The sequence below is a fragment of the Dendrobates tinctorius genome, unplaced genomic scaffold, assembly GCF_039654945.1.
Source record: "Dendrobates tinctorius isolate UK_male_01 unplaced genomic scaffold, ASM3965494v1 ptg000211l, whole genome shotgun sequence".
NCBI lineage: Eukaryota > Metazoa > Chordata > Amphibia > Anura > Dendrobatidae > Dendrobates > Dendrobates tinctorius.
In genome coordinates, this window is record NW_027361878.1 from 1,353,192 (window position 1) to 1,478,414 (window position 125,223).

The 125,223-nt window shown below is 40.8% G+C and overlaps 1 protein-coding gene across 1 annotated transcript; it reads left to right on the forward strand.

Moving 5' to 3' along the window:
* The first annotated feature begins 78,464 nt into the window (after positions 1-78,464).
* LOC141058196 (uncharacterized) lies at positions 78,465-119,250 on the forward strand. Its single transcript, XM_073554344.1, has 42 exons — positions 78,465-78,572; positions 82,002-82,019; positions 85,028-85,090; positions 87,406-87,459; positions 87,564-87,617; positions 87,707-87,968; positions 88,270-88,387; positions 89,552-89,642; positions 89,719-89,828; positions 90,518-90,734; positions 91,377-91,502; positions 91,609-91,726; positions 91,999-92,137; positions 93,173-93,283; positions 93,390-93,459; positions 93,556-93,693; positions 93,851-94,015; positions 94,515-94,609; positions 94,814-94,940; positions 95,091-95,346; positions 95,536-95,591; positions 97,168-97,268; positions 97,500-97,654; positions 97,738-97,876; positions 97,961-98,071; positions 98,182-98,361; positions 98,535-98,774; positions 99,033-99,189; positions 99,716-99,844; positions 100,487-100,631; positions 101,986-102,026; positions 102,340-102,708; positions 103,096-110,106; positions 110,503-110,745; positions 111,561-111,659; positions 112,970-113,010; positions 113,217-113,345; positions 114,120-114,272; positions 115,023-115,151; positions 115,798-115,852; positions 116,077-116,209; positions 118,737-119,250. Exons 1-42 carry the CDS (start codon positions 78,500-78,502, stop codon positions 118,975-118,977), a joined length of 12,462 nt encoding a protein of 4,153 aa, XP_073410445.1. The 5' UTR covers positions 78,465-78,499; the 3' UTR covers positions 118,978-119,250.
* Positions 119,251-125,223: the final 5,973 nt, after the last annotated feature.

Here is a 125,223-nt window from a genome sequence, read left to right on the forward strand (position 1 = left end):
CAAGGTACGAGACAGAGTGCGTGTGTAGAGACACGCCAAGGCACGAGGTACAAGACCGAGTCCTGAGCGTGCAAAGGGGCACGCCAGGGTCCAGGCGAGGCAGAGGCCTGCGCGTGCAGAGAGGCACGCCAGGGACAGGGTTCAAGGACCAGGTTAGGACCTGTGCGTGCAAGAGGGCACAACAGGGTACATGGCCAAACCTGCGCGTACTATTATAGAAGCACGGGGAGGTATGCCATGGGCAGGCGAGGGCCTGCGCGTGCTTTAGAGAGCACGCAGAGCACAGTGCGGAAACAGCGTGAAGTGCAAGGGAGCACAGAGGGCACGGCTGGGGCACTGGCTAGCTGATCGGGCTGCGGCACTGACAGACGGGCAAGACTCCAGCGAACCCGGCTGAGGCATGGCAGGCGACACAGCTGTCACTGACCGATGAGCACGGCTGAGGCACAAGCAGGCGGGCACGGCTGAGGCACAAACAGGAGGCTAGGAAGGCCAGGCGCATGCAAAGAGCATACGAAGAAACAGAGCAAGAGAAGACAAGACAAGAAACAAGGCAGGGTTTAGGCAGAGTACAGAACCAGGAATGGAAGCATAGGCAGAAACACGGAATCAGGTCAGAGCAAGAACAGAGCTAGCAGCGGAGCGTAGGCCGAAGCCCAGAGCCGGGCCAAGGGAGAGCCTTGGGACTAGACATGGAAAAGAGCACAAGAGGAAAGAGAGGAGGAATGGTGCGTGTGCCAGGGAGCACTACAGAGCACCATAGGAGAGAGAGAGGCAGAGCAAGCAAAGGCAGAGACCATATGGAGGAACAAGGCAGAGCATAGCGAAGGCAAGGCAGAGAATAACAGAAGGACTACAAGTCCAAGCAGGACAAGGACGAACATGGCACAACGGACAAACATAAGACAAGGCACGAGACAAGAGATGGAGTACGAGCACGGAGTGTGTGCAGAGATGCACGACAGAGCAGAGTGCAAGGGCACAGAATAGAGGGAGCGCCCCACAGACCAAGCAGCCATGCAGGGACACCACACAATACTCAGGCCCTGAGCATAGGAATGGGCGGCCTGATATAGGGCATAGCACCTCCTCTTCCAGGTCAGAACCAGAGGAGCACTTCCGGGTTCAGATCCACAGGATAACAGAGCACAGTCACATGATCAGAGTTCCAGACATGACGAGACGACTGCAGATCTTGTGCTGAAACCTAGACAGGTCACATGATCAGAGTTCTAAACATGACGAGATGATTGCCGAACCAGACAGTGCATGATTCTAGGAAAGGTCACATGATCAGCGTTTCAGACATGATGAGATGATTGCAGAACCAGATAGTGCAGGATCCAGGCAGGAACACATGATCAGGAATCCTAGACATGACGAGAAGATCACAGAAGGCAGAGCAGAAACGCAGGTATCCTGCAGCTCAGACATGAGGTGAGTGTGCACACTGCTCTAGTGAACATGCAGGACAGCAGACAAGATATGCACATGCGCATCGCTCCAGGAGTTCTTGAGACAAAACAGACATGGCAGACATGACAAACATGGCGGACATGACAATGTCCTCCAAGAGCAACTTCTCCCAACCGTCCAAGAGCAGTTTGGCGATCAACAATGCCTTTTTCAACATGATGGAGCACCTTGCCATTAAGCAAAGGTGATAACTAAATGGCTCAGGGAACAAAACATAGAGATTTTGGGACCATGGCCTGGAAACTCCCCAGATCTTAATCCCATTGAGAACTTGTGGTCAATCATCAAGAGACGGGTGGACAAACAAAAACCTTCAAATTCAGACAAAATAAAAGCATTGATTTTGCAAGAATGGACTGCTATCAGTCAGGATTTGATCCAGAAGTTGATTGAGAGCATGCCAGGGAGAATTGCTGAGGTCCTGAAGAAGAAGGGTCAACACTGCAAATATTGACTTGCTGCATTAACTCATTCTAACTGTCAATATAACCTTTTGCTACTCATAATATGATTGCAATTATATTTCTGTATATGATAAAAACATCTGACAAACACACATAAAAACCAGAGGCCAGCAGATCATGTGAAAATATAATATTTGTGTCATTCTCAAAACTTTTGGCCATGACTGTAGTGAGATTACTTTGACATTAGTAAGGATGTGTTTGTGTTACAGAGCTTGAAAGGACCCGGATAAAGTCCTAGGAGACAAGAATGTTACACAATTGTTTTCAAGGCAATTGGAGTCTTTGCAGTACTTCGATTCTCTGTGAATCAACTCTTTTGGACAAAAATAATTGAATCAGGTGGAATTTTAATTTCAAAGATTCAATCATCTCTAATTACCCCACATAAAATAATATATGCTTGTATATTTATATATGGGATAGATAGATAGATAGATAGATAGATAGATAGATAATGGATAATAGATAGATAGACAGACATATGCTTACAGAAAGATCCAAGCCATATATACTGGATGATAATAATTATAATGTGGCCGTGTGAGATTGTGTAATGTACAATTGTTCATTCATGGTATGGAGATACTTTATCTTATCATTGTATTATTCAAGAGTTTACATTTTGTTATGTTTAAACATTTAATATCTATGTAATGCTATCTATAGAGTATAGTTGTGCACTATGAGATCCACAATACACTATTATTGTAGAGTATATATATATATATATATATATATATATATATATATATATATATGTATATATATAAATATACACATTCTTCAGTCACACGCAATAATGCTTATCCAGAAAAACTCAGACAACTTGAGCTCCAACACAGGTAGTGTATGGTGGATCTAATAGAGATACAAAATGTACCAATACACATATGATACTACACGGCAATTACGTGGTGACTTGTTACAGTATAATATCTTTAATAAGCCAAAATGTAATATCAGAAATAATACATATATACATCCATACTCTGATTAAATAGTTCATTACATAATCATCTGCAGCCACATACATACATGTACAGAGAAAAATTTTAAATCACACATACATGTATATATATGTATGGAGTGGTATCCTACTTGTGCACCCCTCCCTTTCGGAGTGCCGTGCAGCCTTTTCTACTTTATATATGTATTTTATATATATATATATATATATATATACATATATACACGGTATTCAATTGTATTCATCTGTAGAAGCATATAAATACAAACAAACACATATATAATTCTCACATAGATACAAACCCATATACATCTATATATACTCATAGAAAGTTTAAATATATATATATATATATACCATGGACACATATACATATATGCATACATAATCTTACAAATTCACTTTTAATTATTTATTTTGCTCCCTTATATAGCGCTATCATATTCCACAGTGCTTTACAGACATTATTATCACTGTCACCATTGGGGCTCACAATCTAGATTTCCTATCAGTTGTCAGAGTGTGGGAGGAAACCGGAGAACCCGGAGGAAACCACACAAACACGGGGAGAACATACAAACTCCTTGCAGATGTTGGCCTTGGTGGGATTAGATTCCAGGACCCCGGCGCTGTAAAGTAACAGCTATGCATGTTAACTATTTATATATGAATTTATACATACTTCAAAACTTAAATAGAGCTAACATATAATTTTAATATAGCTTCATAATGTGATTGCACGATAAGTGCCATCACACAATTATACTCAGTCACATATATATACATAAACATTTCTGTGCACATATACATAAATGCACCTACACACATCAATGCATAGATATATAAGCATACAATTATGAAATCTAGAAATCTAAATATGCACTCACATCTATCTGTTATCTATCTATCTATACATATAAAGATAGATACTGTAGAAAGATAGATAATAGATACATAAATATACATCTATATATGCACACACATATATTGATAGATACATAGATACACACCAATGTACATACAAGCACATATACATCTCTCTCTCTATATATTATATACGGTATATATATAGATATATATGCAAACGTATAAATCTATATATATATATGTATATATACACAAACTTTTACATCTATCTATATATATATATACAAAAACTTATACATCTATATACACATATAAATATGCACCTTTGCAATATATCAATTTCTATGCATAGCGTAAACCACGTGTATATATATATATATATATATATATATATATATATATACATATACGTGTACACTTACGTTTATAAACTTCAGGCCAGGATCGTGGAGGGTGCAGCACCGGATCAGCGTCCGTAATGTGGTGGTGGGTGACCAGCGAGACCAGCAGCAGGAGCACGGGACTCTGCAGTATCACTCGGTGGAGGTGGGAAGCCATGCTTTGACACAGTGCCCCACAGCTACACAGAGGGCCCAAGCTTATTTTGTAGTGAGGATGGGGCTGGTGACCGGCAGCCTGTCCCTCAGGAGGTGATTAATACTTGTAAAAAAACGCTACATTTAAACACAAGAGGCTGCCTGCTACAAAGGAATAACCATGCATTCATTACAACAATGGGGACGCTGGTGGCTTACTCAGCTGATTCTTATTGCCAAAAAATGTCTGTATTGATTTTTACAATTTTAATAATGAGCAAAAACGATCATAATAATACAATACACTAGAAAGCAAGTACAAAACGTATAAAGGTGGCATCAAGCTGGGTATCACTAGGTTATTTAATGGGTTAAATGATTTTTGGCCATAGATCTCACACTAACTACACACATCAATTCTTGGTTACCTCCAAATGGATCCAAAAGGGTTCTGAGCTGGTATCAGACTGGGCACACAACCACTTTTTTTACCGATTTGAATAAATAACTGGTGTACTCAAGGGGTTAATCGACTTTGGGCCACTGGTCTCGTACCACTAACACATAGATTGGTATACCGAGCATGGAATTCAGTTTACTCTGGGCTGACCCAAATTAAGAGATGAGCAAAAAGATTCTAATCAAATCAAATTTGACATTTTTTGGAAATTTGCTGAAGGTGTCAAGTGTGAATACTCTGCTCTTCGCTTTGAGTAAGTTAAGTAAAACAGCAACCATCCTGTGAGAGGACAAGAGGAAAAACAACATCACATGACCTCCGGCAAAGCCGGACTTCTCAATTATGACTTGAAGTTACCATCGCATGGTGAGTCATAGCCTGTATAAAACACAGGAGAGAAGGATTGTGGATGATCCGCGCTGCCGGAAGTTCAAATTAGAAATCCAAGTCAAGTGTTTTTGCGTTTTTTTTTTATTTTGACAACGCGTTTCAAAGTATGCACACTTCATCAGATGTTTTTTGCCCTGATGAAGAAGTGTCTATACTTAGAAATGCGTTGACAACATAAAAAAACACAAACTTTTTTTTGTGTGGACTTGGATTTACAATTTCAACTACCAGTGGCATGGGTCAACCACAATCCTTATCTCCTGTGTTTTCCCCGGTCTGATGAACAGTGGATCGGCAGCAGCTGGATTTTAAGCCTTTAGAGTGTGGTGTGACCACAATCTAACCAGGTTAGCTTAACCTTATCAAATATCTCATTTTTAATTGGATAAAATCCTATTACACTTATTTCTGCTTCCTAGTTTTTCTCTACAGGGTGGGCCACTTATTTAGATACACCTGGGAGGTCCATTTATATGGATGCACCAAAATAAAATGGGAATGGTTGGTGATCTCAACTTCCTGTTTGTGGAACATTAGTATATGGGAGGGGGGAAACTTTTCAAGATGGGTGGTGACCATGGCGGCCATTTTGAAGTAGGCTATTTTGAATCCAACTTTATAAATGGCCCACCTGGGTGTATCCATATAAATGGCCCACCCTTTCTAGCCTGTATAAAAGCAGGAAGCGTAAATGCATTAGCCGCTTTATGGAGAATGTGGATAGCAGATGTGGTCAGTATCAGAACGTAGTTATAGATATAGAAAGAGTGACATCCTGTATTACATAGACTATATTGTACCGGTAATGTGTTTCAGGAATGAAGATTAATGTGTGAGGAAAAGAGAGTAATACAAATTAATTGAATTAATAGGGAGAAAAATTAGAGAGTCATTGTGCCTTATACTGGGTTAGGCCTTATTCACACAACAGTAATTTTGATTAGTATTAGTGATGAGTAGAGTTGAGCGAAACAGATTGGCCAGATTCATAAGTCGCCGACTGATGCCAAAGTCGGGTTTCGCCGACCGAAACCCGACCACAGCATGAAGTCGGCCATACGGTCGGCAAAATGATCGCCAATTCGGATTTCCGAGAATGCTTGCACGTGACTTTTATTCAGCCAATGAGCAAGGACGTACACTGTGGGCAACAAGATGACATGTGCAGTGTCCGGGGAGAGAGAGAGACTTGCATTGGGTTTCATGTTTCAGTCGGACCTCCGACTTTTCCCAATAGTCAGCCGATTTCGTTCGACTACACTTTGCTGCTCCATTTTTTTGCATTTGTTCATTTTGGCTCACTCACTCAATGCTGCTGAAAGAAAACATTTATTTTTACTGTGACTGACAAATTGTGCCTGTCACATACACAACTGATTTTCTGGTGTAATTTGCTATACTGCATCCCGATATTGTTGCGGCATGTCGCTACAATCTTTTAGCTATTCACCAAGCATTTTTAATTGCTTTTTAACACAATTTTTCCCTCCCATAGATGAGTGACAAAAAATGCTAGGTCAATTTTTCTTTTAATAGTACCAAATAGGGAAAATTTACATAAACAAAACACGCTTAGGCTAGGGTCAAACGACCGTATATTCTCTCCTCCGATAGAATCGGGTCAATTATGCAAATCGCACTGATCAGAATTTTATCAGAGTGTGATCCGATTCTCAGATGAGGAAAAGATGGAGAAAAAAGTTTCTCCATCTTCTCCATTCTGTCAGTCCGTGGAAATCAAACTGCACTCTCAGTGACTTATTGACTTGAATTGTCGAGTGTTATCCAAATATTGGATCAAACTCAGACATGCTGACATTTTTTCCTTGGATCGGCTTTGTCCAAAGGGAAAATCTGATGTGTGTACTGCCTCATAACATTGGCCCGAGTGAGATCTACAGTAATGTAGCATCATGTGCACCGCCCATAGCTTAACATTGGTCCGAGTAAGATATGACGTGCGGTCATGTGTACGAGCCCTTACTGCGACCTGTGGGGGGGTGTAATTTGTCTTTACTCTCACACCCAGGGCAGCGGGGTACTCGGTACCGGGCCGGTGTCAAGGCGGGAATGTGTCATAGCAGCGGTGATCCGGTCCGTGGCCCTGGGTGCCCAATATCAATGGCGGTGATGTTAATGGTGTTAGAGTTTATATGAATAGTTTGTGACGCCACCCGTGGTGTTTGGCAAGTAAGGTGGTAAGCCAACGCTGCATGCAGATCCGCTGGGACTGATGGTGTGGTGCAGCAGAGATGGTATTGCTCCCCACAGGTGGAGCTGTAGTCCCAGGGCAGTGTAGGTGCAATGGATGAGGAGAGGCGCAGAATGGTATGGATGATGTTACCCAGATGTAGTGGTGCTGGAATAACTGGAGGACACCAGAGTATGCGGTTCAAAAGCTTTACTCACTGTTTGCAGTTCACATAACTGCCTGCCTCCGTACTGTGTTCCCCAGGTCAAGGCTCCAGCCAACCTCCAGGCAGGATAGGATTCTTCCTTCCACACTCTGCCAACATATACTTTACTGAACGACTCCTCCAATGCGCCTTTAGGTGCAAAGCACTCCAGTACTTAGTTACACTGGAATGCCTCTCTCTAGGTGTTCCTAGTCTTTACTTGTATGACAGACAGCTGTAGCCTGCTCGGGGACTCCTTACTGCGTCCCAGCTCTCTATTCAGTTGCTGTTGTGTCCCAAGTCTACGATGGGAGCAAGGCGTTAGCGGCTCACTACTCCTCCGTTGTCTGTTGCCAGACATAAAGTTCCAATCAACCTCGGGGACCGGGCCCCGGCCTTTGAGCTCTCTGGACTGGAAGGGTTCTCTCTCTCTCAACCTACTTCCCACCGTCCTTCTATTCTCCTTCGTTCCGTTTTGTTCTACTCTTATGGAATCTGTAGTCTTCAGTCTACGTCTCTTTCTCCTTCTCTGAGGAGCTCGTTCCACTAAGACCAGTCTTCAGCCTCTCCTGACTGACTGCCTTCCTCCGCCTTGAGCTCCTCTCAGGCTGACCTGCTGTCAGCCTGCTCTCTTTCTGGGACTCACCCCAGACTGACCTTCTGTCAGACTGACCTGAAATCCTACACCTTCCCTCTCTTTTAGATCTAACTCCACCCGCCTCCCCAGCACCTCTCGTGTTACGAAGCCAGGGACCACAAAAGGCACCCTATGACCTTTACAGCATAAAGCATGGATGGGTCCCTGCTGAACTATCCTGTGTGTGGGGTGCAGGTGTTGGAATGCGGAAAGGAGTTCCCAGCCTACCTGGATGGTGGGGCACTACACCTTAGGAGAAGGTGCAGTACCTCTGTGGCAACTGAAGCCTCAGGGGTGCCACATACCCCCCCGTTAAACACAGCACGTCCACGGGCTGTAAGACAACAAAAGGTACAATACAGGAACACACAAAAATTTTTAAATGCTGTTTAACAATACTTATCTAATCTTCCTAATGTAGGAGGCAAATTTCTTAAACATTACAAACAGGTTAACTTCCTATCATAGTATCAAAAATTTACTTAAGTGCATTTCTTAATTCAAAGTGCTATACTCGACACATTTTCTTTATTACATTTTTTATCAATTATTCTCTTTTCCTTTTTCTCTTCTACTGGATGCAAGACACTGAACATCTACGCTTGGCCTGTCACCTGTCACTTTCAATTCTGTATTCTTTATTCAATTCTCACATTCTATCTCAAAACTTTTCTAATTCTCTGTATCAAATATTCTATAAAAGACATTTACTTTTCATAAGACATAACATTATCAAATACTTTATCATAAAACATTCAAAATTCTTGTAAGGTGCTGAACACTGCTCCCAGCCGGGATTTCTTGCAGTATCCCTTGAGGTAGACATCATTCTTCGAAAAGTGTCCATGCAGAAACATTATCTTCGCAAAGAGTCTCTTTATATGTAAAACCAAGAGAGAGCACCCAAAGGGGTGCAAACTATTTACAAGAAAGCCCTGGATCACACAGCATTCATGATCTCCACAGTTCCATTTGTAGAAAAACAGGCAACAAAAGTGCTACCGGAAAAACATGATAGCAAACAAGGCACAACTGGTGCAAACAAACCCTCCTGGGTAACGAGATTTAGTAAATGTAAATTTTCAATTGTGGTCCCCTCCTGGGGTTCTGGAAGCTGAACCGGAACTGTTCTCATCTTGATTCTGGTTCCTTACTATGGGGTCTTGTCTGGTACGAGGTCTAGCTCCTAAGGCTTCTGCAGTGTGTTGGTGCTGATGAGCCACTGCCTGGGGACTTGGCAGTAAAGGGATCCCAAGATCACCGTCCCAAAACGATCCAGATTCCCCTCTGACCTGTAGATGTCGGATTGGGCATGCCGACTCCAACCGTACCCCCACCAGCATGGTCCTCCTCCTCATCAGCCCATTAGGAAGGCCGGGGTAAATACCTGGGAGTTCCCGATGGTGCGGCCTCTTCTCCGGGGCAGGTGGTGTGGCAGCGGATGCTGCCCGGTGAGACACCGGGGACGGCAGTGGAGCCCATGGTAGCTCCAGTTCCGCGGGGGTCGCTGTCGGGACCTGCGCAGCTGCGCCAGGTCCGGGCAGGAGCTCCTCTTCCTCTGCTTCAGCTCCCTGGGCTGTGTACAAATCCTCCGGTATTAGCAGCAAGGAAGGAACAGAGTACGCTGCTGATGGCATGGCAGCGGCTCCAAGCTCCGCAAGGTCTGCCAGGAAAAGATCTGGTGCAGCAGCGGCGGGTACCGCAGGTGTGGGCCCTTCCTGGGCGCGCTGCAGGTTTAATGTCCATAGCGCTTCTTGCCTCAGTCGCAGGCGGCGTGTCAGCTGGATTATCTCGTCCTCCAGCTGTTGGGGATCCATTCCTGAGATCGGGTCGGAGCCTTCAGCCATGGCGCCAGGGAGATTCAGTTCCCCGCGCTCCGCAGGCCTCCTTCCCTCACTCTCCAAAATGGCGTTCTGGTGTTCTTCTTTCTGCTCCACCCTTCTGCTCGCTACTGGCTTTCTCCGCCCCTCCTTCCGGGGGAGGCATCTTCTTCCCGCTCCTCCATACCAAGCCAGTATACGAACCCCTCGGGGGTGGGCCATGCATCGGTCACATAGTAATTCAGGCAGGGACGGCCCAAGACTCTTCGCGGTCTTTTCTTAGGACCTCCCATCTCTTCACGCCCTTCTTCTCCATGCCAGCGGCCATTTCTAATGTCCATTTTACAGTCTATTAAATTTGGTCTTCTGCACATTTTCAAAAGTTGTAAATCCAAGGCACACAGAATCCGATAGCATCGGGTCTCGTTATCCTGTTCATGACGCCAAAATTGGAACGCCCTCGCACACCCAGGGCAGCGAGGTACTCGGTACCGGCCGGTGTCAAGGTGGGAATGTGTCACAGCAGTGGTGACCCAGTCCATGGCCCTGGGCAACGAATATCCATGGCGGTGATGTTAATGGTGTTAGAGTTTATATGAATAGTTCGTGACGCCACCCGTGGTGTTTGGCAAGTAAGGTGGTAAGCCAACGCTGCATGCAGATCCGCTGGGACTGATGGTGTGGTGCAGCAGAGATGGTATAGCTCCCCACAGGTGGAGCTGTAGTTCCAGGGCAGTGTAGGTGCAATGGATGAGGAGAGGCGCAGAATGGTATGGATGATGTTACCCAGATTTAGCGGTGCTGGAATAACTGGAGGACACCAGAGTATGTGGTTCCAAAGCTTTACTCACTGTTTGCAGTTCACACAACTGCCTGCCTCCGTACTGTGTTCTCCAGGTCAGGGCTCCAGCCAACCTCTAGGCAGGATAGGATTCTCCTTTCCACACTCCAACAACATGTACTTTACTGAACGACTCCTCCAATGCGCCTTTAGGTGCGAAGCACTCCAGTACTTCCCTCTCTTTTATATCTAACTCCACCTGCCTCCCCAGCACCTCTCGTGTTAAGAAGCCAGGGACCACAAAAGGCACCCTATGACCTTTCCAGCATAAAGCATGGATGGGTCCCTGCTGAGCTATCCTGTGTGTGGGGTGCAGGTGTTGGAATGCGGAATGGAGTTCACAGCCTACCTGGATGGTGGGGCACTACACCTTAGGAGAAGGTGCAGTACCTCTGTGGTGACTGAAGCCTCAGGGGCGCCACATTACTCTGCCCCAATATTGCTGCTGCCTGTTGTTTTAATCTTTTGGGCATTTACCTAGAAGTTTTTTTGTTGCACCTTTTTTTGGACAGGTAAATTTTGGCAAGAAAAAAACAAAGAAAATTTTAAATAGAAAAAAATGAAACATAACATTTTAAAAACCAAACAAACAACACTCTTTGTTCTAGTCTATTAAAAATTTCTGGTAGGAGAAAAAATGGAAATGAGTAGGGTAATGTTAACTTTAAAAAAACACTTATAGCATGTCATACGGCATTAAGAATGCACGAGCCGCATGTAGCAGCAGCCGTGTCGGCACTAGCTGTCCTGCCAGAAGTACTACCAGAAGCACGGACAATTGTCCTCCTTCGTAACCTCCAGCAAGCGTATCATTAAGGAGGAATGGGAGGACGCTGTGGACTAAATGTACCAGCACGATGATGTTAATTCTAAAACTGACACCGTCTGGATCAGTGTTCTTCACCTCCCTCCACTTTAAAGGGGGTTTTACACATAGCGATATCGCTAGCAATATCGCTAATGCATCACTGATTTGATGACGCAGCAGCGATATCGCTAGCGATATCGCTATGTGTAATACTTACCTCCGGCCGGCTCCCCCCCGCTGTCTGTCGTTGATTGCGCAGCTCCATTTCTCGTCGGGCGCTTCCTGCTGGCGCTGACGAGCGACGCGTGGACGCGGACGGGAGGACGTCAGGATCATCGCGTCTGAAAGGTAAGTAACGACCGCTGTATCGCTGCTGCATCGCTGTGAGATCTGCCTGTATGGCAGCTCACTAGCGACCATTTAGCGATGCATCAACGATCCTGACCGGGTCATATCGTTGTCGGGATCGCTGGTGCATTGCTAAGGCCTTAACAGTTAATCTTTTTAATTGTGGACCTTCAGTATCATAAATGACATCACTGACCGCTATTGACTGTGAGGTGCTTTGTCTTCTATCAGACAACACTCTGGGTGCCAAGGCAGAACTTTCCGGACAATGTTTTTGATCAGAACAGGAGAATAGTCAGCTGTTAGACTGAGGTGAGGCAGAGTCGTTGGAGGTGGAAGACATAACTCAAAAATATAGCCATTTTTGGTGTTGTAGAAACAATCGGAGGCAACACAAATCTGGAGATGGAAATGAGGAGCGAGGGCATGAAATCCAATGCATTTCCCCAACTGAGACAACGTGACTGAGATTATAATTGTGTGGTGGACAGAAATCAGAACCAGATGAGAATGAAGACTAGGTGATGTCTTCAGAAGAGGAAAGGAGGCAAAGTTCAGCCTAAAAAAAGTTGACTTTTTGGATAAAGGAGCAAATTTCCCACTGGCTGTCTCCTTTCAAACTTCAACTAGGCAAAATAGTCATCAACCTTGACAGGACCATTGCAGCTGGACTACATTTGGGCAATTCTCCACACAGAGCACACATCCTAAATTTGGTGATTTTTTTTCACACACATCACGACTTTAAGAAGGTGGTAGTGATAGCCAGGAGAGTGTCTGGGCATTTCATAATATCGTATGTGGCTAATTGCCCAATGCAGGATTTTCACCAACTTAACAGTCTGCTTTTACAGTGCTTGATCTGAGACATAAAAACACAATGGGATTGCACATTGCATGTACTAGATCGTCTGAACGAGGCAATAGATTGACCACAAGGAGTTTGTGTTACCTTGAAATTAGGCATCAAATATCTAAGGGATTGGTGTTACCTACTGGGGTCTTTCGAAGGGGCAAGCAAATTCATGATTAGGGAAAACTAACATTAATTATGTCAACTTCGCCTGAGATTTAAATCAGAGCAATGCTTGCGTTTTAGGGAATGGAGGATGAACAGATTCAAGCAAAGTTTAGTTGTCACCCCAGAACTGCACAGGCATTGTCTTAGGCAAGAGAATGTGGAGGAGGATGAGGATCTATTCTAGAAGAACTTGAAAAGGAGGAGTAGGTGTATGTGGAGGAGAACATTATTCCAGGCACACCTAGGGAAGAAGAAAAACACTCTTGGCAAATATAATGATGCTAGTGCTAGCCATGATGACTAAGAAACATATCCGAGAAGAGAGTGAAATGGGGTCGAGTATCATAAAAAATCACCAGCAAAAACAAAAACCCCTTGAAAATGGATTCCGACGGGCCTGCACACATGCCTTCTTGAAAGCATACCAACTGGCTTGCCACGTGATTACAGACATCCATATACAGTGTGGGAAATAAGTATTTGATCCCTTGCTGATTTTGTAAGTCTGCCCACTGACAAAGACATGAACAGTTTATAATTTTAAGCGTAGGTTAATTTTAACATTGAGAGATAGAATATCAAAAATAAAATCCAGAAAATCACATTGCATAAATTGTATAAATTTATTTGCATTTTGCAGTGAGAAATAAGTATATGATCCCCTAACAACCATTAAGAGTTCTTGCTCCTACAGATCAGTTAGATGCTCCTAATCAACTTGTTACCTGCATTAAAGACAGCAGTCTTACATAGTCACCTTTACAAAAGACTCCTGTCCACAGACTCAATCAGTCAGGTTCTAACCTCTACAACATGGGAAAGACCAAAGAGCTTTCTATGGATGTCAGGGACAAGATCATAGACCTGCACAAATCTAGAATGGGCTACAAAGCTATAAGTAAGATGCTGGGTGAGAAGGAGACAACTGTTGGTGCAATAGTAAGAAAATGAAAGAAATAAAAAATGACTGTCAATTGACATCGATCTGGGGCACCATGCAAAATCTCACCTCGTTGGGTATCCTTAATCAAGAGGAAGGTTGAGAGATCAGCCTAAAGCTACATGGGGGGAATTTGTTAATGATCTCAAGGTAACTGAGACCACAGTCACCAATAAAAACCATTACTAACACATTACGCCATAAAGGTTTGAAATCCTGCAATGCCCTCAAGGTCACCCTGCTCAAGAAGGCACATGTGCATGCCCGTCTGAAGTTTGCCAATGAACACCTGGATGATTTTGTGAGTGATTAGGAGAAGGTGCTGTGGTCAGATGAGACAAAAATTGATATCTTTGGCATTAACTCTACTTGCCGTGTTTGGAGAATGAGACCTGCTGCCTATGACCCAAAGAACACCATCCCCACTGTCAAGCATGGAGGTGGAAGCTTTTTGTTTTGGGGGTGTTTCTCTGCTAGGGGCACAGGAATACTTCACCACAACAATGGGAGAATGGATGGAGCCATGTACAGTAAAATCCTGAGTGACATCCTCCTTCCCTCCTCCAGGACATTAAAAATGGGTCATGGCTGGGTCTTCCAGCAAGACAATGACCCAAAATATACAGCCAAAGCAACAAAGAAGTGGCTAATAAAGAAGCATATTAAGTTCATGGAGTGGCCTAGCCAGTCTCCAGACCTTAATCCCACAGAAACTTATGGAGGGAGTTGAAGCTCCAAGTTGCCATGCGACAACCTCAAAATCTTAATGATTTAGAGATGATCTGCAAAGAGGAGAGGGCCAAAATTTCTCCTGATGTGTGCAAACCTCATCATCAGCTACAAAAAACATCTGACTGCTGTGCTTACCAACAAGGGTTTTGCCACCAAGTAATAAGTCTTGTTTGCCAGAGGGATCAAATACTTATTTCTCACTGCAAAATGCATATACATTTATATAATTTATACAATGTGATTTTCTGATTTTCTGGATTTTATTTTTTATATTCTGTCTCTCAATGTTAAAATTAACCTACCCTTAAAATTATAGACAGTTCTTGTCTTTGTCAGTGGGCAAACTTACAAAATCAGCAAGGGATCAAATACTTTTTCCCCCTACTGTATACACATACCGTACACACATATACATACACATATACTGTATATACACACATACATACACATAGATAGATGAGACATGGAGGAGTTTGGCCTCATAATGCAGAGATAAGCTGGAGAGGGCTTCAGAACCCACTGTGGGGGATGGGGCACAGCAGATAGGACTGTTATCAGCTTCCTGCTGCTGCCATGCTGTCCCTTGCTGCGAGCCCTCCTCCCCAGACCTCTTCTCTGTGAGATTCCCTGCTGGGAATGGAACAGTGGAAGGAGCAGAAGACACAACGTGTTGTCCCCTGTGTGCTGTGCATCCCGGGCCCCCTGACTACAGGTGAACACTCACCATTGGGAAGCGCCATGCAGGAGGACAGAGACGGCAACCAGTGAGCGATCTCATCAGTCTGGTTGGGAAAGCATTCATTGGCCAGAGTCTCTCCCTGCATTACATGCTCCCCTTTTGAATTCCTGCACTCTGTGTGATGCTCTCTAACCTGTTCTGGGTAGTCGCATGATTATGAATTGGAGTCTGAGGGTCCTGATGCTGCATGACACTGGTCCCTCTTACTCCCGCCTGTAATCTTGACTCAGTGGCCCCATATTGGCTGCATACTCTGCTGCTATGGGCAGTACGTTTCTGCCTGCAGGGGCCCACCTCCACCTTTGGTCCCCAGTGCAGTTGCACCGGCGGTATGCCCGCCCCTACCACTTACCATAACAGCTTACACTCTACTGAAGAGAGAGGAGTCCATTGACCATATGAGCCTACTCTCTACAGAAGAGAGTGAACCCAGCTGACAATAAGAACTTACACTTTACATGAGAGAGAGAGGTCCCCACTTACCATAAGAGATTACACTCTACAAGAGAGAGGATTCCGCTGACCATAAAAGGTTACACGCTACAGCAGAGTTATTTACCCAGCGACTATAGAGATGGAAGATGAGTCTGGCATGCAAATTCTGCTCCACTGGGAACCACTGATCTGTGATGGCCCATGTACTGACCACCACTGTACAAGGTATGATAATTCACAAGATGTCATGGCTACAGGGCATTATGGGGAAATCCATGAGGTGATGCAAAATGACATTAGCCTGCTCTTTGATGCTTCAGCAGTGTGGGAAATGCTGCTGGGCAAGATTTTTTTGCAAACTGTGAAATGAGTCTGAAAGACTTAATACTCCTGTGTGGGGGCCACCCAAACACGCACCAAATTTATTGAGAGATATGGGCCTTCTTATAAATTTGGAGCAGCTTATGCCAACAGCATCTTTGTTCAAGTGTGAACAGGTTACTAAAATGCAAGACACAGATAGAAATGAGGCAAAAGTAAATAACTATGTTATGTATTTTCCTAATGCGGAAATAAAGGTGTTAATTATGAAAACGGTCAGTTGTTCGGGTATAGGGTATCAATTCACGCAATGTTAGCAGCAATGGCGAACAACACTTTAATGTCTTTCCACTTTAACTTTTATGGGAAGCCCTCACAAAGATCTAGAGTTCACCACAGTCTTTAGAGGGCTGCCAGTTAAATGATGGTTTGGCCAATTGCTCGACCTACAGCTATCTCAGTTGGCTCTTCTATACACAGGAGCACATTTGGCATGTCTGGTGGCAACATACCCACAGGAGAACAAACTGATTGGCAGAATAGAAATCGCATATGCTGCATAGTTAACTCCCCTCACAATCATTTCTATGGGGCCCCCCTACATATTATGCTGAACCCATAGATATTGGTGGGTTTAGTCTAATGTATATGGGGGGCTTAATAACAGTCTGTTTCTGCCTCTGCCAGATTTCAGAAGACAATTTTGACTCTTTTCCTGACCTGTTCCACAAAGGCATCTAGTGGCAACCCTGGGGACTGCAAGACCAGCATAGTTACAGTGCAGCTTAAAGGGTTTTTCCGGCCTAATTAAACTACACATCTGCAGTCACTCTAGACTTGTGAATCATCCCAGTGTGCACGCTATCAAGATTCTCTGGTGCCACCCAGGGAGCTTGACCTAAAGTATGTAATTTGCATAGATGCAGTCACTTGCCAACTAGACATGTGAAGCTTTGCTTAATGCAAGTGTATTGAGCAAGGCTGGACATGTCTAGTTGGAATGTGGCAAGAAGTATGCAAATTGTATACTTGTGTTCACATGACCACACACTCCTGGCGGAGTACGTGCACTGTGAGAATTCACTGGTCTGCAGTCACATAGAGTGACTGTAAACTTGAAGCCAAAGGATGGACAACCACTTTAAAATGACAAAACTAGATGGTATTTTCAAGATCATGTAAACTGCCTCTTAGTAACTTGTAGTCCAATAGTGTCCAACTCTTTACATAGCAAAGTGAATAGATCCTGATTCAGTAGCCACAATGGTAGTCCATGGTTGCCAGACTCAAGCCCTGTGAAACTTTTTCTCCCTTGCTGGCATTCCCAGAATATCATTTGACTAGTCGACCTGGCATGAACTCATGGCTACATCACGCTGCTGGACCTTCTGAGCAGAAAAGAAGTCTTGATGCCAGCAGGTCAGAGGAGGTTTGCAGGGATCTGTATTTGCAACCAAGGATTACCAATATGGCCACTGGACCAAGTTCCCGAGAATCTTTTTGCCCAGTTCCAATGTAATTCGTTTGCTGAAAATGAAGCAATATACAGTTCATAAGCTGCCTGCCATGTAGGTTGAACTCACAAGGTCCTCTCCATGGGTGTAGCCAACTGGTGCAGATTTGGTTGTGTGTTGATGTATTTAAAACACATAGGCTTTAATGAGTGCCAGTGATATATACAGTAGGTTTGCAAAAATGTACCAGCCATATGCTGGTTCTTCTCATACCTCTTTGGGAAGCAGTCTCGAAAGCTCCATTTGCACTGCACGATTATCATGAACAATTTCTAGGAAACACTCGTTTCACAATAAATCATACATGGGGTGTTCTTTTGATTTGCACAAAACCTATAAACTCAGAAGCGTATCATCCTTTGTAAATACTGTAGAACCTGTGCAGGAGACAACAATGGCATGCTATGCGCTTGAACGATCTATTACAGATTTTTTAGCGTGCATCTAAAGCTGTGTTGGCTTGTGCAAACAGGCTATTAAATGACTGCCAACTGGCAAATATGTCGCTGTTTAATGTGGTGCATCTTGCAGTGTAAATGTTCACGCAAGAGATTTTGGGGATGGTAAAAGGAAAAGTTTTTTAAGGGAAAACTGTTTTAAGAAGCACACCTTTTAGGGAAGTTTTTGAAGAAGTTTTTATTTTCATGAACAATTCCTAAAACATTTTTGATGCGTTTTGGAAAAGTTTCTTTCCCCACTAGTTGGATAATCCATTCTTAAATACCATATACCTCAATGTAAAATAAAAATAACAGATACTTTCTTCCCACATTGGAGCTGTTCCAGGGATGTTGGCTAGATCTCTTGCGGATTGCACAAATTAGTTTTACCATGTAAACCAATCATTGGCCATTGATGGGCTGATTCACTCACACTTCGCTAGGATGAAACATGGAAATCTGAAGGCAAAGGGCGAATTGCAGCCCATGAATGGCTGCATTTCTCAATTGGCATAAAAATATCATGTATGCCCAAGGAAATCTGGTGCCAACTTTGAGGGAATGGAACTGGTGAGGGAAGTGAGCATCTGTTATTTTTATTTTACACCGGTGAGCAGGAGTGAATATTATTGGTGCAACCTGTGTACCTGCACAAGGGCCCAAGAGTTAAGGGGGCCAGGTCAACTTCCAAAGCAGTAGGCAGCTTCTGTGATAGACAGAACTTTGGACTGCAAAGGGCCCCTATACTGTTCTTTCACAGGGGCCGTGTTCTGCCCTTGTTTACCACTGCTGGTGAGTACAGTACTTAGGGGGTTCTCCAAGCAGTGGACAACCCCTTGAAGTGTTCTTTGCAGCCTTTAGTTTCCACAGTGTCTAGTTTGAAAAGGTTTTCTTGAGGATCCAGTTAAAAGAATTGACATGTACTTTTTTTAACAAGGCATTTTTCAGTACCCCTTCAGGAGAGAAAAAATTGCATATATTTCAGTATATATTTCACTTTGTTATATATGTTATACTTACACTATGTAATATTGGTTTTTCAATATAATATTTGCATATTTTATTATTTTTAATCTTGTTTATAGTTATATTTTCCATGCTATTTATTTTGCATGATCTTACATTTTATATGTCTTGGATTTCTTTAGGTTTTCAGCCTTTATATGTAACATCGGTCAAGATTTGTGGCCCTTAGTAAATATGGCGTTTTATATATATATATCCGGTTTCAGAAATGGCTAGTGCACATGTCCCACTCTGTTTGGCAGCCGGAGCATCACACCTGGCGTCCTTCAATGACATTTGCGGGTCACTGACGTCAGCGGGGTTTTCCCTCTTACCCGCACTGTTCTGGACCGCCGGATGTGATGCAGTTTCTGGCACTGCATAGTGATACATGTGCACTTGATTTGGCCACAGGTGGGTGCATTTACTGGGTATATAATAGCGGTATGAACACACTTTTGACACGGCCCCCCGAGGAAGCCAACGTGAAACGCGCGTTGGGGCTGCGTGTTCTGGGATCCTTAGAGAGGAATTATGAGTAAGAACAATTATTGGTATTATTGACATCCGCTATTTGGATTCCTTCGGTATAGGCAGCCATTGAGGGATGTTGGGAGATGTGTTTGCACAGTGTGGTTGATCTCTGAAAGGCTAGTATCCCCAGTTTACATTATGGCACTTGCACTTTAGGCTGCATTGCATGATACTTACCATATTTATCATACTAACTGTTTACCCACCTCTTAATTTTTATTTAAGGCCCAGTTTACATATCTGTTTGCTTGTCTCTTCCCCTGATTGATTTCTGTTTTGTCCTTTGTTCTGTATGGTAATATGTACTTTATGTGAGGATTTGTTTATAAAATAAAATATCAATTTTTTATTTAAAAAAATTTTTTGGGATTTGCACTCAGTTTTTTTTGTATATTATGCTTCGATGAGTGTACCAATTGGGGTACTTCCCTTGTCCTTCTATGTTTTAGTAGAGGACCTTTTGCAAAGTGTTGATAATGCATTCTGTTCTAATTTGTATATATGCTATATATAAAGCTGAGTGTATGTATGTGTGTTTGTGTATTTATCAAGCCACGCCCATTCCACATAGCCCTGCCCACTTTTTGATGGAGAGTGGGGTTGCAGAGGGAAAGTGCAGGATGCGGATGGAGAGCTGGGCTGCTGAGGGAGAGAGCGGGATGGCCAGTGGATACAGGGGCTACTGAGGGAGAGAGTAGGGCTGTGGAGGGAGAATGCGGGCTGCAGAAGGAGAGAGCATAAAGGTGGATGGAGAGCTGGACTGTGGAGAGAGACAGCAGGGTTGTGGACTGAAAGCGGGGCTGCTGAGGGAGAGAGCGGGATGGCCAGCAGAGACAGGTGCTGCGGAGGAAGAGAGCGGAACCTTGGATGGAGAGCGGGGCTACTGAGGGAGAATGTGGAATGGTGGGTGGAGAGCTGGGCTTCAGAGGGAGAGAGCGGGAATGCGAGTGGAGAGTGGGGCTGCGGAGGGAGAGAGTGGGACGCAGATAGTTACTATGCCCAGGCAACACAGAGCTTTTCAGCTAGTTTCCAATAGTAATGAATAAGAAGAGTTTATGAAGTCGTTTTGGAGGAGGATTTTGAAGAGGATCCGCTAAAAAAAATTCCATAACAAGATATTCTTAGGATTGAAAAGAGTCACATAGGACACTTCATAAGGCATTAATAATTAGTGAAGTAGTACCCTCTTCCTGTTGATGCCAGCGAAGAGCGCGCACACTGAGCAAAGCTGGGCTCTGATTGAGTTCAAGCTATAAAAAAGTGCTCAGTATACAAACTGAAGGGACATAACAGGGCACTGAGCCCTTGGCCATTTACATACAAAATAAATATTTTTTTTCTGGCAACGTAACCACTAAAACATATCCTACAAGTATGATTTTTATAGATGCTAAGCTTCCTACATTTCTGTATAAATGGTTAATTAGTGTTTTAATGGTGTCAATATCCCTAAAACACAAAGTTAGAAAGGAGATTCTGAGTAGATTGAAAAAGGACTTTAATGTACTGCTTCCCAAAATGTGCGGATGGCATCACCGTTGAGGATGGGTGTTGGTGATCGATGTGGAGGCAATTTTCGTATATGTGATCATATTCTGCACAGTCTAAAATGCTGCTACTAATCAGGAAGGGGTGGAAAGGAGACTACAATGCTGCTATCAGTGGGGGGTAGCATAGTAAGGTTGGGGCACAATGCTGCTTCCAGTAGGACAAAGTGGGCTTAATGCTGTTTACAATGGGGTAGAAGTGCAAAAGTGGGGGAGCAAAGCTGGGGAGGGGTGGTAAAGTGTTAGGTGAAATGGGGGAGAAGTGAGGATACAATGCTGTGGAAAGTGGGGGAGGAGTAACAATGCTGGGGATACTAGGGAAAGTGCGGGGTGACAATGGTGTAGATAATGAGGAACGTGTGGGGCAACTATGTTGTAGACAGTGCGAAAGGGTTTGTGACAATGCTGCCAAAAATGGTGGTAGGGGAAGTATGACACTGCCGACAGCGAGGAAGTAAGGGCACAATGCTTTCGACAGTAAGAAAGGCAGAAGCTTGATGCGTCCAACAGTGGGGAAAGAAGGAAGGGGTATAATACTACTGAAAGTTGGGAACAAAGTGGGGAGAATAATGCTGCCAATAGTGAGGAATAGGAGGAGGCACAATGCTGGTGACAATAGGGTGAAGAGGTGAACAATGCTGTGGGCAGTGCAGAAGTGCTGGGAAAGAGTGTGGGGGCAATGTACCAACAGTAAGGGAGGGATAGGAAAGAAAGTGCAATGCTGAAAGCTATTAAGAGGGTATGAAGCCAGAAGATGGGTAGGTGAGATAAATGGTTAAATGCTGTAGACGGAGGGGGGGGATTAGAAGAGGGGACACTTCTCTTAAAAATATAATAACAAGCAAGTAAAAAATATTATATGCACCCCAAATGGTATCGATACAATTGTCAGCTCATGTCCATATAAAGAAGAAAGGTGGCACTCACCATCCCATTAAAGGTACCACATGCAAAAAACCAAGATCCATGGACTGAAAAATAAAAAAAATCTCAGGTTTCAGAAAGTGATGGTGTATGGAAGTGAAATGTGATGTTTTCTTATTCCCTTTCCTCAGAGTTATCCCTCCTATGTTAGTATGTATATATTGCTGTATTATAGTGTTTCTGATTGTCTGCGCTACTGCTATATAGAAATATGTATTATCGCAAGTCTCTATTGGTATTGCCCCATGTATGTGTTACCATTGTGTATTGTATAATATTATGTATCTGTTGTCTATGTATAGTTAGGGTAAGCTAGTGCATTCTTCTTGGGACATTAGAGGAGGGCACTCTTAGTATGTAGTTCCCCATAGACCAGGTAGTTGTAATTATGTTGCGGGCCACTAGATGGGGGCATACTAGTGGCGCCTGATAGAATGTTCATAGAGGGCTAATTGTAGGAGGGGCTGCAGGGAGTTAAGATTAATGCTGAAGAGCAGTTTAGTTAGACGGGGCCAGGGTGCCAAAGTGTACACATGGGCTATAGGCCCGGACAGCTCGGCAACCACGTAACATTAAGTCATTATAACCCACGTTACCCACGGCCACTGCGTGTCTTAGCAGTGAGCCAGAACAGGAAAGGAAAGATGTGGCATCTCATTGCCTGGGCCAATGCTTTTAGGGCAGAAGTTGGCTGGACTAAGGAGATGGAGAGAGTTGGAGCTTCAACGAGATCGGTACAAACGGGCCGTATGCTTTATCAGGGGCCACAAAACGTAGTGACTGATGAATTCGTGTCTGGGGCGAAACAGGCTGAAGCAAATGTCATTATAGCGAGGTCAGGCCAGGAAGGAACTGGGAAGCAGTCTAGTACGGTCCGGTCCGGGCATGTACTGCACAGAAGTGACAACAAGCAAGGGAAAGATCAGGAAAGGAAACAAGCAAATGTTATGATGTACCAACTGTGGATGTAACGTGTGAAATCCTAAGCAAAGAAAGTGTTAAAATTGTCTCGGACTGTGTCTCCATTGATGGGGTCGCCTAGAAGATGGACCGTTATGGCCTGGGAAGTGCCCGGGTGAAGCCGAATCTGGAGATGCAGGTATGCCGAGGAGAAGAGTACTGTTTCATGTAGGGGAAGGACTGGACACAGCTGCTACAGTAATACAGGTCATGACTACAGTCCTGTCCCTCCCTTACAATGGCACAAACAAACATTTTCTTTACAAATTTCTATTTTTTTCACCTCTAAAATACGTATATTAAAAAAAAACCTTATAAGTTTGGTATCATTGTAGCCATTCTGACCTGGATAATTATATTGCTGTGTTATTATTACTGCACAATGAAGGCTGTGAAAGAAAAATCCCAAAAAACAATGACAAAATTCTTTTTTTTTCTCACTATTACACCCTACTTGGATTTTTTTGCCATTTTTCAGTACATTATATGGTAAACTGAATGGTATCACTCATAAGTACAACTAGTCCCATAAAAACATGCCATTATTTGCCTATGTCTAAGGAAAAATGTCATGCTTCTTAGAAAAAGGGGAGGAAGAAACAAAAGTGCAAAAAAAATAAATGTCTGGGTCATTGGTTTTTCGCTTTCGTGTTTAAATAATGTTGATGCCATGATTACTACCGGTTTCCTTTTCTTGGAATTGTGACTATTAGCTTTGACAAAAGCTTTGCTTTTTGGGTGTGTCTGTAGACTTATTAAAATGTAGTAATGTACATATTTGACACATCTGTTGATTGCAGTGTGGTATTGGCTGCGTGCCACTCATGTCCATAAATTAATGTAACAATATTGACATGGAACGTTCCCTTTATAGCACAGTGTTGTCTTTCCACATGCTTAACCCTTAGCATATTTTATAATGAATAAACAAAAGAGCTCTTTTAAAATGCACAATTATTTCTCAAAATACATACAGTACATTTAACATTGTGGTCAAAACTCAGTCCAGCATCCTTTCCCACTAATTATGTAACAACTAATTTATGTTTTTTAATTTAAAAATCAATAGGATAACTGAAGATAAAAATATTTGTGATATATCGTATTAGAGAAAAATGCCACATATAGAGTTGAACAAATCTATTCACAAGACTCAGGTCCAGCTGCCAGGTCGGTATTACTTGTCTTCTGGACAGGAGCTTTGTGTACTGTCTCCTACATGACCGTATAGCCGGCTGCTCTTTTGATTAGCCGATCTGGCACAATGTCGTCTTTAGAGTATTTTTGACGCCCCTGGAAGTAGCTGGTGGCGAAACGCGCGTCGGGGTGAGGGGACGCTGAGCAGTCACGTTTTTTACATCAGGTAATAATCTTTCTGTCTCATATTATGTTCACGCAGTCATTTAGTCCTTGTTATTAGGTGATTTAAGCATTACAGCGGTCACATCCTTTAGCCTTGCTATAATACCCCTATATGACTAAACTTCTTTTATAGGCTATTCTGCCTTAATCACTTATATGCTGAGAGCGCTAGTGAGTTACATCTGCATATAGATACTTTTATACTTATGGCACATTGAACTGCACTTTATATCCACATATATGGGGTATATATATATTTGTTACCTTCATAGCAGTTTGTGACTGCATCTTCTGTGAACTATTTTCATGGCTAGCTGTGTGGTATACACCATTTTTGGTATTTTTCTCTGCTCAGTGTCCCTTGGTCAGCATTGTGCTTTTTAATATATCTTTTATATTGTATTTTACATGTATCAATAAAGTTTATTGTTTTTATCATTTATTTTGTGATCTCTTCCTTTTCCCTCATCACAGTTGTGTACAGTATAATAGTGATATCATCTTTAGAGTATGACATACAACTGATGTTGCACCATGCCGACTAATCCAAAGAGGAGCCAAGGACGTTGGAAGTTAGGAGTTGGTTCACAGGGCTTCCCATCCAGAGGCCACAGAATACTGACCTGGCCAATTCGGAGGCCACAGAATACTGAACTGGCCACTAGACCTGGGCCCTTCAAATTTATTGCAATTCAAATAACTCAGTATACCAATGTCTTCTTTTGAAAGCAATAATTCTTTCATCACTTATAGCATAATTTTACGTGGAGTAAGTATAAATATGATCACACATCCCCCATATTCACCATAATAATTGAAACACATAAATCTGGTGAAGACGATCCTCTTCACTCAACCGAGTTGACAATATGAAGACCTGTGGCAACATTTTGGGGATCCTTCCCCTTTTTCAAGCATCTGTAAGTTTATTATCTCATCTCAAGGTTCTCTACCTCTGTCTTTTTGTCCTCGGGTCTTCAGTGATTGATCAGTGTACAATTTTTGCTTGTAAAATTCTATTGAGTGGGACAATGGGAGGAGCTGGTGGGAGACAGAAGCAAAGCAAAACTGCAGCTTCTAGTGACTGGAGCCTGCATAGGACAAAAAGAGTGTAGCTTGGGGTAAGGGTGACTTGGTGATATAGCTCTATTTTGTCTTCATTTCTGATGCTGTGTTCAATTTAATGGGTGCAGTTTCTAATGCCAATACAAACTGGAACAAAACAATGATATGTAAAAGTATTAAAAATCCGGAGTATCATTTGGTGTCACTTAAAAAATATTATGGCATAGATGGCATAGATCACAATTGATGATGTAATTTAAAGTCAATAACAGGGCCCCCACCTACTATGTCTTGTTTGTAATATCTTCTTATGTGGCAGAATGGCCATTTGGCACAAGGACCAAGGAGCCACTATTACTCTGCACTTCCTATAGCTAATATTTATTGGAATATTTTATATCTACTATATCTTGGGTCAGATATATTATGGGGACATTTTGAACTTTTTTTCTGCTCTATTAATGTTATTGTTACTTCTTCCTTTAGTCTGATCAGGGTCTTCGCAAATGGTTTTGGTCATTGTTCCAACTGTGCATCACATTGGTAAATAGTAATAGGAGGTTGTAAAGCATGACCTCCCTTCCTTAACGCTGAACAAACAAGCTCTATCATGGCTTAACTAATTACATTTCTGGCAGGAAACAATAACCCAAAGGATTAGAGGAGCAAATGATGGAGAACAAAGTATGGTCCAAGATGGCCATTTATGAGATTAACGCTCATCATTGATTTAGAAGGAATGAAAACTAAAATGTTGTTTTCCAGGACACAGATAAAGTATACAGTTGTGGCTTTTAAAGTGGATCTTCTAGATGAATATACTGCCTTTACATTACAGTTTCAAGTTTGTACTTCTCATAGCCAAAAAAGCACCAAAAATGTGCCATTTGGTGGCTAGGTGCACTGAAAGAATAAGGCCAGAGTCACACTTAACGTATAAAAACACGGTCCGTTTTTTACGGACGAAAATCACATAAATGTTCCCTGAGCAGTGATCCGTATGTCATCCGTTGGCAAAGTGAGGATGTGATTTTCTCGCATCTAAGCATCCATCTGACATTAGTATGGCATTTTTTTCTCGCAACCTTGCAAAATGGACATTTAATGGCTTTTAAGCCTGAAAATAATTTAAATCATATTCAGCAACCCTATTTATTGCCTCTACAACAGGTGGCACACTCCAATCTAGCCATTTTGGTGCCATGCTTTTATTGGGATATTTCTGATTTGTGTGAAACATGTCAGACAGGCTTACTTTCAACGCAACTGAGCTGGTGCTTTACAACTGGGTTTTGTCACGACACTTTGGGGAGCCTTACCCAGTGATTGTGGATCCGAGGAGGAGGAGACGAATGTGGGTCCATCCGCTTTTGAGGCAATGCCTCACTAAAGGACATTTCCATCGTCTTTATGTATCTCTGCGGACACATCCCGACAAGTTTTACCAATATTGTCGCATGAGCCTTACCACCTTTGGCCTTTTGTTGGAGACAAACAAGAAGAGTTCTCCAAAGGGCAGCAGTGTGCCCTGGGATCACTTTTAAGGACACCAGGATGAGCAAGTGTATTTCTGCCGAGGAGCGCCTTATCCTTACGTTACGGTATATGTTCCTCCTCCTCTATGTTGATGATGTTTCAAAATTTAGTATTTTTTTCCTTACATAATACCTTAATTTTTTTGGGGTTGTAAAAAATACAAAATACAACGTGTGATTAATCATAATATTTGTCTATTTTTCAAATCACAAAGCCATTGCAAATATTTTAATGTTGTTATGGCATGGCTTATTAGGTACAGACTCTAACGTTGATTAATGTGAAATTGTTTTTATATGTCGAATGGTATCTAATTGTTTTCTTCTTCATTTTACTTTTAGCTTCCTCACAACTGGTCTTTCATATGCGGCACTGCATCATGATTTTTCAATCGGAAAATCCACAATATCAGGCATAGTCCGCTCTACCTGTTCCGAAATATGGTCACGACTTCATCAAGTGGTCATGCCTGAGCCAAAAATGGAAGACTGGCTGCGGATAGCCCGTGGTTTTGAGGAGACCTATCAGTTTCCAAACTGTACTGGAGCCATGGTTGGGAAGCACATCCGTGTGCATAAGCCGCCAAACTCAGGGTCCCAATACTATAATTATAAACAATATTTTTCTGTACTGTTGTTGGCCCTGGTCGACAGTCGCTACAGGTTTATAATTTTAGATTAGGCCTATGGAAGAACTGGAGATTCCAGAGTCTTCAAATCTTCCATTATGGGTCGGCCGCTGCACAATAATCAGTAGGACCTACAACCACCATGTCAGCTTCCAGGGTCCAATATGGAACCTGTGCCCTATGTCCTTGTTTCAGATGAGGCCTTTCAATTAACCCATCATGTCATGAGGCTCTATCCCCGTAGAAACCTGGACCAGCGGCGCAGAATCTTTAACTTGCGCCTATCCCGGTAAAGACAACTGGTGGAGCGTGCCTTGGGCATTCTTTGTGCCAAATGGCGTGTCCTCCAGTCAGCCATTCAGCTGAGTGAATCTAATGTTAATGATGTAATTAAAGCGTGTGTGATCCTTCGCAACTTCACCAGAATTCATGATTACTCATCATATGATGGTGCTGAAGTTGTGTTGGGAAATGTTGTGATGCCTATTCCACATGTGATACCTCCCCGTCGTCAGCCCTCTGGACTCAAAGTGCCGGATATGTTGACTAATTATTTTTTTTCACCTGAGGGAGCTACTCCATTCTAAGAGAATGCTATATCTATGTTGTAAATTGCATTTATTTTGGTAAAAAGCATGTTTGTTATTGAAGTGTGTTCTGTTTCCTTTACATTGTGTAAAATGTGTAAATCTTAAGCTGACCAATATTGGCATTAAAAAGCAGACAGAATTCATATTGTTTCAATTGCTTATAATGTCAAAATATAACTTTTGTAAGCAATAAACCATATTATGGGCATATGGTTTTTGTGCCCAATCAAATTTTGGCAAGAAATATTTAATCAATTTTTTAATTACAAAATGACCAACAAATGAATAACTTTGCGTGAGCAGAAAAACAAAAACAAAAATGATAAGTTATGGTAGGTTGGTGGTGTGGATGGGAGGAGGCTAGCTTGAGGTGATTGCTGTGTTTGAGGCGCAACTTGGACCTCACCCTGTGTGTGGACATATTCTGCCCCAGGATGGGTGATCTGGCCAGGATCCTGTTGGTGAGGAAATAAGTGGGATGAGGGATGTTGTAGTGGATATTCCAGGGTTTTTGAGTACCCACGTGTTTCATAACCCCCAATATGGCTATGTCGACCATACCCATGTTGGGACCAGCCTCTAACAGTGGGTCTGATCAAGTGGCCATATTGGGCAGGTGGATTGTAGGCTGGCATTTGGGCTTGTGTAGGCCAATGTAGGGTTGGTGGGGGATTTGGCTATGTTGTAGGCACCTGGGAGGAGGTGGCTCAGATACTGATTTTGCCTGCACTTCTGATATTGGGGCCATTCTAAGCTGGTTATAGGTGGACAGCTGCCACCGTTCCAAATATTCAAAAACCTGGTATGGGCTATTGAGGGGTGTACAGGCATCAATCAGTATTTGAATAGATCCTCGGACATGCAGTCTGACCTCCCGGGGTAGTGGATGGAAGTACCGGGCCAGGCTGCCGGCATAGGCTTCCTCACCATCATCGTGGGCAGCCCTGGACAAATAATTTAAGACCCCAGTATCAACATGCCTCCTGGTGTCAGAGGCTGTAATGTCTCTTCTGCATCGGCAACAGTGGGGGATGACAGCAGGCTGTGGTGAGGTCTCCAGAGGCATGGTGGGGCTGCTGCTGTTTCCCTGGTCCTCCTGTTGATGTTCCTCCTGTCTTCTAGATGCCACTGCTGGTGCTGGTGGTGGGATGCAGCTGGAAGGTGTAGAAGATGGGCCAGCCACCTCTTCACCTCCCTCAACTTGGTCGATAGGGGTCACAAAGTCTGAGCCTGCTTCCCTCTCAGTGAGGTTGGACCGAGTGCTGTTTTTTTGAGGGTGAAAAAAAAAAAATGTAGATATGACCCTAACAGCATATGTAAAATGTGGTGTGATGTATGTACTTACGGTCTGAGATCCAGAATGGGAGTCAGAAAAGACAGGTGATCATAATTTATGTATTTCCGTTTAGTTGGTGCTGCATCCCCACTCCTGGCCCGCTGCTGACGTTCCCGCCGGTACTGATCCCTGATGCTGCGCCAGCATCTCATGACATCATCCACTGCAACGTAACATAAAAATTAATTAGGACATTGAAAATATGTTTTTACAATCTAACATATATTTACAGTGTCATGTGGCCTGATAATTTTACATTTTTACATCAGAAATATGCCACATATTTTTCAAAATCCATCACATATTATGATTTTATGGTCTAATGGTAACATGTGTTAGTTTGCTCTATAATATTAATAAAGGATAGTACTTACTAATTTATTGCTGGCCCTCACAAGGTCTGTCCTCATAGTCATGGAACATCAGGACACATATCCTCCTCCATGCCGCCTCTTTTCGAACCAGGTCAGCATAATTCGGGCCCCCTGATCCCATAGTTCTGGCCTCTCTTGGACCAGAACTATCAGCATCTCCACACTAATGTATGTAGACATACTGGAGGCATTCTTCCGGGATGTGTGGAGCGCTTTCAAAGCTAATTAGCATGTCAAAGCTTCCTGATAATGGATAATTCAATTTCCTATCACCTGGAGAAGTCTTGCGCATTTCTCGCAAGTCACACGTTTGGTCCGTGTGTAATCCGTATTTTTCTCGCACCCATAGACTTGCATTGGCGAGTTTCGGGCATAATATGGTGACAATCGCAGCATTCCTCCGCACATATAATACGGCCGAGAAAATAACACATGATGCGAGCTGCCCCATAGATTAACATTGGTCCAAGTGCTATGCCACTTTTCGCGCATGAATCCAAAGGGAGTTTGTAGCTATATTCCGCGCTGCCGCTTTAGACAAATTGGAATTTGTCTAAAGCGGCAGCGCGGAATATAGCTACAAACTCCCTTTGGATTCATGATTTCTTTGGTCGCTGAAGACCTGTGGATCTGCAGCAGCCGCTACCGACACGCTCTTATCTCATCCTAACCAGGTGAGCATATTTCATGATATACTGTCTTTTGTAACGTGGATAAGACCCTATTGTGCTTTTTTGTCTCCCCCTTTTTTTTTGCAATACTTTTCGCGCATAGCACTTGTCCGTATTTCTTGCTAGTGTGTCTCTGGCCTAAGAGTCATAGTTATGAGTCCGGTGTGTTCATAAGAATACTTTTCCTGCCTCTCCTGATCATTCTTACCGTGATTAAAGACTAGTTTGCTTAAGCTTATACACAGCAGCTTATCAGTCACTGCTGAAAAGGCTGAAGGCAGCAAAGGGGAGCCATCTTTTCATGCAAGCCGGACTTATAACTATATCTCTAGTGTATTCTTATCATTCTACTAACCATATGAAACATTTTTTGTGCTGTTTCGGCAACTAGGAGTACAGACTTGTGCCTGGATGCTGTCCTTACATATTCCAGCTCTGTACCCCAAGCTCGAACTAGACAGATGTATATCTACTGCAGCCAATCTCTTCGTATGGTTGACATATTGTTCACTGGTGTGTAACCAGCGAATGACTGCAGAATGTATACTTCCTTTCAGCCAGAACATGAAGTACACAGATCCATTGGGGACCTGGAAAGCATTGTAAAAGGAATTACTGGGAATCAAAAGTTTTATTTTATTATCTTTGAATTTTTTTTAACTCTTTATCCCCGTGGTATTTTCGCTTTTGCATCTTCATTTTTCGCTCCCCTTCTTCCCAGAGCCATAACATTTTTATTTTTCTGTCAATATGGCCATGTAAGGGCTTGTTTTTTATGGGACGAGTTGTTCTTTTGAACGATACCATGTCATGTAATAGAAAACGGTAAAAAAAATTCCAAGTACGGTGAAATTGCAAAAAAAAGTGCAATCCCACACTTGTTTTTCGTTTGGCTTTTTTACTAGGTTCAATAAATGCTAAAACTGACCTACCATTATGATTCTCCAGGTCATTATGAGTTCATAGACACCAAACATGTCTAGGTTGTTTTTTATCTAATTGTTGAAAAAAAATTCCAAACTTTGTTAAAAAAAAAATTTGCGCCATTTTCCGAGACCCGTAGCGGCTCCATTTTTCATGATCTCAGGTTGGGTGAGGGCTTATCTTTTGCGGGCCAAGTTGATGTTTTTAATGGTACCATTTTGGTGCAGATACAATCTTTTGATTTCCTGTGATTGCATTTTAATGCAATGGCGCGGTGACAAAAAACGTAATTCTGGCGTTTTTTCTTTTTTCTCACTACGCCGTTTAGCGATCAGGTTAATCCATTCTTTTAATTGATAGATCAGGCAATTCTGAACTCAGAGATACCAAATATATGTATATTTGATTTTTTTCTATTATTTTATTTTGAATAGGGTGAAAGGGGTGATTTGAACTTTTATATTGTTTAATATTTTTAAAAACTTTTTCTTTTTTTTACTTTTGGCATGGTTCACTAGTGTCCATGGGAGACTAGAAGCTGCCATAACTCGACTGGCTCTGCTACATAGAGGCGATGATCAGATCATCTGTTTGTAGCAGAATTGCTGACTTGCTATGAGTGCCGACCACCAGGCAGCGCTCATAGCAATCGGGCACTGACAACCATAGAGGTCTCCAGGAGACCTCTGGTTGTCATGCCAACCCACCAGTAACCCACAATCACGTGACGGGGGTCACCGGTGGGCGGATTTCTGGCATAATTGAGGGAAACACAGGTTAAATGCTGCTGTCAGCGTTTGACTGCAGCATTTAACTGGTTAATAGCCGCGGGTGGATTGAGATTCCACCCGCCGCTGTTCTGGGCACATGTCAGCTGTTCAAAACAGGTGACATGTCCCAGGAAGGATTTGGGCTCACCGCCTGAGCCTACATCAAAGTGAGGGAGTTAGACATCGGCATACTATTATGCCCGATGTCAGAAAGGGGTTAAAGATGTGTGAAGTTTGACAAATTTACCAAGAATTAAGTTAGACTTGTGTTGTCTTTATTGAACAAGCATGATATGATTACTCTATTCAATTGGTTGAAGCGGAGGTGATCCAGGATTTTCTATAAGTTCCTTCTACTTAAGATTGGTGGTAAAAAGTTAAAAAATAACTATTACTCACTAGTTACATACCATGCTATGCTAGTTCTGCAGTTTTAGAGGTCAAGCTACTCATCCAAGCTATTTGGGTAGGTTCACATGACCAATGTTTTCACATCCGACTAAAACAGTTTGAATATTCCTATCAGACTTTGATCAGATTTTGATCATTTTTTTCTCAGATGTAGAGTAAAAAATGAATGGAAATCGGATGTCAACCGAGTGCTGTTCAAATTTTTCACAGACCCAAAGACTTGCATGGTCAATTTCGATCCAACACCTGGATGAAAATCGGACATGTGTCCAAATGTTTCCACGGACCACTCAGTCCGAGGAAAAAGTTGAACATAAACCGGGCCCTCACTTCATCGGTCCCTTTAAGTTTGTAAAACAGATTAATCCGGTAGCCTACAAGTTCAGACTCCCGGCCTCGTTACTGAATCTCAGTTCCTTCATGCTTCTCCTTCCTCAAGCTTATTGTCCTTCGTCCTTTTTTCAAAGATCCTGGTACCACTCCTGCTTCAGCCAGCACTGAAGACATTTTTGAGGTAGAGAACATTCTGGTCACCAAGAGGGTAGGAGGAAAAATCTTTTTTCTTGTGGATTGGAAGTGGTTCGGTCCTGAGGAGAGGTCCAGGGAGCCTAGGAAGAACATCCATGTCCCTCTCCTCTTGGAGAGATTTCTTTGCTGCTTGGGAAAAAAAGGTGGCATAAAGGGCAGTACTGTAGGCTGGCATCACACCATCCCTGCACGCTGTGCCTCTACCCCAGAAGGGATGCACTCCCGACTAGTTCTCTTGCAACTTCTCCCCGGGGTCTGCATGTGGCTCGCAGATCACAAGGCACTTTGTCTTAGGGCGTGTGCAGTTCCGCTTTGTTAAAGGGACAGTGTGTTCCATCTTAAAGTGTCCTCAGCCAATGGCTAGGAGCCATTTATTATTTAAGGCACCTTCACTTAATGGGAGGTGTCTGTGCAACGTTATAAGTCTGTTCCCAAACATGCTTGCTAGTTCTCAGATCCCAGCACACTAGTTCCCGCTAGTGTCTATCTGTCCCTAAACCTCCCTGCCAATATTTGACTTGTCAGTTTATATTACAGCAGTATCCACCTGCACCAGCCATGCCAATCTGTATATCAGCCGGACCCACCAGCAACTGCTGTACCAGTCTGTAGATCAGCTGGATCAATCAGCACTTGCCGGGCCAGTCTGCATATCAACCGGAACCGCCTGTACCAGCTGTGCCAGTCTGTATATCAGCTGGACTCACCTGTATTTGTCATGCCATCTTATATCAGCCTGCTTCTGCCAGTGCCTGCCTGCATCAGCTGTTCTCTCGCTCTCTGCACCATTCCAGCTACCAATCCCTTGAGGTCAGCTGCCATCTGTGGTCTGTCCTGGAGTAGCACCTGATGTTCATCAGGAGCCAAGCCTAACCTCACCATCAGGGGTTCTAGTGAAAAGTCTTGCACTCACCTATTCACGCCTCTCCTCGGACAATGGCACAGTGGTTCCACCTCTGCCGTTACACCATATTGGAGTTCAGATTACACAGGAATGTTTTGTGAGTGCCATGTCACATTGGCAGAGTCCCTGAGGTGTCAGAACAGCAGAAACGCCCCATATGTGCCCTCATTTTACAAACTACACCCTCCAATGAATTCATCTAGAGGTGCAGGGATCATATTTACACATGTGCCTCACAGAAATTTATATCATTCAGTGGTGAAGAAATAATAAATACATTTTTACCACAAAAATGTTACTTTACCCCATAAGTTTTTAATTTTTCTATTTGAAATAGGAAAAAATAGACCACAGTTTGTTGTGAAAATGCGCCAAAAGTGCACCATTATCCTATATGTAATCGGGAAATACTTTTTAGGCACAGTGCAAACTTAGAAGGGAAAGAGCACCATATTATAGTGCAGAATTTACTGTTAAGATTTGTGTGGCCAAGACCCACTAGGAGAGCCCCTGAGGTGCCAGAAAAGCAGAACCCCTCATAAGTGACCCCATTTTACAAATTACACCTTTCAATGAATTCATCTATGGGTGCAGTGACCATGTTGACACCACAAGTGTGTCACAGAGTTTTTTTTACAATTGGGCAGTGAAGAGAAAATAAATAATTAAATTTTGCTGGTGCCCCTGCATGGTAATCCCCCTCCCACTCCATGCAGGGATGCAGGCTTACTCACTGCCCCTGTCTTCGGCGTGGTCCCCAGTGTGCTCCTGTGTTATGAATGAGTCACCGTAGGAGGCAAAAACAGAAATGCTAGCTAAGTCCAGAAAACCAGAGAAGTTGGCAGCTATCGGATTGCAGACCCCTGAACCTATCAACAACAACTAGCAGTAGCCGTGGGGGGTTCCTACGGTGCCCTAGACCCCTCGATCACAGCCGGAGAACTGCCTAGCCTAAAGACAAAGGGAAATCTAAACTGCCCCAGAGCAGACCCCAAAGCAATTGTCAGCCCCCAACAAATAATGACGGTGAAGCAAGAAGAAAAAACACTAACACAGATAGAAAGATAGACTGAGAAAATGATGGGGCCCAAGCTAACTAGATAGGAGAGGATAGGAAGGCTGCTGTCTGCAATCCGCGAAAAACCCTATCAAAATAAGAGCCAACAGACTGACAGGGAAAAAGGCCCTGAAGACGCTAGGCTTCAAAAAGACTATGTCAGTACTCAGGTATTTTCTGAAAAGAGAGCAAAAAGGAATTCAGCTCACCCCAGCAGGGAATGGCAGAATCCAGAAAAGCAAGGCAAACTAAAACCAAAACACAAATGCAAAAAGGCAAAGCAGAAAACTTAGCTTTTCAGGAGCAGGAATTAGACTGGTCTCCTAGAATTCCACAGAGAAATCACCAGCGAGGCAGAAGGGCGTCGGCTGCCTTATATCCAGTCAGAGATCCCCGTCGCCCAGTCATCCTCTCCCAGCTCAGGTGCTTGGTAATCAGCCTCACTACCTTCCTTCACCAGAAGAGGGAGTTCATCAGACCTCAATGGTAAAGGGGAAAATGAACTCACAACAGTACCTCCCCCTTGAGGAGGGGTCACCGAACCCTCATCCACGCCACCAGGGCGATCAGGGTGAGCCCAATGAAAGGCACGCACCAATCTTTTGGCATGAATATCAGAGGCAGAGACCCAGGAATTATCCTCCTGACCATAACCCTTCCACTTAACCAAATACTGGAGTCTCTGTCTAGCCAGACGGGAATCCAGTATCTTCTCTACCTCATATTCCATGTTACCTTCAACCAATACAGGGTCCGGAGGTGCCACCCCAGGAAGTACTGGTTCAACAAACCTCTTCAACAAGGACTTATGAAACACATTATGGATTTTAAATGTGACAGGAAGAGCCAACCGAAAAGAGACCGGACTAATGATCTCCAAAATCTTGTAAGGCCCAATAAATCTAGGCTTAAACTTCGGAGAAGCTACCTTCATAGCGATATTTTTTGATGATAACCAAACCATATCACCCACCTTAAACTGGGGACCAACGGTCCTATGTCGGTTGGAAAACCGCTGGGCCTTTTCCTGGGAGAGAGATAACTTATCCACCACTTGGTCCCAGATCTGGTGCATTCTCTCCACCACAGTGTCAACACCTGGGCAGGCAGAAGGCTCCAGCTGCCATGAAGAAAATCGAGGATGAAACCCAAAGTTACAAAAAAAAGGTGACATCAAAGTGGCAGAACTAGCTCTATTATTTAAAGCAAATTCAGCCAAGGGCAAAAATGAAACCCAATCATCCTGATCAGCGGAAATAAAACATCTCAAATACAACTCTAAGGTCTGGTTTGTTCTCTCCGTCTGCCCATTGGTCTGAGGGTGAAACGTAGAGGAGAAGGACAACTGAATTCCCAGCTTGGAACAGAACGTCCTCCAAAATCTAGACACAAACTGAACTCCTCTGTCAGATACAATGTTCTCAGGAATCCCGTGCAAGCGAACCACCTGTTGCAAAAACAGGGGCACCAACTCAGAAGAAGATGGCAACTTAGGGAGTGGTACAAGATGAACCATCTTAGAGAACCTATCACAAATCACCCAAATAACAGTCATTCTCTGAGAGACAGGCATATCAGAGATGAAATCCATTGAAATATGGGTCCATGGTCTCCTGGGGACCGGCTAAGGCATCAACAACCCACTAGAGCGAGAACAAGGTTTAGACCGGGAGCAAGTCCCACAGGACTGCACAAAATTCCTGACATCACGAGACAAGGCGGGCCACCAAAAAGACCGACTCACCAGATCTCTAGTACCAAAAATACCTGGATGACCAGCCAATGCAGAGCAATGAACTTCAGACATCACTCTCTTCTTCCACTGGTCAGGAACATACAACTTTCCACTGGGGCAACGCTCAGGTTTGTCCTCCTGGAACTCTTCCAGAGCACGTCTCAAATTGGGTGAGATGGCAGAAAGAACTACCCCTTCGCCTAAGATGGTAGCAGGCTTGGTCACCACAGGAGAATCAACAAAGAAGCTCCTAGAAATAGCGTCAGCCTTGACATTCTTAGTGCCAGGAAGAAAAGAGACCACAAAATCAAAACGTGTAAAAAACAAGGCCCATCTAGCCTGTCTAGGGTTCAAGCGTTTGGCCGACTCCAGGTAAATCAAATTCTTGTGGTCAGTGAGGACCACGACTTGATGTTTAGCTCCCTCCAACCAATGTCTCCACTCCTCAAATGCCCATTTCATGGCCAACAGTTCCCGATTCCCCACATCATAGTTATGTTCAGATGGGGAGAACTTTCGGGAAAAGAAAGCACAGGGATTCATTTTAGATGTTACAGGATCCTTTTGGGACAAAACAGCTCCTGCACCAATCTCAGAAGCGTCCACCTCTACCTGGAACGGGAGTGAGACATCAGGTTGCCGCAAAACCGGGGTAGAAGTGAATCTTCGCTTCAGCTCCTGAAAGGAAGAAACAGCCTCCGGAGACCAATTCAACACATCAGCACCCTTCTTAGTCAGATCAGTCAATGGCTTGGCAATACTAGAAAATTTTGCAATAAATTTCCGATAAAAATTAGCAAAATCCAAAAACTTCTGAAGGGCCTTCAAAGAAGTGGGCTGAACCCAATCATAAATGGCCTGTACCTTGGCCGGATCCATTTCAATAGTTGACGGAGACAAAATAAATCCCAAAAATGAAATCCTCTGTACCCCAAAAAGGCATTTCGATCCTTTGACATACAGGGAATTCTCCCTCAAGATCCGGAACACCATCCGAACATGTTCCACATGAGAATCCCAATCCTTGGAGAAGATCAAAATATCATCCAGATAGATAATCAAAAATTTATCCACAAAGTCTCGGAAAATGTCGTTCATGAAGCACTGGAAGACAGAAGGGGCATTAGTGAGCCCAAAAGGCATCACCAGGTACTCAAAATATCCCTCTGGAGTATTAAACGCCGTCTTCCATTCATCCCCATGCTTAATGCGGATAAGATTATACGCCCCCTGAGGTCAAGCTTGGTAAACCAGCAAGCACCTTTAACTCTGGAGAATATATCCGAAATCAGGGGTAACGGATACTGATATTTAATAGTAATTTTGTTGAGGGCACGATAATCAATACAAGGCCTTAATGAACCATCCTTTTTGTCCTTCTCCAGCGCCTCCTTAATATAGGATCGCATAGCCTTGTGCTCGGGTACAGATAAATTGAAGAGCCGACCCTTGGGTAATTTACACCCCGGGCTCAGTTCAATTGCACAGTCAGAACTCCTATGAGGAGACAAAGACGCAGACTCATTCTCACTAAATACATCATAAAAGTCCGCCAAATAGTCAGGAACATCATGCGACTGAGGAGAGGTGGAAAAAAACAGAGCCTCACTAAGGGCACACCGACAACCCCAACTCACCACAGACATAGATTTCCAGTCCAAAACTGGATTATGAATTTGCAACCAGGGAAACCCCAGAACAATGGTATCATGCAAATTATGCAACACCAAAAATCTGCAATTTTCTTGCTGGTTTGGGGCAACCCGCATTACCACCTGGGTCCAAAACTGAGGTTTATTTTTCGCCAAAGGAGTAGCATCAATCCCCCTCAAAGGGATAGGCGTCCGCAGAGGTGTCATAGGAAATCCACAAAGTTTAGCAAAATCCAAGTCCATTAGGTTCAGGGCTGCTCCCGAATTCACAAAAGCCTTGGCGGAAAATGTGGACAGGGAGCAGATCACAGTAATTGCCAGAAGAAACTTAGGTTGAACACCACCCACAGAAAACGTGTGTGCAAAACGTTTCTCTCGTTTAGGACAGGCAGAAATAATATGCGAGGCATCTCCACAAAAAAACACAGCTTATTACACTTTCTGAACTCCTGACGTTGCTCCCTGGACAAAACTCTATCACATTGCATAGGTTCAGACACTTGTTCAACAGGTGACCACACCTCTCGTGCAGCCTTGCGTTCACGTAAACGCCGATCAACCTGAATGGCTAATGACATAGAATCGTCCAGACCAGGGGAAACAGGAAATCCCACCATAGTATCTTTTACGGCTTCTGACAAACCCTCCCGAAAGAGAGCTGCCAAGGCATTATCATTCCAGGCAGTAAGGACCGCCCACTTTCGGAATTTTTGACAGTACAATTCTGCAGAATCTCGACCCTGGCTCAATGCCAACAGGGTCTTTTCAGCCTGATCAATAGCATTAGGTTCGTCATACAACAACCCCAAGGTTTGAAAAAATGCGTTCACATTAGTCAGACTAGGATCATCAGGTTTCAAAGAAAACGCCCAATCCTGGGGATCGCCACGCAGCAAAGAGATGACAATTTTAACCTGCTGCGCGGAGCTCCCTGACGAGTTAGGCTTCAAGGCAAAAAATAATTTACAATTATTTTTGAAATTCAAAAATTTAGACCGATCCCCAAAAAACACATCAGGAGTAGGGATCTTTGGTTCAGCAGCATGTGAATGAGCAAGGTAGGTGGAAATTCCCCGCACTTCTGCAGCGAGCTGCTCCACACGATCAAACAATTGCTTTATCTCCATTGAGAGAAAAAAAAATTCCCCCTACGGCCTCAGAGATATAGAGGAAAAAATATACACACTTTTTTTAAATTCTTTCCTGCTATTGAGTACCCTAGGATCTGTGTATGGCTGGTGATTCTGTTATGAGTGAGTCACCGTAGGAGGCAAAAACAGAAATGCTAGCTAAGTCCAGAAAACCAGAGAAGTTGGCAGCTATCGGATTGCAGACCCCTGAACCTATCAACAACAACTGGCAGTAGCCGTGGGGGGTTCCTATGATGCCCTAGACCCCTCGATCACAGCCGGAGAACAGCCTAGCCTAAAGACAGAAAGGGAAATCTAAACTGCCCCAGAGCAGACCCCAAAGCAATAGGCAGCCCCCAACAAATAATGACGGTGAAGCAAGAAGAAAAAACACTAACACAGATAGAAAGATAGACTGAGAAAATGATGGGGCCCAAGCTAACTAGATAGGAGAGGATAGGAAGGCTGCTGTCTGCAATCCGCAAAAAACCCTATCAAAATAAGAGCCAACAGACTGACAGGGAAAAAGGCCCTGAAGATGCTAGGCTTCAAAAGGACTATGTCAGTACTCAGGTATTTTCTGAAGAGAGAGCAAACCGACAAAAAGGAATTCAGCTCACCCCAGCAGGGAATGGCAGAATCCAGAAAAGCAAGGCAAACTAAAACCAAAACACAAATGCAAAAAGGCAAAGCAGAAAACTTTTAGCTTTTCAGGAGCAGGAATCAGACTGGTCTCCCAGAATTCCACAGAGAAATCACCAGCGAGGCAGAAGGGCGTCGGCTGCCTTATATCCAGTCAGAGATCCCCGTCGCCCAGTCATCCTCTCCCAGCTCAGGTGCTTGGTAATCAGCCTCACTACCTTCCTTCACCAGAAGAGGGAGTTCATCAGACCTCAATGGTGAAGGGGAAAATGACCTCATAACACTCCTGCCTCCTGTCACTTTCTGGAGTGCACAGAACACTTGTCTCGGTGGTGTGTCTAGAGCGGAATCCCCCGTTCTTAAAGGGGCAGCGTGTGTACATGGTAAATGCCCACAGCTGACAGCTCAATAGTTAGTTCTTGTTTCTGTGTCCACTTTGGCTGTGTCCATACCCAGAAACCACATTGGCGGTACCGGAACTGCTTCCTGAGACCAGTGTGTCTAACCTGTCCCTGTGGCCATCCTGTCTACTATCCAGAGATGGCACAGTCTGAACCTGTCCTTGTGGCCATCCCATCTGCTATCCAAAGACTGCCCAGTCCAAACCTGTCCCTTTCCTGTCTGCTATCTGGTGACTGCACAGTATGAACCTGTCCCAAGTGGCCATACTATCTGACCCTGTCCCAAGTGGCCGTCCTGTCTGCACAGCTGCTACTGCCGGGCACTACCCTGGAGTGGCACCTGGCAGCAACCTGCCACACAAAACTAACATTACCACTAGTGGCTCCAGTGAACACCATGGTAGGTACTTAGTCAGGACCTCTGGGGTAGGTCCGGTCTGTGGCACAGTGGGTCAACGATCCATATGTGCCACCTGTGACACATTTTTACCATCAAAATTTTATTTTAACCCCAGATTTTACATTTTCACACAAGGAAGTGGGTAAAAATGGCACCAAAATTTGTCACAAAATTTCTGCTGAACATGAAAATACCCCATATGTGGCTGTAGAATACTGTTTAACCATATGGTGAGGGATGGAGAGCTATTTGGTTCCTGGAGAATCTAAGTGCTAGAAGAGCAAACTCCTCCTCAAGTGACTCCATTTTGGAAATGGTGCTCCTTTGGGAATTTATCTACAGGTGTAGTAATGATTTTCACTCCATAGGTGTTTTCCAGAAGCAAGCAGCAGTGGATGAAAATTGCAAACTGTCATTGTAGTCCCCAGTACACCAGTACATTGTAGACCCCAGTACATTATAGTCCCCAGTACGCTGTAGTGACCAGCTCATACACCTGGTGTTGTGAATTCTCTTGCTCAGAGTTCTGAGCCAAAGCTCCCTCTGCTCCCTCTGATGGTTGCTGAGAGTAGTGGAGCTGGCCAGGTGGATGGAAGTTCCCCACCTGACAACGATAATTGGAAACCTGGGATTACTGTCTGGGAGCATATAATTGAGCTGGCATGTTCTTGGAGGTTGCTGGTGATTTCTTCAGTGTGCATTTGGACCTCTTTTGTCCCCTGCCTGATCTGCATGGTTCAGCTAAGTGATTCTTTTGCTTATTCTTTGCATCTAATCTGGTTGTGTCTTTTTTTTGCTTTCTGTTTTGCTGCTAGGGTTCAGCGTGCTCCCTGCTGGGGGCAATGCTGGGCCCTGCTTCATATGTTGCAGCTTGTTCAGTCCCCTGTTATGTTAGTATCTTTTTGCCTTGCTGCCAGTTTATACCAGAGTGCTGATCTAGCGGTGGGTGAGATCATGTGATCTCAGGTTATTTGTATATCAGTAGTGATGGACTTTTTCAGGGTTTTGTGCATGATTGCAGACAGTATCTTTTCTATCCTGTCCTGTATAGACAGTTTGGGCCCCACCGTTTGCTCAGTTTATTCTCTGCCTGTGTTTGTGTCTTATCTAGGGCGGCACGGTGGCTCAGTGGTTAGCGCTGCAGCCTTGCAGCGCTGAGGTCCTGGGTTTGAATCCCACCAAGGACAACATCTGCAAGGAGTTTTTATGTTCTCCCCGTGTTTGCGTGGGTTTCCTCCGTATTCTCCGGTTTCCTCCCACATTCTAAAGACATACTGATAGGGAATTTAGATTGTGAGCCCCATCAGGGACAGTGATGATAATATGTGCAAACTGTAAAGCGCTGCAGAATATGTTAGCGCTATATAAAAATAAACATTATTATTATTATCTTGTCTCACCGACAATATATGTTTGGGGGCTGTCTATTCCTTTGGGAATCTGCTCTGTGGCAGTTTAGATTTCATCTTTCTGTCTTTAGGCTTAGTTAGTCCTCTGACTGTGACGAGGCGACTAGGGCATCATAGGAACGCTCCACGGCTACTGCAAGTTGTGCGGATAGGATCAGGGGTCTGCAATCGGCTTAGTTACCAACCTCTCTGGTCTTCTAGTGGCTTAGCCTGTTCCTGCCATCCTCATCGGTGACCCATTCGTAACACCTGGAGACAGGTACCTATAAATTAAATGGGCTCTCATAGCTACAGAAATGCAAAACATGTGGATGCTAAATGTGGTTTAGGCACACTGGGACTCAGAACGGAGGTGGGCATTTGGATCTGGGAGCTCAGAATTTGCTGAATTTCTTTTGCTGGGCGAGGAGCCATTTTGCTTTTCCAGAGCGTTTGTGCTACCAATATTGCAGTAGCCCCCTATATTTTCACTGACAGATGACAGACCTGAGTGAGGACTTTCTTTTTTGTGGATTGATTTAAAGCTTTTGACTTGAACATTGTACATAACACTTGGGATCACATTTATCTGGCACAGTATGCTGAGTATTTCCATCTAAATATCCAAGTGACGGGATGCAGATGAAACCCCCGAAGGATCAATTCACTATAATGAGGAAGCAGAGTTACTCTGGACTCCATCTGACCTCTGTTTAGCATTGTCCTTCTTTTCAGAAGTGCACAAAACTGTAGCCTACTGCAATTGTATGAACGCCTAAAAAGACCGACACTGCTGGATCACAAGTCAGACGGCGTCCATAGTGCTTCCATCTGCCTCATTATAGGGAATCTTCCACTGGAGGCTCTGCGTGAATCACATATTTCAGAGATTTACATGGAAACCCCGTGTATAAGTGCTCAGCACAGAGCACAGGATAAATGTGAGCCAAGCCTTATGCGATTGTTTGGGAGACAGAATGAACAAATCAACAGCAGGTGAAGAATTGGTTTACGGTAATTTATTTTTTACACCGTTCCTCAAGCGGTATAAGTGATTAGATGACTTTATTCTTCGGGTCAGTGCAATTACAGCAATACCAGATAAGCATATTTTTTATGTTTGGCTGCTGTCAAACACTAAGGCTGGTTTCACATTCGCGCTTTTTAAGCGCACGCACGGCTGGGGCTAGCTCCGCCCCCGAGCCGGCTCTCTGCCCGGCGTGCCCGCCCCTTCCTTGTAGCGCCGCCTCCTAGCGCACAGCGGCGCCTGCGATCGGCGCACCCTATCTTTAGCATAGGGTGCGCAGATCGTGCGCAGGCCGTGCGCTAGTTGCGCTTTGACCTGCGCTGCGCACTTTTGACGGTGCGCCGTGCGCGCCAAAATCCGAAAAGTTTGATTTTGGCGCGCACGGCGCACCGTCAAAAGTGCGCAGCGCAGGTCAAAGCGCAACTAGCGCACGGCCTGCGCACGATCTGCGCACCCTATGCTAAAGATAGGGTGCGCCGATCGCAGGCGCCGCTGTGCGCTAGGAGGCGGCGCTACAAGGAAGGGGCGGGCACACCGGGCAGAGAGCCGGCTCGGGGGCGGAGCTACCCCCGGCCGTGCGTGCGCTTAAAAAGCGCGAATGTGAAACCAGCCTTAAAGATGCTTTTTTTTGCAAAAACTAGTTTTTGCATCACCATATTTTGAGAGCTATAATTTTTCTATATTTCTGCCAACAGAGAAAGATGAGGACTTGTTTTTTGCAGTTGATGTTTTTATTGAGCACATGACTATTTTTTTATCACTTTCTATTCTAATTTTTGGTAGGAAGAATCAACAAAAACCAGCAATTCAGGATTTTTTTTATGCCGCTCTGTGTGTGCATTAATAAGGCAGCTTTATTCTTTGGGTCAATACAATTACAGCAATACTACACTTATATTTTTTTCCATGTTTTGGTGCTTTTACATAAAAACTATTTAATAGAAAAAAATATGTTTTTTTGAATTTATTTTGAGAGCTATAACTTTTTAATTTTTTCACTGATGGAGTTGTAAGATGGTTTGTTTTTTTGCAGTACATTTTCAGCTATATCATTTTTCGGTACTTTTGTCTTTCTGATCTCGCTTTACTCCACTTTTTGTTCGGTGGTATAATGATAAAGAATTGTTTTTTTGCCTTTTTTTACAGTGTTCACTGAAGGGGTTAAATAGTGTGACATTTTAATAGGGCGAGTAGTTCTGGATATGGCGACACTAGACATCTTTACTTTTATTTGTTCATTTTTTTTCATAAAAATATTTTGTTTTGGGTACAATATATTTTTTTTTTATTATTTTGTGATTTATTTATTTTTCAAATATTTTTACAACTTTTTATTTTTACTTTTTTACTTAGTCCCACTATGGGACTTGACTTTCAGCACTCTGATTGCAGTTACAAAGCATAGCAATGTAGGAGCATTGCTATGCTTTGCAACTGTCAGTGCAGCACTGACACAAGTTAGTTAGATCCTGCACTGTGCATGATCTAACCAACTCACAAGAGCCTGGTGACCCAGATGTCGTCATAACGACATCAGGTCAACATGACAATGATCGGGTCTGATGATGATGTTGCGGGGGCGCTGTTCAGAGGGCAAAGTGGGCTCCAATTCTCTGCCTGCCTTCTAAATGCTGTGATGAATATAAATTGCAGCATTTAGGGTGCTAAAGGGAATCTGTCACCCTTTTTTTGTCCTATTAGCTGCCGACATTGACATCAGGGGCTTCAATGTGACCTGAAAGATAAGAAAAACACATTAGATTATACTCACCGGAGGGGGCGGTCTGGTCCGATGGGTGTCATGGTCCGGTCCGGCGCAGGCGCACTGCTCTGCCCTGTTGAGGACAGAGCAGAGTCCTGCAGTGAGCAGGCGTCGGGAGAGATTTGGCACCTGCGCCGGAGCCAGAACAGGAAGGAAAGAAGAGACGGCATCGTATGAAGATGGGAGAAGCCAGACCGGACCGCGACACCCATCGGACCGGACTGCCCCTTCCGGTGAGTATAATCTAACTTGTTTTTCTTATCGTTCAGGTCACATTGGGGGCTTATCTACAGCATTACAGAATGCTGTAGATAAGCCCCTGATGTCAATGCCGGGAAAAAATGGTGACAGATTCCCTTTAATCTGTAGGGAGCGGTGTGGGTACCGCTCCTGGAAGTGAGTGACAGGTTTCGGACGTGATATCAGCTGTCTGTTCTTCCCGTCAACAATTTCTCTTGGCTCAGAGAGGTCATGAACCAATTATGTTTGCCTGAAATGTCACATTGACAGAGTAACTTCTTCTCTTCTGCTGCTCAGTCAAAGGGGCCGTACTGAAGACCTCATGCTGATTGACAGCCGGATCCATCCTGCCAAACTTAGAGGAGCTGATGGTCAATCAACATGACATTAACAGTGATGCCCTGTTGATAGAGCAGACCGTATGAGACAGAGATACTCTGTTATGAAGTCAAAGAAAGCAGGGCATTCACCACCTGAGCCAGATCATCATAAGGCAGAAGAGGCAGGGGGTTAGCAACTACCTGCTCATAAATTCTTAGTCCCATAGGAAAAAGACTCCAAAGCCCTGGATAATTAATTTAATTTGAAGCATTAATTCAGATAATATAAGCTCTGTTGCTTATGATGACGCAAAGGATTTGATTTTAATATGATGAGAATTTATGGAAGAGGTCAGAGTTGGACTGGCCCACCAGAGAACTGGAGAATCCTCCGGTGGGCCCTGGCTTCTTCAAGAAAGTTCATAGTGCAAACCTTGAGTGGGGGAGAAAAGTGGGCCCTCAGAATTAAATCCTCTGGTGGGCCCAATGTTCTTCAGTCTGACACTGGGAGAGGTTGAAGAATACTTGAAAATAACATCATTTACATCATTACAAGCAACATAACTTATATTACAATCATTTATCATCTTCAGATAAAGAACATTTCTGCATTATATGTGCTATGGTAAAATATGTGAAATTACTTTGATGGAATCATAAGAGATGTTTCAGATTGTAAGACAACAGGTTGACACCATTGGTTTTTAAACTTTTAACAAAAGAAGTAAAATTTGATTTAAATAAGAAAGTCGATTGGTAAATGTTATATAAAACATGTCGCTTTGACTGTTGGCTTTTGCACTTCAGGTAATAGTTAATACCTTTCTGACGATGTAGTGAACCTTTGCCACTGGTATTATGATCTCAAATTAATATTTATTTGTCAGTGATCCGTATCTTATGTGTTTGCTTTACATTTTAATAATTTGTTCCTGTAACCACAGATCACAACATAAAGCCAAGATAAACGACATAAGGCTTAGAAACACCCTGGCCAGAGCCAATTTTTCCCTCGGGAAAGCTCCACCAGTGCGAGGTATTGCTTACTGGAGAATTCAGCGACACGAAGACATTATGATTACACAAGTCATGATGTTGCAAGTGTAGGGTCCGAACAGCATCAATGCACTATATTATAACAAGTAAAAAAATAACAAAAAATTACTGAATTTATTTAGGATCGCTTTATTAATAATAGCATTCAAGTATTTGAAGGTTTTGTCCACTTTCATGTTGGTGACATTCAGGTGATGTTTACATACGCCTTTGAGGTTCTGCCTCATCAAAACCTCTAATGGAACCACGACTCACCCCATTATACAGCAGTGATGTATTTCACTTGCTACTTGAATCTTTTGTACAATGGAACAGGCGGTGGGTTGTGTTATCTACAGAGTAACACAAAGTCGATGTGCACAGAGCGTAAAGTTGCCTATACCTTACAGATGAGTAGATTAAACTTTGGAAGATGACGTTTGTGTCAAATTCCCTGAAATTCATGGCTTCATGCAAATTAAAATATTTTTAAATTTGATTCGCTTTTCGCAAAAAAAAAGCAACAAATTGACCGGCATCATTTCCCACACTGCTGAAGCATCAGGGAGGGAGCAGGATAATGTCTTTTTGCATTGCTGCACAGGTCTCCCCATAATGACTTGCAGCTATGACATCTTGTGGATTTTCACACCCTGGACAGTGGTGGTCAGAACCTGGATCATCATTGATCAGCTATTCCCAGTGCAACATAGTATGTATGGTAGGGTGGTTTTTCATCTCTAGAGTCACTGGGTAAGTCTATCTATTCTGTTGAGGGTAAGCTCTTATTGTCAGTGGGGTCCTCTCTCTCTTTCTCTCTCCCTCTCTCTCCAGAGGAGTGTAAGGACCTATGATCAGTGGGGGTCCTCTCCTGTAGAGGGTAAGCTCTTATAGTCAGTGGGGGGTCCTATCTCTCCAGTAGAGTCATATCGCTGGTCGGGATCGCTGGTACATCGCTAAGTGTGACAGTACCTTAAGCTTTTATGGTCAATGGGGTGGCCAGTTCCTGGGCTTGACATAACTGATCCTCACAGGAAATAAGCAGCTGCAAAATGTGTCTGAGATTGGCCTTTTCCCCTTCTCTATGGGCAATAATATTAGCAACTCTCAAAGAGATTCAAATTTACAGGAAAATGTGTCCAAGTAGAAATCTGATTCCACAAGTGTATAATGTGTATTAGCTCTTATTAGGATCCTTCTTCAGACATATCACAATGTTCTTATTTTTCATATATCCACACTTTGAATGCAAAGAAATCCATACGTAGGAAGTTTCTTGCAGTAGGGACCCAGACACCAACATTTATTTACTATATTTATGGCTGTATAAAAGGAATTTGGAGACTTTCTAGCTCAAAATCAAAAATAAATGAATCCTATAAATACATGTTTAAAATTAAAGGGGTTACCCAACATTTCCATTAAAAAAATAAAACTGTTGCAAATGTAATAAAAAATCAAATGACACTGTGCTCATCTAGTGTTTTTCCCTGTGAACCACCACTGCCTCTCCAGCGGTGCTCTTGGTCTTTATTTATATCCGGTTGACCTCTGCAGCCAATCAGTGCTACTGGCATCAAGTTGTACCACTGGCATCATGAGCAGGGATGTTTGTAGAATGGGACATGACTACTAAAGCCACTGATTAGTTGCAGTGGTTAAATGCAAGCTGATTGTAAACAAAGACTGGGATCAATAATGGAGGGGCAGCTATACATAACAAGGACAAATGCTAGATCGATACTGTGTCTATTGTTGTTGAGACAACATTAGTTGTATTTTTGAAACTTTACTTGTGTATGAAGTATTCAACTTCCTACTCAGGCCTGTTTCACACTTTCGTTTTTTGTCGTCAGTCAAAATCCGCCAATTTTAGAAGAAAAACGGATCCGCCAAAAAGGGCGGATCCTTTTTTTCCCTCATGGACTTACAGTAGTGGCGGATCTTGACTGACGATCGTCTGACCCACCCGTTTTTGACGGATCCACCAAGATTTTAGCGGCTCCCGGGCGGATGAGACGGACAATGCAACGCTTTTTTGCCTTGACGGTCCGCTATTTTTAAGTGCGCATGCCCGGAAGCTTTACTCCGGGAGGCATTTTAACCATGAAAAGCCGTTCCGGGAGTGGCGAAAAAATTCTCTCGCTCTCTCTCCTTTTTCCCCAGACTGCAATTCCTTTAAAATGCAGACTTCGGCGGATCCATCAAAACAACGGTCTGGTGGCACCCGTTGGTGTCTCAACAGCCACGGATCCGTTCTTGGCCTTTTTCACGGATTGCAACTGACAGAAAAAACGTAAGTGTGAAACAGGCCTTAGATGAAAATATCTTTTTAAAGTTGGATTTGGGCTACACTGACTTTTTTTTTAGCTCTATTGACTGATTGTAACTATTAAGCTGCAGCTGCAGTCCAAGCAATTGCATACAAATGTCATGCACAGTGTGGGAAGACTAAGTGCAACACGTGAGGAAGGGGGGAGCAAAACACTAGGAAAGTGGGGAGTGGAGACCCCTTGGCATCTCTAACATCACCCTGTCTGCCTTACAAATCCCTATATAGGTTCTGCACCTATCGCTAAAAATCCCTATATATGTTCTGCACCTATCACTGAGCAGGAGCCTAATCCCTGCCTGACTCTTAGTGATAGGCCCTGGTTAAGGAGAGGATGGGGTATCACTAGTCAGTCCCCACTACAAGTAAAGACAGAGAGAGTAGACAAACAAGGTGAAAACTTATCTTGAGAAGACTCAGAGATGTAGCATCAGATGTCCTCCAAGCACCAGAGAGGAAGATAACCAACTGCTATAGCTCCAAGCCTTCACAAGAAAAGAGAATATCACTGACTATTCTAAGAAACTAACTGGGAGTCTATAAACACCCAGGTCCAGGTGGGTCAATTAGAGCCGGAGGGAGGTTGCCACTGGGTCCAAAAGTCAGAAGGATTAAGAAGGCATCTGCAAAGACAAACACAGAGATCTTCTGCAGCCAGATGCAGAGTAACTGTCTGCAGCTTCTGACACCCCCATGACAGTCCTCATGGTCACCACCACCAGGGAAGCTCTGGGATAAAGCATCAGCCTTTACATTTACTGTAGAATAAGTAGAAAAAAGCTACTGATCAAAACCACAGGGATCACCACAAAAATTACAAATTTTTATTATTGCAGAAAAAACAGACCATATCTAAAAACATTAAAAGTCATGAAATGACATGCAAAGAAACACACAAGGCCTATGATAGGGCCAACAAAGTTCACCCTGTAACATGAGAGCTAATACAAAAGTGCAGAACAAAATACATGTAAAACATGCAACAGCATTACAATCATGTAATCCAAAATTGTTCCTGTTAAATACATGAACCACAAATTAAATAGGCCATAAAAAGTCAATAAAACAGGCCTACAAGATGATGGAAATATATGGAAAGGAATGGCATGTTAGTACCCTGCACTGGTAAGCCACGTGAAAGCCAAACCTAAAAAACACACATGCTCAGAGGGGCAGGAAAATGCTGATACCTATAGGTGAGGTCATAACAAATGCAAACACCAAAAAGGCTAAAGCGTGCAAATACAGCACATGAATCCTGCCTCAATCATCTGAGAGTGAAAGCGCTCACATGTGGAGGAACCTGTGGAGTGCCTGACGCGTGTCGCCACCGCGAGCCTTTACATTTACATTACATTCGACTGAAAGCGACAACAAAATTTAACCTAGTAAAAAACAGGAACCATCTAGCTTGCCTACGGGTTGAGACATTTTGCCAATTGCAGATATGAGAAGTTCTTATGGTCAGTGATAACAGTAAAACAATGGAATGCACCCTCCAACCACTGTCGCCATTCTTCAAATGCCAATTTAATCGCCAAAAGCTCCCTATTACCCACTCCTTAATTTCTCTCACCCGAAGAAAATTTCTTAGAAAAGAAAGCGCATGGACACCATTTACCAGGGGACAGACCCTGAGACAACACAGCCCCAATCACCACCTCTGATGCATCAACCTCAACAATAAATGGTTCGGAAACATTGGGTTGACTAAGTATAGCCTCTGTGGCAAAACAGCTCTTTAGGGAGGAAAAAGTTGGCAGGGCGGCATCAGACCACTTGGAAAAATCAAACCCCTTCCTTGTCATGTCAGTAAGGAATTTCACAATTACTGAATAATTCTGGATGAATTTCTGGTAAATATTAGTAAAGCCCAGAAAATGTTGCAGAGCCTTCAAGTTCTCAGGTCAGTCCCAATCAAGGAAAGCATGGATCATCTCTGGATCCATCCGAAAACCCAAAGATGACAACAGGTACCCCAAAAACTGCACCTTCTGGATGTCAAAAACACTTTTTTTAATTTGGCATATAGTTTGTTATCTCTTAATTTTTGCACCACCTGTTTAACATGCCCCCGGTGTGTCTCAAAATCAGGTGACTAAACCAAAATATCATCTAGGTAGACTACCAAAAACCTGCCCAGTGCCCACCAAATGATGGAAAATATCATTAATGAAATGTTGGAATACCGCAGCTGCATTTGTCAGACCGAAAGGCATGACCAAACTCTCTAAATGACCCTCAGGGGTATTGAATGCCGTTTTACATTCATCCCATTCTCTGATTCTAACTTGGTTGTAGGCCCCCTTAAATCCAACTTGGAGAACACCTTACCGCCCACAACCTGGCTGAACAGATCTAGGATCAGAGGAAGAGGGTATGGATCTCGGATGGTAATTTGATTTAATTCCCAGAAATCTAAACAGGGACATAGACCACCATCTTTTTCTTCATGAAGAAGGAGCCTGCCTTAACAGGCAAATATGAGGGTCTTATGTGTCCCTTCTCCAGACTTTTCGTAAAGAAATTATTCATGACTTGTCTCTCAGGGCCAGAAAGATTATACAGTCTGGACTGTGGTAGGTTAGCTCCGGGGGTCAGTTTAACACTAGAACTACTGATGGAGTCATATTGACTCCTTTCGTTTTTTATTTCTCTTCTGTGACTACATTTTTCAGAATTCCGGCTTGAAACTCGGTGACTTTTCCTCAAATATGATGTGAAAAAAGATTTTGTGAGAAAAAATAATTTTGGTGAAAAATTTGCGCGTTTTTTTCAAAATTTACCAAGAACTACTGAAGGGAGTCATTTTGACTCCCTACTATATTTTGAGGTCCTTTTGTCACTAAATGTTGCTATAAAGTTTTGTGCATAATTTTTTCACTCTGTCTTATTTACCCTGATGTTCATATAGATGTAGTTCAATTTACATGTCAACTTTTCACATTTTCCTTGTGTTTTACCTGCTTGTATTACTGTGTAATACTGAACAAAATAGCTTGTTTACTCTAGGCTCTTATCTTATCAGATTTGATGAGAAATCTACTCGATCGGAGAGACTGCAAACGGACAAGTTTGCTCTATTTTCTACTGTGTGGGACAGGTTTATTGAAAATTGTATTGCGTGTTACAAACCTGGCCCATACATAACGGTGGATGAGCAACTTTTCCCAAGCAAAACTAGGTGTCCATTCACGCAGTACATGCCTTCCAAACCAGATAAATATGGCCACAAATATTGGCTAGCTGTTGATAAGGAGAGCAAATATCTGGCAAATGGCTTCCCTTATCTAGGCAAAGATGACACACGCCGTGCTGAGGACCGTTTAGCTGACCATGTGGTAATGAAGTTATTGGACCCGTTTTTGAAAAAAGGTCGCAATGTTACAACCGATAATTATTTTACTTCAGTAAAATTAGCTAAACAGCTAAAAAGCAAAGGAACAACCATCGTGGGAACACTGAACAAGATAAGGCGAGAAGTGCCTAAAGAAATAAAATCCATGAAAGAGGAATTGTACAACACTAAAGTGTTTAGAAATGAAGACAATTTTACACTTACAGTATATCAAGGAAAGCCCAACAAAAATGTTGTCATTTTGAGTTCCGTCCATCCAGATGTTGTTGTTGCGTCTGATTCCGCTAAAAAAACTCCAGAAACGGGAAAGTTTTACAATGAAACAAAATATGGAGTAGATGTAGTGGATCAGATGGCACGAAAATATACCACACGAACATGCACAAGGAGATGGCCTGTTCATGCATTTGAAAATGCCTTAGACTTTGCGGGTATAAATGCATGGATAATATTCAAGGAGATTACCCACCAAAAAATGTCACGCAAGGCATTTTTGCAAACGCTTGTGAGAGAGTTGAGTGGTCCTTATGTCACAGATAGGGAAAAGGGTTCCACGTCCCAAGTTTCTACATGCTCAGAAGTGATGGTTCAAACAAAATTTTGCCAGATCAAAGAAAAGTGCAAGAAAAATAGATCTGTCGGCAATTGTAAGACTTGTGGTAAGTCTTTGTGTGGGCAATGTACTGCCATAAATCAAAGGCAATGCCTAAAATGCGAAACACCAAATGTTTAGAAGGTGAATTCTGCACCATATTTTCATTTTTATGCTCCTCCACCTACATTTTCTCTGCTTTTTGTTCTTCAGTTGTTGTTTATATGTGTGCACTTGAATAAAAAAAAATGTTTGAAAAACGTCTATTATAATTATTGTTATTTTCTGTAGAAAAATAAGAAAAGCAGAAAAAAAACAATCAAAAGCATTACTGTTGGATCTCACAATAATAATACATTACAAAAAATATAATTATTAATAAATAACCACAAATGAAACTCTAAAAATAAACGAAAACAAGCAAGGAGTCAAAATGACTCCTTTCAGTAGTTCTAGGCGGGGTCACGAGTCCAGTAGTCCTAATAGGACAATCACATTCACGATGAGGAGGCAAATTCTGCACCTCCTCTCAGAAAAAATGTCCTCAAACACAGACAAAAATGCAGGTAAGGTTTCTGTAGAGACTGTAAATGTGAAATATTTAAACAGTTCTCATGGCAGTAATCCCCCCACTGAATGATGTCCCTGGCTTACCAATCCACCAACGGGTTATAGTATATTTCACCAACTAGGGAAGACCCAATACAATTGGGGTGGAAAGACCATCCAGGTCATAGCAAGGAATTATTTCACAGTGAACTGACCCCACCCTCAGTCTTACATTATGTACAATCTGAGTGAGATCTTTCTGTGCAAGTGGCGCTGAGTCGATGGCGAAGATGGGAATGGGCTTAGGTAAAGTACAGCAAGCCAGCCAGTGAGTTCTAGCAAACTCTGCATCAAGCATGCTGACTCCAGCTCCACTGTCAACAAGCACAGAAATCTACTCGGTTTTGCTCTTCAGCACTAGAGAGGAAGATGGCTGCTATAACTCCAAGCCTTCTCAAGTGAGAAATGTGAATATCACTAGCAATTCCAAGAAGCAGACTGGGAGTCTATAAACACCCAGGTCCGGTGTGTCAATTAGAATAGGATTAAGAAGGAGTCTGCAAAGACAAACGAAGAGACCTTCTGCAGCCAGATGCAGAGTGACTGTCTGCAACATCTGACACAACTATCTGTGACAACAAATCAATTAATTGCTTTAGACCTCAGCTATAGCTAAATAGTCCACATCAATCAGTGGCAATACAAAAAGTCACAGTATAGCCCAGACTTCATAGAGATAAGTCTGCCAAATACAATCTAAAATGAACATTGCTGTATTCAAATGACTCCAGGGCATATCCCAACTCACTAAGCGTGCTCTTTAATCTCTCAGTCTCTCTCCATGTCTTTTAACTGTTGTGGATGTTATTAGCCACCAACCTGAGGATTCAGAACGCCCCTGATGAAGCTTGATGCAAAGCATGTATTGGGTGTGGTTTCCTAATAGGTAAAGTTTGCTTGATGCCACTGTGCATCCATATAACAATGTGACATCACTCCTTTATTCTAATCTCCCTTACATTTATATTGTCTGGATAGTATTGATTATTTTGAGTTTGTATTCTCTCTAGAGTATCTGAGTTCAATGCTGAGACTGTGTATAATATATATCTGTACTGATTTATTCTACTCTTTCCTGGGAGTGTGAGGTCATTGTTCACCTATCCATACTATTTTAAACGTCTGACTTTGTAAGTGTAGCTTATTGTTTTTAACTATATTTTAATAAAATAATGATATATTTTTATTTATATTTTGAGCCTTACACATCTCTTTATCTAGGTTTTCTTGATTCAAAACTCAGCTTAAGCTAGGGTCATGTATTGAACAAAAAAAATGATTCTTTGCTGACCTAAGATCGGCACGTGCTGGTATTAAGCTCATCTAAGTGTAAAATTTTGTGTAGATCATGGATAAAGTTGACACAACATCCACAGAACTCTGCAGCAGTGGTGGACACTGACAGAAGAAGACACCATATTGAACAATTCCCTCTACTTAGCTCATAGGTCCCTAAAGGACTACGAAGGTGGCGCCAAAGGTATGTCCACCACTGTACTGTTGTCTTCTATTGAGAGTTCTATAAAGAGGGTAAAATCTGTTCCGGTTGGACATTGCGGCAGTGGTTTATTGGGGTTATTCCTGATGACTCGTTCCTTTTAAACTTCATTTTTCACTTCATGTGTTTACATAATACACCGTGCAGTAAATCAAATAGAAAGTCATCATGGACTTTGTGTACAGTTGGAGCTTGTATGACACTTCAGATGTAGTGACGTTAACAGTTGTGGTTGAGAATTTTGTAACAATTTCCATGACTTCAATCTGATTTTTGCTTTTCTTTAGCAAATATCACATGTTTATAAGAAATGTCAGCCTTCAGTTTACATATTAAACATCACTATTTTTTTTTCTCACGGTGAAAGTATAAACAGCATAAAAAAGATAGCAGAATGAAGCAGGCAATTTACAAGGAAATAAGAAAACTATATTTTAGGAAAAAAATAAGGAAACTATTAAGCATCATAGTAAAACTTTAAGCCAATGAAACCTCAGGGATATCAATCTGTCCAGTTATTAAGCATAAGTATTGTGAATCAATTTCACCTGCTTTGGTGCTAATCAGGGGGACAACAGCAAGACAACCCCTAAAAAGAGAATGGTTTACCAAGTGATGTCCACTCCCTCCATGTTTTTCTTTGGGTTTGCAATTTTTCTAGTGTCCTTTTCAATGCTGGTAGCATGAGGAGATACAAGTAGCCCATTCACGTTGTATAGGTAAAGCCAAAGAAATGAGCCAGAACAAGTGCACACCTAGGATAAAAACAAAATGAGCAAATACCCTGCAGTAAAAAAATAAAAATAATATAAGGTACTTAGTTGACAATATTTTGATCAAAAGAGTGTAAAAGCATAACACCGAGACAAGGTGTACCCAATCAGGCTGGTCCACAGCTCTTGTGTAGGTCACCTTGCTATGTGTCAGCAGATCTCAAAATAGGGTCAGAGCAGGACTTGTCTATTTTTTTAATCAAATTAGTGTCAATTAAGTACCCTATGTTATTTATCTCAATTCATTTAATTAACGCAAGGAATTTGCTCATTTTGCTTTTACCATAACTTATGAACGTTTTATATGTAGTCCAGCTCCTCCAGGATGATATATTCATATGTGCCATTACTAGTGTTGAGTGTTGGGAAATATCGGATCGGATTGGATCGGACCGATACCCAAAAAGTATCGGGTATCGCCGATTCCGATATCGGAAACCCATGCTAGTTAATGGGACAGAAATATCGGAATTAAAAAAAACTCTTTCTTTACTTGCACATCCAGTTCGGGAGGGGGGAAGAGTGTGGGCGGTGCATGGGCGGAAACTGTGCATGTCTGTGTGTGCGGGGCCTGTACGGGCCTCTCGGGGGTCTGTGCGAGCCTGCCGTGGCTCTGTGTGGGCCTGCCGGTGGTCTGTGTGGGCCTGTCGGGGGTCTGTGCGGGCTGCCGGGGGTCTGTGCGGGCCTGCCGGGGGTTGTGTGTGTGTGCAGGCATCGTCCGATGGGACTACAAGTCCCATCGGGCTATGCCTGCTACAATGACAGTGATTGACACATTAGCCAATGATGGGACAGTAGTAGTCCCATCATCCGGCTAATGTGTTGAATGTAAAAAAAAAAAAAAAAACATACATACTACATATATATGAAAACAAGAAATAGTCAAAAATAAGCATATATAAATTATAATAAATACTGAAGAAAATAACTTCAATCCAAAAAAATAAGGCCAAAGCCTAGAAGTAATCAGAAGAGGAAATGCTCCCATTGAGAGTACACACAGAGAAAAACACGGAGCAGAGAACAACATCCAATAAAAAACAATAATTTATTGATTCAAGTAAATGACAATACAAAAGTATACATATCGATAATGACTTAATAATAAAAAAGGAAAAGGAGGGATACAAAGGCCAAAAACAAAGGTACACGTGGTGGTCCTGTGACCAAGAGTTATAAGATGTATAAAGCGACAATATAGTATAATAAATCCCGGGCAAAAACCCATGCAGAGTATAGTTAATATTGTCCAGAGCATTTAAACAAGTCAAATGCCCCTCAGTATTTAAATAGTGTCACTTACTCATGATCGCCGGTATGCCAAAGTGCACCTCCTTTTTTATTATTAAGTCATTATCGATATGTATACTTTTGTATTGTCATTTACTTGAATCAATAAATTATTGTTTTTTATTGGATGTTGTTCTCTGCTCCGTGTTTTTCTCTGTGTGTATACTACATATATACTACATATATACTACATTCATACAACATACATGCATACATACTACATATATACTACATTCATACAACATACATACATACATAGTACATACTACATTCATACAACATACATACATACTACATACATACTTCAAATATACTACATTCATACAACATACGTACATACTACATACATACTACATTTACTACTGCCCTAGCCGAATTATCAATAGTAATGCTCACCACAAATGAGTACAAAAATCCAAGATCACCTCCAATTGGAGTACAGATCAACACCAGAGCGTTTCAAATGGTAAAATATAATTACTTTTATTAATACAAATATCAAAACATTAAAAGACATACAAGTTTCCAAGATCAGTGCAAAAAGAGAGGGACCTGCACCTCCCATTATATGTATTTTTCTGCTGCATGGTATAGAACCTCATAGCTAATAAGCAATCAGTTGATGTATGCTCCTGGAAAGCTATACTATAAATATCTGCTGTTTACTCAAACATGCAGAGTATAATGACTACACAGCACAAGCTCATCGGTTCAGATAAACCAAAGTTATAAAATAACATCCATGGTATACCTATGTAAACTAGTTAGCATTAAAGCTACTGAGGCCATTACCTGAATCCTGGCAGCGTTAATAGAAGTCCCCTGGGAGAAAAATCCCTCCACCCCGACATGCACGTTTCGCTCCCAGCTTCCTCGGGGGGCGTGTCTAAACAATGCATGTGTTGAGTTTAAATACCAGCCTCAGCCAATCAGAAAGAATCTGTCTTCCATGCTTCAGCCAATGAATCGAACCCTTTCAAAAAGCCCTATAGGGATGGTTGTATGGCGCATGTGCCGATCGCGCTCCACTCCACTTCACTAAAAGACATCCTGCTGCGGTCATAATGAACAGCCTCCTATCCCCCATCATCCAGTTGATGATGAGGGACGAACACCGTCAGTGTAACTGCCCACGGCATGCATGTCAGGAGGGTGCCGAACCGCGCATGCGCACTCCAATCCCATACTGCTCATATCATTGGCCCACATAACTAAACGGTTGAAGCGAAATTCAGTATATTAGTCATTGTAAAGCCTAAATGATCATTGTGCGTAAACATAATCACTATAATAACCTGAGCAAAGGGATTTCACAATATGAAAGTATTTGATATAAAAAAAATGTTGTTAAGTGTCGCGGAAATACCCACTAACTCTTCTCACAAAATTCGAAAGGACAAATATACATGCATAACACTTCAAAATGTCCATCAAAATATGCCCCATACTAAATGTGCATAATTATTACAAAGAATGTACAAAATTACCAATCACCAAACTACCGACAAAAAATGTCTGGAAATCCCAAGATACTATATTTTGAACCGTTGTGAAAAAATGATCAAAGTCCACCACATATAAAAAGCAGGAAGAAATCCTACATAGATGATTCTGTATAAATCCGTTTTCAGTATGGCTGCACTCGGATGGATTCCAATATCTTGCTTGTAGATTTTTCCCAGACTCTTCTTACGTCATGGATAAAGCTCAGATAAAAACAGGAAGAAATTCTGCGTAGATGATCCTATATAAATGCCGTTTTTAGTATGGCTGCACTCGGATGGATTCCGATATCTTGCTTATTGGTTTTAACCCCAAACTCTTCTTTCGTCATGGATGAGGCTCATATCAAAGCAGGAAGAAATTCTGCGTAGATGATCCTGTGTAAATGCCGTTTTTAGCATGGCTGCACTCGGATGGATTCCGATATCTTGCTTATTGGTTTTAACCCCAAACTCTTCTTTCGTCATGGATGAGGCTCATACCAACAAACCCAAAATAAAACAGAAAAATGTAAGTACAACAATAACAGAAACAATAAAAACACCCAAACCCTAAAAATGATCAGGAGAAAACCCAATAATATCCTATAGAAACGCACCAAAACCAGCATTTTCATTAAGACCTTGAGGTTGCAAAGTACCCAATTTAAATATCCACCTACACTCCAATCTGGCAAGTTCTTTACCTAAATCCCCCCCTCTAGAGTTTAATACAATGCTGTCAATACCTTTAATTTTCAGCAACTGTGCCTTGCACCCATGGTATCTTTTAAAGTGTCTCGGTAATGTTTTGAGAACACTCTTATCTTCCACTGTTTTGGCCTTTTCTATATCTAAGCAATGCTCTCTGGTGCAAATTTTCAATTCACGGGTGGTTAGGCCCACATACACTTTATTACACGGGCATGTAGCATGATATATTACCCCTTTACTTGAACATGTTAAATGTCTTCGGATTTCAAAAGATTTAGAACCATTGACATTCTTAAAAGTATTAGCCCTGATCAAATTAGCACAAGCCTTACATACTCCACACGGAAAAAAGCCAGGATTATCACACCTAGTGGATTTAATCTTTTTGTTGGATTCAAAGTGGCTATGCACCAGACAATCACGTAATGTCCGCGAGCATTTGGCTACCATTGAAGGATATGGATCCAGAATTTTACTTAAGGTCGGGTCACTCAATAAAACATTCCAGTGTTTATTTAAAATATTCCTCAATTGACTCCATTGATCATGGAAAGTGGTTATAAACCTCACCTTGTTCCCTGATGAGTGATTATTCTGTGCCCTACACAACAGAGAATCCCTCGGCGTCTGTTTTGCTCTATTGTAACCTTTGCGAATACTCCTATGGCTATAGTTGCGTTCTCTGAAACGTTGTGATAACTCTTTGGCTTGTAATTCGAACTGATGGTCATCTGAGCAAATGCGTTTAATACGTAAAAATTGGCCAATCGGAATTCCTTGTATCAAAGTTTTTGGATGAAAGGATTCCGCATGCAAGAGGGAATTAGTAGCTGTTTTTTTGCGAAATACAGTCGTAGAAAGCTCTCCATCATCAGATGCTGAAATGAAAATGTCCAGAAATTCAATACTTCGACCAAACTTATGTGTCAAATGAATATTATATGGATTGGTATTAAGGACCTTCATTGTCTCATTCAATTCATTCAAGGAGCCCTCCCAAATAAACAATACGTCATCGATGAATCTGATCCAATTATGGATCTGCTTCATCCCTGGCATAGCATCATCAAGGAATATCTCCCGCTCCCAGAACCCCAAAAATAAATTGGCATACGAGGGGGCACAAGAGGCCCCCATCGCAGTCCCCTGTGTTTGTAAATAGATTTTTTTATTAAATGTGAAAACGTTATGTTTAAGTACAAAATCCAATAGTTGAATAAGCAATTCAACCATGGGTTTCGGAATGTTGCTCGGTCTCAGAAACCATTGGACCGCCCTAATACCATCTTCATGTCGAATAGAAGAGTAGAGCGCCTCCACATCGGCTGTTACCAATAGCATGTTATCATTCAGTTGAACCTGATTAAAATGGTTTAAGGCCGCTGTTGTATCTTTAATACATGAAGGCAGCTCCTGGACCAATGGCTTCAGAAAGTAATCCACAACATCACAGATAATTTCGCAAAGACCCTCATTACTAGAAACAATTGGTCTCCCAGGAGGATTTTGAATATCCTTGTGAATTTTAGGAATCAAGTAGAAGGTTGGCAACTTAGGTTTCATGTTCTTAAAAATATCAACCAATCTCTTAGGAATGATGTGGTGTTCAAGTGCGGTTTCCAAGATCTCAATTAGCTCCTGTTGAAACTTCACTGAGGGATTAAATGTTAACTGTCTATAACAGTTCTTGTTATTCAATAGTTTTTCAGCCTGCATTATATACATGCAATTTGGCCAAATCACTATATTACCTCCTTTATCCGCCATCTTGAACACCACATCATCCCAGGATTCCATTGTCTGCAAAGCCCTCCTCTCCTCTACTGTTAAATTAGACTGACCAAATCTTGTTCGTGGTAAAGAGGCTATATCATTGGTCACCAGCTTGGTGAAAACTTCCACTGCTGGGACCAATGATAGTGGAGGAAATTTCTTTGATATACCTACCAAATGTTTAGGGAAAAGACTCACTTCTGAAAATTGTTCTTCCATTAAAGATTGAAGATTAGCCAGTGCTTCCTGCTCTTCCCTTGAAGGAAATAACTCAAACTGGTCCGCTTTAAAATGAACTTTCTGTAAAATTCATTTTCTTGAAAAAAGATGTAAATCCTTTACTAATGTAAACGTGTCTGCATGGGATGAAATTGAAAAAGTTAATCCCCTCTGTAACACCGCAATTTGTATATCTGACAACTCATGTTGAGATAGATTAATTACCTTGAGATGATCCTCCCGTTTGGTCATATTCGTATTTTTTATTGTTTTTTTCTTTCCGTATTGTCTAGTCCTTGGGAAAAATTCTTGAGCAGGCATCTGGCTCTCACTTTCGCTCAATGAAGACATCGAATGGAGGGAAGAACTACGTGAAATGGTCCTTTTATTTGAAATTTTTCTCAGCTGCCATCTAAAAATCTTTCCTGTGGCGAAATCTAAATTGTCACGTTCAAATTTCTTAAATTTGTCTGAGCTAATTGCCTTCTCCCACTTCTCCATATCCTTCTCCAAATTCACTATAGCTTCCTGGAAATTCACTGCTGTCATTTCTGATTGCAGTTTTTTTTGTAATTCAGTAATCTCATCTTCCAGCTTGGTTAATGAAAGAGTATTTTTTTCAATTATTATATTGATAAACTCCAAAGAGCAAGAATTAGCAGCCTTAATCCACCTCTGCGTCAAATTCTCATCCTCTAAATCATATGTCGGGTGAACCTGAATCCTTAATCCCCGTGGGATGATTTTTTGGTCCCAATAATTTTGAAGAGCTGTTTTAGTCCACCATAATTTGTTTTTTTATGTAGCGCATTTTTATACTTTTTGAGAACCTCCTGATCCGATATTAAAAACAAATTTGTCGAACAATTTGCTCCTTTCTTGAAAACATCGCTTGCCTTTGCTAGCCAGGAACTTTCTCTGGCTTTAAAGTCCATTATATAACGGCACACTGTTGAAACAACAGTTGTAATCAATTACTACTACCCTAGCCGAATTATCAATAGTAATGCTCACCACAAATGAGTACAAAAATCCAAGATCACCTCCAATTGGAGTACAGATCAACACCAGAGCGTTTCAAATGGTAAAATATAATTACTTTTATTAATACAAATATCAAAACATTAAAAGACATACAAGTTTCCAAGATCAGTGCAAAAAGAGAGGGACCTGCACCTCCCATTATATGTATTTTTCTGCTGCATGGTATAGAACCTCATAGCTAATAAGCAATCAGTTGATGTATGCTCCTGGAAAGCTATACTATAAATATCTGCTGTTTACTCAAACATGCAGAGTATAATGACTACACAGCACAAGCTCATCGGTTCAGATAAACCAAAGTTATAAAATAACATCCATGGTATACCTATGTAAACTAGTTAGCATTAAAGCTACTGAGGCCATTACCTGAATCCTGGCAGCGTTAATACATATATACTACATTCATACAACATACATGCATACATACTTCATATATACTACATTCATACAATATACATACATACATAGTACATACTACATTCATACAACATACATACATACTACATACATACTTCAAATATACTACATTCATACAACATACGTACATACTACATACATACTACATATATACTACATTCATACAACATACATGCATACATACTACATATATACTACATTCATACAACACGCACATACTACATACATACTACATATATACTACATTCATACAACATACATACATACTACATACATGCTTCATATATACTACATTCATACAATATACATACATACATAGTACATACTACATTCATACAACATACATACATACTACATACATACTTCAAATATACTACATTCATACAACATACGTACATACATACATACTACATATATACTACATTCATACAACATACATGCATACATACTACATATATACTACATTCATACAACACGCACATACTACATACATACTACATATATACTACATTCATACAACATACATACATACTACATACATGCTTCATATATACTACATTCATACAATATACATACATACTACATACATACTACATTCATACAACATACATACATACTACATACATACTTCAACTATACTACATTCATACAACATACATACATACTACATACATACTTCAAATATACTACACTCATACATACATACATACTACATATATACTACATTCATACAACATACATACATACTACATACATACTTCATATATACTTCATTCATACAACATACATACATACTACTTACATACTAGATATATACTACATTCATACAACATACATACATACTACATATATACTACATACATACAACATACATACATACTACATATATACTACATTCATACAACATACATACATACATAGTACATACTACATACATACAACATACATAAAACATGCTACAGACAAGCCAGTGTCATCTGTAAAAAAATATTAAAATAACAAACAACCGATATACTCCCTGATCCGCAGAAATCCACGAGTGTCCCACAACGATCTCCAGTAGAGAACAGCAGCATCAGCTGATGCCACCGCTCTCTAGGGGCCCCAGGAATACAATGACAGGAGGTAGGTATCCTTCCGCACTGTATTCCTCTGCCACTGTAAAAAAAATAGTCCCTAGTCTCACTTTTGGCATTGCTGTGTGAGAAAGTTCCCACGCAGCTTTTGCCATAAAGTGAGACCAGTGAACTATAGTAACTTCTCAGTGATGCACTGCAGGAGATCGTCGTGGGACACTCGTGGATTTCTGCGGATCAGGGAGTATATCAGTTGTTTGTTATTTTAATATTTTTTACAGTGAGATGACACTGGCTTCTGGGATCAAAGTGACAAGTGATGGTGAGTATGTACTCTATGTTATATGTACTGTATTTCTATATGCATGTATTGTATGAATGTATGAATGTATTGTATGTAGTATGTATGTAGTATGTATGTATGAATGTAGTATATATGTAGTATGTATGTAGTATGTTGTATGAATGTAGTATATATGTAGTATGTATGTATGTTGTATGAATGTAGTATATATGTAGTATGTATGTATTATGTAGTATGTATGTATGTATGTTGTATGAATGTAGTATGTATGTAGTAGTATGTATGTTGTATGAATGTAGTATGTACAGTATGTAGTATGTATGTTGTATGAATGTAGTATATATGTAGTATGTATGTAGTATGTATGTATGTTGTATGAATGTAGTATATATGAAGTATGTATGTAGTATGTATGTATGTTGTATGAATGTTGTATATATGTTGTATGTATTTTTTTTTTTTTTACATTCAACACATTAGCCGGATGATGGGACTACTACTGTCCCATCATTGGCTAATGTTTCAATCACTGTCATTGTAGCAGGCATAGCCCGATGGGACTTGTAGTCCCATCGGGCGATGCCTGCACACACACAACCCCCGGCAGGCCCGCACAGATCCCCGGCAGCCCGCACAGACCCCCGGCAGTCTGTACAGACCCCCGGTAGCCCGCACAGACTCCCGGCAGGCCGGTACAGACCCCCCGGCAGGCCTGCACAGACCCCCCGGCAGGCCCGTACAGACCCCCGGCAGGCCCGCACAGACCCCCGGCAGGCCCGCACAGACCCCCGGCAGGCCCGTACACACCCCCGGCAGCCCGCACAGACCCTCGGCAGGCCCGCACAGACCGCGCATCATGATGCGCACAGACCGCGCATCATGATCACATCATTTCAGCAGCCAATCACAGCCACAACACTGGCTCATTGCATTATGGGAACTTCCAATTCTGGTATTCGATATTGTAAAAATATCGGTACTCGGTATCGGAATTCCGATACAGCGAATATCGATACCCGATATTTGCAGTATCGGAATGCTCAACACTAGCCATTACATAAAAAGTTTGCTGTGTCTCCCAACCCAGCCTCAAGAGCATTAAGCATATTCTAAGACATGGGCCATTACATAAGGGGAGATGGACAGGGCCATGCAAAAGTGTTGGAATTTGTTTGGTGCAACAACTCCATTCCTGTCTATGAGTGTTCAGTTGCTGGATTTGTATGCTGTTTATAAAGTTAAAAAAAAAACTCCCAGAAGCTCACACAGGGATAGCATGTGACTGTATTTCCTGATTTTCCTGTGTCTGTGTATGAGAGAAGCAGCCTGCTGTAGATGCTGCACAGATAAAGACACACAAATGATTTATTCCTGATCTATTAAGCTTATCATACATTGTTCCTGCTTGTTCCTGAATAAAGAAGCTCTGTTGTCACACGCTTGGAGAGCATCCTGAATAATCCGCTGCCAACAAAAAGCATCAACCCAGCGGAACGACCAGTATCTATTTCATTGTATAAGCAGGAACTGTAGGAGCACGTCACAGCCCTACATTATGACCTCCATCGGGCTACTGGCGTGTATGATTCTGAGCAAACTGTCAGAAACACACTCATGAGAGCATCTTGTAGTGGGATCTATGTTCATAACCCACCACTTTGCAGTTCAATTTAGTGTTTGCCAGAGTATGCCATAATTGACAAGTCTTCCACTATTGGCACATTAGCCTCACAGATAACAGGTACACATCGTTATGAAAGCGATTAGCAATAGAGTGGTGAACACTATGCTGCCTGCAACTTTATCCAGAACGACCCATTTGACAATGTGTCAGTGATGGTCTGTGGAAGTAGATTTTTGAAGAATTGTACGGTAATAGCAGTTGGCATTAAAGGAAATTGCAATGGCGCTATAAGATACCAGGATGAAATCCTCAGATCTATTGTTAGACCATCCTCTAGTACATTGTGAGGATTTTTAATTACAGAGATCAGTCACCGGCAGCCACTTTTGACACTGATGGGATTACCACTACTTGATTAGATGAAAGCCCTAGAGGTAGGACATGTATCTTTATATCATTTAAGACTTTACTTACACATTGCTTTCTCCATTAAATCTTGGGAAGTTGCAAAATGAGCTGAGAAAGCAGCTCAACCTCTTTTTTGTGGAAGCTGATATATATTATATCTTTAATACGCAAGTTATATGTTGTTTTGTCACTGAACCTAGGCTATAAACTTTTTGGTATGCAGATTTTAGGACAACAACCTTTGTCGCACAAATAAAACCAGCATAGCAAAATTATAAAAAATATTTTATAGCTCCCATATCCAAGTGTTTCTTTTTTTAGGTGGGCCACTATCATGGTGTTAAAATGTCACAGAATACCACTAAGAAGAAAAGACAAAAAAAACAAGCCATGTATGCAGGGTTCACCTAAAATGAACTGGTATTTTATTTTGGTACTATAGGAAACTGAAAAAATGCAAAAAAACATTTAAAAGTCATAAAATGACATAGGTATTGTACAAATAGCTCACAATAGAGCCACAGCCCTCAATCAAGTGACATCACATGAACAGTTAGTACAAATTCAATTATACAGACATGCAACAATATCAATTTAAGCATCTATGGTCAGCACTCCAAGGAAAAAACCCTAAAAATTATTGATGTCAACTATAATAAAAAAGACAATTCCTGCTGTGAGTATACAATGATGCAGTGAGGTCTTCAAAAGGGTAAAAAACGCACCAGGATGGAGAGATACTTCAACCTTATCATAGCCCAACCAGTAGTTAAACAATGTAATAAATATGCATCTTTAAAAATGACAAAAATGTCACATAAACAAGTGCACAGTAGGTGCAAGTAATCAGACACAATGAGGGTATTGAAAAACATACACAGCAATAAGTGAAGCGCTTGTGAGCACACACTCCAATAGTGTGGTGCAGACAGATGGAAGGAAATGTAGGGATAAGAAATATGGTGCATTAAAGGAAGGATACTCTACAAGACAATAGTGGACACATAGTCCTGCCTGAATAGAAAAGTCAAATATAGAGGGCTGAGAAGGTGTCCACTTATGTCTTGTGAGGTATACTTCCTTTAATGCCCCTTATTTCTAAGGAGACATTCAAAGAGGCCAGGTTGGGCCCCTCTGGTCACCTGGCCCCCGTGGAGACACTCAGAGAAGCCAGACTGTGACCCTCCAGTCCCCTGGCCGCATGCCTCATCGGACTGTCATCTTCCTAAGCTTGTTATTACCTCCTCTCTGGGGTAGTCCTCCAAAATCGGTGTGCCACAGTTGGGGGTAGTTGGTCGTGGTAGCCACGAAGTCAAAGCTGCACTAATCCCGGTGAGTGAGCTGAAGGATGAGACTGTAATTTTCCACCATTTTGGATATTTTACTGGGACTGTTCTATATGTTAGTGTCTTTTAGTGGTTCAATAAAATATTGATTACCCTCACCCTGTGTTGTCTGAGTAGTGGTCTGTCCATGGAAAAGGAGAGCGAGTGTTCAATGGGATAAGCCCTGGACCATGTGGTCTTGGGCTAGCGGACAAGAGCACCCACTGATCTTCGTATCTCCACAGTCGGCAATTGCAAAGGGAGCTGCCAGCAGCAGATTTTGATGATCTCTGTGCTCAAGTGTATTCAGTGTGGCAGAACATTCATCAGACAACTCTTAATAACCTCACTGATGCTAGACAAGGTATATAAGTGCATGTGTATCTGCACATGGCACTTATACTTGATACTGAATAAATGTAGATGCTTTGAAAATGTTCTTTACAGTTTTTCATTATTTGCATATAATTAACATGACTCTCAATCCTGTAATTTCCATAATTTCACACCTTACCTTTTTTGGTGCAGCAATTTCAATGTTGAGGAGTGTAAAAATAATACTGTTTATACATTTATTTATCTTAGCATAAGAAAAAAGATAGATTGTTTAATATAAGTAAGCAATTTATGCAACAATGTTTTATGCAAAATCAGTTTGCTCTTACAGGCTGTGTCCACTTTTGCAAAATGTAGTTAATAAAAAAACAAATGAAAAAACAAAGCAGATCATGCAGAAGTCTTGAATTAGCTTCTACTCAAACTACTTTAAAAGCAGAAAATATGGCGGCAGACCAGGAAGAGAGGATGGAGATGAAATGAAGCAAAAAATATAAAGATTACAGTGTTAAAAATAAACATATTTTGATGAATGTGTCTAAAAACATGAAAAAAATTTCTGCTATATAAATAAGTAAAACATCTAAGTAAGAAGTGTTTAATTTGGAGTAGGGCGACTTAGAGACCAGTCAATGCTCCCTGGGAAAGAGGTACAAGAATATCCTCTTCAAAGAAGATAATAGTAGTGTCCCTAGTGCTACAAATTTTAGGTAGCAATCTTAGAAGTCAAAAGGACCCTTTAATCAGTTTTTCCACATGACTGTAGACCAGGGCTGGACTGGCCGTCTGCCAATTATGGCAAATTCCAGATGGGCTAGCCCGGCTGTGGGCCACATTAATTGTGACTCTGGCAATGGTATTGGCACTCATGAAACTCTGGTACTGATAAAAGCTGTAGCGGAACACAGCCTCTGCTCCGTGCTCCATCACTTGCAATTGGCTCCATGATACTTTCAGCCCGCTGCCTGATGGGATTCAGGCTATGAGGGGACCATCATACAGTATTGGGGCAGCAAGATGGAACATCTTATTATATGGAGCTGTGGGGGTCATCATATTATATCCATCATATAGTATTGGGACTGCGAGAAGGACCATCAAATTATAGGGAAGGTTGTGGGGGGACAGTCATACTGTTTCAGGACTGTGAGGGGACCATCAAATTGTATGGAAGGTTATGGGGGGGACAATCATACAGTATTGGAGTTGTGGGTGACCATGATATTATTTGGTGGATTGTGGGTTGACCACCACACTGTATAGGAGCAGTGGGGGGACCATCATACTGTAATGAAGTTGTGGGAAACCATAACACTTTGTTTGACGAGCATCATACTGTGTGGGACAATGTGGAGGAGCCATAATTCTGTGTAGGGGGCTTTGGAGACCATCATAACGTGTAGGGAACTGTAGTGGACCCATCATACTTTGTGGAGGGCTGTAAAGAACATCACGCTGTGGGGGGTCAATCATACTTTGTGAGGATCATCATACTATGTGGTGAGCTGTGGAAGGACCATCATAATATATGTGGTGTTCCATCATACTTTATTGGGACTGTGTGAGAACCATCATACTGTGTGGGGGGCTGTGGATACCATCAAACTGTGTGAGGTGCTATAGTGAAAATTATACTGTGTGGTTATCAGTAGTGGCAATCATAATTTGGCGGGGCTGTGTTGACTATCATAATGAGTGGGAGCTGGTGTGACCATCTTATTGTGTGAGGTTTGTGGGGCCATCATGCTGTGTATGTGGAAGAATGTTGGAATATCATTCTGTTTGGGGGAATTTTTAGGGGGCATCATACTCTATTGGTATGGAAAGGGTATCATAGAGGGTGAGAATTCTAAGGGGCTTCAGTAGGGGTGAAATAACTGTAAGTCTGCGAACACATATCTCTTTCCATGTCTTAAAAGTTTGGAGGTATGTGACTGTGGCTATGTGCTGTTATAGGACTTTTGCAAAGGGGTCATGTATGTAAACCCATGCTCAAGGGCTATATTATAAGGAGACAGAGAAGGAGAGAGAGATTTTTTCTTAAGGAGGCACAACGAGGAATCATTATCAAGAGGGCACTGGAGGCATTATTATAATGCACCTGGGAGTTTATATTATTATAAGGAGGGTCGTGGTCATTATTATAATATGTCAAGGAGGATTATTATATCATTATAAGGAGGCACAGTGGGACATTATTGCTATCGGATGCTGTATGACTGTAAGGAGACACAGAGGGAACATTATTACTGTGTAGGAGCACAGATGGGGCACTGTTATTGTGTAGGGCACAAAATGAGGGTACTATCATGGAGGGGCATTAATAATGTCTAGGATACTGGTTATAGTGCTGAATGGTTTGTGCACAGGTGGTGGAATGTGAGGAGGGGGCTGGAAAAGCAGGAAGCCACAGATTTTGACGTGTTACATTTTGCAGGAACAAGTTATGGATGGGAGAAGAGGTCATAGAGGTCTGGGCCATATGCAAAAGAAAAAAAAAAGGGAATGACAACAATCAGCAAGAACGTCTCTGGTGACAACCTGCACATTATACACATATACGGCCTGCAATCACTGGTTTATGACTGATATTGCCATTATATGGTCACTATATGGTGGTAATATCTGTCCTAGTACAGGGGTTTTAGTTCAAGAAGAACTCCTAATTTTTTTTATTAAATATGTGTATGGTGTGTAGTGTGAGTATATTAACCCCTTTCCTACAATGGATGTAATATTCCGTCCATGTGACCTGGAACCTAATTCCCATGGACGGAATATTACGTCTAGCGCGATCAGCTGCGCTCACAGGGGGAGCGCAGCTGATCGCGGCCTGGTGTCAGCTGATTATCACAGATGACACCCGGCACAATGTGTCAGGGGCGGTCACGAACCGCCCCCGACACGTTAACCCCTTTCACACCGCGATCAAACACGATCGCGGTGTACCGGGAGTTAAAGGGAAGCATCGGCAGAGAGGGGGCTCCCTCCGCGCTTCCCTGAGCCCCCCACAGCAGCGCAATGTGCAGCGCTGCTGCGGGGGTCTCCTTCCCTGCAGGTCCCCGGATCCAAGATGACGACGGGGACCTTCGGGGGCCTGCAGGGAGCTGGCTTCCTTGGTGCCTGCAAAGCGCAGGCAAGAGGAAGTCTGCTTCAATGCCTGTGACAGATCGCTGATCTGTCACAGTGATCTGTGATGTGACAGATCAGCGATCTGTCACAGGACAGTGATGTCCCCCCTGGGAACACCTAATAAAGTAAAAAAAAAGCGTAAAACTAATTTTTAAAAAATCGCTAAATAAAAAAATATTCCCTAATAAATTCATTTTTTGGAAATAAAAAAAACCCAAAACAATAAAAGTACACATATTTGGTATTGCCACGTCCGTAACGACCTGCCCTATAAAACTGTACCATTAGTTAACCGATTTAGCAAACCCCTTAAAAAATAAATATAAAAACGTAGCAAAAAATAATGCTTTATTATCATACCGCCGAACAACAAGTGCAATAACACGCAATCAAAAAGACGCATATAAATATCCATGGTACCGCTGAAAACGTCATCATGTCCTGCAAAAAACGAGCCACCATACAGCATCATCAGTGAAAAAACAAAAAAAGTTATCGCTCGCAGAATAAAGCGATGAAAAAATAATTACTTTTTATATAAAATTGTTTTTACTGCATAAAAGCGCCAAAACATAAAAAAATGACATAAATGAGGTATCGCTGTAACCGTACTGACCCGGAGAATAAAACCGCTTTATCAATTTTACCGCATGCGGAACGGTGTAAACGCACCACCCAAAAGAAATTCATGAAACGCTGTTTTTTTGTTCATTCTGCGTCCCAAAATTCGGAATAAAAAGCGATAAAAAAAAGTCACGTGCCCGAACATGATACCAATAAAAACGTCAACTCGTTCCGCAAAAAATAAGACCTCACATGACTCAGTGGATCAAAATATGGAAAAATTATAGCTCTCAATATGTGGTGATGCAAAAACTATTTTTACAATAAAAAGCGTCTTTTAGCGTGTGACAGCTGCCAAATATAAAAACCCGTCATAAATAGTAAATCAAACCCCCCGTTATCACCCCCTTAGTTGGGGAAAAATAATAAAATTAAAAAAATGTATTTATTTCCATTTTTCCATTAGGGTTAGGGCTAGGGCTAAGGTTAGGGCTAGGGTTAGGGCTGAGATTAGGGTTAGGGGTGTGCTGGAGTTAGAATTGTGGGGTTTCCACTGTTTGGGCACATCAGGTGCTCTCTAAAAGCAACATGGCGTCTGATCTCAATTCCAGCCAATTCTGCGTTGAAAAAGTCAAATGGTGCTCCTTCCCTTCCAAGCTCTGCCATGAGCCCAAACAGTGTTTACCCCCACATATGGGGTATCAGCCTACTCATGACAAATTGCAAAACAACTTTTGGGGTCCTATTTCTCCTGTTGCCCTTAGGAAAATAAAAAATTGGGGGCAAAAATATCATTTTTGTGGAAAAAAAATATGATTTTTTTATTTTCACGCCTGGGCGTTATGAACTTCTGTGAAGCACTTGGGGGTTCAAAGTGCTCACCACACATCTAGATAAGTTCCGTGGGGGGGTCTAGTTTCCAAAATGGGGTCACTTAGTATCATTGAATCGTAGAGTTGGAAGGGACCTCCTGGGCCATCTGGTCCAACCCCCTGCTCAAAGCAGGATTTGCTAAATCATCCCAGTCAGATGTCTGTCCAGCTTCTGTTTGAAGACTTCCATTGAAGGATAACTCACCACTTCTCATGGCAGCTTGTTCCACTCATTGATTACTCTAACTGTCAAAAAGTTTTTTCTAATATCTAATCTGTGTCTCCTCCCATTCAGTTTCATCCCATTGCTTCTAGTCTTTCCTTCTGCAAATGAGAATAAAGTTGATCCTTCTACAACGTGACAGCCCTTGAGATATTTGTAGACAGCTATTAAGTCTCCTCTCAGTCTTCTCTTTTGCAAAATAAAAAATCCCAAATCCTGCAACCTTTCCTCATAAGACAGGGTTTGCAGACGGGTCACCATTCTTGTTGCTCTTTTCTGAACTTGCTCCAGTTTGTTGATGTCTTTTTTAAAATGTGGTGCCCAAAACTGGACACAATATTCCAGATGAGGTCTGACCAAAGAGGAGTAGAGGGAAATAATGACTTCACGTGATCTAGACTGTATGCTTCTGTTAATACATCCTAGAATTGCATTTGCCTTTTTTGCTGCTGCATCACACTGTTGACTCATTCAGTCTGTGATCTATTAGTATGCCCAAGTCTTGTGAGGAGTTTCAATAGTTTAGGCACATCAGAGGCTCTCCAAACGCACATGACACCCGCAGACCATTCCATCAAAGTCTGCAATGCAAAACGTCACTACTTCCCTTCCGAGCCCCGACGTGTGTCCATACAGTAGTTTTCTCCCACATATGGGGTATCAGTGTACTCAGGACAAATTGGACAACAACTTTTGGGGTCCATTTTCTTCGGGTACCCTTGGGAAAATTAAAAAATTGGGGACTAAATGATCTTGTTTGTGGAAAAAATATGATTTTTTTATTTTCACGCCCGGGCATTATAAACTTATGCGAAGCCCTTGGGGGTTCAAAGTGCTCACCACACATCTAGATAAGTTCCTTAGGGGGTATAGTTTCCAAAATGGTGTCATTTGTGGGGGGTTTCCGCTGTTTAGGTACATCAGGGGCTCTCCAAAGGCAACATGACACCCGCAGACCATTCCTTCAAAGTCTGCAATCCAAAACGTCACTACTTCCCTTACGAGCCCCGACGTGTGCCCATACAGTAGTTTTATCCCACATATGGGGTGTCAGCGTACTCAGGACAAATTGGACAACAACTTTTGGGGTCCATTTTCTTCTGGTACCCTTGGGAAAATTAAAAAAATTGGGGAGTAAATGATCTTTTTTGTGGAAAAAATACGATTTTTTATTTTCACGCATTATAAACTTATGTGAAGCCCTTGGGGGTTCAAAGTGCTCACCACACATCTAGATAAGTTCCTTAGGGGGTCTAGTTTCAAATGGGGTCACTTGTGGGGGGATTCCACTGTTTAGATACATCAGGGGCTTTCCAAACGCGACATGGTGTCCGATCTCAATTCCAGTCAAAACGTCAAATGGCGCTGCTTCCCTTCCGAGCTCTGCCATGCGCCCAAATAGTGGTCTACCCCCACATATGGGGTATCAGCATACTCAGGACAAATTGCACAATAAGTTTTAGGGTCCTGTTACCCTTGGGAAAGTAAAAATTGGGGTGAAAAGATCATTTTCGTGGAAAAAATGATTTTTTTAATTGTACCTCTGTACGTTATAAACTTCTGTGAAGCCCTTGTGGGTTCAGAGTTCTCACCACAAATCTTGATAAGTTCCTTGGGGGGGTCTAGTTTCCAAAATGGGGTCACTTGTGGGGGGTTTCCACTGTTTAGGTACATCAGGGGCTCTCCAAACGTGACATGACATCCGATCTGAATTCCAGCCAATTTTGCATTGAAAAAGTCAAACGACGCTCCTTCCCTTCTGAGCTCTGTCATGCGCCGAAACAGTGGTTCCCCCCACATATCAGGTATCAGCATACTCAGGACAATTTGCACAATAATTTTTCCAGTCCAATTTCTCCTTTTACCCTAGGTAAAATAAAAAAAATTGAACCTGAAGTATTTTTTTTGTGAAAAAAAGTTAAATGTTCATTTTTTTTTTTTAAATATTCAAAAAATTCTTGTGAAGCACCTGAAGGGTTAATAAACTTCTTGAATGTGGTTTTGAGCACCTTGAGGGGTGTAGTTTTTAGAATGGTATCACTTTTGGGTATTTTCTATCATATAGACCCCTCAAAGTCGCTTCAAATGTGATGTGGTCCGTAAAAATAAAATGGTTTTGCAAAAATGAGAAATTGCTGGTCAAATTTTAACCCTTATAACTTCCTAACAAAAAAAAACTTTGGTTCCAAAATTGTGCTGATGTAAAGTAAACATGTGGGAAATGTTACTTATTAAGTTTTTTGTGTGCCGTATCTCTGTGATTTAAGGGAATAAAAATTCAAATTTGGAAAATTGCAAAATTTTCAAAATTTTCTCCAAATTTCCGCTTTTTTCACAAATAAACGCAAGTTATATGAATGAAATTTTACCACTAACATGAAGTACAATATGTCACGAGAAAACAATGTCAGAATTACCGGGATCCATGGAAGCGTTCCAGAGTTATTACCTCATAAAGGGACAGTGGTTAGAATTGTAAAAATTGGCCTGGGAGTTAACATGCAAACCACCCTTGGTAGTAAAGGGGTTAATATAGTCACGATTAGTCGGAATTACGGTAACGTCACTGAGAAGCAGAGAAGAAAGGCGCTGGGTCTTGGAAAAGACGGCGGTAGGCAAGTATATTAATACATTCACACTACACTATATACGTACTGTATATACACACATTTAATAAAAAATATAGATGGGATTGCTTCGTTAATAATCAGCATGGCTGTATTATCACTACTGTATATGCTAGTGTTATATGTCTGCTTTTTATTGTTATTATTACTATTATTGTTATATCTTATATAGTGGGATTTTTGTAAATATGAATAGTAGTAAATCTTGACAAGAACCCTGTAAGAGCTGTCTGTAAAAGGATATCTTTTTCCATTGGAGAATATTATTGGTTTGGCTTTATATCCTAAATTACATGGCAAGACCTTTTAAGGGCTGAGATTAAATATATCATTCATAAGTAGTTTTCTATTGCTAAAATGAGTTATTTACAGTTAGGTCCATATATATTTGGACAGAGACTACATTTTTCTAATTTTGGTTCTAGACATTACCACAATGAATTTTAAACAAAACAATTCAGATGCAGTTGAAGTTCAGACTTTCAGCTTTCATTTGAGGGTATCCACATTAAAATTGGATGAAGGGTTTAGGAGTTTCAGCTCCTTAACATGTGCCACCCTGTTTTTAAAGGGACCAAAAGTAATTGGACAATTGACTCCAAGGCTATTTCATGGACAGGTGTGGGCAGTCCCTTCGTTATGTCATTCTCAAGCAGATAAAAGGCCTGGAGTTGATTTGAGGTGTGGTGCTTGCATTTGGAAGGTTTTGCTGTGAAGGAAGTAGCGGTCAAAGGAGCTCTCCATGCAGGTGAAACAAGTCATCCTTAAGTTGCAAAAACAGAAAAAACCCATCCGGGAAATTGCTACAACATTAGGAGTGGCAAAATCTAAAGTTTGGTACATCCTGAGAAAGAAAGAAAGCACTGGTGAACTCATCAATGCAAAAAGACCTGGGCGCCCGCGGAAGACAACAGTGGTGGATGATCGCAGAATAGTCTCCATGGTGAAGGGAAACCCCTTCACAACAGCCAACCAAGTGAACAACGCTCTCCAGGAGGTAGGCGTATCAATATCCAAATCTACCATAAAGAGAAGACGGCATGAAAGTAAATACAGAGGGTTCACTGCACGGTGCAAGCCACTCATAAGCATCAAAAATAAGAAGGCTAGACTGGACTTTGCTAAAAAAAACATCTAAAAAAGCCAGCACAGTTCTGGAAGAACATTCTTTGGACAGATGAAACCAAGATCAACCTCTACCAGAATGATGGAAAGAAAAAAGTATGGCAAAGGCGTGGTACAGCTCATGATCCAAAGCATACCACATCATCTGTAAAACACGGCGAAGCTAGTGTGATGGCTTGGGCATGCATGGCTGCCGGTGGCACTGGGTCACTAGTGTTTATTGATGATGTGACACAGGACAGAAGCAGCCGAATTAATTCTGAGGTATTCAGAGCCATACTGTGTGCTCAGATCCAGCCAAATGCAGCCAAACTGATTGGTCGTCATTTCATACTACAGATGGACAATGACCCAAAACATAAAGCCAAAGCAAAACAGGAGTTTATTAAAGCAAAGAAGTGGAATATTCTTGAATGGCCAAGTCAGTCACCTGATCTCAACCCAATTGAGCATGCATTTCACTTGTTAAAGACTAAACTTCAGACAGAAAGGCCCACAAACAAACAGCAACTGAAAACCACCGCACTGAAGGCCTGGCAGAGCATCAAAAAGGAGGAAACACAGCGGACTGGTGATGTCCATGAGTTCAAGACTTCAGGCAGTCATTGTCAACAAAGGGTTTTCAACCAAGTACTAGAAATTAACATTTTATTTACAATTATTTAATCTGTCCAATTACTTTTGGTCCCTTTAAAAACAGGGTGGCACATGTTAAGGAGCTGAAACTTCTAAACCCTTCATCCAATTTTAATGTGGATACCCTTCAACTGCATCTGAATTGTTTTGTTTAAAATTCATTGTGGTAATGTCTAGAACCAAAGTTAGAAAAATGTTGTCTCTGTCCAAATAGATATGGACCTAAGTGTATCTATGCAGCTATTTATATTTTTGTGGGCAGTAAGAACAAATTGGAATAACTAAAGTTCCCATCTCTGACTCCTTTTAGAAAAGAGAAATAAACCTAGCAGTAAACAACAGCAGCTTTAATGCAAATATAGTCTAAAGTTACACACAACAAAAAGATGAACAAAACATGGACCATTTGCTCCACACCTATGAGGTGTCAAAGAGCTAAGCTGAGTTATTTCTATATTGATTCGAATCCTACAAGTAGAGTCACTGGAGCTGGGTATTAGTAGCTGTGTAAGTTGAATGCTATGGGTACATTCTAGATCAGTGTTTCTCAACTCCAGTCCTCAAGACCCACCAGCAGGCCATATTTTCAGGATTTCCTTAGTATTGTATAGGTGATAGAACTAATGCTTCAGCAGGTGTTGAAATTATCATCAGTGCAATACTAAGGATATCCTGAAAACTTGACCTGTTGTTGGGTCTTGAGGACTGGTGTTGAGAAACACTGTTCTAGATAGAGGTGGTATTCTCAATGAGGTGGTCTTTTTGAAGAGGTTTCACTGTATATGCCAAATACAAATGGTCATTACAAATTTACAAAGCCAAAAGCAATGTAGATACAATTTCTTGTAAGGTTCATTAATTAGATTCAATATGTATTTGATACATTAAACAAACCACCTCCCATAATACAAACATCTCTAGACAATTTCTCTGTAGTCATTATCCCCGACACGGTACGACATCCCATATGTTGGCAGTGCCAATATCCTCCACACTGACTCCACCCCGTTTTATACAAAAAATATCACCACCATATCTAGACTTACACTATAAAAGGATCAGATAAGGCTACTGTCATCTGTTCCTCCTACAACAACCCTCAGTTCGGTGTCCAGTAACCGAACTGCAATCAACATGGGGACAAATAGGAGGCTACTGATATCGATAGGAAGCCTCCTGTTATTTCTTACCTGTATCCATGCACAAGGTAAGTGTCCAGTAGTAAAAGGTTATACAAATCCTTTTGGGTAATAGAATATTTCAGTATGATTGAAATGATTACAAGCTTTAGTCTGGAAAAAGAGGAGCTTGATACACAGTTTACGTGGTCCTTGTTTGTGAGGTTTTTTTTCCAAAGTCCAAAGCCTGTGTGGGGAATTAAAACATATTTGGGGAGCTATAGAGGAGTGATACCTTCCTTTTAGAAGATGTACTTTCAACAAACCAATTCTACCTTTCAATTGTAAAAAAAAGCATAGAAAGAATCTGAATTAGGAGAGAAGCCTTACACACAATAGGGATCAATGTCCTGCATTTCTCCAAACTAATCTCTCTAGGTAATATGGCACCGTTTCTTAGCAAAATGGTTCCTTCTGAACAATAGTGTTGACTGCTGAGCAATCTGTTATGTCTGATGAGTCATATTGGCAGAGGTTACAAATAATTTATACTACATGGGGACATCTGGAAAGACTACATTCCGTGTTCAACCTCAATTTAGCCAATATAAAGTGATAACCATTATGGGCCACCATTTTCTGAACACCTAAAGGGAAGTCACTCTGTTTTGGTAATCAGGCAAGTAAAGACTGATAGCTAAAGGGATTGACCATTGGAAAGAAGTTACCAGGTATCCACATAATAGGTGATAATTACTGAACATTTAGGATATAACTCCTGGAATCTCCACAAATTGCCAGAAAGGGGCAGTTCTGTTACAAGGGATAAACAGTTGACCACTACTCCATTTATTCTCTATACATTGATGAGCATTACACTTGGCTTCCTCCGGTAGCCCCCTAGAGAATGAATGGAGCGGTGGTAAAGCATGTGCTATAATGTTTCATTCTAATGGGGATAAATTGCCCTCTTATGGTGATCTTTAGGCATTTTTCTAGTCCGACCCCAACAATTTACACATTATTACCTATGCTATGGATAAGTGATAACCACTCTTCACTGGACAGCCCATTTAACCTGCAATAGGAGTTTCTTGAAAGTCTTCAATGCTAGTTCTTGCCCACCCTAGAGCTGGGCGACATCATGGTAAATTCCTTATATACATGTACAATTCAAAATGTTCTAATTATTAGACTTTATCTGCCTTTCCTTGCACATTTTAAAGACATAATCAGGTCAAGTCGATATCAATGTCCTGGAAACTTTTATAAATCAATGATTTCCTTATGTGTTTGGTCATGCCACATAAAAAAAGGAAAGAATTTTTAGAAAGAAATAAGAATATTATCCATATTTCAAATTATTATTTGGTGCTCCAGTAACATGCAAAGCACAATTTTCATTAGCCATAACTAAGGTAATACTTGAAGCTTCTACTGGATCAAGATTATGTTTTCCAGCATATTAAAAAACTTTTTTTTTTAATTTTTTTGCTTTCATCATTCAAAAGAAGCAGATAGGGAGGAACATCAGAAAATGTGTAGTCAGCTTTGGACATCCGTCAAATTGGACAAAGTAGATTAAAAACCACTCCAGAGATTGTTTTAGTGCTCCTTCGTTAACCATCAGCTCTGTATATACAGTGTGTGCTTTAAAGCATTTATGCCATCACCGTCTTATTCTAATTTCAGCACTGCTTCGGTCACCTTCTGCTCCATGTGACCACAGCTCTGTCTTGCTGGTGACACAGTGGACCATTATTTCCTCTCTAAGGCCACGTTCACACGTTCAGTATCTGGTCAGTACTTTACATCAGTATTTGTAAGCCAAAATTAGGAGTGGAACAATCAGAAAAGTGTAATAGGAAAACTTGCGCCACTTCAGCATATTTCACCCACTCTTGGTTTTGGCTTAGAAATGCTGCTGCAAAAAACTGAAGAAATACTTAACGTGTGCATGTAGCCTTAATGTATGTCTATGAGCACCTTGTCTTGAGTCTAATAGACTTATATTAAGAAAGTGACTTCTGGTCCACATAGAAGACGGTGTATGAGCCAACTTGCCACAACTGAGCTCACATGATGCAGGAGAGGACTGGAGTGGCGCTGTAGATGGCAGAAGACTGCAATGGGTAAGTATTTTCATGCACATTACTGTATGTAGATTAGTGATGGCTAATGGAGGGGGCAATATAAAAAAGCAGAAGGGGTGTTTTAATATGGCATAATTATGGAAGATATGAGATATTAAACTATGTAACCCATGGGATAAAATGAGCCATTACACCAATGCAGGATATACCCAATGATGAGATTGTAATAATGCTGGATTAGCAGTGTTTAACTAGTCAAATCTCTTGTGGATTATATACAAAGGCAAAGTTTGTTTTTTCCTTAGGCAAACTCAGATTTAAAAAGTTCAAAACCATCAGTACATTGTCAAAGATGTTCCACTGCACTAAGTAAATATGCCAAGGATTACAGTGAGCAAACAGTACGATAATCGGCTTATATTAAGGGATTACATATGAGAATGAAACTCTAATGACAGTAATTAAAGCAACAGCAGATATAAAGCAATCTAATATTTTTATATCAGCTGGAAAAGGATATATATATATGGGATTGGGTGTACATGAAGGAAATGCAGACAAGCATTAGGAGAATTTACAGAGTCCGTGCAGGTTTCGTTCAGATCAAGTAGGAACCGGGACAAAATTGATGCAAGGATAAAGGTGCATCCAATTTTGCAAGCATTTTCCAATATAGCTAAAATAAAAAAAATGAAATTACTAAATACATTTTTATAAAGTCATAGTAAATAAATATTCTACTGTTTTATGTCTACAGCCTCTCTACAGAATGATCTTTATGGTAAAAGACCATAAAACAAATGTTGATCTTGCAGTCATGCTCTCTTCTATCTGTACCCCACTTCTCACATTTAGCACTTCACTAAGTAACAAATTCGTAAGTAGTGATGTGGCTACAAGATCCGACCAAACTGAGTTTGCTTTTAGGCTTCATAGAATCTGAAGACACAAAATGATAAATGATTTTCAGATGACTATATCGAAAGTTACTACATTTTTCATTTTAGATGCACCGGTGCATTATTGCAGCAGTGATGGTCATCACCCAATGATGATAGAGTGTGGACGCACTCAAAGAGATCACCGTGATGTGACGGTGTGCTCACCCATTTTGATCAATTTCTTAATTAAGAATCTTGCCTTCATTTTTTGAAAATTTTGTTTAACAGTTAAGGATCAATGTATAAGATAAGGATGTGCAGTCTACATCTTTCTGTAAAGTTGTGTTGTAATAAAAAAAATTGGTTGTGAGGTTGGAAGCATCGTTTTACAATTGAGCCAGTGGTTTTCATCGACCGCTTTACTTACCGTACTAAATATTCAAACTGATCCCTAAAAAGATTTTTTTTCTGTGATCACTTCATTATAATGTTTTATTGTTACTTACTTCCTAATTCATTTTTATTTATCTTGTTTATCCTATAGGTCAGGGAATGTTTTCAGGTGAGATATTTTAATTGTTTTTTTTTCATCTGTTTTTAGAATTCTTTTAAGGTGAAATATACATATGTATTTATAATATTTACCCTTGGACCATCCTTTATACATTGCTGGTTTCAATAAAAAACATGGTGTGTGGCTTCACTGCTACCTTATAATTCATAGAGAAAATTGGATCTAATTTAGAAACAACTCTTTGCTAGCCCACCATACCCTATACAGTGGTCTCCAACTTGCCTTCCCTTGTGAGCCACTTTCATATCTAAACAATGGTCTCAAGCCACAACCTCCCCCAGAACCATCACCAAGAGCCCCCAATTATTGGCATATTGACAATCAAAGCTTGACCACAGAAAGCACAACAAGTTTGTGTGCTCCCTCTCATATGGGCAGAATACTTACATCTCGAGGTTCCCACTTTACCCCATTCTATATTCGCTCATCATGCACACAAGCTCCTCTGTAACTGGCAGTATCATCCCATCTCAGCCTACCATTTTTATCCTACTACTGTCCTCCGCCTGCATATACACATTAGGATCGACTCTTCTATGTCAGATTCTCAAAAAAGTCACCATTTGAAGACTTTCTCTAATACACCCAGCAGTCAGACAGCCACGAGTCACAGATCATGGGTCCACAAGCCACAAATGGCTCCCAACCCCAAGTTGGAGGTTATCTGAAACATTATTTAACAGTTACTTAGTCCTATTTGCATTTTAAGATATAGTTTGGATAATTATTTTGGGAAATACTCTAGCTTTGTATATTATATACATAGCAACTATCCTTAACTACTCGATTAACATGCAAGTTCAATGTGGTCAGACATCTGTCATACCAAATGGAGGGAGGGGCAATATAAGAATATCTCTATATATAAAACTGAATGTATGTATGTATATATGTATGTATGTGTGTATTACCAATCAATCACGAAGCATCTTTCATTTCACCAGAGCTGTTCAATAGAAGCTGAGCTGTGATTGGTTGCTATGAGCAAGTTTTCCTTGCAACCAATCACTAAGCATCTCTCATTTCACCAGAGCTGGTTAAAAGAAGTTGAGCTGTGATTGGTTGCTATGAGCAAATTTTCCCACTTGACATCACCTCAGCAGACACTGACATGGTGGGAGAAATCTAGCATCCCTGGGAACATAAGCTCCCAGCCATTGTCTGCCCCCCCAAAAAGGAGCAGAGAGCACATGACAGAAATGAATCCCCCTCCCGTTCCCATATATCCATCACACATCCTCCATCCAATAGGCACATCTTCCCTCTTAAAGGGATCATTGGTATGGAAGTTAGGGCAAATTCACTCTGAGCTTTGGTACTGACCCCCAGGCCTTTCTTAAAGGGATCTCCGGTATGCAAGTCAGGGCAAATCCATCCAGTGCTTTGGTTCTGACCCCAGGCCTCTCTTAAAGGGATCCCCAATGTGGAAGTCAGGGCAATTGCCTTCAAATGCTCTGGTAATGACCTCAGGCTCTCTTAAAGGGATTTCCTGTATGGAAGTTAGGGCAAATCCCTCAGCGCTCTGATTCTGACCCTGGGTTTCTATTAAAGGGATCATTGGTATGCAAGTCAGGGCAAATCCACTCAACGCTCTGGTTCTGATGCCAGGCTTCTCTTAAAGGGATCCCCGGTATGGAAGTTAGGACCGTTCCACTCACCGCTTTGGTTCTGACCCCAGGCTCTCTTAAAAGGATCCCCGGTATGGAAGTTGCTCAAATCCACTCAGTGCTGTGGTTCTGACCCAAGGCCCCTCTTAAAGGGATTCCCGGTATGGAAGTGAGGGCAAATCCACTTTGCGCTTTGGTACTGACCCCAGGCCTCTCTTAAAGGGATCTCCGGTATGGAAGTTAGGGTAAATCTCTCAGCACTCTGATTCTCACCCCAGGCTTCTGTTAAAGGGATCATTGGTATAGAAGTTAGGGCAAATCCACTCAGTGCTCTGGTTCTGACCCCAGGATGATGTGGGATATTAGTGGTAGTAGTCCGGTGGCTCTGGCTGATGGGATGATGTGGGATATTAGGGATAGTAGTCTGGTGGCTCTGGCTGACGAGATGATGTGGGATATTAGGAGTAGTAGTTCGGTGGCTCTGGCTGATGGGATGATGTGCGATATTAGGGATAGTAGTCCGGTGGCTTTGACAGGATGATGTGGGATATTAGGGGCAGTAGTCCAGTGGCTCTGGCTGACAGGATGATGTGGGACATTAGTGGTAGTAGTCTGGTGGCTCTGGCTGACGGGATGATGTGAGATATTAGGGGTAGTAGTTCGGTGGCTCTGGCTGATGGGATGATGTGGGATATTAGGGGTAGTTGTCCGGTAGCTCTGGCTGATGGGATGATGTGGGATATTATAGTGAATGTGGCTATGCGGAGTGGGCGGAGCTCTACACTCAGCTTTATATATATATATATAATCATTATAATTTGTTATAACTAACCGTAGTTAGTTACTATGCCCGGGCAGCGCCAGGCTCTTCAGCTAGTGCATTATAATGATGAAATGTGAGATTCCCTGAATTTATAGAATAATGTCACAATAAGACTCATTGGCCAATCACTTTGACAATATCTAAATATTAACATACTGTTTTCTGCATAATCTGTGCTGCTTTTCTTAATCAGACATAATCAGACGTAAGCTAACAACCTATGTTTGCATCTACGACTTCGTTATATTGATTTAATTATTGATATGTTTGATGTGTACTTTCATTGACAAGACAAACAAAATAAGAACTTGGCATTTATGGTTTTATTTTCTTACATTGTGACACATTTCTTGATGTATTGATCATTCCTGTTCTCTTTAGTTAATTGTAAGGACTGATTTAGAAAATGTATCAAGAAGTAACAAAAGACAAGTATTATTATCAATGCAATGATAGTAACAGCTGATATACGGATGGAAGAAATTATTGCTCTGCTCCCTCCAGGAACAGGGAAGATAAAGACTTTTCAGCAAGTAATATTTTTCTGTTTTTGTATATTTTTTTAGAAGAAGATTGGGATTCTTTTAGTCAAGAGTATGACCAGTTCAACGTAGAAGACTTTGACTCATGTGAGTACTTTTTGTTTCTCATTTGCCATATTTGCAATCATGATTTTGTAGCTTGAGCTAGATCTATGATGTATGGATAGAAGAGAGATATATGAATTTCTGATGACGGTGGATATAATATATTCAAAAATTGAACAATTATAAAAACTGCAAATTTGTAGTTATCCATGTAGAACATAGAAAAATTGAGTGAAAGGGGGTAACCCCCTTTGAACAATCCCTTTTGATGATATAGATTCCCTAAGAATGAACTATTTACAATATTGTCTGCTTTTGGGTTGCTCAGTGATCAGCTGTAATTCATGGGGGTTGTAGCATCATGTATTTAATTTAACTGTATCGGGATATCTCAGTTCTTACATAATAACTAGCAAAGGGATTTTCATCATATACATCTATCACTTATACACAGACTAAATGTATGTTCCCTGGTGGCCCCACAACTATGCTCCCCACAGTCACTAAAATAGGTATTTTTGATTTGCCATTGCTTCTCCCCATGGTCATGAGATTGCTATTGAGCTTGCATTCTGCCGTTCTATAGGAACCAAATGGGGCTGATAGGAGCAAGTTTCATTTTTGCTTAATTTAAACTTCTCACCATGATCTAGTGAGTGTAATTGAAAGACGTACCCAGGACCCTTGTTCTAGTGATTGTGTGGGGTCATAGTGGTGGGATTCCTAGTAACCATTTATCGTCTATACTGTGGAAACTAAATGAGAAACCTGTAGAATTCTCTAATAGAGAATTTGGAAATGAGGTTAATAAATCAGGTCACTCCATTAAATTGATATCTTTGGTGACAAAATTCTCTTTATGGTTCTTGTTTAATCAGCGTTTGAAGTTTTCTTCTAATGAGATTTTGGTGCACAGGGGCTGGACTGTGGGTGGGGTCTTCTCCTCATGCCCTGGCCTCTCTACTTGCCTCCTGTTTGAAATGTCATGCAAAATGATATCATGGCTCAGTGATGTCATCAATTTAAAACAGCAAGAAGGTCATAAAAAACAGTGACCTGTCATTAAAACACAGGAGGCAGGTGGAGGGGCCAAGCCAGGAGTGGAAGACCCTACCGACAATACTACACCGAAATCTCATTAGAGGAAAACTTGAAAGGCTGATTAAACAAAAACCATAAAGCAGATTTCTTCAACAAAGGTTTCAATTTAATCAGTAAAACAGCTTCATTATGGCCATGTCTGCACTTAACATTGTTAAATTGTACAGACAAGTTCACTTTAAAGGCCCCGTTACCCACAGCGATCTCGCTGGCGAGATCACTGATTTTGTGACACATCAGCGATCTCTCCAGTGATATCGCGGTGTGTGACATCCAGCAGCGACTGGGCCCCCCTGCCGGGTATCGCTAATCGTGCTGGATCGCCCTGGGCCGTTTTTTCATCTCTGGTCTCGCGCTGGCCAGCGCGCATTGCTGCATGCGGCAGCGGGAGCCAGCGATCAGCGACGCTGCATGCTGGTATCCAACGTACACATCGGGTTTCTAAGAGCCGCACGGCTCTTAGAAACCCGCTGTTTACCTTGGAAACCAGCGTCACGCTGGTATCCAACATAAACAGCGGGTTTCTAAGAGCTCGCTGGTCCTGATCGCTGGAGGGGCTGTCTATGTGACAGCTCACCAGCAATCAGCCTAACATGTCCCAGCGATCCCATCCATGTCGGATCGTTGGTGGGATCGCTGGGACATCGTTATGTGTAACGGGGCCTTAAGTTGATCATAAAATGCAGATTTGGGTTGGCCAAAAAGTCATATTCATACCATCTTCTCCTGCCTGTCAGATGCTATTATAAGTGCCACTTGAGTGCATATTTATGTCCAAGACTTGATCTACCATGTTGGCTGCGCTACTTGAAAAATCATTCATGTCAAACGGCAAATCTAAAACGTTCATGAACAACCTTCACATACCGAATGGAAGTTTAAAATCCATAATGTATGGCCATCTTTACATGTAAGCTCAATATCTAGATGTAGGTGCATACTATAATGCATAAGGATGAACAATGTAGATGAGCAATGTATTAGGGCGCAGTAAGACAGCTGAATAACAAGTATGACAACTACATAGCAGTGTGCAGACTGGCCGGCAGTCTCCTCACCCAAGCGTGAAAGCTACATAGAAACACATGCTGTCACGCTTGGGTCAGGAGAGCCGTCGGTCAGTCCGAGCATTACGATGCTATTGTCATCCGTCTTATACGGCAGTTTGACTCTGCCCTTAGAAATACGACAACGATGAAACACTTAAACTGTTTATTACTTATTTTTGATAATGCCAATTTATATTGTCTTTTTAGCTGATATGGAGCAGACTGTAAGCGAAGACTATGAAGACTTACAGCAGCAATCAGGTGAGAAATTATTACATCCCACATTGCATTTGGTTGAATGTCTGCTACGTGGCTAGCTCCCTGATCCTCTTTCCTAACTATATGATGATGTTTTTGTTTAACAGATGAAGGTCCTTCGCGAGTGAACATCATCACATCGCCTTCTCCAGTTTACCGAAGTAAGTAAAAACTATAGTAGGTAGAAATACTATTGTCAATTATGAAAAATCTATCCTATAATATTCTATCAACTACTTTATATACACAGCTATGAATCCATATCACAACCAAAAAATTTGCAGCGCCTTTGGTAACAACAACTACAAAACCTTTGATGGAGACATCTTCCATTTTAATGGGCACTGCAGTTACCAGTTTGTTCGTCACTGCAAGAGCAATTATGAGGATTTCTTTGTGGGAATCACACGTGAGGTCAAGAACAATATTCCTGTTATCTCTGGCATTTCCATGAAAATTGATGGCGTTGACATTTCTTTGACTGTGGAGATTGTGACTGTGAGCAATAAAGTGTAAGCAATTGATTTTATTATTAAGATTATTATTACTTATTATCAAGTCTAATGAAGAAATAAAAAAAAATAGAAAGTAAATTAAGAGTCTAATGTACCCAGTCCTTCTATACCTTTGACTTATATTTTTATTTTTGCATTGTGGTATTAAATAAATATATTTTTTTGGATGGTTTAGGCATTAAATCATTCATAGCAAAACCTCCTATACAGAATTTTGCAGTTGTTACTTTGTGTGAGCGATTACCTTTGAATGAATTTTGAAATACTACTCTATATAATGCATTTCATTCCCTCACAGTGTGAATGAGCTGCCATTCAGTATTGGTACAACCCAAATCTCAAAGTCTGGTACTTCCATAAGAATTAGCTCTAAAATTGGAATGGAATTGATGTGGAATGAAGAAGACTCTCTCACGGTAATAAAAAAAAGGCTTGCTCATTCCTATATTTAGTTGCTTTTATCATTGTATTATTATCCATTTTTTCATGATTAGTTGAGCTTTACTTACTGTACATTATTTTTAGCTGCTTTAAAGCACAACTCAGTTTTGTTTTACTTCTTGACTGGAGTGGTGCTACTAATCTAAGTTTATTGATCCTAGTATTACCCTTACCAGCCAACATCTTCAGCTCCTTTCGGCGCCGCTCCGGTCCAACATCACCATCTTGTGACTGCAACTTCTAACTGACCGGAAGTCAGAGCAAGCAGTCACAAGCTCTCAGTGTAAGTCTATGAGGGCCATGTTTGGGCCTCATTTTGGCTCTCATAGACTTACATTGAGTTGTGACTTCTGGATCGCCCAACAAACAATGAAGAGATCCAGCAGTGCACGACCGAAGCAGAGCCGATAAAAAGGACAACAGCGGCTGGTAAGTGTATTACTAGGGTCAGGGAACTTAAATTGGAGGCACCACTCCAGCGCTGCAATAAAAACAAATGCTGGAATGGTGCTTTAACATCCTATTAAAATTCCTTTGTGTTACCAAGAATGGTGGAATATTTAATCTTACAGTCTGCTGGCTCGTTGTCTATGCAAATGGCTACCTCTGCAGTCTATCAGAGGTGAACGGTTTACTAGGAAAAGAGTGCAATGCTGGATCCAGCCATCTTCATTGCCCCTGTGCTTCACCGATGCTGCACGGGCAAAGCTGCTGTTGCAGCATTTGTGAGTGTGCAGTTTGGACTAGCGTCTCAACCAACCTGCTGATCCAAACTGTCAACCTTCAGAAGCTATTCCCAGCAAGCAGAGAGCTCATAGGGTGGAGAGCTATGCACTCCTGAAAGTAAAAGATAAGATAACCATTTGAGATCAGTTTTGTAGTCACAACGAAAAAATTAAACACTGACAATAATCAAAAGAAAGTCAAACTATCAACATAAAAAGTATAGAACAAGTAAGACTTAGGAACTCTGTGTGGCAAGATCTTTGGTGACTTTCTCCAAACATTTAATATTACGTTACCTCTGCTAAATTACTAAGCTTAATTGCAGATTAAGAGATTAATGTCTTATACATGCTTTTAGACGTCAACTTTACTAATTTACGTTGTTAACAATTCACAAATTTTTCACTTTGTAGATGGAATTGAGTGAAAAATACGCCAACCAAACCTGCGGTCTTTGTGGTGACTATAATGGAATTCCATTCTACAATGAGTTTATCATGAATAGTAAGTACAATACAAATACTGAATAGAAATTATAATTCTTATATGTACTGGAAAGCTAATTTTACCTTTTCTTTAGATGCCCATCTGACTCCTCTTCAGTATGGAAACCTTCATAAATACCATAACCCAGAAGAAGAAAAATGTGAAGACCCTAAGGAAGAAGCAGACACAGAATGCCCTATAAATGTAAGTTTCTATACTTTTTAGAGTTTGCTGACAATTAAAACAGAATCATGGTTATTTTTTAATGTCTACTGAAACATAGGTGGAACTAGACTTTAAGTTGTCTTCCTTTCTGAATAGGCAATTTGCATATTTAATTTTCCAGTTGAACATAGCCTATAAATCTCCTTATACTGGCATGTCATTCTCCAAAAGGAGAGACATTACCCGTTAGACCCCAGTCACTGGCCTCTCACCCAGCCAAATCAGAACTCATTCTATGCATGGAGGAGGGGCAACACCCTGAAACATGTGTCTGCAAATTGAGTGTCTGGTTTGGATTTTTTCATAAGTCATATGACAAGGCTTGTTAAAGGGTCGCTATTGACTTTTAGGATTGCTACTTCCAATAGGTATTACTAGAGTTAAAGTCCTCTTCTTCTCTGAAGAGGCAATTTGCATAGTGAGAAGGGTCATGGTTAAAAAAAATGGCAAACTGTGCTAAAATTTTGACTCAAAAAATTAGTCTAAGTAGGTCATCAAAGATTTGTTCTAAAACTAGACAAAAGTATGTTAATATACTATTTATTATACAGTCTGAATCACAATGATACATTTATTTTTAATATATATTTAATATATGTGTAAAATTTTAAATTAGGTTGTTTTCCCATAATATAGACTGAGAAATCTCCCATTTTTATCTCCCATAGAAACATATATGCAAATCTGTTTTGACTGGTGCAGCTTTTCAGGACTGCAATAAGATTGTGGAAGTTCAGCAATACATTGAACTCTGTGAGAAAGATATCTGCAGATGCACAGGAAATTCAACAGGATTCTGTCTTTGTAACATCTTTACCGAGTATTCCAGACAGTGTGCTCATGCCGGTGGCCAACCACGGAACTGGAGAACATCTAAAATCTGCCGTAAGTCACAATCTACTAAAATCAGAATCCTTGTTAGTTAAGACTGAATACGTTTTATAGTTCACAAACGTGTTTATGTTTAGCTATTCTGAGTATCTGGTGGCATAAGAAATGTCAATGGTCAACTGTGTGAATCAAACAATGAGAAAAAGACACTAGGGGGCAAGTCATTGGCTTCAAATATGGACACCTTAGCTCAAAATGTGAACTTTAAGGACAGATTATTACATTAGACCTTGGGTGCACTGGAGGCTCCTCTTGTGGCCCAGATTCTATATTGATAGAATTCTGCTCAGTGCTGAACACAAATCTAATAATTCAGAGTAGTGATTGCTATCCCATGGCTCATTCCCCCATCATCTTGAAGTTTTGCAAGAGTAGGTGAGTTGCAGGATAGATACCAATGAAAATGAAAGAACATAGGCAACCTTTCCTTCCTGGTTTCCTAAAACAACACCTACCCATTTATAAGCGATTGTGTTACACGATATATAGTGCAGAATTTAATAAATGTATGTATATTGGGATTGTCAAGCCTTGTGTCATAGCAGGGCTACATATGCATATGATGGTGCACTGCAGTATGACTTCGGTAAAATGTGATCTTTCAAGAAATTAACATGCCAATTCTGCACTTTTTAGCTCTGAGATGTGCATTCAATCTACAATTCACGGAATGCGGCACTGCCTGTCCAGACACTTGTACTAACTCTGAAAGTTCTTTGGTCTGTGATGATCATTGCACAGATGGCTGTCGTTGCCCCGCAGGTAACATACTATAGATTTCTACATTTTTCTACATTATACTCACCCATCTGAAATATCAGCCACTCCAAATAGAACCATCATTTGAAGCTTTCTTTTCATTTTTAAGGACTGGTGTTTGATGATATCAGAAAAATCGGTTGTATTCCAAAGGAGGAGTGCCCCTGCACCCTTAATGGAGATGTTTACCCATCTGGAACGGGATATTCTGAGAAATGTCAAGATTGGTAACTACGACTAGATTACCTACCTTTACTGTAGAGCCTAGGTTTCCAACCTGTGATACATTTATGTCAAGGCCTACACGGCATGCCTCAACTGGTATGCTCAATCTTTTAAATTCGTTTTTAGAATAATTATTGAGTGTTCCCTAACCATGTTCAAGAAATTGCTAAAAAATTGTGTCTTCATTAAAATATTTTTCTATTCAAGATTAAAAGGAACAATAATTTTGGATTACAAAAAATATTTTGTCTCTGATTTTAACTTTCCTTAACAGCACATGCAAAGGAGGGAAGTGGAGCTGTGATAAAAAGGCATGCTTTGGTGTTTGCGCCCTTGAAGGAGGTTCTCACATTACCACTTTTGATCTTACCCGCTACAACTTGCATGGAGACTGTAAATACACACTAGCTAAGGTACTAAACAAGGACATGTCATAGAATCAATAAATATACTAGTAAATGCATAAACAGGAGTTGGAGATAATGCGCTCAACTATGGATGAACACAAAGGGACATTAAGCACTGAAACGGATTATGGCTGCGTTCACACTTCTCTTTTGATATTCCTTTCGACTGTTTTAGTTTTTAAAAAAAGACAAATGTAATTCATATCTAAAGTGCATCCATTGCCTAAATGATGCAATTGGAAGAAGTGGGACATCACTGATTATTATGGATTCATCTTGGTTTCTTTGTGTGGGTATTTTCAGTGTGAAGGGAAAAGCTCATCATGTGGACCTTTTTTCCAATCTTAAAGTTGACATATAATAAACACGAGACTGCCTCCATAATCAAAGAGGTCCCTCTACTTCTGTTTGCACTAGTTATGCACATTATTTCTCTTTCCTTTCTGCGAAAAAAAGAAAAGATAAATAAAATGTCAAAACATTATAGCTTTAGCCAAGGGATTATTGCTAGATTGTGAAATGAGCAATGTAATTTAGAAACAAATGGTCAGAAGAGCAATGTTAAGCTTGGAAAGCTGTGACAACCAAGGACTTCCTATATAGGAAGCCAATGTCACTGCCATGGGATGTAAAAATAAAGGTATTTCCATTCACAAATTGGACTTACTTATATGTTCTTAAACAGCAAAATCTTCTCCTGTCCATAGTTTGTAACATATTATAAAAGAAAAAAATTGAGGGAAAATGTGATATACAAAAGTGGCACTTTTATCTTAAGATTGTGGATTTGAAAGAACAATATTAGGAAAAGGGCTCTGTTTTCTTAAGGCGTAATAGTGTGAATCGACATTAAGGAAAGGTCTTAAATTTGATTTTTGCAATAAGACTGCTGAGCTGACCCTTCTGAGCACTAATATGCCTTCTACTGTTACCTAAACTTGATCCTTTTACAGCATTGGATTCATGTCAAATGAGTAATACTCTTGCGTTTATATGATGATATGTGAAATAACTTTTACCAACTTTGTCTCTTATTTCTAGACACATGATTCCAACCTGTTTAGTCTTTGGGCAGATCTTAGCAAATGTGGGCATACAGACACAGAAACTTGCCTTAACAGCATTACTCTAAGTTTGAATGGCGGAAACGAGGTAAGTACAGTACCTGTAGAAATTAAAACCCTACATGAATTGGAAAATGTAGACTTTATTGCAATTTTTTTCACAATATAACTCTATATGTAATCTTCCTATTCAGGAAGTCCTTGTGAAGAAATGCGGCAGTGTATATATTGACAGTACCTACACCCAACTGCCAGTGTCAAGAAGTATGTAGGATAAGTAAAGCTGTGGGTCATTCTATGGGTCAACTGAAAACTGCCATTTGTCATTCTCTATAATGTACATTTCTTTTGTTTTCACAGACAATATTACCATCTTCAAACCAACATCCTTTTACATCATTGTAAATACTAACAAAGGCATTCAGTTGAAAATTCAAACTGTGCCCAACATGCAAGTTTATATATCACTTGATCCAAAACACATGGACAAAACAAGCGGTAAGACCACTTTTGCTTCTTTTGTTCAATGTCCAAGATAAACATAGACTGTAATGTGCTTATTGATGTTTGCTTGACCATTCCATTATGTCCACCTGGTAAAATAACTTCATAAAGAGTAGATACCTGTTTTTTACGCAAACTGATGTCTTTGCAGGTCTGTGTGGCAATTTCAATGACATTCAAGCTGATGACTTCAAATCTCCTGCTGGAGTTATAGAAGGAACTGGATCATCGTTTGGTAACATGTGGAAGAGTCATGCTGACTGTCCAAATGTCAAAAACAACTTTGAAGATCCCTGTGCCCTCATGGGTCAAAATGGTGAGTGACTGCAAATGCTTTAAGGAAATACTTATAACTTCAAATAAGGGAACCTGAACTGTAAAGTTCAGGGTTTGTACCAGACATCTAGTGTCCGGTGCTGAACTCCGAACATGGACTTCTCCATGAAGTCCCTTTTAGTGTTTGTAATTTGGGTGCTGAAGAGAGAAAGAGACTTTTGCAGCCCCCTAGCCCTTACTATGATCATTTTACAGCTCTAAAGTTCGAGTCCCCACTGACTGGGTTCAAGTTCAGGTAGAGCTCTGGTACCTGAACTGAACTTTGGCCTTAAATCAATGCAAACCCGACAAACCCAAACATCCATGGGTCTTCTCATCCCTACTAATGACAAAACACAACAACACAATTGACAATTATTCTAGAAAATTATGATACTATCAACACTATGATGAAATGCGTGAGTATTTGGTATCCATTTAGTGAAGACTTTTCAAAGGTACGTCTCACTAACTAAATGGACTGCACATTTTGTTTTTAGAACAATATGCATCTCACCATTGCGATGTGTTGCTGGCCAGTGATGGACCATTTGCCAGCTGCCACAAGTATGTTGACCCCGAAGCATTTCATAAGGTAAAACTAAAAATTTTATAATGTAATAATTCAAGATTAGAAATCACAATAAGTTCATCTTTTTTTTTTAAATGATGATGGTAACTCATTAAAAAAGTCATCAAAGTAACTACTTCAGTAGCCAGAAATCCTCAGATGACAGAGATTCACATCTACAGTTACAACATTATAATTTTCATAACAATTTATGGAATCTCTCAACAGAACTGCATGTTTGATGCCTGCAACTGTGATAAAAAAGAAGACTGTATGTGCACTGCTCTCTCATCCTATGTTAGCGCCTGTTCCAGACAAGGAGTTGACATACGTGGATGGAGAACAAATACTTGCCGTAAGTTTTACAAAATAGGACATTTTTTTTTTTTTTTTTTACAAATTTCTTCTCATAGTCCTTATCACAAAAGAAGAGATTTGGAAACATTAATATGTACAAATATTGCTAAACAATTCTAATATTTTTTATTGTATGCTTTGCTCTTAGACTCATACACAACCACCTGTCAGCCTGGTCATACCTACAGCTACTCTGTCAGTACTTGCATGCCTAGCTGCCGTTCTCTCAGTGAACCCGATGTCACCTGTGAAATTGATTTTGGCTCTGTTGATGGTTGCATTTGTGAAGATGGAACATACCGAACTGACAATGGGGATTGCGTCCTCCCTGCTCTTTGCCCTTGTTACTATAAGGGAACTGCCATAACAGCTGGAGACATGTTTCATGAAAATGGGGCAATGTGGTAAGATCTTACTTTCAAATTCAAACCCTAGAGCACAAGGAACCAGCCTTTAATCTCACCACTCTCATTTACCTAATGTGAGATCACAAGACATTCTGTTACATATTAATTGTATTAATTGTATTCTTATAAATTCTGGAGCATCGTTGTTAGTAGGCGTTTTTAATTTTTTTATCACCATTTTCGCAGCACCTGCACAAACGGAAAACTGGAATGTATGGGCGTAAATGATGTGGCGCGCAAAGGTAACGTAAGCTTTTCTGGCTTCTGTATCAATTCTTTTAGTATGTATCAGAAATGCTCTATACAAATTTTCTATGTGGTTTTACTGGGGTTTTCATCAGACATTTAAGAGGTTGCTCGTTAAAAACTGATAAGTCTGTAATCCCGCCAGTGGCCGTGTCCGACTAAAGGGCGTGGCCTCGCGCCGTACAAGTGTATGGAGAGCGAAGCCGCATCCATTGGCCGGGGGCATGTATAAAGAGCCTTTCACACTAAGCGATATCGCTAGCAGTATCGCTATAACGTCACAGGTTTTTGTGACGTTATAGCGACATTGCTAGCAATATCGCTATGTGTGATACTTACCTCCGACCGCTCCCCCGCTGGTTATCGCTGATCGCGCGAGAATGTCCTGGACCGTTTCTCGTCATCAGCTTCCTGCTGGGCTTCCTGTGGCACCGACGAGCGACGCATGGATGCGGGCGGGAGGACGTGAGGATCGCCTCGTCTGACAGGTAAGTAGCGACCCCCGACCCCTGCTATGTCGCTGGTGAGATCTGCCTGTGTGCCAGCTCACTAGCGACCACTTATCGATGTACCAGCGATCCTGACCGCGTCATATCGCTGGTCGGGATCGCTGGTGCATCGCTAAGTGTGACACTAGCTTAACTCAAACATATCCTTCGGTTACGGGTCTGAAACCAGCAAATCCCAGCAGCGCTGGGAGGGATTCATAAGTCTGCAGTCACACAGAGTGACTGCAGACTTATCGGTTTTGACAGGACAACTCCTTTAAGTGGCAAGAATTGCACATGATACCAATTTCTAATACCCTAAAAAAAGTCAAGGCCAACAGCATGTATTTGGAGATTTGATCTTTTACTTTAGTAATTATTTTATTATAGAAAAGAAACATAATGCAATACACCAATCCTTTCTGCAGAGTAGTCATCATTTCAATTTTTATTTCATAAATCAATAGCATACCTGAAAATAAACAACTTTGTAATGTATTTTATAAGAAAAATAAGCTTCTTTCTCCTCTTGGATTGATCATTCTCAATTTATGAGTAAAAAGTTAAAAATCTGTATTCAGTGAACACAGATTTTCCCATTACTAAGATTGTATGTTCTCCCCGTGTTTGTGTGGGTTTCCTCCCACATTCCAAAGTCATACTAATAGGGAAACTAGATTGTGAGTCCAATGGGGACAGTGATGACAATGTCTGTAAAGTGCTGTGGAATATGATGGCGCTATATAAGCGAAGCATAATAAAAAAAAAAATCAGTGCAGGAGGAGAAAGAAGCTCTTTTTTTTCTGATAAGATATATTACAAAATTTCTAATTTACATGTGTTATTGATTTATGAAAAAAATGAAAACAATGGCTACTCTTTAAAGGCTTTCATATATTATTTAATAATCTGATTACCAGTATTGATTCTACTCTTGTTATTTTTATTATGTTTTTGTATCTGTTAATAATACATATTGATTACCATTTGTTATTGCTGAGCCCCTCAATATTCTATTATTCTAGATTTCTAGATAAATGAAGTCACATATTTGTGTACCATGATAATATATTTCTTTCCTCAGAATGTGAACACCCGATGGTCTACTTCGACTGTGACAATGCCACCGCAGGTGCTAAAGGCTCGGAGTGTCAGAAAAGCTGTTCAACCTTTGAAAACGACTGTGTAAGTTGCTATGAATTCCTTATGTTTAAAAGTTTTTTGGTGGCTAAAAAAAAAATGGTAGACTATCTTGAAGATGAGCTACCAATGTATGATCAGTTTGGGTCCTACCACCATTGTCTACTTCTCCAGAAGAATCATTATTCTTTTCCATGGTATATATATATCTGAGATACAGCGCAACCCTATAAGGTTAAAGTTTGTTTGATTGTTTTTTTTCTTAATATTTTACAGTATAGCTCTAGTTGTGTATCTGGATGCGTATGTCCTGAAGGACTGGCTCTTGATGATGAAAGAAACATATGTATTGCTGAAGAAGATTGTCCTTGTCGACTCAATGATGATTACTATGCAGCAGGAGAAACAGTCCAGGTCAAATGTAACACATGGTAAGATACTCCAGACCATGGTGGCTTTGTTTTTTGGACTTTTTCAAGGTTATTTTTTATCTAATTGTGACCTTATTGTACAGTACCTGTAAGAGCAAAAAGTGGGACTGTACCACAGAAACATGCCTGGGGACTTGTGCCGTGTATGGAGATGGACACTACCTTACTTATGATAACAGAAGATATCGCTTCAATGGAAATAGCTTTTATACCTTGGTTCAGGTACATGTTTTATATGTCTTTTTTGGCTGCCTATATAGAAAATTTAACTGCTATCTCACAATTTATTTCTCCGTATATTTCTAGGATTACTGTTCTAGCGAACCTAGTGAAGGCACTTTCCGAGTTCTCACAGAAAATGTTCCTTGCAGTTCACAAGGCCCCACATGCTCCAAATCCATCAGACTTTACCTTGGCGTAAGTGTTTATTATCCAAAAATAATATGTAATAGCTACCCCCATTCATGGTTTTATTTATTTAGTTACTTTTTATTACAAAAGTTTTCCTCTTTCCTTTTCATTTCTAGAACGTCGAGCTGATTCTTGATGATCAGAAGTTTGATGTGGTTAAGAGAAACGTTGGACAATATGTACCCTTCAAAGTTCGGCAGATGGGCTTATACCTTGTGGTCGAGGCAGGAAATGGTGTAACTCTGATTTGGGATAAGAAAACCTCTATATCTATTAAGCTGGATGCAAAATTTGAGGTGAAGATATAACTCATAGTAAAGTACTTTCATTCCAAAACTATACAATAAGATTTCTTTTTATTATGTCAGTCTTAGCTTTGTCATTTTGGAATAGCAACCTAATAAACTATTCGCTAATTCCATAAAACCAAATAATGTCCTATTACTCAAACTTTTTTTTTATATTCCAGGGAAAAGTTTGTGGTCTCTGTGGTAACTATGATGGGAACGCTGCCAATGACTATATAACCAGAAGTCAGTCCGTAGTTGGAGATGTTGCTGAATTTGGTAACAGCTGGAAACTTTCTTCGAATTACCCAGATGCTGTGGAAATAAAAGATACATGTGCTTCCAACCCATACAGAAAAGCATGGTCCCAAAAACAATGTAGTGTCATCACTAGTGGTGCATTTGTTTCTTGTCATGGTCTGGTAAGAACTTTTTTTTAAAAAAGTAAAAAAAATTTGGTGCACTTAATGTTTTGTGTTTTTGTGCTTTCATTTAACTGTTTTTGCTTTTTTTTACCTTGTAAATTTTTTAATAGTTAAAAAATTTGATGCACTTAATATTTAGTATTTTTGTGTTTCTACTTAACTGCTTTATTTTTTTTTTTACCTTGTATACACTAAAGCCAAAATCTTTAAAAACAATTAGGCTTTCTTACACAATTCATAATTTTCTGTAATCAGGTGGACCCTGTGAAGTACTATGACGCTTGTGTGAACGATGCTTGTTCTTGTGACAGTGGTGGAGACTGTGATTGCTTCTGTACTGCTGTAGCAGCTTATGCCCAGGCTTGTAGTGAGGCCGGACAGTGTATTCATTGGAGAACTCCAAATATTTGCCGTAAGTTACGTGACTAAATTACGTTACGCGATTAAATACGATATCTTTTTATTACTATTACTATTATTACTGTTATAGAAAAACTATTATTAATAATAATATTAATAATAATAATGAATATTATTATTATTATTTTATTCATATCATAGAACATTTATCTGTTACTAAAGATTTTTGCAGAACTAGTCTTGACCATGGACATTGTCAAGTATTGCTTCTTATTCCTCATTCAAGTGTATGAAGCTTGGCTGGATTACTTGTCTCATTTGAAAAGTTGCATTGATTCTGGGAAAAAAAATTAACATTTTTACCAATAAAATCCAACCCCCTTAATAGTAACTGTCTATGCAAAATAGAATGAAGATAATTGGATTGGTTTATGCCTGTAGTAAGAGGCTTTAACTTTTCAATTTATGTGGGGAAAGCTATACAGTGTACAAATGCAATTTATTTTTTTACTGCTTTCTTATTCTTCGAATACTGTGCACCAACTAAAACTCTGCTTTACTATTTCCACACCCTACAGCTGTATTTTGTGACTTCTACAACCAACAAGGCCATTGTGAATGGCACTACCAAGCATGTGGTGCTCCGTGCATGAAGACTTGTATGAATCCAACTGGTATTTGCTATAACAAGCTCAATGGCTTGGAAGGTAAGTGTATCATTCATTTGCATAAGGGAAGAGTCAGATGGCGGCGTAACTCGGACAAGGATCATAACGTAATGCTCGGACTGGCTAGTGGCTCTTCCGACCCGAGCGTGACAACATGTACTCGGGAGAGCCGCTGAAAAGTCCAAGCATTGCGTTGCGAATCAGGTCTGAATTATATGGTCACCTGATTCTTCCCTGAACTTGACACATTTCTAGAAATTTGTGTATATTAGGAATACTTGCAAAACATGAACGTCCCCACAAATAATACATTATATACAAATAAATATTTGGGAAATAAAAAAAAAATTCTCTCAAAAATATTAATGTTCATGTGCCCTATTTTATGTGGCATACTGCCGATTTGTTTTTAAGGGAAGACCCTTAGAGTCGTGATAAAAGGTCCCTAAACATGCAGTTTAACAAACTTTTAATTGAATCTATTAATACCTAAAGTATGTATGTGTTATTAAATATCTTATGTTGGTCACCGGTGAATGAGTTCCAACATTATGCTGACAAACTGTGGTTTATAAAAAAAAATAAAAATTGCTTTCATTTATTTTCCAATAATTTATTATGTAGCAGAATAAGCATAACATGCTTAATTTTTATTACACCTATGTTATCTTTTCCCTGTAGGTTGCTACCCTACATGTCCTGAAGATAGACCATACTTTAATGAGGAGGCAATGCAATGTGTTGCATCATGTAACTGTTATGATGAATATGGAGAGGAGTATAAACCAGGAGCAAAGATGCCAGGTTCAACTAGATGTTCAGTTTGGTAAGGGTATTAACGCCTGTATAAATGTATACCAATAAATATATGCATAAATATTTGCTTCTACGTCTGATCTTTGTTAGACCAGCTGATTATAAATAAGAGAATTTATTACAGTTAAATTCCGTAGCTGAAATTAACAGATTTCTCTCTGAAATAGCCTAATCTCAATAGTGACGCCATTGGGTTCCCAAGTCTTGTATGTACGTAAAATGGAAGGCAGGTTCCAAGTATTTGCTTCTTTATCTTGTGCAAGAGGCTGTTAATATCCTCTAGTGATCTGGATTTTGGGTACATGTGTTATGAATCACTAGAATATGATTACACTAATAACAAAAAATGTAAAATGAGTGAGATTGGCAAGACAATGTAACTAGAGATGACCAAATTAATTTGAGTGGGATTGAATTTGCATCAATTTTTAGAAAAATCCATATTCTTTAAAATGAATATTTTTTTTCTGCAATTCACTCAATGTGAATTTTGAAAAATTGCATCCGGCTGTGGCTGCCGATTTACTGAACATTAGAGGTCAAGCAAATGGTTTATAAGAAGAAATATTACTCATCTCACCGATCACCTGTTTTGTCAACCCTGCAGCTCGCCATCTGGTCCTCCGTATCTCTTCTTTTCCCATTACCATGTCTTGAGCCTTTTCCTTAAGCCTCTTTACTGTAGCCTGGAATTTACGACTCAACTAGGCTTTGGACATCACAACTTTTTGACTTTTTGACTTGCGTCTCCTGAGTCAGAGCACAACAGGATGTCTGAGCCATATTTGGGCCAGAAGAGAAAAGGAGAAAGAAGAGATGCGCAGGAGTGGACTGTGGGCTGCCGATTCAACGGGAAAGGTGAGTGGTTAGGTGAGTATTATGTTTGTTTATTTTTTCCTACATCTTATGTATATTATGCTCTGGGGTCTGAAAAGATCATAATTAGGAACGTTGAATTATCAGAGAATAAAATTTAAATTTCCTTGTGAAATTTGCAAAATTTGTCGAATTTGAATGTAGGCAAATTTGATCATCTCTAGTTGTAACTATTTTGTGTGCAGAATTATAAGCTCTATCTGATGCAGAAATCACTAGATTGTGTTTGATAAGGAAAAAGCAGCTACATTTTAACCAAAAGTAACTGGTTATTATGTGGTTTTCTTGCGTCAACCGTGCACCTATTAAAAAAGGCATTAAAATCACACAAAAGATTTTCAACAAAGGGTTGTCTCAAGAACACCAATGCATCTTTCATGATCTTCATGCTCTTCATGGTCTTCTGATATGAACATGTGAGGTTACCATAGCAATCACAATACCATAGCATGTAACACACCTATAGTAATACATGTGTTTTTTTATAGCACATGCACGAAAGATGGAAAAGAGTGTACCAAAGCGCCAGGTATGATTGTAGGACAAAAATGCTTTGAGTAACATACACTGTATTTTGCATATATGTTCACCTATATTTTTTTTTATAATGTTACATTTTCGAACAATAAAATGATCATGCTGACATATGATTTATTGATCTAATTAATTATCCATCCTACTCATCTTGGAAAGTTGTAGAGATATATGTTTGCATTTTTGCGTTATTACAACCATCCGAAAGAGGCAACATTAATTATTCGGAACACAATTTTTGTTGTAGTTGCTGAAGGACATGAATATAATATTTAATTTTTATTTATTTATTTTTTTAAAAAAACAAGCTTGCTGCGAATATCAAGGCAAAGAGTTTCTCCCTGGTGATGTAGTTTACAACACAGCGGATACAATTGGTGGCTGTTTAAATGCCATATGTTCAGAAAATTCAACAATAGAAAGGATGACTGGCAGTTGCCCAACTACTGTAGCTCCAAAAACAACATTTGACTTCACTTCATCAAGTACATATGAAGGGCAATCAACACCATCAACTCCTCATGAAGGTTCCACTACATCTTCCACACCAACTGAATCATCCCCTGGCACTACAAGTGGTGGAAAAAGCACAGAGGGACCAGTTACTTCCACTGCAAGGTCTGAAACTCCACCATCTTCCACTGGTGATTCTAATACTTCAACAGAAGTACCAACAGGTATTATGTCTATGGAAATGAATGCTTTATACTACTTTGAATATGAGTTCTGCTCTTTTGTTGATGCATACTTTTTTCAAGTAGGTTTTATTAATTGCAAATTGGCATAGAAACATTAATCTATTTTTTCTTTGAAACTATAGTTAAGCCGTACGTAAACTGTAGAATAAGTGATTAGTGTGTATTACCTTCTGCATAAAAATGCAAAGATATATTTATTATACAGTCTGCATTGCTTGCATGTAGCCTTTCCCTAATATAGTATTTTTTAATTTACCAAGTTTGCACTCTTAGAATTTTTTTTTTCAAATGTATTCACAGTATATTTACCATATCTGGATGTATTTAATTGTAATTAGTTCTCCCACTTTTTATCATATTTTTCAGTTTCGCCCACTGCTTGTGTTGAGGCATACGATTGCAGTTGGTCAGAATGGTATGATGTAGGCAATCCGGAAAATAATGAAGGAGATTTTGAACGATTTACGGATATTGAGAGTCAAGGTCACAAACTGTGTAAAAATCCAAGCAATGTGCAATGCAGGGCAAAAGATTACCCTGGCGTAGAACTTAAAGATTTAGGCCAGGATGTAACATGCAATCGAAGAACTGGCCTAGTTTGCTTAAATAGCAATAATCCAGAAATGTGCTACAATTTTGAATTAAGAGTAGAATGTTGTAAATATAGAGAATGCACAGCTACATCTTCATCAACAAGTACAGAACAGACATCATCTGCGACAATTTCTGTTTCAATAAAACCTACGTCTCCCACAACTAAAGAACACCCAACATCCCATCCAACTGACACAGCAACATCATCTGAAATTATTCCTTTAGAAACATCAACACCTAGAACAAGTGGTGAAACTACCCCACAACAGCCAGAAACCTCAAAATTTCCATCACCCACATCATCAAGTACACCTGAGACATCTAGTCCAGTAACTGATAAAACATCCAGATCATCTGAAGGGACCACAAAGGCTCCTAAACCCTCTCCAACAACAAGTTGTGCATACAAGATGGAATGTCGCTGGACTCCATGGTATGATAGTAATGAACGTAATACCAAAAGTGATGGAGGAGACACTGAAAAAATTGATGACATTAAAGCTAAAGGATATAAAGTTTGTACAGATCAGGAAGTTGCAAAAAAAATTGAATGTGAAGCTATAAATGAAAAAGGACTCGCTATTGCTAATAACAATCAAAATTTCAGTTGTGATCTGAAAGATGGACTAAAATGTAATAACAGAGATCAAAGTAAGAAAGCAAAGTGTCATAACTATCAAATACGGATAGAATGTTGTCAAAAAGTTTGCGAACCTCCAGAAGTAATAACAACTGAAACTACAAAACCAGGAACCACCAGTAGTGAAATGACAACCCAAGGGACAACTAGTACAGAATCAGAACCTTCACAAGTTTCTACTAGACCTCCATCATCAACACCTTCCACACCATTAACAACTGTAAAACCATCTATTGAAGTCACACCGTCACCAGAAATTCTCTGTGTATATAAGATGGAATGTCGCTGGACAGAATGGTTTGATGATAAAAAACCTGACTTAAAAAGTGATGGTGGAGAAACTGAAAGCATTACATCTGAAGGCAGGGAAGTTTGTAAAACCGGGGAAGTTGAAGACAAAGTTGAATGTGAAGCAATAGACAAAAAAGGTGTACCCATTATTAATAATAATCAAAAATTTAATTGCAGTTTGAAGGATGGTGTTAGCTGCAAAAACAGAGATCAAATAAACAAAGGAAAATGTCATAACTACAGGATAAGGGTTTCGTGTTGTGAAGAAGTTTGTGAATCTGTGCCAACACCTTCAATATCAACAACTGAAACTACTGAACTTACAACTATTTCTGGTGAAAGTACAACTCATGGGATATCTATCACAACATTACCTGAACCTGGACCTACAGGCATATCATCCACAGAAAAGCCTGATATATCTTCCCCATCAGAAGGCACATCTCATCCTTCAACATCATCATCATCCAAAGTTACAACCTCTTCCACATCAACAACGGCAACATGCATATACAAAATGGAATGCCGCTGGACTCCCTGGTATGATATGAATAGGCCTACACTTCAAAATGATGGTGGAGACAGTGAAAGTTCAGAAAACATCAAATCAAAAGGGCACCAGGTATGTACGGAACAAGAAGTCGAAAATAACATACAATGTGATGCTATAGATCTTGATGGGGTAACAATTGCTAATAATCAACAAATTCTAACCTGTGCCCTAAAAAGTGGATTAAATTGCAAGAACAGTGATCAGAAAGATGCAGAAATGTGTCACAATTACAGAATGAGAGTTGAGTGTTGTGCATTATATTGTGAACCAGTTGTAACAACCACATCAAATAATGTAGCAACAAAATCATCTAGCCCTACTACAAGCTCAGTTACTGTACCTACTTTGACTTCTCCAAAGGACTGTAATAATGAAAGAGCATTAGAATGTCGGTGGACTCAGTGGTATAATGAAAATAAGCCATCTAAAGAATTTAATGGCGAAGAAAATGAAAATTCTGATAAAATCAAATCTGTAGGATTGGAAATTTGTAAGAAGGGTGAAGTTAAAACTCAAATTGAGTGTAAAAATGAGCTACAATCAGAAACAACATCAGAACAATATCGAGCACAAAAAACTACTTGTAATGTAAAAGATGGTTTGATTTGCAAGAATCAAGATCAGTCTGGAGAAATCTGCGAAGACTTCAGTATAAGGTATGAATGCTGTTCTGAGAAGTTTGTGAAAACTTGTGGTGAATCTATTACACCTTCATCTACTGAAGCTACTAGCGTAGCAACAACTATATCTGTAACACAACCTTCTTCATCCGAAACTTTACCACATTCAACATCAGTTACTGGCAATAAAGTGCCTAGCACTTCCGCTGAAATTACATCAGGCAGTAACATTGAATTACCCTCTTCTCCAAGTTCTACCTCATCTGAAGTGACATCTGCCACATCATCGCCAACAACAGGTTGTATAAAAAAAATGGAATGCCGCTGGACATTATGGCATGACAACAATTCCCCCAATACAAAAGGTGCGGGAGGAGATACAGAAAATGCTGAAGATATAGAAGCTAAAGGACATCAGATTTGCGATCAACATGAAGTTAAACACAACATTGAATGTGAGGCTGTCAATAAAGAAGGTGAAGTAGTATCAGACAATCAACAAAAAATGATTTGTGACCTGAAAAATGGATTGAGCTGTTTGAATAAAGACCAGAAAAAGAAAGAAAAATGCCACAATTATAGAATACGGTTTGAATGTTGTGCAGAGGTCTGTGATAAAGACACACCCAAAACTACATTAGCTACAACAAGTTCAATAAGCAAAACTGAATTAACATCAAAAGAATCCACACCACCAGTTAGCACTGAATCTCCATCACCTAGTGATACAAAATCTCCAACCAGTAGCACAGGTGTTTCATCTACTCCAACAACATCTTCTACAACAAAAACACAAACTACTTCTCCAACTCCTGCTACGACTACCAGCTGTGAGAAATTCAGACAGAGTGAATGTCGCTGGACAGACTGGCATAACACAGGTAAACCTTCACCAGACATCAGTGGTGGAGATTTTGAAAACTCTAAAAAGTTGAGCTCTCTGGGAATTGAAGTTTGTAAAAATGAAGAAGTTGAAAATGAAATTGAATGTAAAGATGCTCAACATCCATATTCAAGTTATGAAAAAATTCAACAAAAGGCAACGTGTAATTTAAAAGAAGGATTGGTTTGTAAAAACAATGAGCAATCAGGAGAAATAAAACAGTGTAAGGACTATGAAATCAGAATTGAGTGCTGTTCTAAAAAGTTTATTGAATCTTGTGGAAAACCAACACCTTACCCTACTTCACCCTCATCTAGTGAAGTCACAAAAAGTCCCTTAACAACATCCGTAACAGAAGCAGCATCACACAGTTCTCGTGAATCTACACCAGGTCAACCTACATCTTCTCAGAGAACAACAACTGGAGAGCAACCAATTACGAGCACAACAACTGGTCAGACCTCTCCTTCTGAAGGACAAACATCTGGTAAACAACCAACCACAGGCACAATGTCTGGCCAAACCTCCTCTTTTGAGAGATCAACAAGTGGTGAGCAACCAACCACAGGCAGTACGCCTGGTGAAACCTCATCAACTCAGAGACCAACCTCTGGTGAACAGCCAACAACTGGTGAGCAACCAAACAAAGGTACAACAACTGTTCAAACCTCATCATCTGAAAGAACAACCTCTGGTGAACAACCAAACATAGTCACAATATCGAGTCAAACCTCTTCCTCTGAGAAACCGACTGCTGAGGAACAACAAACTATAGAAACAACAACTAGTCAACCCTCATTTTCTGAGAGACCAATCTCTAGTGAACATCCAACAACAGGTGAACAACCAACTACAGGCACGACACCTGGTCAAACCTCATCATCTGAAAGACCAACCTCTAGTGAACAGCCAACAACTGGTGAACAACTAACTACAGGCACAACACCAGGTGAAACCTCATCTTCTGAGAGACAAACAACTGGTGAACAACCAACTAAAGGCACGACACCTGGTCAAACCTCATCATCTGAGAAACCAACTTCTGGTGAACAGTCAACAACTGGTGAGCAGCCACACAAAAGCACGACACCTGGTCAAACCTCATCGTCTCAAGGAATAACCTCTGGTGAACAATCAACAACTGGTGAGCAACCAAATATAGGTACGACACCTGGTCAAACCTCATCACCTGAGAAACCAACTTCTGGTGAACAATCAACAACTGGTGAGCAACCAAACAAAGGGACCACACCTGGTCAAACCTCATCATCTGAGAGATCAACCTCTGGTGAACAATCAACAACTGGTGAGCAACCAAATATAGGCACAACACTTGGTCAAACCTCATCATCTGAGAGATCAACCTCTGGTGAACAATCAACAACTGGTGAGCAACCAAATATAGGCACAACACCTGGTCAAACCTCATCATCCGAGAGACCAACTTCTGGTGAACAGTCAACAACTGGTGAGCAACCAAATGTAGGCACAACACCTGGTCAAACCTCATCATCTGAGAGACCAACTTCTGGTGAACAATCAACAACTGGCGAGCAACCAAACAAAGGGTCAACACCTGGTCAAACCTCTTCATCCGAAAGATCAACCTCTGGTGAACAATCAACAACTGGTGAGCAACCAAATATAGGCACAACACCTGGTCAAACCTCATCATCCGAGAGACCAACTTCTGGTGAACAGTCAACAACTGGTGAGCAACCAAATGTAGGCACAACACCTGGTCACACCTCATCATCTGAGAGACCAACTTCTGGTGAACAGTCAACTGGTGAGCAACCAAGCAAAGGCACAACACCTGGTCAAACCTCAATGCCTCAGGGACTAACCTCTGGTGAACAATCAACAACTGGTGAGCAACCAAATATAGGTACGACACCTGGTCAAACCTCATCATCTGAGAGACCAACTTCTGGTGAACAATCAACAACTGGTGAACAACCAAACAAAGGGACGACACCTGGTCAAACCTCATCATCTGAGAGATCAACCTCTGGTGAACAATCAACAACTGGTGAGCAACCAAATATAGGCACAACACCTGGTCAAACCTCATCATCTGAGAGACCAACTTCTGGTGAACAGTCAACTGGTGAGCAACCAAGCAAAGGCACAACACCTGGTCAAACCTCATCGTCTCAGGGACTAACCTCTGGTGAACAATCAACAACTGGTGAGCAACCAAATATAGGTACGACACCTGGTCAAACCTCATCATCTGAGAGACCAACTTCTGGTGAACAGTCAACAACTGGTGAGCAACCAAACAAAGGGACGACACCTGGTCAAACCTCATCGTCTCAGGGACTAACCTCTGGTGAACAATCAACAACTGGTGAGCAACCAAATATAGGCACAACACCTGGTCAAACCTCATCATCTGAGAGACCAACTTCTGGTGAACAGTCAACTGCTGAGCAACCAAGCAAAGGCACAACACCTGGTCAAACCTCATCATCTGAGAGACCAACTTCTGGCGAACAGTCAACAACTGGTGAGCAACCAAACAAAGGGACCACACCTGGTCAAACCTCATCATCTGAGAGACCAACCTCTGGTGAACAGTCAACAACTGGTGAGCAACCAAGCAAAGGCACAACAGCTGGTCAAACCTCATCTCAGGGACTAACCTCTGGTGAACAATCAACAACTGGTGAGCAACCAAATATAGGTACAACACCTGGTCAAACCTCATCATCTGAGAGACCAACTTCTGGCGAACAGTCAACAACTGGTGAGCAACCAAACAAAGGGACGACACCTGGTCAAACCTCATCATCTGAGAGACCAACCTCTGGTGAACAATCAACAACCAGTGAGCAACCAAATATAGGCACAACACCTGGTCAAACCTCATCATCTGAGAGACCAACTTCTGGTGAACAGTCAACAACTGGTGAGCAACCAAGCAAAGGCACAACACCTGGTCAAACATCATCGTCTCAGGGAATAACCTCTGGTGAACAATCAACAACTGGTGAGCAACCAAATATAGGTACGACACCTGGTCAAACCTCATCATCTGAGAGACCAACTTCTGGTGAACAGTCAACAACTGGTGAACAACCAAACAAAGGGACGACACCTGGTCAAACCTCATCATCTGAGAGACCAACCTCTGGTGAACAGTCAACAACTGGTGAGCAACCAAGCAAAGGCACAACAGCTGGTCAAACCTCATCTCAGGGACTAACCTCAGGTGAACAATCAACAACTGCTGAGCAACCAAATATAGGTACGACACCTGGTCAAACCTCATCATCTGAGAGATCAACTTCTGGTGAACAGTCAACAACTGGTGAGCAACCAAACAAAGGGACGACACCTGGTCAAACTTCATCATCTGAGAGACCAACTTCTGGTGAACAGTCAACAACTGGTGAGCAACCAAATAAAGGGACGACACCTGGTCAAACCTCATCGTCTCAGGGACTAACCTCTGGTGAACAATCAACAACTGGTGAGCAACCAAATATAGGTACGACACCTGGTCAAACCTCATCATCTGAGAGACCAACTTCAGGTGAACAGTCAACAACTGGCGAGCAACCAAACAAAGGGACAACACCTGGTCAAACCTCTTCATCCGAAAGACCAACCTCTGGAGAACAGCCAACAACTGGTGAACCGCTATCTACAGGCACAACACCAGGTCAAACCTCATCTTCTGAGAGACAAACAACTGTTCCATCAGAACACACATCTGAAACCTCAACTTCATACCCTCACAGCACAACACGCTGTTTCTGCAAAATGAATGATACAATGTATAAACCAGGTGAGATTGAATATTTTTTTATTACCATAAAGTATTTTTTATGACTTTTTCCTATACTTAATTAAATTTAGGATTGCTGTTTACTTTTTTATTCCACTTTATTAATTTACATTTAATGCATGGTAAAATTTTCCAATTTAATATCTATACCTGTGTTAATCTGGAAAATCTACCATCCATATTTTGCCTTTTATTTGCACTAGAACAGTATCTATTTACAAAGGGTCTTTTTTTAAGACACCTTTCTGCTAAGGTTGATTTATATAGCCTACTTGAAACACCACTTTAATTTATATCCACCTTTTTAGGTCTGCCTAAATAGTAAAGCTTGAAAAATTAAATGTAATGCGTTTGCATTTTTTACAATCTAAATGTTTTACAATTCATATGTTTCAGCTGAAAAGATTTACACAGTGCATGATAATGAAGGCTGTGCCTTCCATGCAGTTTGTGGCAACACATGTCAAGTTGAATGGTCTTTAGGGGAATGTTCAACAACAGAACCTTCACACACCTCAGAAGAACAGACTTCAATAAAGGACGTCAGCAGTACTAAACCTTCAATGACTAGACCAAGCAGGAGACCTCCTACTGGTTCAAGTGGCACACCTTATGAACCGGAAACATCTACAGACTCCAGTAAGTACAAAACTAATAACCTGAGATTACCTGAAAGCCACTAAAAATGGAGATCTTAATACACAGTAAAATTCTGTAGGCTCACAGACAGATGAAATGACTATGGGTTGCACGTGCTTAAATAAAATTTGGTACGTTGGGCCAATCAGCTAAGCAATTTTGGTGATTTCTCATTCCCTTTAATGCCCATTTACCTTTCTTTTGCAGCTGTTTCTAGGCTCTCAGTTGTTCACAGCCATAATGATGCTTAACAAATGTATCTATGCATCACTATTGTAGTTCCATGTGTAACATGTTTTTAGTGGAATTGTAGATTCGTGTGAAATTAAATTAATACTTAATATTGTAAAGTGCTGGGGAATATGTTGGAGCTATATAAAAAATATTATTATTATTATTATTAGGTTCTGCAAATCACTACGACTATTTTGACCAAATATCACATCAGAAACAATCAAAAGAAGATGTAATGAAATAAAGATTAATTAGGAAGACATTTATTTTATTTATTTCAAATTACTGTTCCTAGTTCTTGAATATATTGACTTAGATGAGTGGGTTATTTTGGACAAGATCTAGTTAAAAATGCTAACACTTTCTTTATAGGACCTTTGTATTAAATAGCCCTCACCATAGATTTAGGAAAAGTCTTCATAAAAAGTAAAAAAAACACTATAGAAATCTCATTCCATGTGATCAACGGTGGCTCCTAAATTTGCCACTAAGAAAATAAGACATTAAGATAGCTGTAAAAAACGTCTAAATGCTAACTTTTATCTAAACGTGTATTGAGAACATATTTGTATCCTTTGCAGCATGTGGACCTTGTGAATGTCTAATGCCAAACTGTAGTACAGGATATCGTGTGGTGTCGCATATGGCTCCTGGTGCTTGTTGTGCCAGTATCTCATGTGGTATGTACTATTTACTTTTTACTATTTCATTATGAAAGACAGTAAAAACATGAGTAAAATTTTAGATAAAATGTGACATTAATTCCATTCAGGGCATTTTGGCGGAGTTAAAAAGCCTCTGCTGCCACATTGAAACCATTAACAAGAGCGCAAAAATTTATTTTTCTGCATAAAAGGGAACTGCAGGTTCAACAAATGTTGCATAAACCAATAGTATGGGTGTATATAAGAAACTTTGTAATATATCTTATTAGTGAATTCTGCTTCTTTCTCCACTTATGAGCCACTTCTGCCTCTCCACCAGCTGCCCGAGCTCAAAATTCACTCTGAAAAAACAGCTCATCTCAGTTTTGCTCAGACAAGACTGATTACTAACTTACTGTGATGTCAGGTTACATTTTCTACCATGGACAGGAGAGGAGTAGTGAGGAGCTGAGTGATGAAACAGGCAACGGGAGACATAGGCAGATTTTGCGGAGCTTTTTAACAAGTCTTTTATTTTACCCCAGAGCTGGATTGATTTATAAACAGCTCATCTCAGTTTTGCTCAGACAGGACTGATTCCTAACACACTGTGATGTCAGGTTACATTTTTTACCATACTCTATAGACAGGAGAGGAGGAGTGAGGAGCAGAGTGATGAAACAGGCAGAGGGACACATAGGCAAATTGTGGTGAGCTTTCTAACTAGTCTTTTATTTCTCCCCAGAGCTGGATTGACATATACACAGCTCATTCAGTATTTCTGTGTAATTTCCCTCATGCTGCTACTGCTTCTGTCTGCTTTTTACTGAAGAGCAAGAATCTGTCTCTGTGTGCTGTGTATGTGAGAAATTGTAAAAACTAGTCTCCTCCCACTAGCTCAGAGTCAATTGCAAATTTAAAAATAGAGTCTACAGAGGGGAAAATTGTTGGAAATACAAATCTTACAATGGGCAGTAATAGAGTTATTCCTCGTGTAAATACATACATGACAGATATTACAGATGAAAAATTTATGTGAAAGTATAGTTACCTTTTAAATATGAGGAATGATATAGATTAGAGGCAGAAAGTCTACTTTATGGTGATTTCCATGTTCCAAAATATTTTTTTTAATACATAAACTTTGAAGTTTAAATTGTGAAAAGTATGGACAATATAGTACAAAATGTACGGTATGTTATATGATGAAATGCTCCTTTTAATACTGCAAAATCTATAAGTGCAAAATATGCAATATGATAGGGACCTATTTACTTTTTACTAAATTTGGAAAGTATGGGAGATAATAATTTATTTGAACAATCTTTATTTTTTTTCCTTTCCAGAACCTGATGACGTCTGTGTAGCAGACAATACCATTTATAAGGTTTGCATACATCGAAACCGTACAACAACTATATCTTTCTATTAATGTTCCGGGAACAATTCTGCATAGTGTTGAAGACCTAAGCTTGGCATTGTTCACATTTTATGAATGTATAAATGTAGCCTAAAATCCCTCCATAAGGGTTCGCCAATAGTAACACAGCGTTATGACTGTTTTCTTGACCTGAATTCTGTATTTTTGCGCAGCCTGGATCCACCATCCCACAAGCTAAGGATGCATGTCAGAAATGTGAGTGCTCCAAGGGTGAAAAAGATAAATCTGGATTCTATGCAGTAACATGTGAGGAGCTTGTCTGTGACAAGACCTGCAAGAAGGTGAGTAAATATATTATTATGGTATATGCACACCAGAGAATGGCATTGCATAGTAGGCACCACACTACACATTCAGACAAAAGATCGATAAGTTCTAATCAAAGCACCAGCCACTAGAGATGAGCGACTTTGCCTTTTTTAGGGTCGAGTCGGGTTTCACGAAACCCGACTTTCTCAAAAGTCTAGTCTAACATAATCGGCCGACTATCGGGAAAAGTCGGAGGTCCGACTGAAACACGAAACCCACTACAAGTCTCTTTCTCTCTCGCTCTCTCTCCCCGGACGCTGCACATGTCATCTTGTTGCCCACAGTGTACGTTCTTGCTCATTGGCTGAAAAAAAGTCACGTGCAAGCATTCCCGAAAATCCAATTTTGGCGCTTGTTTTGCCAACCGCTTGGCCGACTTCACGCTGTGGTCGGGTTTCACTTTGGCATAAGTCGGCGACTTATGAATCTGGCCGACCTGTTTCGCTCAACTGTACCAGCCACGATACTATCCAACAAAGCACAAGGTGATTGATACATCCATAAGGTGCCATTAATAACTGCAACCATTAAGGCAGAACTAAACAATCAGGACCCCTACAATCTTCCCATTTTTACCCAAATCCAGTTTAATAAATGGCATATGTACAGTATATGAGACATATGTTGATTTCGAGAACTTACACAAAAGTTCAGCCATATGCTCCAGCTTCATTTTCCTCTTACATCTCTTTCAAAGATGACAAACATTTACTTTAAAAGTTTGCATTGATGTCTTTTTCATCTAGGGCTTTGAATATGCTGATAAGCAAGGTGAGTGCTGTGGGGAATGTGTACCCAAGCAATGTACCATGACGAAAAAGAACATAGAGACTGGAGAGAAGGCGGAGACTGGCCAAAAGGGAGAAAGCGGAGTGGAAGACTCAGAAGTTCTAATCCAGGTACGTGAAATATATCAAGCCTAAACCTTATGTATGCTGAAGAAGAATTATAACTAGAATGTCCTAATAAGTTGAAAACATTGAGGGGCTAATTCATTAGGATCTGAAAATCTTACTGGAAGGGCTCGATGGACTACGATGTGCCTAATTCATTACGAGGCTCACTCCACTTGTCTGGTGTGAGCTACTCTACTAAAGTGGCATAACTTTCAAGTGAATTTGACAGACGGGTGCTGCCAGATTAGTATAGCCGGCCTGAACTATTGTGTTAATGGCAAAAGTCGCAATATTTTGGTTCAGACTTCTGGCACAAACACTTTAGTGAATTTACCTCTTAATATCTTCTTCTTTTTTTTTTTTTTAAAGTATAGAAAAGAGACATGAAATGCACATCAAAAACATGCACATTTATCAATTGTGATTAAGCAAAAATTTACAAAACTGATCACGAGGTTCTTAGTTAACGTAAGGATCAGAATTTATGATGCCTACTGCCACATCATGAAGAACCTCTTATTCGGTCCCTAACCCTAAATGTGAGGTGCCATGTGGCAACCATTGCCAAAATGATTTTGTACCAGCAAGGAGAGCAACCCAGATGCCCCACAGCACCAATGCTGCAAGGCAAAGCCCCCATAGTTCTAGGTCACACCACACAAGCAATATCCGCCATACAGCACCAACACCAAGTGAGTAGATAGTTTTAATTTACCGGTATTTACCCCATTGCAATATGTTTCGTATTATTAGATTGGAGACACTTATCGCCCTGAAGGCAGCACTTGCAGCTATTATGAGTGTGATGAGGAAGATGGTAAACCAGTTTTGACTAAAGTGAAGAAAGTTTGCCAAGAACTGGACATCTCCAAATGCGCGGAGGTAAGATCATTTATATGCAATGTTGCAATCCAAATGTATTGGAAGTCGTAATTGTATATTATGTGTGAAATATATTGTACATGTATTTTGCCGTATCCTGACTCTTTCTGGATTCCCAAATTTAAATATTTTAAGGGCATCCCATATTAAGAAAAGTGCTCACCTAGCCTTTGTGACTGGTGGCTTCTGTTCTTCACTTTTCATGTAGGGTTGGCGAGAAATAGACAATGGTATCATCAGCATTTTTCCTACAACTCTATAGCTATGAGTTTGCTAGAATTAAAGAAGAATTTTTCATTAATACCCTATCCTTGGTGGTAGTAAAAAATATGACACTTATCACAGGGGTTCAGGTTTTCAGATATGCAGTTTTTGATGGCCATTTTTTGAAGGACCATCATATTAAAAAGTGTCTGTATAGTGAAGAGGAGGAGCACAAATTTTTAAATAGCCACTGTGATTAAATGCCAGTCTGATGATACTGAAATAACCATCACCTTAACTACTATTGCCATGATACTAATAGCTTTTCATAGCGTAAAGACCCCTTTAACTTATTTCACAAAATTTTGAGATAACTACTTGTTATAAATACATAGTCATTGATAGACAGTATAAAAAATGTATTTTTTCCTTTTTCCCATAGGGTACAGTTAAATATGACGAAGATGGCTGCTGTCAGACATGCACATATAAGTCAGGCAAGTAAATTAATGAAGCACATACAGTATAACTTATAACGATATGTTAATCCTGACACATTTTGAAACAATTTATATTGTAAAACCTACGAAATTCTTTAAAAAAACCTAACCACACAACAGTATGTAATAGTCCAAATCAAGTGTCACGATCAATAGTATAGTAAGAATGAGAACGGCTAGTGAATTTTTGCCTATAATTACCATTTCTATTTCATTTGTAGAAGTTCAGATAGTAGAAAAACCAGTGGTTGAAAACTGCAGCTCTAGAAAGAACGTAACCATAATGAAAGAAGGTGACTGTGAAGTTGAGGTGGAGCTCACCTACTGTGGAGGACCTTGTATGGGAACATCAATGTAAGTGACATGATCATGATACAGACATAGATTACCATATAGCGTAAGTTGAGACACGAATATTAGAGACAATATTTGTATGGATGTGATCACTATTCCAGGAGTTTGTAATGAATTGTCTTTCTTAAAAAATATAAAAGACCCCCAAGTAATATACAGTAGATTTCACCAGGTTTGGGCTATCTAATCTGAGAGCAGCATAATGTAGAGACAAAGACCCTTTGTGATGGCTGTGGGTGTGGACCCACTGGACCACAGGTTGGGCTTTCCCTGGAGGGGCATGATTAAGTGATTACTTGGTTTTCGATAGAACCTTTGGTGGGGAGGATAGACTTGGCCGAAGGTAGTCCCCATGTGCCACTCCAGGGCAGTTCCCTAACCTGCAGCAGCTGAACCATGGGTCAAAGCAGGAAAGCAGAGCAAAGAGGGGTGAAGACAGAAGCATAGTCAAATAGACTGAGGTTAGTGCAGGCAGCAGGGATTGCTGAAACTAAGCCAAGGTCAGGAGTAGAAAGGTCAAACAGAACGGGTAAACGAGTCGGGTCAGAAACTGGAGAAAGGAGACTAAACTGAATGCTGGATATGGCCACCTTAGTTCAGTCTGGAAACAGAAGGAGGAGCAGCCTAATATATACCCTGATGGCAGGGAACAGGATGGGAGAATCAAACCCTACAGGGCACCGCAGAGATAAGGCCCTGTTACACTAAATGATGCACCAGCGATTCCGTCAACAATACGACCTTGTCAGAATCGCTGGTGCATAGCTACATGATCGCTGGTGAGCTGCCAAACAGGAGGCTTCACCAGCGATCAGCACCAGCGAGGACGCTGGTTTCTAAGGTACACATTGAGTTACTAAGTGAAGCGCTCACTTAATTACTCAATGTGTACCTTAGAAACCTGCATGCTCGCAGCGGGAGCTGCGAGCAAGCAGGTTTCTAAGGTACACATTGGGTAACTGAGTGACGCGCGCCACTTAGTAACCCAATATTTACCTTAGATGCCAGCTCCCAGTGCCTGCTTAGAGCGCTGGGAGCCTTCGCTGATCGTTGGCTCCCGCTGCCACATGCAGCGATGCGCGCTGGCCAGCAGGAGACCAGCGATCAAAAAACGGCCGTGCACGATAGTGTAAGATCAGCAATACCCGGCGGGGGGGCCGGTCACTGATCCCCGTCACACCCAGCGATCTCGCTGTGGCATCACAAAATCAGCGATCTCGCTAGCGAGATTGCAGTGTGTGACGGGACCTTTAAACTGCTGCAGGATCTGGCCGCGCCTCCCTATAGCCAGGTACAGACAGGAAGAATATGCAGTAGAGTTGGAAGTGCTGTATGAGATACTCTGCTCAACGGCCTGACATGAGAAGGAGCAGAGCGCCAAAGACATTGAGCAGCATGACACTGGGAATGCGTGTGACTTACCACCGTGACACCATGATTATAGCGATGTGTCGCTTACTGGACTTGTTAGTGTAGTTTTAATAAAATCACTGTTTTATTAGCCAGAGATTATAAACTAGAAAACAAGTAAACCTGCTACCAGGTAATCCAACTATGCCCCCACTGCTAATTGGCAGATTTCTGCCTAGGCAGAGTGAACACAGAAAGCTGCCAATCAGTGGTTTGGGCAGGGGTTATACAGCGCTCAGCATTCAGAGAACTGGTAGATCTGCAACACGTGAAAATCAAAACTGCAGCATTTAGTAAAATGATACATCACTGGAATTGGGGTCTCTGCCCTTAAATTATACTGCTTTCAAATTGAGTAGCAAAATACTGGTAACAGGTTCCTCATAAGGCTCAGATGACATGACTTTATTATGACACAGTGTAATTTATGGTCATAATGTGGGAGTTATAGGTTTCAATGGGTCCCTACTATACCTCCAGATACTTTCAATTTCATACAGATTTTTTTTTTTGGACTCTATTCGCATGTCCCAGTCCATTAGTCATGACAGTGTTGTGTGGCTGCTGGATGGATGCGGGAGAACCCCCTCTTTCCTGATGAACTCCAAAGCTCTTCTTTTGATTAGCTGGCCTGGTGCAACATTGCATGTGGGTCGTGCCACAATTATGATGTCCTACCTGGCCGGCTAAATCAAAAGAAGAACCATGGATGCCGTTGGGTATGAGGCAGTTATTCTGCTCCCATTCTTCTAGAACTAATTGGAAGCCTTCTAGAGTTAATGCCAATCGATTCACATGTCCCAGTCCATCAGCCATGACAGTGGTATGTTGCTGGTGTAAGGGAGTGGGAGAACCACCTGATGAGATTTGCAGCTCATCCATTTACTAGCCGGGCTGGTGCGATGTTGCATGTGGGTCACGTCGCAATTTTGATGTCCCACCATGTCAACTAATCAAAAGAAGAACGATGGATGCCTTCAGGTAAGAGGTGGTTCTTCTGCTCCCATATAGCAGCCACAAACTACTGTCTTGGCTGATGGTCTGGTAATCGTGAAGCCTACCAATGGTAACAATGAGGCTATCTGACTTTAATAACATTGTCAATATGACTTTTCAGGTATTCAGCAAAATCACAAGGAATGGATCACAAGTGTTCCTGCTGCACAGAACTGGAGGTGGCTGAAAGACAAGTAGAATTGCTATGTGCCAATGGTCAGCGCTTGACCCACTATTACAAAGATGTGGTTAAATGTGGCTGTTCAGTAGCGACCTGTGAACCAGTCACATCTGATGAAACTCAAGATACACAGCAAGTAAATCAGAAATACCAATCCATCTCTAGACGAAGAAGGAGATGAACGAGAAACCAGAGAGCAAGACAGCAATATAATGCTTTTTGAGTAGTCAACTTGATAAAAAATTTCCTAATGATTTCCCGTCTACTGTATTCATACTGCTACCCCATAGTCTGATGCTGGATAAAAGGAAGCAGGTGAAGGTCATACAAATGGATATGAAATTTGATGTCCAGCATTTCTTGCAAAAAGCTTTATGCTGTTACTTGCTTACTAATGCTTATCATTCCTTGTATATGTGTATGTCAATAAACTATAAAAATCAATATGCAATAATCTGCTTCGGATGCATTGTTTTCTTGGACAAATTGGGGCTATTTATTCATATTTGTCAAAAATTACAGCTCGTTAACCAGTTGCTGACCAGGCACATTTATATAATACATGCACATTTCATAGCTATAAAATATTTTCTCCTTGGCCATTCAAATAATCTTTGCCTCTTTTTCACAATTTTTTTTTTCTTTGCTGATATTGGGGAAGAATGTAAAGATAAACACTATATCCGTGTCCATTTTAAAATTTTATTATTTTTTTAAAACCAAAAAGGACAGCTAAAAACATTTTAAATTGCATTTTCCTTTCTTTACAAATTGATTTTTTTATATTGGACATATTTTTGAAAGGGGTGGGGCAAGAAAGAGCAATTCAGACTGGCAGTATCAGTATCTCAGCATCACTTTTTTTTACTTATTTATTAGTTTTTATTTGCATTTTTTTTCCAATTTTATTTATTTTTTCATTTATTTGATATACTGTGCCCCCCATGAGGTCTTAAAAGATCTTTTGGAGGGACATGTTAACATATTAATACACTTTTTTGGTGATTTCTCTTGTAACTGTTGCTGATATATTAAGCAGCAAACCTCCCTCCATATATCCAGCTTGATCACTGGGTACAGAGGAGGAAGCACTGACAGTCCTAATCTATATGCTAGAAGCTCTGGTTCAGCTTGTGTATATAGATTGGAAAAGTAAATATGGTAATTAGTGACGGGTTAATCCCTGGATGTTCAGGTCCGGCGGGTTTGGCCGAACAGTTAAAAAAAGTTTCAGAACAATACCCAAACCTGGACCTCATTCACTTCAATAAGGGGGCCGAAGATTCAGTGTTTTCCATTCTGACATGTGCATGACAGTGCAGCAAACGCTGCCTCTTATTGGTGGTAAGATCACTACCGCCGGTCAGAGAGCCACATCTTGTACGCTGTCAGACTACTACTCTGATCAACCTATGCCGTTAATAACAGCAAGAGCAGGTGACTGCTTTGGTGGGAGTATTCATCAGCCGATGCCTGCACTCTAAATAAATAATTAAAAAAAAGGCATGGATTCCTCTTTACTTTTTTTACACTGCAGCCCTCAGGTGTCAGCTTTAGCAAGGTTGGTTATAGAACAACACATGGATGCAGGGGAGTGGGAATAATCATGGACAACGGACGTTTCACATTGGTCAGACGCTGCTACAGGTCCAAGAATAGTGAGTATAACCGTGTTTGATATTTTTAAGTAAAAAAAGTAGGTTTTTTTTATTTCACATAAAGGACTTTATTCTGGCTGTGTGTTTTTTTTACAACATAACTAAAGGATTAGTAATGGATAAATGTCTTATAGAAAACTGTCTATTACTAAGCCTTGGGCTTGATGTCACAGGATAATACAAAGGTGACATCAGCCCTATAAATATGAACCCCACTTGCTACAGCCACAGGACAAGTGAGAAGAGCCAAGCAAAGTGCCAAAACTGGGGCATCTAATACATGGACCTTTAGGGGTAGCTGCAGGCTGCTATTTTTAGGTTGGGAGGGCAATATCCATTGCCCCTTATCAGCCTGAGAATACCAGCACCAAGCTGCTTGCTTTAGCTTGGCTGGTTGTTAAAAATCCTGGTGAAGTTCGTGTTCACAGTCCATGTTCAAACAGTAGGTGTTCGGTATGGACCCCGAACTTTACTGTTCGGGTTCATCCATCTCTAATGGTAACAAACCATGGCTATCTTTTCTATGAGGAGTCTGGCTGTGTCTGACAGTTGACTCACCATCCACACAGCTGCACAATCTTGTTGAAGGTGCTTAAACAGCATTGATGTTTTACATCAGTGCAGAGAAAAGTGTGGACCACCTGGACGATTATAGTCGAAGGGGAATCCAGAAATAGTTACACATCTTACCAATGTTTGAATCTTAGGAAATGCTAATGCAGTAGAAGTTCATCCCTTTACTTTTCTTTGAGAATTTTTTTTTTGGTTTCTGTGGTTGTCAGGAACATATGGTAACACACTGAACAAGATACTGAACTCTCATAGTGGCACAATACAGCTTTCAATGATTCTCATGAGCGATATGGATAAGTTATATGGATATGATTGGAATTTTGTAAGAGAAATGAAAAGCAGTGGGCTGAAATGCTGTATTAAGATATTTTGGTAGTGCAAATTAAAAAGCATTGCTAATGTATAATAAGTGCATGCCAGTGATTCATGATACCAGTCCAGAATAGACATAAATTGATCTTCTGAAATATTAATTCACCAACTTTTCTAAAAAAAATTGATTCTGGGTGAAAAAATTTGTGCTAATCTCATTACGGGAATGCTTATAATTGCTGTGAAAATGTACATGGATGAGTAGTGAAAGAGAGAACCCTGATGACCATAAGATCTTACACTTTACAGGTGAGAGACAGAGAGAGCAATGACCCCTCTGATCATAAGAGCTGACATTCTACAGGAAAGAGAGAATTCGGCTGACCATAAGAGCTTACACTTTACTTATGAAAGACAGAGAGAAAGATCAAACCCCATTGACCAGAAGATCTTACACTTAACAGATGAAAGACAAAGAGAAAGAGGACGCCACTGACCATAAGAGCTTACACTCTACAGGAGAGAGAGACAGAGAGAGGACCCTGATGATTACAAAAGTTTGCATTCTACAAGTGAGAGAGAGGACCTTGCTGGCAATAAGAGCTAATACGCTATAGGAGTGAGAGACAGAGTGAACCACACTGACCATAAGAGCTTACACTTTACAGGCCAGTGAGAGAAAGAGAAAGGACCTCACTGATCATAAGAGCTTACACTCTACAGGAGAGAGGACCCCACTGATCATAAGAGCTTACACTCTACAGGAGAGAGGACCCCACTGATCATAAGAGCTTACACTCTACAGGAGAGAGGACCCCACTGATCATAAGAGCTTACACACTACAGGAGAGAGGACCCCACTGACCATAAGAGCTTACGCTCTACATGAGAGAGGACCATCCTGATCATAAGAGCTTACACTCTACAAGAGAGAGACCCAGGCTGATTATAAGAGCTTACACTCTACAGGAGAGAGAGGGAGTACCCCTCTGACCATAAGAGCTTACACTCTACAAGAGAGAGGACCACGCTGATCATAAGAGCTTACATTCTACAGGAGAGAGAGAGAGAGTACCCCTCTGACCATAAGAGCTTACACTCTACAGGAGAGATAGGACCACGCAGATCATAAGAGCTTACACTCTACAGGAGAGAGAGAGAACTCTGCTGATCATAAGAGCTTATTCTCTATGAGCAAGTCACTTTGCCATATGACATGGTATGATAATCTGCTAGATTTCATAGCTGCAAGGCATTATGGGGAGGCCCGCACGACAATGTAAAATTACATTGGCCCACTCTCTGCAGTGTGGAGAAAGGTACAGTAGGTGACCGGCAAATTTTCTTTTTAACTACAAATTGAATCTCAAAGTGTTCAAATTTGTGTGAAACCATGAAATTTAGAGTTTGACTCAAACTTGATCCCTGCAGATTACCAAAGTTTGAACATTAAAATCACCTTATGGCCATGACTTGCTCATCCTTTCTATTGTATAAATCAGTTTTAGATGAAACGTGCGTTGGGGCAGGTGGACCAGGACGCGTGTACTAGACGCCCTTTCACTGACATTCCATCTTTTGTGTAAGTACATACCTTATGCATTTTTCACTAAATTACTTAGTACCAGTCATGACACTTGTTATTTGACTTGGATTTTACATTTATGGGGTCCTTTGCCCTATTTGGAATCTGTCGTGTTACTTTACATCTCTTACTTTGAACATGTTACTGGTGCCACTTCTAGGAACATTCTGCTTTGGTATTTGAAAGTCTTGTGTATTTAAAAAAAAAATAAAAATCTTTTTTATGTCTATTTAATAAATTGTTAGCTTTTATGAGACCTGGTGTGCATTCGTTTTCATACGTGGGTTTGTTGATTAGTTTCAGAGTGTGTCTCTAATGTTTTCTCCTTGTTTGCTCAGTCTTTTGTGTTGGTATTCATTATTATATGACATGTAATGAAGGACAGAGGAACATCATGATCAAAGCAATATTGAGGATGGCATACATATTTTTGCTTGTGATATAAATTGACGTTATCATATTTAAGGTAGGGTAACATGACCGTTTAAAAAAAATCAACAGCTTTTCATCCAGAAAATGGGATGATTGTTTTCCCACTTGTCAACCCTGTGCAACCTGTTTATTTTACTACAGCAGCTATTAATCATTTACAGGACCATTTACAGTTTCATATGTTACAGAATTTATACTGTAATGTGGTCAACACCTCATAGACTGTTGCCATTCAAAAATGTAGGGTTTCTAATACAAGCTGTGAGGGCTGTGAGATACAGTTGTGGCCAAAAGTATTGACACCCCTGCAATTCTGTCAGATAATACTCAGTTTCTTCATGAAAATGATTGCAAACACAAATTCTTTGGTATTATTATCTTCATTTAATTTGTCTTAAATGAAAAAAACACAAAAAAATTGTCCTAAAGCCAAATTGGATATAATTCCACACCAAACATAAAAAAGAGGGTGGACAAAAGTATTGGCACTGTTCGAAAAATCACGTGATGCTTCTCTAATTTGTGTAATTAACAGCACCTGTAACTTACCTGTGGCACCTAACAGGTGTTGGCAATAACTAAATCACACTTGCAGCCAGTTGACATGGATTAAAGTTGACTCAACCTCTGTCCTGTGTCCTTGTGTGTACCACATTGAGCATGGAGAAAAGAAAGAAGACCAAAGAACTGTCTGAGGACTTGAGAAACCAAATTGTGAGGAAGCATGAGCAACCTCAAGGCTACAAGTCCATCTCCAAAGACCTGAATGTTCCTATGTCTACCGTGCGCAGTGTCATCAAGAAGCTTAAAGCCCATGGCACTGTGGCTAACCTCCCTAGAGGTGGACGGAAAAGGAAAATTGACAAGAGATTTCAACGCAAGATTGTGCGGATGTTGGATAAAGAACCTCGACTAACATCCAAACAAGTTCAAGCTTCCCTGCAGTCCGAGGGTACAACAGTGTCAACCCGTACTATCCGTCGGCATCTGAATGAAAAGGGACTGTATGGTAGGAGACCCAGGAAGACCCCACTTCTTACCCCGAGACATAAAAAAGCCAGGCTGGAGTTTGCCAAAACTTACCTGAAAAAGCCTAAAACGTTTTGGAAGAATGTTCTCTGGTCAGATGAGACAAAAGTAGAGCTTTTTTGGGCAAAGGCATCAACATAGAGTTTACAGGAGAAAAAAAGAGGCATTCAAAGAAAAGAACACGGTCCCTACAGTCAAACATGGCAGAGGTTCCCTGATGTTTTGGGGTTGCTTTGCTGCCTCTGGCACTGGACTGCTTGGCCGTGTGCATGGCATTATGAAGTCTGGAGACTACCAACAAATTCTGCAGCATAATATAGGGCCCAGTGTGAGAAAGCTGGGTCTCCCTCAGAGGTCATGGGTCTTCCGGCAGGACAATGACCCAAAACACACTTCAAAAAGCACTAGAAAATGGTTTGAGAGAAAGCACTGGAGACTTCTAAGGTGGCCAGCAATGAGTCTAGACCTGAATCCCATAGAACACCTGTGGAGAGATCTAAAAATGGCAGTTTGAAGAAGGCACCCTTCAAATATCAGGGACCTGGAGCAGTTTGCCAAAGAAGAATGGTCTAAAATTCCAGCAGAGCATTGTAAGAAACTCATTGATGGTTACCTGAAGCGGTTGATCACAGTTATTTTGGCTAAAGGTTGTGCAACCAAGTATTAGGCTGAGGGTGCCAATACTTTTGTCTGGCCCATTTCTGGAGTTTTGTGTGAAATGATCAAAGTTTTGCTTTTTGCTTCATTCTCTTTTGTGTTTTTTTCATTTAAGACAAATTAAATGAAGATAATAATACCAAAGAATTTGTGTTTGCAATCACTTTCAGGAAGAAACTGA

Coding starts and splice junctions, on each gene's coding strand:
- LOC141058196 (XM_073554344.1), top strand. CDS start 78,500: ATGGGGACAAATAGGAGGCTACTGATATCGATAGGAAGCCTCCTGTTA. Junction 88,388..89,551: donor ATGAAGAAGACTCTCTCACG/GTAATAAAAAAA, acceptor TTCACTTTGTAG/ATGGAATTGAGTGAAAAATA. Junction 99,845..100,486: donor CAAGCTCAATGGCTTGGAAG/GTAAGTGTATCA, acceptor TTTTCCCTGTAG/GTTGCTACCCTACATGTCCT.